Source organism: Kryptolebias marmoratus, linkage group LG13, assembly GCF_001649575.2.
Source record: "Kryptolebias marmoratus isolate JLee-2015 linkage group LG13, ASM164957v2, whole genome shotgun sequence".
NCBI lineage: Eukaryota > Metazoa > Chordata > Actinopteri > Cyprinodontiformes > Rivulidae > Kryptolebias > Kryptolebias marmoratus.
In genome coordinates, this window is record NC_051442.1 from 11,258,134 (window position 1) to 11,402,011 (window position 143,878).

At 38.9% G+C, this 143,878-nt stretch overlaps 6 protein-coding genes across 18 annotated transcripts; 4 read left to right on the top strand and 2 right to left on the bottom strand.

Moving 5' to 3' along the window:
- The first annotated feature begins 3,476 nt into the window (after positions 1-3,476).
- On the top strand, positions 3,477-58,217 carry LOC108237009 (T-lymphoma invasion and metastasis-inducing protein 1). 5 transcript variants are annotated; one of them, XM_037979019.1, is made up of 30 exons: positions 3,477-3,681; positions 9,012-9,119; positions 20,045-20,150; positions 20,761-21,478; positions 22,120-22,403; positions 23,279-23,551; positions 23,642-23,873; positions 24,977-25,149; positions 25,665-25,889; positions 27,444-27,629; positions 31,067-31,213; positions 31,451-31,525; positions 34,025-34,195; positions 34,491-34,595; positions 35,538-35,619; positions 35,870-35,956; positions 38,597-38,809; positions 39,571-39,695; positions 51,097-51,321; positions 51,585-51,653; positions 52,299-52,424; positions 52,681-52,789; positions 52,987-53,166; positions 53,290-53,408; positions 53,491-53,599; positions 54,363-54,421; positions 55,544-55,640; positions 56,008-56,095; positions 56,219-56,391; positions 56,506-58,217. In XM_037979019.1, exons 4-30 carry the CDS (start codon positions 20,833-20,835, stop codon positions 57,126-57,128), a joined length of 5,001 nt encoding a protein of 1,666 aa, XP_037834947.1. In that variant the 5' UTR covers positions 3,477-3,681; positions 9,012-9,119; positions 20,045-20,150; positions 20,761-20,832; the 3' UTR covers positions 57,129-58,217. The 5 variants fall into 5 exon arrangements, with proteins under 5 accessions (XP_037834947.1, XP_017273656.1, XP_017273655.1 ...); XM_017418167.3 differs by having other exon boundaries at positions 20,826-21,478; XM_017418166.3 differs by lacking the exon at positions 9,012-9,119.
- Positions 58,218-60,223: 2,006 nt separating this feature from the next.
- grik1a (glutamate receptor, ionotropic, kainate 1a) lies at positions 60,224-92,743 on the top strand. Of its 8 annotated transcripts, none has more exons than XM_025006360.2 (19): positions 60,224-60,503; positions 60,754-60,981; positions 70,153-70,184; positions 70,281-70,320; positions 70,467-70,724; positions 73,407-73,588; positions 74,200-74,253; positions 74,422-74,592; positions 74,746-74,889; positions 77,204-77,311; positions 77,515-77,559; positions 81,484-81,600; positions 81,981-82,184; positions 82,532-82,755; positions 83,261-83,379; positions 84,399-84,616; positions 85,106-85,328; positions 87,767-88,017; positions 90,764-92,743. In XM_025006360.2, exons 1-19 carry the CDS (start codon positions 60,410-60,412, stop codon positions 90,929-90,931), a joined length of 2,880 nt encoding a protein of 959 aa, XP_024862128.1. In that variant the 5' UTR covers positions 60,224-60,409; the 3' UTR covers positions 90,932-92,743. The 8 variants fall into 8 exon arrangements, with proteins under 8 accessions (XP_024862128.1, XP_017273718.1, XP_024862130.1 ...); XM_017418229.3 differs by adding an exon at positions 88,681-88,849 and having other exon boundaries at positions 70,153-70,320; positions 90,764-90,889; XM_025006362.2 differs by lacking the exon at positions 60,754-60,981.
- Positions 92,744-96,696: 3,953 nt separating this feature from the next.
- map3k7cl (map3k7 C-terminal like) lies at positions 96,697-108,423 on the top strand. Of its 2 annotated transcripts, none has more exons than XM_017418143.3 (5): positions 96,697-97,202; positions 98,131-98,212; positions 100,785-100,843; positions 101,321-101,436; positions 107,587-108,423. In XM_017418143.3, exons 2-5 carry the CDS (start codon positions 98,137-98,139, stop codon positions 107,765-107,767), a joined length of 432 nt encoding a protein of 143 aa, XP_017273632.1. In that variant the 5' UTR covers positions 96,697-97,202; positions 98,131-98,136; the 3' UTR covers positions 107,768-108,423. The 2 variants fall into 2 exon arrangements, with proteins under 2 accessions (XP_017273632.1, XP_017273631.1); XM_017418142.3 differs by having other exon boundaries at positions 96,700-97,175.
- A 125-nt stretch (positions 108,424-108,548) lies between these two features.
- Positions 108,549-114,463, top strand: LOC108236993 (transcription regulator protein BACH1-like). The gene is made up of 5 exons (XM_017418141.3): positions 108,549-109,461; positions 109,567-109,809; positions 110,129-111,541; positions 112,464-112,670; positions 112,759-114,463. Exons 2-5 carry the CDS (start codon positions 109,567-109,569, stop codon positions 113,083-113,085), a joined length of 2,190 nt encoding a protein of 729 aa, XP_017273630.1. The 5' UTR covers positions 108,549-109,461; the 3' UTR covers positions 113,086-114,463.
- Positions 114,464-117,604: 3,141 nt separating this feature from the next.
- rab38b (RAB38b, member of RAS oncogene family) lies at positions 117,605-122,591 on the bottom strand. Its single transcript, XM_017418024.3, has 3 exons — positions 122,235-122,591; positions 120,669-120,946; positions 117,605-118,471 (listed from the first exon to the last, which is right to left on the bottom strand). The coding sequence occupies exons 1-3, from the start codon at positions 122,464-122,466 to the stop codon at positions 118,322-118,324; spliced, it is 660 nt and encodes a 219-aa protein (XP_017273513.1). The 5' UTR covers positions 122,467-122,591; the 3' UTR covers positions 117,605-118,321.
- Positions 122,592-123,929: 1,338 nt separating this feature from the next.
- Positions 123,930-143,252, bottom strand: grm5a (glutamate receptor, metabotropic 5a). The gene is made up of 18 exons (XM_017418109.3): positions 143,082-143,252; positions 142,631-142,930; positions 142,412-142,545; positions 140,898-141,159; positions 140,575-140,689; positions 138,621-138,870; positions 133,179-133,414; positions 132,900-133,021; positions 132,695-132,819; positions 132,431-132,599; positions 131,237-131,363; positions 130,832-130,949; positions 130,433-130,619; positions 129,515-129,673; positions 129,280-129,405; positions 128,997-129,179; positions 128,711-128,880; positions 123,930-127,208 (listed from the first exon to the last, which is right to left on the bottom strand). Exons 2-18 carry the CDS (start codon positions 142,847-142,849, stop codon positions 126,329-126,331), a joined length of 3,582 nt encoding a protein of 1,193 aa, XP_017273598.1. The 5' UTR covers positions 142,850-142,930; positions 143,082-143,252; the 3' UTR covers positions 123,930-126,328.
- Positions 143,253-143,878: the final 626 nt, after the last annotated feature.

Genomic DNA, 143,878 nt, shown 5'->3' on the forward strand with positions numbered 1-143,878 from the left:
CATAAGGGGTCTTTGGGCTGCACTTCATCTGGCCCCTCACCTAGGACCTGTCTGCCTTGGGTGACCCTACTAGGGGCATGAAGCCCCTGACAGCATAGCTCCTAGGATCATTGGGACACTCAAACCCCTCCACCACGATAAGGTGGCAGCCCAGGGAGAGGAACCTACCATAGATAAGCAATAAATAAATAAAATAAAATAAAAAATGGATGGATGTTCTTACAACTGAGAACAAACAAGTTTGTTCATATTACAAAAGCAGCATGCCAAAAGATGTGTACAAACAATGAAACAAGCAACCAAAAATATGTTTTTTCAGCCCTCCTCCCTCCTTGCAGTTGTTTTTAATACCTCCTCTGTTTTTCTGCTTGCTCCAACTCATCATCACATCTATCCTTAATCTATGAACTATTTTCTCTCCACTCCTTGGATAATTGCATTGCAGGCCAATAAGGCCTTGTTTTGAAGTGTGGGAACTGGCTGCATTTGATCCTCCCAGGTTCCTCGCCCCCTGTTTTGTCAGCTCGTAACTTTTTTCAGCTCCGCTGTTAGATAACACATCAAAAATATACATTCACGAGGAGAGGGAAAGTAAGAGGATAAGACTGGGTGGAGAATGAGTTCTGATGACATGACAGATGCTCAGCGACATTCAGACATTCAGACGGAGGTGTGGAAGAGATACTACAGCTTTTATTTTTGTCTGTGTAAGGTGCTGAAATGTCATTTTGTGCCATGGGGTAAAAAGCTGTGAATGAGAGTTTGTTCTCTGTGTTCTTCTGTATAATAGTGACTTTGTGTTTGTGGCTGTTTTCCTCTCTCCCCTCTGGAGGTTGTGTCAGGTTCCTTTTGTCAAATAAACCTGGATCTGTTACATTCCGTGCCCCCTTTTTTTCCATAACATGTTTGGCTTGATAAACGTTAAATCCCCAAAACATTTTTCATCTTTGCAGTGCAGCAAATCTTTGTGACGGAGATCATCAGCTTATTATGCAATCCTCTAAAAAGCCAAACATTTCGGTGAATGAACAAAGGTTCTTGGGAAATTTGCATTTATTTTTGTCAGAAAACACAGTAAGAATTCCCAGAGAAACCTGCTTTGTTTTTATTCCTTTATATACTTTGAGTTTTATTGTTTTCCTCAACTGAAACATGAGAAAATTCCTTTTGAAACAGGCATGAGGAAAAATGTCCTTTCTTCGAAAGCTAAATTTCAAAAGAGCCTGAGGTTGCTTTTGACTGAACAAGGTTCAAATACCTTTCATATTTTTCTGTACATCTCCATGATTTTATTTAATGAAATAACATCATAGCCTGTAGTAAATAATAAAAAACCTTATTCGCCAACACAACTGTTGCACAACCGTGTAAAAGCTGCAACATGATCGAAGCTGTGAAAAAACAAACACAAGTCTTTGCAAATGATTTAAGACAGAAAGTTATAAACGGAAAATAGTTATAAAGTGAAATGATATATGACTGTAGTTATTTCACTTATTTTTACCAGAGAAATGCCAGTTTAGGAGGACTATAATTATAAACAATGCCGTTGTGCATGCAGAACATCCTTTAGTATCGCCCTGCTAAAAATACCATTGCCCGAGGAAATTCATTAAAATGGGAACATAATGTATGTTGTTCAAAACATCACTGGTGTGAACTGGTGCAGTTCCATACCATAATAAAAACTGGCGTTCCCCATGTATGCGGTGATAAAAAGCTGAAAGGGTTTTCCCTTCATGCAGTGTCAATTATTTCCAAAACTGGTTTTAGAGAATGTCTTTTGGAGATTATTACTGACAAACAATTATGTCTGTTTTTTTTAATTTTTTTTTATTGCTCTGCTTCCTAAAAGGATTGTGATTACAGTCATTCATTCCATTTTTTTTGGCTGTCTCAAAAGGGTTTATCCTGATTTTCAGAATAATTTAATGTGGGCAATAAAATTCTCAGAAGAGTTGCTCAGTAAAACTTTATAGCTATTTTTTTCAGCATAGTTTTTCTCTAAGTTCCTCTTTCTTTCTGAAAAAAAGAGGAACACACCTCAAACACTATTACCGCTGACCTAAAGCCATTAACATGACTGTACTGTTTTGTTTTGACATTTGTCCATTCTCTATTTTCTCATTCCCAACTAGAATCAAATTAAATGTTAGGCTAAATTAGACTTATTTTACCATTTGATATGTTGCTTTTACTTAAATGGAAATCTTTGTATTTTTGCAATTTAAATTTAAACCAGATATTTTTTTGGAAACTGAATTCCATTTGCTTGTGATGAGCACAAATCAAATGGCCAATTAATGACAACTGTTGAAAAATGAGTTTGAACATAACTGTCCCATAGCATGACATGTTTTTAAAAACTTTGATTGTCTGGAATATTCTCACAACATGGGAGACAATAGCAGAAAAAAACCCCCTCAAGGTTTGTTTTTTTTGTGTTGGCCTCCACAGAAGGTGAAAGGGCATTAATATTTTGTCTGTGTATGTCCATGTGTTTGCTTGTCTGTAGTGTTAACAAAATATCTCATGAACCAGAGGACAAATTTTAATAAAACTCCCAGAAAGCAATCACTATACATACATCTACAACTGATTAACCTTTGGTGTCAACCCAATTGAAGATGGCTCCTACAGCTAAGCAACCTTATCCAACACATAAATGGTTATAACTCAAACAGTTTTACAGATATTGATCTAAAGTTTGGTGTAGTAGTAGCTGAGAGTCATCCACAACCCAAAATCCAAGCACTAACACATCTTGCATTATTTCGCAATATCGCATGAGATCAGCATGATGTCATTTACAACGTTTGACCAAAACGACTATAACTCCCTCCCTTCTCATCATATTATTATAAAACTCTGGCACAAAAGGTGGCGGGCAATATTCGTTTAAGGAATGCTAAGCCTTTTAATATCACACGTTTTTCTTAAAATCTGCTCAGTGAGCGACAAAACAGTATGTGCTGTTTATGTTTGATAGATGTTCAACACAGAAATGGATCAGCTCAGGATTCATCACATCACTTTCAAGTTTTACTCCTCTGAGTTACATAAGAAAACATTTTCTGCCCACTTAGTTTTCACACTGTGTTGATTTGGATGAGCTACTCCTGCTTACTATATTAGTCTGTATTGCTTGCAGACAAATCAACACAGCGCGCCAGTGCTTGTCCACACTATCTTTTTGTCCTTGTTTGTGTGTTGAATTTGAGCCTGCACAGCCAGCAATTAAACAGAAGTCTGGGGCATCTAAAGGCTTCCAGACACAAACCCAGCACACATGCCGGCAGCCCATTGCCAAACCAGAGGAGGTGAGACAGAGACGGAGCAGAAAGGAGCATGGAGAAGAGGAGGAGTGCTGGGTGAGTGTGTATGTGTGTGTGTGTTTGAGAGAGAGAGAGAAAAAGGGGAACTAGAGAGAAGAGGGCGGGCTCAGACTCAGGCAGTGCACACACACCCTCTGCACAGCCCACAGTTTGGTTGAGTCGGGCAAGTGGCAGCATGTGAGAGTATGTGTGCGGAGTGAAAGAGTCTACCAGAGCCCGGGGGATGTCTCGCTGATGCAAGGATTTCCCTCTTTTTCTGCTGAAGAGGACACTTGCTGTCTGTGCTTTAGTAACCACAGGGAATTAAGTGGGACCTTCTCAGGAAACTCAGGGAGCTTAAAGGAAGGTAAGGATATACTTTCATTCTTTTGAGGATGTGTTTGAAGCTTTGAAACAGAGCTGTGTTCAGGTTAAAGGTAAATTGTTTCCTTTGTGTTTTTTAGATGATTTCTTAATGATTTGCATACTAGTGAGTATGTGAGATAATAAACAGAATGACACAAACTTAGGGAGTCCACATCTGTGCGTCTGACCCCATAAGTGCAGGATTTTAATAATTTTTACATTGAGAGTGTCACTTCACGCTTCTACTGCTGATACAATATTCTGTTGTCCTTTTTTTTCATAGATAAATAAAAACAGAACTGCAAATAAAAAGGCTTTGAAACGTTACACTCAGATGGCCTTCTTGCATGGGGCATTGTGTGTGTGTGTTCAAAGGAGTTTATAAATCATTAATGCTCTCATCTGGGACATTGCCTAGTTTCCGGCAAGAGTTAAGTCAGTGATAACAGCATACCTTAGCAGTCCTCTGAACTGGCAGCACCTGGCAATCCCTGCGACTGAGCAAACTGCCAAGCTCAAAGGCCGAACAGAGTGATTGTATGCTTTTTCATACCATAAATACAGACTTGTAAATATATATCAGATAAAGAGAGATTAACCCTCTGTCTTGGACCAGAAAAGTGGTATTTACAGCAATTATGGCCCGTCAGAGGGTTGTTAGAGAGTTGGCCGACTTTGATGATGTTAGGAGGGAAAAAACTCTGCCCGTGCATCAAAGGTTCAAAAATCAAACGGGAGAAAGATTTAGATCTGACAAATAGATTAGGCTACTTTGCGTGTGTATGTGTGCCGTTTGGAAGTATCAAAGGGAAGAAGAAATGAAAGAAGAGCAGAAGACTTCAGCGACAAAGATAAGAGATTCTGAAAGTCCAAAGTGGCTACCGGGTTTGACTGAAAATTTGGCAAATAACAACAGGAGACATGTCAGTAAACAAAAAGTTTCTATGAGGGCTAACTTGTAAACTAAAGGAGATGGAAAGCTGTTTGCTCTTTTATGTCCCACTTGGTGCTGAAGATGTATCTTCTATCTGTAACTCAAGTTATAATACCTTTTACTTCCTTACTAGAAGAGAGACAAACCCTGTCATTTATGGTTTGGTCTATTTAGTAAACTCGAGTTGTTTCAGACTTTCCTGCAAATTATTTCAACCTGAAGTGGACTGAAAATAGAACTACAAAGAGGTGTTGCATCTGTTAAGAATACAGAATATCTGCCTTTTTCAGCAGAATGTGGCAGATGTTAAACAAGCAAACCTTTCGTTTTCCTGTCAATTAGATTTTACTTCCTAGTTTTTGCAGTGCCTGGTTTAAAGTCTCTGCAGCACACTAATCCAACAGAATTCCCTTTACAGACCGTAAAAATACCTTGGATTCAGTTGGCAAACTGCGAACTCTCAGATCCACCTCAGACCCTCTGCTCTGTGTTGTTTTGTTTCTTCAACATTATCTTTCCTTCCACAACTCACTGCATCAGGAACTTGAATATTGGCAGGGTGTGTTGAGGAAGTGATCCATGAAAGGACTTACAGTGGCAGATAAAAAACAGTCGGTGCGTGTGTGTGCGCTTGTGTGTGTGTGGGGACTCAGACTTTTTGTCAACACTGACAAAGACTTTGCGAATCCCAGAGGCAGTGAAAGCTTGTCTTATCTCACAACACTGTTCCACATCCAGGTTTTTGCAGATGTGTGTGTCCCTTTACTCGGTGTGCTGAAGGAAAATACATGTGTGTGTGTGTGTAATAATCCTCACAACCACGTGCTTTGTGTACAGTTAGTTAATGTAGTGTGAGTCTGAAGGGGGGGATGGGACTTGAATTGCGTCCTGTGGGTGTATTTCTGTTCTCAGCGTGTATGTATTCTTACACAGACCGTTCTCACCTACAGGGCAGATACAGTTCTTCTGTTTTGCACACATCTAACTTCTCATGACTACACTGAAATGCTCAAACACTGAAATCTGTAGGAAGCACATTCAGCTTGGATATATATATATATATATATGGCTTTAGCCACACCTGAGCATACTTAGCTGAAAAGTCAGATAATTGCGGGCAGCAAATGTTGTTACAGTTCCCACTACACCCTTTTGTAGATGTGTTTCCTGTATTGTGGCTGCCCTTTCTCAGCAACTCCCCCTTCTTTTTTTGTTTTTGTTTTGTTTTGTTTTAACATAACACCTTCACACCCAAAAGGAAGGCGGAGGTATTACGCTAACTTTAAAACATCAATTTTGTATGTATAATGAAAAATGATAAACACTTTTAAGCTTTTAATAAAATGTAATACAGTTAACAATGTGTTCCAAATCCAATACATCATAATGTACATGAATAATGTCACCTCTTTTTCAGCTGACAAAAAAACTTTGCCTTATCTAGTTCAGCTCTCAACTTTACCAAAAATTAAAAGTAAGATGAAAACATTGCTGCTTGGTCCTAAATGACAGAAGGTTGCTGCTCCTCACATTGAGATCACATTAAACAGAAGTAAACAATCTATGTATAATCTAGCCCTTAAATACAAAATCATTCTTGGATAGACCATAATGAACTACACGGATTAAATAAATCACTACGCAAAAAGATAATGATGAGCATCCTCATCATAAATAAGAGGAGCCTCAAAGTAGGTTTATGTTGCGACAAACCACAAGTAACACATAAGCTGTGCTTTTATGAGCATGTGGCAGGCATGATAAAGAGGCTTGTTCAATTAACTTGAAAGGGATGATCTTATTTCCCTCTTTATCTCTTTGCTGTTTCTCTCATTTTGTAAAAGTTGCCCCTCCTAATGCTTCATCCCTCCTCCTCCTCCTCCTCCTCCTCCTCCTCCTCCTCCTCCTCAGTGGTGCACTTATTTCTGCTGTTAAGCAAATGTGAGGCTTAGGCAGTCCCCGGAGCAATCGGGCTGTTTAAATGTTTGTGTTTGACTGTGTGCCTGTGTGTGTGTGTATGTGTGTGTGTTTTCCTCTCTCCCACCCACCCTCAGTTCTTCGCTGCTGTCACTTGCATGTCCAGCAGACAAATGTTGTTGAAGTCTGTTTTGGGAAAAACCAAGACAGAACTGACAGCTGAGGCTGGCGAGGAGCTGAAAATGTTTTTGTTTTTTAAAAAATTTTTTTCCTTCTCTCTGTTTTAATAAAATGTGATTAGTTTGGGCGCAGAGGAAAATCCCAATGCGGTGCGGGTTATAAAACAAGCTAATAGTTTGCAAGTTCTCTACAGCTGAGGGGTTGTAAACATTCGACAGAATAGGAAGAAAAAAAGTATTTATGCTATACAAAATTAACGTTTTTAAGATTGTTTCATACATGGGCACCAGTTCCTCGCAACCCAGAAAGGAGAAGCGGGTAAAGAAAATGGATGGATGGATGGATGGAAGATTGTTTCATGAGCTCCAAACATGTCTTTTTAATAATGAAAAAAATAAAACAGGAAAGAAATACCTTGGTAAACCCGTTCGTTGTAACGTCTTGGAGACGGTGATGAGTCACAGATGGAAACCGTTTAGTAGGAAACTCCTTCGATTTATGTGTGAACTTCTGGCTTGATGGCAAACCGTGCAGGACATGACAAGCTGAATGAGTCAGTGTGAACATTATGTCACGGTAACGTCTGTGCTCATGTGCAGCCTTTTGCAATGCCACTAGTCTGGTTGGACAGGACTACGAGAACTTGTAGGTGGAAACATCAGGTGAAAGAGGATGTGCCTTGCGAGAGGGGAGAAACGACAACACACTTGCCTGTCTAAGAGTTCAAGAAGCAGGAAGGGATTCCTCTAATTTGTGAAGGGGTCCAGATATGGGGGGAGTGTCTCTTGGGGTAGACATGAACTGGCATGTGCCCTCGTTCATTTCCTTCCTTTTGTCTGTTTTGTGGCTGCTGATGAATTGGGACTTTGCTTCCTTCCTTCTTCGCTCCCACCCTCGCTCTTTCTTGCCTCTTTCTGTCGCTCTGTCATTATTTCTTCTCATCCCCTCTTGGTGTGACAGCTTTACCATCCACGTCTTGTCTGCCTATTATCTCTGATCATTGTTGTGTTCATGCCGACACATCAGCTCTGGCTGTCAGCTGATGATGGGGGAATGTTGTGTGCAAAAGGTTAGATCTTTATATTTGTTTTATGACGCCTTTTGGTGCAACTAAAAAGCAGTAAAACTGAGCCTTTGTAATGGAGTATACTGAGTGATGAAAATAAACAGGATATGACCAAGTGGTGACCATAAACCACAGTAGTTCAGGTGCTAAGATGTTTTTGACTTCTCCCCTCACTCATGCCCCTCTCATACTTTGCCAATTTCTTTGTTTAAATCATTTCTGTCCAATCCAAGGCATTGGATAAACTTATATTGCCTCACAGCAAGAAGCAGCAGGTTCAAACCACAGCTGCAACCTTTCTGTCTTGAGTTTGCATGTTCTACCCTGGTTTCCTCCCACAGACCAAAAACATGCACATTATGTTCATCCACTACACTAAATTGTAACTAGGGGTGAGTGAAAGCATGAATAGTTGTTCCTCTTGTTTGTCTCTATGTGGCCCTGTGATGGACGGGGGACCTGTCCAATGGACTCCCTCCCAGTGATCGCTGTAGATAGGCTGACCCTGCCCAAAGAAGCAGGTGAATAAAAATGGATGAATGTTTTAAATCTTCGCAATAGTCGCTACAGATCTACACCACTTTCAGGAATACTTTCATTTATTTGATTGCATTTTTTAAAACTTCTGCAGCAATTCAAATCCTTTTGCTTTCATTACAAGAAGAAAAAACTGACGGTTTGTCAGCACAGTTGGAAGATTGGTTGCCACTCAGCTGCATGATTAATGGTCCATCCCCTGGTGTTGGTTATTCGAGATAACAAATTGGTATTTTCATGAGATGAAAATGAATGAAATCCTCCGTGCAAATAAAGATGCCATGACATCCTAAAGATGTTGGGTTTGAAAATACAGTATAACATAAACTGAGTTTTCTTGAAAGCTGGGACTGATGGAAAAAGGAAACATGCCTTGAAAGGAGGATGTGTTACTAGAGCAGGAAACTGAGAGTGAGAGCTTAGAAATACGTATGTGTGTGAAGTGTTGAGTAGGCTTTTAAGGGAGGAATTAGAGCAGAGGTGCAAAGAGAGTCTTCAAAAGATTGTGTTTATGTTTTCTTTGCACTGGAGAGAATTGGCATTCCTTGGATCTCCTTCTTTTTATCTGCTTGGAAATCTTTACGTTCCCCATTTCCTGAGTCAGTTTCTTTCTGACTGATTTCAGTACAACCCTGTCTGTGTACTTTAAAAAAGTAGGAAGCAGAACAACTTAGCAACTGTCCTCTTCTACTTACAGAAAGTGTGTCGACTTGGCTCATCACATCGTCACACTTCATGCTCCTGCTTGTTGACCTGGAAGTGATGGGATATTATAAGGCAGCCTCAAAGGCCTGTGTGTGCCTATGTAAGTGTGTGCAAATATGACTTATGTGGATATGTGTGTGGGAGTGAACAAATACAAGGATAAAGGCTTTATGGGCAAAGCTGCGTGGATTCTTTTGTTCATTGGATTTAGTTTTTTTAGGGGGATACAAAGAAAAAAAACCTGTGCTGAGTGCTGGTTAAGATTTCCTTCACACTGTGTCTTTTGTTATTATCCTGCGGTGCATTAGCGGTGAATGTGAATGCGTATATGTGTTTGTGGTCAAGTCGCCTTTGTCATCTCCCCTCAAGCCTGCACTCAGATGTCAGAGTGTGGTGCGTAGCTTATACAGGTCACTAATGCACTGAGAGGAGAAGTGCTATTCACTGTAACCACTCGGAGTCCAAACAGTTACCTCCAGCTCGAGTCTGCACGAGACATCAACCCCCAGGAAATGGGCCCATTGACCCAGATCCAAACCCATCTACTAAAGAGACACAATATAAAATACAGATTTTGACATCCTTCTCTCAGCTGTATTTTTGTTTTGTGTTAAACTCTTTGACTGGTCAACAATGTGAGGACCATTTTCTTTGTAATTATATATTTTTTTAATTATAGAATTGCGTCCGCCCCTTATGGATCCATTCCGGTTACATACATAACAGTACATTTACATTCTATAGATGGAATAATTTAATGAATTTCTTCTTTTTTCTATCTAGACATTCATGTTCCCATTTAAAATGAAAGTTGTTTTTTTTTATAAATCTGACATTTGTCAGCTATATCTTTTATTAATAATAAAAAACAGAGCAATAAGTAATTATGGCTTTTTATAGCCCATGAAAACCTGTTTTTTGTAGTTTACCACAGCTCTAATTCACAGCATGTATCACTTCACTGAAGGCGTCACAGTAAGGTTGTAAATATTTAGCAATAAACCAGACAATTGATGCCGTTAGTACCTTTGACGTCATTAGGTTGTGGCTACGTTGGTGTGGGAAAAAATTCTTTAATATCCACTTTTGTCTTACTCATTGTTGTTCTTGCTTGTTCCATTTGTATTCTCATTCGTTAGCATAAGGCATGGCAATCTGAGTGCTCAGTTCTGTTGTGTGACAGCTGTTCTCAGTCGATACTCTATGGATTTTTGTCCAACGTTCTTTTCTCTGCATAAAACCAAATGGATTCCAGATTTTTGATATGATGATGCACTGTAAACGATTGTTAGTGTTGGACTTCGGACATGTTGCATTAGTGCCTCCCGAGCAGCACTCGTTTTTGTATATGCCACTGTTGCTCCATGATTTAAGTGTGTGGGTCGGCTAAAATGTTTTTAAATGGTGTAAAGACTGCTAACTTAAAGTACTAAACAATAGACCCGTGCAAACTTTATACTTTTAAGCTGACATAAAAAATTCACAGTATCTCTTTTTGCAGTATGTACAGTCGTTGAACTTTTAACTTCTGAACTGAGCCACCCACCAGTTTATGATTTATTCAAATCAATTTGGGGATAGGCAAAATGTTTAATAAGTTATTAAAAATGTTTATTTTAAAAGATTTCCTGAAAGGCAAACGATAAATTAAAAAAAAACTACTTATGAAAATGTTTAAAACAAAACAAACACGGTGCTAGAAATTCTTTTTTTTGGTTTGATGACTCCTTGATTAATCAATTTTTCACAAGTTGAAGTACACATGACTTTCAGAGAGAATATCCTTTTCCGTTTAATGTTATTCGGAAGTTTGAAGCTCCGTGTCCTTATGAAGCAATCTGACTTATTGTATGACACAACTGGAGCGGCTTGAAAACCGCTGTTTTTAGATTTTGCAGAACATTGGTGCAACAGTCTGGGCGTAGGTCCTCAATGATTCCTTGAATTTGTCACACCTTGTTGCATGTGAAAGCCATTTCTTTTCTCACATGTGTGATGCACAAATTGAGAAAGAAAGAAACGAAAGGCGTGTGTCTTTTGTGAAACAATCGTGCAAAAGGTGACGCAAAGGTTTTCTGATTGCACACTATTAACTGTTATATCCATAGCTTTAGTTTTTCAGTTTCAGTTCTTTGGTTGGGGACAGCAGAAAACTCAGAACTTACTGTATTATCTTGTCATGTTTGAGGGCCTGAAACACACAGAAACAGCAACTGTTTGTCTGTCACATTCTGAACATTTCTGAACCCTCCCTGCAGGACATTGTCTCCAGTGTCTCCTTCTAGGGGGACACTTTGTTTGAGTGCTGCTGTTGACTCAGGTGCACCGATGCAGTAAAAAAAAAAAAAACTTCCCCCTTCCCAATCTGGCTGTTCCCCTCCCCCACCTCTCTCCAGACCTGCTCTGTGCTGCCCACTCCTCTGCTCCTAACATCTTTTGCAACCTACAAGCACCTTTTGTCAGGTTTGTTTGTAGATGGCTTATTTTACCGCTCAACCGTTTCCTTCCTTAATCTTTCATTGGGCCTTCCTCCCACAAAGCCTCTCACTTGCTTCCTCGTAATAATGCTTTTTCATGCCTCAGCAGCGTTCTTGATTAAGAATGTAATAACAGTGGTGGTTTGTGTTTTATTAACTGCCGTCACTTGGCTTCAACACTTTAATCAAAATAGGAATATTCTGATAATCGCACATTGCATTATTGTACTGTTTACAACAATAATTTATCGAGCTATCTTTGTTACTCTGTGTTTTAGTTAAAAGCAGATTAAATCAAGCTGATTTTCCTTCACTGAGGTTGCTCCATTTTTAATTATCTATTGTTTAGCCTTTTTTAGGCACTTCCATTAAAAAGTGAATGAATGAGCATGGCTCTGTGGCTCAAGGGTAAAATCTGAGAAGTCCAGCTCGGTCAAAGTAGTATCACTGTAGTATTTCCTTGTGTGAGTCACAGAGGCATGCAGACTATTTTTAAAAAAAATAGTCACATAGTTGTTGAGGTCATCTCAAACCCATCTTGAACCCTTATCAATTTTTTTTTGGTAAGCTTTAGTGCAAAAGCTGTATTACTATTTAAAGAAGTAACAAGTCCAAACCATAAATTCAGTTCAGTCCAAAACAGATCCAGATTCAAACCCAGTTACAATCAATTCAGTCCATTTATAACACAATACATTTAATACACCATAAAAAGTTGTTTTTCTATAAAAGCCAGTACATTGCAACTAATCTTCACTTTTGCACAACCCCCTTTTCTGAGAAAGCATCATATTAAAGATGAAATGTCCCATTAGGATGATAGAAATATTATAAGAATGCAAATTTACAAGTGTAAAAATAAGCTTTTGTTTTCACACTAAGTAGGTCCAGTGTCTCAATGTACAGGTTTAATGCTTAAGAAGCTGCAAGACAAACTCAGACCCCTGCTTGGTCGAACTTTAAACATTCACTCACCTGCAGCTCCTTGACGACGATGTTCAGAGAGGTTAAAGGATTCAGTACATGTGTCGAAATGGCTTTAAAGGCCATCTTGTCACACCTAAGTATCCACAAATGTACAACTCCTCGAACAAAAAAACCCCTCAATATCTCTCCCCTGATAGTCCTCCAGTTATTTTAACCCAGACAACAAATCGGGGCCTGTTCACATCTGCCCTACTTTGAACTGACACTGCATCCATCTCTGTCAGCCCCTCAGGACCTATCAGCACCCCTCCACCTCTTTACCTCTCGTGTTTCCTTCCACCTCAGCGCACATCATTCATCCGTCTACCTGTGGCCCAACAACTCCATTCTAACCAGTTCCCCTCCGCATTAACAGCCTCTCATCCTCCTTTCAGCACCGTCATCTATTTTTTTTTAAATCTCTCCCATCCCATCCCCCTGTTTCCGCTTCCCAGCTCCATCACTCTACCTTTGCCTGAAACCCTCTTGTTCCCCTCACTCAGCTACCCTGTTATTTCACTGTCCCCTCAGTCTGCACAGAGCTGAGCTGAAGTATTACCTGCCAATTCGGCTGCATTCAAACATATTTGCTTTTGTTTGCAGGTGTGTTGTGTGTGCGCTTGTGTGTGTCAGTCCTGGTCTTTGGAGCAATGCCAAGGTTTAAGTGACATTGATTAATATCACGAGGAGGACTTGCTCAATAATATTTCTTATTTCTACACACTCATGTTCTCCTCCTCCTGTGTCTGGCCTGGCAAGGTTTCTGCAGCTAAATATGAAGCATGCCAAACATCGTATCTCACTCTCGTGGATAATTAAACAGCACTTCTCTTTTTTTTTATTTCACTGCTGCTCACATGTCTGGAACAGCACATCACCACATAAATATTCAGTAGATGGATTTTGATGACTGTGAAGGTGATTGTCTGCGTAATCACGGTTTCATCAGGACAAACGAGTGAGCGGTGATTGAGGAATGGTAAAAGCAGGAGATGATTTATTAATATTTAACACACAGCAAATGGTAGTTCTTCATTTGTTATTCAACCTGTTGCTGGATATCAAGAGATGCATTAACCTAAAGCAGAAAGGAGAGGACTTATTTCTGGTCGACATGCCCTGATCGTGACCTTGACCTAATTGGATGTGAAATCCTCATGTTAAAATATGTATCTTCAACTCTCACAGTGGGATGTTTAGGATTTCAGGTCTTTGAATTCTCACAGGGATGTCTGATAGTTCAGGTTGCACTCTGCAGCTGCAGCGACTGCGTTAGACATTAAAAACTACACACATCCATTGACTCTCTTGGGACTCTGTCTCAATGGAGGGCTTGTAGAGGAAGGAGTCTTCTTTAAAATATGGTAATCCCTGAGTGCAGCGTGCTGCAGAGACAGTCAGCTGAAATCTGTGTTAAGTAGTGTTCAGCATAAGCTGCTAGAAAGGCGAAAAGAGTGGATTTAATTAGGTTAGTGACACTTGAGGAGCCAACTGGAGTGAATTGGCTGACAGAGAAATCCACCACATCATTACTTTTTTTTTTTTTTACACGTAGTTGATTCTACATTGACGCACTGACCCAAAATCTCCTAAATGTTTTACATATATCTGTCTTCTTGGAGATGACATGCTTCACTTTATTCTAATTGTGTTTTTGCCTATAATCCTTTTCTTTACTTTATTTTATTGGCTGTGAGTTTGTTTTGTTCTGAATTTGACAAACTCCTAAACAACCCGATAAAACAACGATTGCCATCTCCATCTACTTTACTCACTATGTCATTTTAATGCTTTTTTGAAATGAAAGAGATCTTTGGAAAGAAAATAATAATTTATCTTTGATCAGTTTAAAGAAGCTAATGTTTGATTTGAGCAGCTGCAGGGAGTTGTGCTGGCAGGCACACTGTTTTGTGGCTCTGTGTGTTTAAGCTGAATATAGTGGGGGGGAAGAGTAGCGCGTGCCTTGTCAGATCCCGAAGTGATGAGTAAGAAGCTAATCTTTCTCTTCTAGGGAATTCTGTGCCTCAGACAGTTTTCTCTCAGAGGATCTGTGGGAGTGCAGTGGAGCGCGTCCTCCCATGTCTACAGTGGGATGTTTTCAGACCCTTTTTAACTAATGCACAAACACCTACCTAAGTGTACATACAAAGACTTGTGGATGAGCTCCTCATTTTGAATAGTTTAGAATAGAAAAAAACCTATTGTCTCTCAGTGGGGAAATTCAGTACATTGTATTTATATATTTATTATTCCTTTCACCATATTTATATCTGTTTATTCCTGATTTATATATATATATATATATATATATATATATATATATATATATATATATATATATATCAATGTTCCTGGACATGTATAACTACTGATGTGTTAGACTGTTAATTATTTTTTTATTTTAACAATACACATGACAAATTACTGTTGGATATTTGTATCAATTAAATTATTATTATTAAATCATTTTTACGTTTGTTCCCTGCTTCCAAGTTATAGGCTGCACAAAGTAAACTATAATTAAGTAATTTATCCATCGAAGTGGCAGATATTACAAATAGCTAACTTTCTTTTTTTCTCTTAATAAAAAAAAAAAAAACAAGAAAAACAACATACTAAAGATGTACTCTTTGTAAGCTGAAATTAGCTGCTTAGTTATGGGATTTCTTTTTTTGACCAAAACAAAAATCTAATTTTTAAAGTAACTGGTTTTACTCGTCATGTTAGAAATCAGCAAATTCCGGTCCCTAGGAAGCCCTTTGCCCTCTTTCTTAGGGGTCTAATTTGACTTATTTAAAGATTAGGTTTTCTTTATGTATTAATTTCTTTGTTTACTTTCCTGTAGAAATTGTTAACCTCAACCACTTCCCTTCCTTCCCCAGCAGGAGGGTTAGATAATAATGAGAGGAATGTGAAAGGTGAGAGAAAATGCCCAAGGGAAGGGTGACTTCTGGGACTCGTCATGCTCTGTGGAGGTTAACGAGAGATGGTTGAGGTTTTAGGGTTTGGGAAAAAAAAATAAAATGAAATCGGGTAAATCCGGATTTGGACCTCTTGGCTTTATGCTGTGTCCAGACAGGTCTCTACTGCAGCAGCATTAATATCTGGCAAGTCAGCGATGACAAAGAAAAACAACCAATAAACATGTCTGTCCTTTAATATATTTAAGATGTAATAACAAACCCTGCCAGTAACCTCATAAATACCCATTATTGTCTTCAGATTAGGCACATCTGAGGAGTTATTTTTTCATGATTTCAAAATCTTTGAAGAGCAAATAAGTATCTGGATGTATCATCTTGTATGACCAAGACTTAAATTTCATAGCAACAGGTTTACTGTTTACTTACAGTAACAATCCTCTTTGTGTCGCTGATCCATTGTTATGTATTGCAATATTTTTATAAATGACTGATGCGCTGATAAGAAAATTCTCAGAACACGCCTAGCTGTGCCTTCAATTGTCTCCTTCTCCCTAACTTTGAACCGGTCCCTATTCCTCATGAGTCCTGCGGCACCTGGTCCCTTAAATCTGATCCAATCAGAAGCGGTGCAGCGCGTAGACATCAGCCGATGTCCTGTGGATAATGCAGTTTATAAGATTTTGGTACTTGGTGAAACTGAAACCTGCCTACTGACAAGTTTATGAGAAATGGCAGTATGCTGTGATGGCTAAAGACTAAAATTTATCAGTGAGTATCGGCCCACTCTGAGTACTGCAACTGATGATACCTGAGAGACGTTACCAAAACTTCACTTCATTTTTCTGCGAAGGAAAAGATAAAGTTATCAGAGCTGTTAATGTGTCTTTATATCTGTCTGTCTGAGACAAAAACAAAACTGTTAGGCTAAAGATCGGGAAACTTGATGGGTTGGTTTTGAGTTTTTGTTCATTGCTTTTACAAGTTAAACACTACATATTTATGCTCACCGTACACAGAAGACATACGTTGCATCCCCCATATGTGCATTAGCAGATAGGGTTTTGCTTGTACAAACAACAAGCTCTGGGGGGAATTGTACACAAATTCTGGATTTACATTAGCATTCCATATTGCAAACTCTTTTTTTTGACTATGTAAAGGATTTCTGATTACAACATCCACCCACCCTCTGAAGGGCTTAAAAAAGCAACAAGGCATGTTTTGTTTCACCTCATTCACGCACCAAGTTGTACAGTAGCAGCTCTAAGGTGTGTGTGGTTTCAGTCTGCAGAGCTGTGTGTCTTGTTCAGGAGGAGCTGTGAGACAGGTGTAAAGATGAAAAGACTGTCAGGGGGAAGTATAGGGTGTGCCGGCTCCGTGACTGTTCTGACAGGCCTTTGGTATTTTTCCAAAGAGTTCGAGTTGGAAAACCTGCTCACGTTTCCTCTCAGGATTGTACAGGTGTGTGTGTGTGTGTGTGTGACTAGAAGTGTGTGTCACATTGTATCCCAGTGTGTACAGCCCAAAACTACCTGCTTGCTTGGGTTTTTGTGCTCAGGTGTGTGATAGACATGAAGGCCTATAGGTGTTGATGATTCTTTAATGAAACCGCCGTACTGTGGCTGGAAGAGTTTGACAGCTGCTGCACAGAGGTGTTGCTGGCACCCCCAGTGCCAACACTCTGTCACGTCTTTGTTGTTCAGCCTTCTCTTTGGCACACTTAGTCGCTGACAAAACTTGTAAATAAAAGTCAAACATAAACTTTAAAATAAAGCGACCGGCCTCGACTGTGCGCTTAAATGTGTAAATAAGTGGTCGGGAATCTTTGTTTCCTCCAACATTGCTCTTTGTCTCCTCTCAGTGTGTGAGCCGGCAGACTCATTTGTGAGTCGGTGTGTGTGCGTGGTAATGATGCTGCTGTTGTGCAGACCATTGTGATAATACATCCTCTCAATGTGTTAACGTACTGCGAGAAATGGGGAGGCTGAGAGCGAATAATTACGGTTCCCCTTTTTGTCTCGGCTCTCTCAATTAAGCCTGAGGAGAGGCAGACGGAGCACATGTCTACTTATCCACTTAAACCTCAAGAACAATAGGACCCCCCTCCTCTGTCTATCTCTCCTTCCTCTTTGCCCAGACATTTTTCTTTCTCACTTTTCAATGTTTGAATTCTTTTTATAGCACACTACCCCAATATTTCTCCCTCCCTTCTCCGCACCAGCCTCAGCAGTCCCTCTCCTCGTACGTTTTTGCCTGCAGCTTCACCTCACCTCTTGGCTCAGTGTGGGTTTCCCTGGTCTCTCCTTGTTATGCCTCTCTGGTTACGGTGCCTTGCTTCAGGGCACAAGGAGCAGAGAAACAAAGAGTCCAAATATCTTAGACTGAACACGGCCATAGAAAGAGAAAGAGAGAAAAAAGGCAGCATTTTGTATTTGGTCAGACAGGGTTATTCTGTTTGTTTGCTCTGGGTGCGAGATTTTTAACTTCCCTACACTAAACTCAAAAACAGAATTATTTTTGATTTTCCAACCTAAGATTAGCTTTTTTTTACAACTTTTTTGAATGGCCTCAGTTTGGAAAAATAGATGGCTAGTCCGAGCACGGCCAAAAGCAAAAAGTATTACTGCCATTTTATAACAACTCCAATCCCAAAATAAAATCATAGGGACTTGCTTACACCTGACCCTTTACATTTGTTTAGCATCATTCTCTTGCACGTGGTCAGCTCTGACTCGCAGTTCGAATGTGCACCCTGAAATGTTTTTGCATTTGGATGTCAGTTATCTTTTCTGTATACAGATACGCCATGTCACACAGAGGGCTGTCAGATTAACAGCAAACAGCTCAGCTAATGTTAGTATAAAAACTACACTTCAAGCATTTGAACTATATTATCATTTAGCACTGAGGCCATTTGCATCTGTAGTTTTTGCCAGTCACTCAAAATGGAATCTAGCGACAGGTGTGAATGGGTCATAGAGGTACTATTTCACCAAATTGTGGTTGATCAAATATCTATCTGAAACAGATCAGATATTTATTATTTATAACCTGTTAGCAGAACCCCACATTCAAAGAGCTGCATTATTTCTTTAACCCAGTTTAGTGTGTTTACTGCTGGCTTACAGCAGTTCTATTCAGCTACAATGAAGCACAGTTTATCTGTTTAAAAATGATTAGGTATGCGCCGTGTTTTTCTGTTTGTTTCAGGGTGTGGGTGGGTGGGTGGACAGCACGTGGGTTGGCCTCATCAGGAGAGATGAGAGAGGGGAGAGATGCCGACTAAAAAGCAGAGTGAGAGGCAGAAGAGGAGAAGGCTCGAGGTTAAAGTTGAACTTATATAACTGAATCCCACAGCTGGGGTGAGATGCGCCGCAGTGACCGAATTGTTTTAATAAACAAACACTAATAAAGACTACTAATGTAGAGAACGATCGGGTCTGTTTTTCACAAACTTACTCATTCAAAGGGTTTCACTTTTCTTGTAATTTCTGCTTCTCCTTTTTCTCTGAACTCTCATTTCTGTGTCTTTTCCCAGAACTGTAAGGATAAACAAAAACAAAGTGTTATCTGACTACAATCTATAATCTAATAACGTTTGTGATAAAAAAAATAAAAAATTGCAGCTGCAGTCAAAGTTTGGTGATGAAAACATTTTTATTCAAAATGAAGAACAAATTGATGCCTTTTTCTCCCTTAAAAAGACTTACCAGGTTCTAAACAGACCTGATATTGAGGGCCATCTGCCCTGGAACTGATAAAGGATTTTAATCTGTCTTGTAGAAGAGGTTTCTTTTTAATCATTTTCCTGTTTATTGGCTCATAAGACCACCTGATGATTGGATTTGAAGTAAGAAAGGCAACAAGCAACTCAAAAAAGATTCTGAGCTCTTATTCTGACAAACTGAATGGCAACACTGCTTTCATCTGGCTTATTCTGTGTAAAAACTAAAGATTTAATCTGGTTAGCTAAAAACTATATGCCTATCTAACTGCAAGCAGGCATTCTTGTACTTACATACAGTCACGCTGCATGGCGCATTATGGAAATGTTGGTCTATCCTAAGCAGCTCAGGGCTGGTGTTAGAGAAAATTAGGTTAAGTTGCCAAGGATCATTTAATTGAGCATTAAGCTGTAAATCACACACCACAGCTTTTTTTTTTTTTTTTTTTTAATTTAATCTTTTGTCATTTTACCAACATTGTGAAACTGAGGACACACTTCTTTGTCTGCAGGGAGAAAAGAAGTGTTTTCCCCCCAAAAAATGTTTTCCTGCACATGCCTGTGCATGTCTGTTTGCTTTTGGGTGGGCAGTGAGTATCAGGGTAAAACACAAAGAAACCCCCACCCCCCCTGCCCTGTAGGTTCAAACAACAAAACACCTTTATTTTCTCTTTGATGATCAGTTTGTGAGTTTCATAGTTGTCTGCCTGTTCATCTGCCTAGTCTATTGCTGAGCTCAGTTTTCATAATAACCACACTTTATCCAATTCTCAGGATTCTTTTGACAATAACATCCCATAACGTTTCGTTCGCTCCTTCACAAGCTTTCTCATCTTTTGTTTTTCCTCCTCTGTGTGCGTTCCACACATTATGTCACTAAGAACATGCGAGAACTTGACTGAAACTCATCTCTACTCCTTCTTGGTTTTCACAGAAAAGAAACTGACACCAACCTTTAGAGCCTGTGTGAATCATGGGGTTAGTTGAAGATCACGTTACACTGATGTGGGGAAGACGGTGATGCTGCTGCTTAATCACAGGTAACCGCTTGTGTTTTTGCTTGTAACGGAAATATACAGTTATCATTAGTAAATTTGTTTTTGTTTTCAGCTTAGTACAAGTAAAAAAAGGATTATTAGTCAGCCTCGCTTTTTGGAGTTTGAGCCCACTCTGAGAGGCTGATGGTGTGGGTTTGATGATGCGTGATTCACAGAAGACAAACTGATCTGACAGCAGTTTACTCAACAGTGCTAAAATAACACAAGTGAATCAGGCTGCTAAGATACCTCTGTGAAGAACAAAATGCAGCTACAAACCATTTCCTTTGGTTGTTGTACACTTGAAATTAAAGGACAAGCAGTTCTTGACAGAATGCATATTGCCTGCTATGGTTTATGCCAGCGTTATAAAGTGAGATGATTTTATGTTGAGAAATGATGGAGTTGTAGCCATTTTGGTCAAACCTTCAAAAATAACATTATGCACAATTTCTCGCAGTGTCACAAAATCTTATATGATTTATTAACACTAAGTATGTGTAGCGAATGACTTTTAGCTACTACCATATCTGACAGTATCTGACAGTTTATGTGCACAACAAATATGGTGGAAAATTATTTCTAAGCATTTAAAGTGTGTTTTTGTTTTCAGTTAGTCAGTCTAAATCAGAGGAAACGATCCAACTGTTGAACAGAGATTTCCTCTCTGCTCCACAGTTAAACCATGGGGAACGTGGAGAGTCAAAATGGTGACAGTGGTTCCTATGGCGACGGGGCAGGACATCTCTCCCGCAAACACACATCCCGCTCCCTCCGCCTCCCCAACAAGCATCTCGTCACCCGCCGCCCAAGACACTCCTCGTCAGGGAAACAGAAACACCGAAACTCTGAAACCTCGACCCGCTCCTCCAGCACGCCAAGCATCCCACAATCCCTAGCAGAGAGCGGACTGGAGCTTTACAATGCAGGGGACGAGCTGGGGGACTTCAGCCTCAATCCCCACTGGACACGACGCGTTGCTATGACGATGAGGCCGGAGTCCTATCAGCACGAGGATGAACCGTTGACCACGCCGACTCCTGAAACCTCAGAGGCGGACACCATTGCTCAGGATGGAGGAGAGGACTCGATGGGGGAGGGAGACGGCATTGAGGAGGGAAAGTACCTCCAGCGAATGACCGAAGGTCCTCGAGATGGAGGGAATTTTAAAAAGAAGAGGTCAAAGTCGGCGGACATGTGGAGAGAAGACAGTCTGGAGTTCTCTCTGTACGACCTGAGCCAGGACAATCTGACCAGCACTGAGGACATGATTGATGGAGAAGAGGACGAGGAGGAGGAGGAGCAGTTGACATGTCCCAGAGGCAGCACAGGTGAGGACACACACAAGCATTTTAGACCAACACACATCACTGCAGTCCAGATTTCTTTCATGCTCAATTCAAACAGTTTTAATATCAACAGCTGTACAAATTAGACCTCCAGTTACATTTTCTAACAGATTACCTGACAGTGTTTTATGGATTTTTATAAAGAATATTTTTGTGAAAAGTGTTAATAAATAAGTACATGCAGGCAGGCAACTGTTGTTTTAATTCAATGTACAGATAAAGAGAGGAAGGGAGATGGGGAAAGCACAAGCACTCACCGAGTAGGAAAAAAATAATTTGAGAAAATGAGCTGATTGAAAATCTGTTGCTGCCCACCACTTGGAGCAGTTCTGTTGATCACAGGCTTGTTAGTTTAAGTGGTGCTCTGCAAGAGCTCCAGGAGTTCAGCGTGACAGCAGGCAGAGGCTGGTAACTTAACTGATAAGGGTTTAAGTGCTTCTATAAGTGGTCCTGGAGGTCACAGAAATGAATGGCCCTACTTCAAGCACACACGCATAAATGCACACAGAATTATGGAATATCATGAAATATGGCAAAGGAGCCTGGGAGTAACCAACAGGAATCTGAAAAACGCTTAAAACTCACACGCATTGTCCTGCAATAAGCACCTGTTTGTGTTCCAGGCTCGGCTGAAAGGGCTTCATCTCTGGACCACCTGTGCAGCCAGAAGAGTCCCGGCCTCCAGGGCCAGAGGAGTCAGCATGTTAAAAACCGCAGAGAAGCCGAGTTCAGTGGAAAGGGGGAGAGGGAGAATGAGTTGTCTCCAAACGAGGAGGACGGTGGAGGGTATGCGGCGTTCACACTCCCCTGTCGACGCTCTCACTGCCTTTCTGAGGGGCTGTCAGGGCTGGGGATCCCTGCAGCACCGTGCCCAGCCTTCCAGGGAAGACGCGCTCAAACTACTCAGGTCTTAACATGCTTCACATATTACTGACTATATATATATATATATATATATATATATATATATATATATGCTTGCATGTTTTGTCTGCGTTCTGCTTTGTTCATTTTATAAAACTAAACTTAAAATGGTCCAGACTTTTTCTTCCACTATTTTCTACCGCTTGGGGAATTTAACATCACCAATGATACCAGTCTTTCCAATAGCGACCTTATTTTTTTTTTAGCAGCCAGACGGTTCCTGTAGTCTTGTATAGGCAGGCTATATAGATCACACAGTGATTCAACAAAGACATTTTCTGTCACATTTAGATTTTCTCATCATCTCACTAAAGCTGATTAAGCCATGGAGTAAGAGAGGATTCGATTGCAAGTGTAATCTATCTCACAGATAGCCAGTTATTGTATTTTATGTAATGTTCGTGTGCCATTGACTTGTAAATGACCAAATAAAAGGGCAGCAGTGCTGACAGAGAGAACATGGCTTTTATGTCCAGCATATTTCTGCAACCCACCATCAACCTTGGAGGGCAGATCACCCGAAGTGCTTATAAATTCATCAAGCCAGGTGAAGAGAGCTGCTGGACATGAATAGACTTAAATCCTAGAAAAACAAAGAAAAAATGAGAGAGAGAGACCCTCTTTTGTAACAAGATAAAGATCTTCTTGCTCAGTGAGAATATATTTTATTAGAAATGTGTGGAAACAAACAGACTAAGTGCACTGAGGCTTCTTGTAGCATGTGCTCCATATTTGTATAACTGCAGTCCCAGAAATCTCTTTTATGCAATTAGCCTGTCCAGACTTGCAGATTTTTTTGCATATAATAATAATCATTATGCAAATCAATTGTTTCTACCTTGTGTCTCTGCCTGACAGGACATCTCTGGTGTTTTGGGAGAGGGAAGTGAGTACGGCGACAGCGGAATCGATGGCGTTGCCACAGAGATGGATGCAGATGGCGACCTCGTCTCCCGAAGGTGTAAAGCCATGTCGGCATCTTTCTCCGTCTACTCCGCCACCGAGAGCAGCCTTTTCAACGGGAGTGACAGCGGGAGCAGCAGTGCCGGAGGAGGAGAAGGAAGAGCCGGTGAAGGAGGCAGGGGAGGGGTGTATGAGAACTTCCGAAAGGAACTGAACAGTCAGATCTGGGTTAGTATGTGTTGCTTGTTTTTTGTGTACATTCTAAATTTAAGGTATTTATTCTGATCAGTACTCTGCTTGAAATTACTTTCCTGTCAGACAAATCGAGGCCGAGACTGCACGGAAGAGGCCGGCTCTGCTGTCAGCGACGAGCAGTGTAGCAGCACTCTCAGCAGTGCCTATCCATCTGAGTCTGTGATTGGCTGCGCTCAAGGCACAGTCAGGAAAGCTGGGGCTTTGGCTGTGAAGAACTTCCTGGTTCATAAGAAGAACAAGAAGGTGGAACTTGCAACCAAGCGAAAGTGGAAACACTACTGGGTGTCTCTGAAAGGTGCAACCCCTCTTCCCCTCCCCACACACAGTTCCTAAGTCAGCATTTTATTTTTGCATCACATTTTGTTATAGATAAAGTAAACCATTCCCAGGCGGCAGAACCCCCCCATCCATAACTGAAAACACTTTCCTAAATGATGTGCAACATCCCGCTTCAGAACAAGCTACATGGGCTCTCAAATGCACCAAACTACTTCTGTAACTCAAACTAAATCATTTGCCACCTTTTTCAACTCGAAGGTTGTGCAAACGTTCACAGGAACCATCGCGTCAGCAGTCCCCTCAGCTTTTTTGCCTATTATGTCCACCGACCTCAAATGTGGTAATAAATTTGCAACAGTTTTGACTGTGAAAGAAGCTTCATCTACAGTGTGCCAAAATCACCAAAGTTATGCATGTGACCATGGATCTGTGAAACATCAACAACAGTTATGTTGCTGCCTGCTATGTTTGAGAAAGCACCAATGTGCTGTTCTTTGTTTCTTAACGGTTACTACATTTTCTTAAGGTATAAAATTCTTGTTGGATCTTTTCGAAACTCTTATCATCCCCCCCCCAAAAAAAATGTCCTTGAAAAAGGTCCCAGGTGTTCCTGAGGCCATTACATGTACAGAAGTGTCGGTTTGTGTGGACTAAAACTTCTGCAGCCATAATAACATCACATTCAGAAAAGCCCCTCAATCTGACCCCAGCCGGTTTAATCTTCTACGTTCTCTCTCCTCTTAGACTGTAATCACATCAGACTAAACTCAGCCCATGCCCTTGGTTGTTACCCTTTCTGTTTTTGTTCTCACTTCTCTCTGTGGGTGTACATTACCTCTGCTCAGCCTCATCACAATTTAATTTTACGCCAGGATCCGTGTCTAATCCAATCCGGGCCCTTTAAGATGCACAAAATGCAGCATTCACAGCTGCACTGCATCCACTGTTTGTATCCATCTCCTGCAAATGGACAAATCTGTCTGCCCTTTCTGACCTCAAGTTAAAATTCGAAAGAATAAACAAGATTATGTTGTTGAGATACGAATTACTGCTTACTTAGTGATTAGACTTAGTAATTACAGTTTTTTTAACTGATCATTTTTTTTTCTGTTCTTCAAGGCTGCACCCTTTTCCTGTACGAATCAGATAGCAGCTCAGGCATTGACCACAACAGCGTTCATAAACATGCACTGTGGGTGGAGAACAGCATCGTGCAGGCCGTGCCTGAGCATCCCAAGAAAGACTTTGTCTTCTGCCTCAGCAACTCAGTGGGAGACGCTTTCCTTTTCCAGGTGAGGAAAATGCTGGGGTTTTAAAACATCCCTCCTCTGTGATCTGTATATTAGTTCTGAGACAGCATGACACCATTAAAAAACGGGCAAGACACAGACAGACGGACGGACGCAAGATTCTACTAGATTTCATTTTTGGGGATTTTGTGTGTGTTTATGCGGCACATGACCTTTAGCTGTGTATGGGAGATATGACAGCCTCATGTCCATGTGTTTTGTTTTATGTCTGACATGTTTAAAGGCCACACTGTCACACTGTGCCACTGATCTGCAGCAATAACTATTGTGTGTACTGAAATGCATCAATTTATATTCATGACAGCTCTCCGCAAAGGCCTTTGGCCTAAGAATAGGAAGATAATTAATAATATCATGATGAGATTAAAGTGACAACCTTGTCTGTTAAACCAATATTAGGACTTGGATTTTAATTCTTCTAGCTGTCACTTTCTTATACTTCTTCTTGATTGTTTCCTGTTGGGTTCCAAGTTTGCTTTTCCTCCGTTTCTCGCCAGACATCAGGCCAAACTGAACTGGAGAACTGGATCACAGCGATCCACTCTGCGTGCGCTACCGCTCTCGCTCGGCAGCACCACAGGGAAGACACGGTGCGACTGCTGCGGACAGAGATCCGCAAGCTGGAGCAGAAGATTGACATGGACGAGAAGATGAAGAAGATGGGAGACATGCAGCTGTCCACGGTCACTGATGCCAAGAAGAGGAAGACAATTCTTGAGCAGGTCTGAGAAGGAGAACTGTGATAACATCTTATACAAGCTGCTCCAAAAAGATGCACTGTAAACATAAAGCAACATTGTATACGGATCCAGAAATAATCCTACTACTTAAAGCCGTCTTTGTGTCTTATCATCATGCTGAAAATTAGCAAAACAGCATAACATCTATATAACCCAAGCTTGTGATCTCAACAGATCCCTATTTAAACATGTAAAAACACCTAAGGGGCTTTAAATATGCACATTTTTGTGCTTTTGAAGTGCGCTGATATTTTAATGAAGTGAAATTGTGTTGCTAAATCATATTAACTGGATAGCGTCATTCAAACAAAATGTTCTGAAGGAACACATCCAGCCACAGGTGTTTTATAATTTTCAACTGGTTATCATTTTTAAAGCCCATTCGGAATATTCATTATACATGCTGAAACACATGCAATGCCTTTATTAAGTCTCTGTTGTTTAATAGCTGTTTGCACAAGTCCAAGAGGAATTTTAAAACCTGGGTCTACTTTTTTCCCCCTTTACATTAAAAAAAAAACAACTTTGCTTTTGTTCTACTCATGTCTGGAGTTGTTGCTGAAATTGTTACATGTAGTGCTGAAAAGCTGGTACATGCTGTGTACTTACCTGGTACTTAACTAGTATGTATCAGGTAAGTACCAGTACTTACCTGGTAAGTACCAAATTTTGGCACCAGGTACATGTAAAAGGTCTCTGTAAGTTCAGCGTAACAAGTCACTACATATTACAGCCCCATCCTCTTAGATACCAGCTACCTTCTAAATAGGTACCCAACATGTACCTGATATGTACCTGGTAGGACCTGGCACAGATCAAGTCCAAACCCAGTATGTATCAGCTAAATACCAGTACATACCCAGGTAGGTACCAGGTACATAAATACTAGTTACCTGGGAACCGGTCCGTATTCTGTAGTGACTTGTTAACCTGTACTTACCTGTTATATATTTAGTACAAACCAGGTGCGTATGCTCTGCTCCAAAAAGAAGAATGCTACCATGCTTGTTTAGGAAGTTACATTAATCTGCACAAGTCTTCAATTATTTCTTTCGTAATCAATTTGCAGAGCCACATAAACTTACGAATAGGATCTGGCCAATAACGATCTGGCCTTATCAGTGATTTGGGAATGGTCAGAGGCAGCAGAAAAATTATTATAATTTTTTTTTGGGGGCCATTTTGCAAAAGCGTTTGTGAAAGTGCCTTTTATTTCACCTCCCACGGCCCACCCTCTGATGCATTGCACATTGCGCAGCAGGTCAGCCACTGGTGGGGGTTGTGTTGGTGAGTAATACCTCTCCACAGGGGCTTCAGCACTCCCACATCGCTCTCCTCCCACAATGACCAAACAGCAATATAACACCAAGTGAACCTTTGTGCCTGTTCAAGCTTTTTCCTTTTTTTTTTTCTTCGTTGTGATTGTTTTTTATCAGGATAAATCAGAATCTTATCAGTAAAGTTTGCTCATGTTGTATAATCACCAATTTCACTTTGCCTTCACTTTTTTACACTTTAATCTTTCCCATTTATTAGATCTTCCTGTGGGAGCAGAATTTGGAGCGGTTCCACATAGACCTCTTCCGCTGCCGCTGCTATCTGGCCAGTCTACAAGGCAGTGAACCCCCCAATCCCAAATGCCTCCTGGGTTGCGCTTCACGTCCCACCAAACTAGCCATGGGTCGCCTTGGCATCTTCTCAGTGTCTTCCTTTCATGCACTGGTACGGTTTGAGAATCCTCTCTCACATTTATGCTAACACACGTCACATACGGGTGCCTCGCCGCACCTTACTAGGTGTTTCCTTGAAAAGCTGTACAGTAATTGTTGCCTTAAAGTAAATCAGAGTTCCTCAAACACGCTTCACATGTCTCTGCACGTTCCGGTAGGCATTTCGTGAGAGGTTCCCAACTGCCGACCCTCGAAAACAGCGCAGCTTGGAGAGTGGGTGTGTTTATGTGGCTGTGAATGTCCCATCACAAACGCCTACTGAAAGCAAGGGATTTCTGTTTGCGTGACAAATGTTCACACTAACACAATGGATCAAACCTAAACCTCAGACACACAATGACTGAATAAGCTGTACCACTTTTATAATCAGTGCTCACAAAGCAACAAAGAAACTGCCTTCAGTAGTAATATATTTGTTTTTCTTGTCATTGGTACAGAAAGAAATTCCCTTTTAGTATTTGACTCAATGATTGTGTTAGTTTCAGATATGGCTTTACCTTGAATTCATGTGTAAACCAAATCAAAATTAGCTTTTAAGAACTTTAAAATAATATTCTCAGTTTGAAGATTTAAAATGTTAAAGTGGAGAATTACATGCTTACATCATTTATCATCACCACCAGGCAGCACTTAAAACATTCTTCTCATTACCTTCCAGGAAGTCTGAGACAAAAATAAAACAAAACATTCCTTCAGTTTGTTCTTCTGTGTGCTGTTGACAACATTAGCTTGTGGCTCAAAGCCAGGTCGTTAGCGTTGTGTTTCACACCGACTGTGATATGTGATATTTGAAGCACTCTAAGAATGCATAAACTGAAACATCAACATAAAAGGAATGATCACGACTGGCAAACCATACCACTCAAATCATCAGGAACTCACGGATATGACATTTATCATTTCACCAAAATGTCATCTGTCAAACAGGGCAATTTGTTGAGGTAATATTCCATTAAGGCAGTGGTTAAAGCATACCAAAAATTGTTCAAGAATTAATGGTTGTGAGCAACCAAGGGTCATTATTTCAGACATTTTAACTTGACAGAATTGGACAAGCACAGATGTGTTATTAGGGCTGTGATCCACTTCTGCAGATGCGCAAATTGGTTGTTTTTGTAAAATATATGCAAATGCAGAACATCCTCTAAATGGAATATAGTCCTTGGTAATGCATTTGGTCTTGTCCTACGCTTTAAGTCAAAATGTGCTGTGAAATAAGCCCATTGATTGATGCAATAGGTACCCAATGTGGTCAGCGTACCTCTAATTTTCACCAAATGTGTCTAAAAGAGGCATATAAGAGTCAGACGTGAGCCCTTGAACAATGCATGAATCATAAAGCTAATGAGTAATTATTTCTTTTACATCATTTGGACAGCTGAGTGTGTGTGCACTGTTTAATTACTTCAGAGCTGACTGTAAGCTGAACAATAGGCAATCATCAGTTTTTACCAGAATTTGTAGCAGTTAAGCCAGTTTGCCTATTACTGATAAAGGCTGGCTACCCAGAGAGCAGTGCAGTGCGCCAGCTCATGTTCGTTTGGGGAAAACCCTGGGTTTCAGCATTCATAAGGATGCTTTTTTTGGCATTGTTACAATCTACCTTTTGTCACAACTCTATTCCACCAAGGGAAGTGACTTTTCTTTTTAGAACGATCATGTGCTTCATCACGCTACAAAACTTGTTCATGAATCCTCTGAGGAACACGACAAAGATGTCAAAGTGTTGACATGGTCTGCAAATTCCCCTGAGCTTAATCCAATCAATCATCTGCAAGATGTTTTGTACAAACAAAAGTGATCCACCTTGTAGCTAACAACCTGGTGCTTGATTGATGTTTTATGGAATCTATGATGGCTGCACACGCAGGACACAGTTGTAGATAGCTGGTTTAAACGTTATTATTGAATACTGTTTATGCTCTGGTGTGTAATGTATGCTATGCAAAGCATCACCCAGGAAACAGAGAGTAAAGTGAAGAGGAAGAAGAAGGTTTGGTTTAATACCAACATGATTTTGGCCATGAGAAACATGCAAACTGTTTTTTCACTCTTTCTTTCTTCCTCTCACACACCCACAACATTACACATCGGCAGTGTATTTTTGTGATTGGTGGATCAATACGAACTCTTTTAGTAAGCATCCCTGAGGCACTTTCCCACAAACAGGCTTAACACTCTCTGCCCCTTGCTTCCCTTTGCTTTTACAGCCTACACTCTCACTTCCTTTGTCTGTGTCTATCTTCCCCAGTTTCTCACTTTTTCCTTATCAACCATATAATTTACTGCATTTATTTTTCTTTTAATGTACCACATGTGTCTGTATCTCCTACTTTATCATTAGCCGCTTGTTTCTTACATTTTAAAGTTCATTTTGTCAGTCGTCCAACAAATTAAACATAACGATGGAATAAAGATTAGAGCAGGCAACCAGTTAGTAAAATGTAAAAGTTCATGTAGGCAGAAATAAAATGAGTTCTTCTCTCTTTTAACTTTTTTTTTTTTTTGCCCTGTCACAAAAGTTTCTAGTCTTTGTTCCCTACATTAATTCCCTAATGTATAAGGGGCTGTTATAGTCTTTGGTAAAAAGAGACTGGCAGTACAATAACTTCTCACATACAGCTTAAATAAGAGGACCGTTTGATCTGTTATGTCTGAAGTGTTCGCATCTCCTGAGCAACGACTGCTGAACAGACAGCGCCGTAACACGGCTACATTATTTCTGTTGTGTGTGCATACACTGTATGCAAGTGCGTAGTGGTGCACTGTACTGAGTCTGAAGTCATCAGAGTTCAGCAGATGAGCATGAATTAAACCAGACATGCCAAAAGCGTTTTGTTTTTTTAAAAAAATCTGTGCGCTTGAACAAAATCGGAGATTGGAAGCAGTCATGTTATATATAAATACATATATTATACTACTGAAAATGTGTTTTTGTAAAAAAATTAAAACAGAATGGTCGATGATGAGCTTGTACTATATGGTTAATCTCTTAGTATATTTATTTTGCAGTAGTACAAACATATTAATGTTTGTATCATGAATAATAATGCATTAATGTTTGTACTTTTAAATTATATAGATTTTTTTTATTTATGTCAATATTAGTGCACATAGCATGGATGACATACACCTCTGAGAACACATTAATAATGCTGAAAGACATGCAGGTTTACAGAAAAAAAATGTTGGAAATGAATAAATATTTAATGTGACTACAGCAAATTTTCTTTCTGTTTACAAAGTGTGCAAATGGGTTTAATATGTTAATAAAGGTTTCTATACACACACATATATATATATATATATATATATATATATATATATATATATATATATATAATCATTAANTCATTAAACTGCAGATTTGAAAGTATTTAAGGTTTTAAACTCTTTTCCATGTTTGATATGTTTTCTGTGCTGTCCCAGGTTTCTGCTCGTACTGAAAGCAGCGTCAGGAAGCGAAACCAGGCCTTGCCTCGTACCTTCAGTAAACGCCGCAGCCGTTTCTCCTCCCTCTGGGGTCTGGACACCGTCTCCAAGCGGAAGAGCAAGGCACATCCTTCAATTGACCAGGTTCTGACTGACTACACTGAGTTACCCATCTAAAAATAAGCTTCAATTTTGTAAAGATCCAGTTTAGTTCAAAGATATTACTCACATACAGTAGTTACTGTAACAATAATAAAAATAAAACTCTGTGTTTGCAAGTTTAATATTTGGACTCTGCATATTTTATATTCATTATTAAAACAATTTCTCTGTAGCTGAGACTTTTTTAATGCATTTAAACTGATTTCTTTTTGGTTCTAGGTGTTTAAAGATCAGATAGAACCTGTGAGAAAACCCCTGGAGCGCATGTTTGAAGATTCTGCCAGTGAGAAATCTGTAAGTGCTTAGAAAACCTTTATTGACCATATGTACTGTCACATCACAATGGTGAATAAATAATCTACAAATTTAGACTTTTGGTAGTAATAAGTGAGACTCGGAGTTTTAAAAAAATTTGAAAAGGTTTGTTGGAAATGATGCTGTTTTATTTGAAACATGAATGATGATTTGCTCTTTTAATGATGTTACACGCTTTAAAAAAGTTAGCATCATAAAGTAGGTCATAACTTGTCTTTTTTCATTAGTTCTTTCCCATCCTGCAGCCAAAGTGAGATAAAAAACAGCAACAACAGTGAATGTTTTTTGTCTATACCATAAAAGTCTTCCTCAGGCCAAACAAAGTTCCTTTGTTTCTTAGTTTCACTACAGAGAACCCGAGCTCTTTTAGCTTTAGGCTAATTATGTGTCGTTGTTTGCCTTTCTTGTAAACCAAAAGAAAGATCAATGGAGCATCTGATGAACCTTTTGTGTCTGTATAATGAGATAGGGGCTTCTTAAGACCCTCAGGCCAGCAGAATAGCTGGATTTTCCACTTCCTTTCGCTTAACTGAGATGGGTTTGGTGCGTTGGGTCTTTATTCAACGGGTCATCTGAGGGAGGAATAAAACCCGTGCACCATTTTGCACCAGTGAGCATTTCTTTGCGGTCATTCTCGAGCTCATGGTGTAACAATTTCAGACGCCAACTTGTCCTCTGGATGTGAAGTGATCTGAGAAATTTGCAAATCTATAAAACTTTTAAATTTGTCAAATCTAGTTCTTCCTCAAACTGCATTAGTCAATAAATAATGACCTTGAAGCTTTTTTTCCCCAGTAGTGACCATTTAGCATGATAAACAGAAATAACAGCATTATTATCTGTCAAATAAAAATTTAAATCAGTGTTGAAAGAGCACTGTTTCTTTTTGGGTCTTTTTTTTTGCTTCAGGCAATTTCACCTCTATCAGAATCACACTTCATCAACTAGAGAGATACTCCAGTCTGCTAATCCCATTGAGACAAATTTGATCTGATATTTGCAGATCATTAGCTCAAATTATGCAGAAATGATATACCAAAGGGCCTAGAAGTTTCACACCATCTGTGCATTCATGTGTCCCCTTGTATTGACCGCACTTTTGACACAACTGAAATTAAACTTTAGCCTGACATAGAACTGTTCATTAGAATTTTATCACAGACGAATGAGTGGTGATTTTACATAAACTGTAAAGAAAAACGTCCCTCTCTTTCATACTTGAGGTTGTGCAAGGACAGGCATGTTCGCTCCATATTTCATGAGAAGTGATAAAAGGCAAAGGAGATGTGGGAGAGGAGAGACGAGCCTCTGTCTGAACCCTGCAGATGGAAGAAAAAAAACTGGAGCAATAAACTGCTCTAGCTGTGAGGGCCCCCAGTGGCAGAATGAGAGATCAATTTCCTTCCACCCACGCTCAACCTCTGCTGGCAGGGAGGACTGTGAAGAAATGCATAAAACTTAGCATGGCTTGATTTGTAGCTACAACTGCTGCAAACATGTATTTACATTTTCACAGTGAGGATTTTTCAGATTAGCTTCAAGTGAGCATGCCACATAGTCTGGTCCGAGCTGTGATTCTGGGGAATCTTGTTGTTAGCACAGGAGGGAATGAGAGACCAGTAGATTTTAATGTGCCTCCAGGAACCCCTTCACCCCCCCCAGCAGAGGAATCTTAGATAGGCCAGGAGGGAAACCAGATGGTGCCGAGCAAGCCTGGGAGTTCAGGGAGTTGGGGGGAGGTCCTGGTTACGGGCCCCCCAGCCTGTTGTCTGTCTGGGAAAATGTGTCTCCTTTTTTTGTGTATCTGCATTTTGTTTGTGCACGAGTCAGTCAGTTTATGTGAATCCAAATTGTGCCTCGGAGTTTAATTCACTGTTTAGATCTCATTGTTTCTTCCACTTTCTTTCTATTGCGCAGAATCCCACTCGTGCTAACACACACAGAGAGACAGAGCTGAGATTTAGTTTAATTTCAACGGGGACCACATCAGGGCGTGATTGTTAACTGTCAGCAGATTACATGGCATGAAGGGAAAAAGAAAGGGGAGGGGGAATTGATGGAGTGAAGCACAGATAGGGGAAAGGGCACAAGAAGGAGACAAAATGATTAATGGAGGGGGTGGGTGTGATAGAAGAATGAAAGAGAAAATCTGGATGCTGTTATTTGATAGAAGGGGATACGTTGTAAGGTCAAACAGAAGAGAGGCTGACACGGTGGTCAGGTTGCTGGTGGAGATCAATCTGATCATCTTAAATGGTATGGAGAACAATTTAAACAGAATGCACATGTGGAAATTTTACACAAACAGTATGCAAAACATAAAGCAGTAAAAGTTTTCATTAACACAAATAAATAGCTTTTTACAAATATGCTGTTGATTCAAATTCACCATGGGTTATTGTTGTTTAGTCTAAAAAGAAAGATATATGCCTGTTTTTACTCAGTACATTGTATGTGCGGGTTATGTGTATCTTTCAGAAGAAAACCGAAGACTCAGTGAAAAGTATTCCCAACCAAACTGTGGACAGTGATATTTGGGTTCCCGATCACCTGAAACCTTCCTGGGTGTGTCTGCCCAACAATGAGCCCGTCCTGGCTGTCATACAGCCTGGTGAAACAGCAATGGAGGTCCTGAGCTCCATCTGTAAGGTAGGACAGTACTGGGGTTATTGGGGAGACATATTTTATGTGTTTTTCCCCCAAAAGCAATAAACCACAGTTTGATGTTACAGGTTTTCTATAATTATTCAGCCCCAGTACACACTTTTACTTTACAGTGTCTTAACCTGCTGTCATACTGTCAAGACTGCAAATATTTTAGCTGTAGAGCTGTGTCAAAATATGCAATATTATAATTCCTATACAATTACCATTATCTCTGCTACACAATTTAGATTCATCAAATGTAATATGTATTTTACTTGTCTATTTTTGGTGCTTGCAGACCCATAAGATTGACATCTCTGGCCACTACCTGCGTGTGAAGGTTTGGGTGGACAACCAGACGCTTTTTTATATTCCCAAATTTGAAGAGGACATTTCTGATTTTGTAAGAAAAATTCACATTACTGCACCTAGATTACATTATACCAAACAAATAATCCAATTTGTTGAGTAGAGCTGGTTTACAGCATGTGTTGTTGATGAAAATGACCAGTTGTTTTGTTGCAGTCTGAGCTAAGAAATAGTGTCCCATTTGGGTTTCACCTTCACCTCATAATAAATTAATTCCTGTTGCTTTATCAGCAGATATGGATGTAATCCTGTGCATGCTTTGTGACCTGGTTTCAGATTTAATATACCATGCACACTAAATTCCCAGAATGCAAAAGAGCCATTTTTGCAATATGCTATAAATAATTCAAAATAGCATTCTGAGTGTGTTGTGTGTGCTTTGAATGAAATCCATTTGTATTGTACAGTATGTGTGTGTGTGTTTGGACTTTTTATATTATTCACACAAACAATCGGACTTGCTGAAAAAGGACTCACCTCCATATTATCCCCAGAATGGATTCCCTTTGTGGCGGAGCTGTGTAGGTGACATACTGAACCTTTTCCCAAAGCACAATCACTATCTAACTGCGCTTTCCAACAAGAGTCACTTTTATCTTCCTGCTTTGATCAGTCACTCATTTCACCCTCTTTCATGCTCAGCGTATGATATTACATTATTATTTCTCCTCGGCAAAGGATATTGCACAGCGCAGACGTCTGTCCTGTCTGTTGCTTCATCCACACAGCTGTGTCTATGCTCTTGTCTGGTATGAGGTCAAAGCCTCGTCTGAACACCCTCTCACTCCACAGACATGACCTTTATTTTGACCCCCACGAACCTTTCATGCACTTGATCTTCCGAGGAGTCGGAATAATGCATGAACCTGTTCATTCTTTATTAAGAGTTATAGCACAGCCTTGACCTTATCCGTTGCTGTAGCCTTTCTTTCTTCTTCTTTTTTTCTCAATTAATTATACATGTATGTGTTTGCAGCTCTACAAAGAGATTGAGATTTGCCCCAAAGTTACCAAGGTGATCCGTTTTGACAAAGCCGAGTCCAGCACCATCGGGCATGGTACGTACGTCTGCGACAGTGGTCCTCAGTTCTCGACACGCTTTAAAACTCTGTGTCAAATTGATTTCTTAATGGACTTTATTGAGTCGTGCTTTGATAATTACTAAAAGAAAATGACTCAGTGAGAGCACAAGTGGTCCTAAGTGGATCTAATCGCTTCATTTTTATGCAGCAGTGCATCCTCTCAAATAGATATTTCAAAAAGGACTAAACATTGAATCTCCCTGTGTGCAATTCTTCATGTTTATAGGTTTTTCTGTGGCAGTAATTGATGAGGACGGGGTGCAGCAGCTTCATATTACCGAGGTGAAAGCGGGAGGCCTGGCTTCAGCCAAAGGTACACAAATCTTCATGTATATATGTGTATGCATTTTTTATCAGTAACAAACAAATCTGCAGTGTGTAATGTTTCCCATTAGGTGTCCCAAGAGTGAGTATTCAAAGTCAGAAATCAAAACAAAAATTCCGTTTAGGAATTTTATTGTTGTGCTGTATGAACAGAGATGGTTTCTTTTGAACTCAGATGACATATTTGATATCTAAATACCCCAGAAACACTGTATTCCACATGGTTTATTGTCAGTGCATTGTTATGTGACTACATTACATCACCTAGTAAGCCAGGCTGAATCCCTTCAGGTAGAAAAAGATGCGTGATTACTTTGAAGAGGAGAGAGAAAAGATGATAACAGAGAAAACACACATCATGTTCTGAAAAGTGCACAAGTTAAGGCAGCTTTTCATCTAAACTGTGTAGCTACCTTTTAGGAGTTCTGACCTAGCTTTTAGCTCATTAATCTCATCTAATTAATTAACCCCATCTCCAACAGGTAAGAAAATAATTGTTCATAACTTTTTCACAGACCCCCCACTTCAAACAATTCTGAATTATCCCATCAGAGCCAGATCTTTAAAAAATATATGTAAAGAAAAAAATTAAAAAGTGGCTGCAGATTTGCGTCTTCCATCTTTTTTCTTTGTATATTTTGATCTGTTGGGTTTCAAGTTCACCACCCAGTACACGCGCACACACACACACCTCCACACACACTAACTGGTCCCTATCGCAGAGAAACATAATGACTTTGAAAAACATGTGGCCGTTTTGCAGATACAGCTCTAATGTATAGAAAATAACATGCTTCACCACTGTGCCCCAGGGTCGGACCAAGGTTAGTCAAGTGTGAGATTGAGGCCTCTGGTGTGTTAGCAATCTATAAGCTGCTATCTTAGCCGGCTGCAAGCAGCCAGAGGACACAGCTGTGCTCACTATCCACCTCTGCAGAAATGGAAAAGGCTTGTGACATTCAGCAACCACAGTGCATATTTTTGCTCAGCTGTGCCACATTTTGCTGCATCACAGAGTTTTTGCGTTACAAAAGCACGTCAGGCACTGTGTTAGTATAACTCGTGTGCTCAGCCTTCGCCTTTGTGCGTTAGGAGAAAACAAAGGGATGGTGAATGAAGGAGATTACACAGAGTGAAGTGCGGGACAAGGAACCCCAACGGGTGTCTATTTCTCTCAGAGTAATTTCTGCTCCTGCCCCCCACTCACACGCACACATATGTGTATGACTGGAGCCACACACACACACACACACACACACACACACACATATCCAGCCAAGCATACACATTCATACACACACAGCATTTTATGGCCAGAAGGGTTAAAGCTCCCTGTCCAATAAAGACTACTACAGCTGACAGTTCCCATCTCAGACAACTAGGTCATAACTTATGGCTAAATGTGTGTCAGTCTATATGCAGCCACATGTGTGTGCTTACATACATGTATTTTACTGAATGTCTTTTGTTTCTGTTATTATTTAAGTGCAACAGAAGTAGACGTGATCATGTGGGATTATGGTAGAAGGAGTAAAATTCCTTTGTGTGATTTTATTCAGCAGTGACGGCAGGTGAAGCAGCTCTCAGATTCCCTGAACAGCTGTCACGACCAACCAGGTTAATTGGTGAAGCTGGCCGAACGAGTGCTAAATTGTCAATTAAGGCCTAGCATTTCTTGAAGGGATGCATATCACCCATTGACTTTCAGTCCAAAGTTTTAAACTAAGACTTATATTTGTGAAAAGAAATCAGAGCTCACAATTATTAGTTTTTTGCTCAAAATCTAACTTTGGGGTCAGTTTCAGCTCATACCACATTAGATTTTTTTGCTCAACCATTTTTGTGTTTCCTAAGATTAATAAGGTGTGGCTGCCATCTTGAAAAAAAAAAATTGACTTCAACAGTTAATCAGGTTTAGATCTCAACCCAATGATGACTTTCTGAAAGTTTAATTGAAATGTGTTCAGTGGTTCATCAAATATTTTTCTAAAGGTACAAAAAACGAACACACACACACACAAAGCAAAAACACTATTGCTCCGGCTATGCTGCCAGGTGAAAACAGATCCCGGAACAGGCAGACAAATAAACGTGAAAGAGGGGAAGTTTCGGATGAAGTTGCATTCCAGAGAAGGCAGAGGGAGTTCTCTTTCATTCATATTACCACACGTACAATATATATGATAACACAAGAGGACAAGAATAGACAGGCACTGCACACTCGCTCCTAAATCCATCCAGTCTTGTTAGATCAGTATTTGCCGCAAGCGCTGAAGCAAGCATGGAAGGATGCATTTTTAATGTGTTTGAAGCACTTCAGAGTTCCAGCATATCTGATCAGTCTCAGAGCTGTTGTTTGGGAATATGTGGAGCCAAGATTTTTCTTTTGTGTAGCTCCTTTGTACCCATCAACACTATAGGATGATCACTGTGTTCGTCATGACCTCACTGATGACCCTTAAACATGTTTTTTTTTTTTTTAATCTCTGGGTTTTTTGTTTTAATTTGGAAAATTTTTCAAATCAAAATCACAATTAAATACAATTAAACAAACCACTTTCAAGTTTTTTGCTTTTTGGTAAGGGTTTTATTCAACTTAAATGTTTCGTTTTCTTTTTTACCTCTTCAGGTTTGAAAGCAGGGGATGAGATTCTGTTCCTCAACGATAAACCGGCATCTGACCTCCAGATGGATGATATGAAGGCAGCGTTCGCGGGTCATATGCTCACTTTGAGTGTCAGCACCCTGCCCCAGCTGGACCCCAAAATACTCTGCTCTTGTCCACCTCGGCGCACTGAAGGGGAACAGGACACAGCTACAGACATCTTTTCCCAGAGCCAAGGCAAGACTTTATGCTCTGGTTTATGTTTTAAAATACTAAATCAACAGGACTATGTATGCTTTACACTGCAACCATTCACCGTCAAATCCCCCAACTTTGTGTAGCGAGGAGTGGGGTGCTTTAATATCTGCAGGGGATAAAAAAGGGTGGCTTAGTAATTATGCAGAGATACTGTCTGATAACTAACCTGCAGGCAGCCACCAGCCTTCCTCTGACCTGCTCTTTTTATTTTGTTCAAGGGCACCATTTGTATTCCTCTGAAAAAAGGGGCTTGTAATGCGCAAACTGACGAGCTGGCTTTGTTTATACAGGGACTCAGAGCAGTATGAATATTAATATGCATCCTTCAGCGATATGGAACTGTCATCATAGAGGATGTGCCATATGCTGAGGGTCAGATGGAGAATAAAACTCTCCTACAGCCAAATGGAGGTCACTGATGATGTCATGCTTAAGAGGAGGCTAGTGAACATAAATTCTTAAACACAGAGGAGACTTTAGAGACCAAAAAGCTACATTATAAAACCCACTTACGGGGCTGGTTTTTTTATTACAATATCAACGTAGCTTAAAAGCAGCACAAAGACGATTTTACTACTGTGACTATGTTAAAAAATAATGGAATAGGGGGATGAGTATGAATGTTATTCAGAGTGTATAAATTCCAGCAAAAAAAAAAAAAAGATTCAAAATAATCAAGTGAGGTTTGCTTATGGATTAAAAAAGAGGCCAAAAATTCATTGTCTTGTCTGTCTTTGTAGAGGACATCCTGGATGAGGTGTCGGGCTTGACTGTGGAGAGCCTGGATGAGAGTTTAGAGGAAGAACCCCAGCTGGGCCCCAAAGAGCATCAGGAAGACAGGCCCTTCATGACACCCAGCAAGAAGGTAGGCGAAAGCATTTTAACGCCATGTTTGATTGTATGCAACACTGAGCCGAGCATAAGCAGACAAACACATATTACAGATTCACAAGAATAAAAATTCAGTTATACATCCCATCAGATGTGTCGTTTCAAGCATCAATAAATTTTAGTTTTTATTTGCCATGTTTTCTACTTGATGACTTGAGGTTAGCACCTACTTCTTTCCTTTAACCATAACAGACAGCTCATTAAAGCACTACATTCAATCAATAAGCAAACAAGTTCATGATGCATTATTGCATTTAAGTAATAGTTTTTACAGAAACTCTCTTGCTTGCCTTAAACTAAATTTGTCCCAGTCTTTATTTATTTGTAGTAAGAATGTATTTAACCATAAAATCAGTTTCTAAGGCTGGAAGATGCTTAGTGGCTCTGGGAAGATCAAAAGCAAGGGAAATGTTTAAAATTAAAATAAAAGTGCTGCTATTTAATCATACTTAACAACTCAGACTGGGTGTTTAACATTCTGATCCCAGTTAACAAATACACTACAGTGTGCATTTACTTCAACAACATTTTTTTCCTTTCAGTGTTTCTCTGTGGTGCAGAAACGTCTGATGATGTGTTTGTTTGAACTTGTCAGTATATGAGCAGATGTGTGTCCAGTATGAATTTGATGTGTGAGTGTGTGTGTGTGTGTGTGTGTTTGTGCTGTGAAGCACAGAAATGGATAAAGACAGGTGAGTGGACGAGCGAGTGAACAGCATTACTTTCTAATTAACAAAATGTCTGGTGCAATCAGGGCCGGTGAAGTGATTGCTGGAGGAGGCTGTGTGCCAGCCCGTTTCCCTTGGATACGGTTGTCACTTCCATTACAACGGCAGTGTCTGATTGCCAGAAAGTACCAGAATTGTGCTTTTTTTTTAAACTTTCATTTGATAGTAAATCTTGACTAAAAGACAGAGAAGGGCACACCCTCTTGGTTGTGTGTCAGTGAGCTTCAGTCACGATGGAGAACGGTCGATGAGGTCAGTACCGGCTGCAGTTTAGACCGTGTTCTGTTGGACAGCAGTGGAGTTTGTGACTCCAGTGTGCCAATAAAGATCGATGGCAAGAAAGGAAAAAGATAGGAGAAACGCTGACAGGAAGGAAAAAAAAAGGCTGGGTTATGATTTTCTAATGCAGATGTTATGAAAAAGTTGGTAAACTTTCCAAAAAATTATCTACAACTCAGCACAGCTCCTGATTAAAATTTAAATAACTTTGCTATTTTGGGATCCGAGTCCCTACATGCCCGCTATGCTGCAGCGGTAGATGCTTTTACGCAGTGCTGATGCTCTGTTTATGCTTTTAAATTTATAGTCCAAGGTTGCCCTGCCTCCCAGATCCTACATGAAAAACAATCTGCTCTTTTGAGTTTATCACGCAGTCATAGGCTGCTTTACATATCTATGTAGACAATTTGGAAACATGTACGCTGTTTTTCTTCAGTTGTTATTAAACCAAAGTTAACAAACAAGTTTTAGCTACTACAAGGATTTCAGGTTTCAGCTTCAGGTTTCATGTTTAGACTTTACTTGTCTCGGTTGGATAACTTGATCCTAAATGAACTCAGCTAAATTATATTAGCTAAAAAATCCAGACAAAGAAGAGCAAAAGGCAGATGTGTGAGCGCATGAGGGGAAAACTGCTGAAGGGTCAATGGCAGTGATGTTTTTTTTTTTAATTAATGACGAAAGTATTTGATACTACTGAAGCCCTAGGTGTTTAGGAATATTATCCCTCTCAAAGAGCCAGAAAAATAAAGACTTAGCCTTTAATGTGTAATAAAGACAAATATTTCCTTGCAAATCACTACACTGAGCAAGTATTACAACACTATTACAAAGCTTTGGCAGTCTGTGATCTTCATCTCACCTTTCAGTCTCTCACCTCCCGCTTCAGTCTCACATCTGCTGTCTGATTTCTGTCCTAATTTCCATCTGCCGTCGCCATTTTTTTGCCTCCCTTTTTATCGTTCCTTTCCTCTGCAAGTATTTTTCCCTCAGCTTTTATATTCCCCTTCGTACTTTGTTCTCATAATTGAGAACGATATGACCGTGCCCTGTCTCAGACATGACAGCTCGATTTGTTGTTTTCTGTTTTTTTTTTTGTCCCTCTGATCAGCGGTCTCCTTAGCCGCTGTCCTTTGTTTGAAATGCCCTTTCTTTCCTGCTGTTCTTCCAGTTTTCTTCTGAACTCAGGCTCTTTTTTCACCCTCCTCCCCACTGACCTCCTGCTGTTCATTATCATAAACAACATGAAGCTGCTGCTGGCTCTTGGACAGCTTGTGCTTTAGCTGTGAGCGCTGACCTCAACACGTGGATGCTTTTGTTAACAAAGACAATCCAAATCTGCTTTGTAGGTGCCCCCCCAAAACAACATATTTATGTTGTTTTTTTCCCCTCCCTCATGTTGATTTACTCCTTTGTTTCGCTGTTTTTTGGGGGAGAAAGCTCAGAAGAAGTGCTGAGAATTGTGTCTCACCTCGTTTCACCCAGCGCCTACGGTCACATGGTGACAGACGTCTGAAGGAGGGGGAGAAAAAAAGGCAAAGTGGGCCAATTTTAATTATCCCCACACTCTAATTACTTCATTCTACAATGTTTCACATCATTTAGTGGAGATAAATGAGTGTCTGCTTAGCCGGAGGAATGGGAAATGTTCATTATTTTAGACAAAGCACACAGCCACCTCCACTACACGATAAACCAAGCAGAGAATAAAACTGAGATTGCTTAAGGATAACAACGATAATAGAGATGATTGGTGGTTTTCTCCAAGGTGTACCCAGCCTCGCTGAAGTGTGCTGGTTATAATTTATAAATGCCTATCAGTACACCTTGGGGGCACATGAAATGGAAAATGCATTATTCAGAGTTTAGGGGACGGCGTTTCATCAAGGTTTGTTCGTTCTCCTGATGGCATAATTCCATCTCGCACACAATCAATGTCCTCGGAGTGGGTGGTTACTTTTAACAATGTGCTGGGTAGCTTTACCCTCTTTGTAACTTCTCATTTCGATCACCACTCTTTATCAGCCCTGAGCAGTTTTGGCTCAGTTGTTGCTGCACTTCCAAGATCTTCCACTGGGGGGAGCACTGCGCACAGAAGTGTTTACAGTGTAAACAGTGAGCACGTGAGCGGAACGGCTTAGTTCTTGAGTCATGTTAGTTCACATGTGAGCCATGTAGTTGATAAATAGGAATAATGTCAATAATCAGGATATAAATAAACAAATGCTTTGATAACACCTCATAACTTTGAATAAAACTGAATTTGGTGTTTGATTCACAGCTATTGATTTGGCAGTTGGGTATTTTGTTGACTTTTTGTCAAAATTTGGATAATCTAATTAAGGTTTCAACTCTCTAAGTATTGTGGTTTTTAATCTGGATCTGTTCTAATGTGAGAAAGATGCCAAACTTGCACTAAAGCCACTCTTTGTTTGAAGAATCACAAATCGGTTAAACATGCCACAGATCAGAAACAGTATTTTAAATAATCTACCTCAATGTGGGACAATTCAGTCCCAGTGTCAAAATTTGTTAAAGTAGACTTGACCCAAAGTGATCTCAATGTGCAAAAGAGCATTGAAACCTCCCTTTTTTTGAACTTGAACAAATAAAATGTAGAATTTACAAAACCAAAACTTTGTTTTTATAAAAATCGGGGTTCAATGTAGAAAAATGTAGATGAGATTTGACAAGTATAGGTATTTAGAATTTTGAACTGGAACTGATTTAAGGTGGTCAAATTGCAGAAAAATCAATGAAATATCCCTTTACTAAACTGATAACTCAGAAGCAACAAATCAGATCAGAACTTCAACTTTATTGACTTCGAGCTGCAGGACAGGGGTGTCAGGCTTGATTAAACAAAGGGTCAAAATTAAAAACTTGGTTCATGTTGACAACCAAACCCAAGAATAAAAGATTAATTCACCACATTTTTCAAATTATATCAAAATATTCACACAGAAATATGAACTTTTCACAAGACATCTTATATAGAAGACAGAACAAACATGTTTTATTGTTTAAGTTTCAAAACACAAGAGCAAATTCACACGACTTTATCTGCTGCTGAACATAAAAAAAAAAATAAAAGCTGCTTGTGTGTAGAGCTGGCTGGGGCATTTTAATGCTGATGAAACATTAAAACTGTACCAAAGGTAAAAAACAAACCCTCAAAAGTCTGCAAAATTCGGATGAACCCAGCACAAAGTATGCTCGGTTTTAAGCAAAAAGCGCAGCAATAGAGATGTGGTTTGTCATGATTTGGTGGTTTGTTAGTTTTATTGCAGCATCTGTGTCTCCCACCATTTCAGCTGGGCTGTAAAAGCCCTCACTGCTCAATGATCCATGTCAAGTGAATGATTACGTCCCTCAGAAACCAAAAATCACACAGCAGCTTTCGATATTGAAGCTCTCTGTTGTCCCTTCTTGAACTTCTCATAAACTGAGAGATTTCCTCATGCTTCTCAAAACATCTAATCAGCACTTTATCTCAGTTTTGCCATCACTTAACTATGCATCTTCTGATAAGCTCTTACTCCTTTAACCACTGGCTGTTTTATATTTGCTGCTTCAGTAAACATAGCTTCACCAGCTGCCTCGGTTTAAGGTTTTATTTCAGTGAACGCAGTCCGCTCAGAGTCATGACTTCTTCTCAGCCATTCCGGTTTTATAAGTATCTCCTTTACGCCTTAACGTCCTGGTGTTTCATTTCATGTTGTCATCCTATGTTACATTCTTTATTTACAGCCACGTCGGGTCCTCGTTCAAGACAAACAGGTTTGGTTTTGACGTTAGTGAGCACATACTGTGTCTTCCCACCTGTCTTCTGACTCAACTTTTCATTTGACTCCAGGCTTTGGGACAAAGTTAATGATGGTCATGATGACAAAGGCGCAAAGGGAGCAGAGCTGGCAAGCCTTAACTGACATAATAATAATTCACTGGCTGTTTCAGGTCATGCTGGAGTATGTAGTTTTAGTGGTGTCTCGCACATCATCTTTAATACATATTACCTGTAATAAACATTGTCTCGTGGGTTTAAATGAACGGGTTAGATGTGGCCCACGGGCCTTGAGTTTAACACGCGGTGTAAGAGGAAGCTAAATGTCTGCTGTGAAATCCAGTGTTTAAAGATAAAGACTCTTGTCATACCGCAATCATCCATTCACTTGAGATTAAACGATTAAAGTCTCTCCCTGTGTATTCCATCTTCCCTTGTGGGGGATTTATGGATTTGCACGTTTTGTTTAGTTTTTATTTATTTTTTTTATTTTGATTTCAGGCAAAACTGAACTTAAGACCCATGCCTACTTGCTTCCCCCCTCCTTCCCCTCCCTTAGTTTACTGATAGTGACAATTACGCGCCTGTTCTCTGAGGCAGGCTAAAACATGTGCGCTGAAAAATGTCCGATCAACACATCTCGATTCCTTCATGTAAAACTGTAATAAAAGTGTCTTCCTGCGAGTCAGGCATGTAGGGTTGTAATATGTTTATCCTGGTGCTTCATGTGTGGGGTTTCAGGAGCTGGGTGTGGAAACAGGTTTCTCATTACTTTCATGCTCCTCTGCCCCCTCTGTTCTGAGAAGTGAGTCAGATATGTGGTACATCTTGTTACAAAGCCACTGGGTTTGGAGACTCCTTGTTTTGAACTGTCTAAGTTATATGTCTCTTTTATTCCTTTTCACAAGTCTGAGGTCACCTTGGGGTGTTGTCTGTGTGTGAGTTCAAGATGAGCATAAACCAAATGTTTGTTTTAGGGTAAATTACTTTCACTTGAAATGGTCTTTGTATTTATTGGACTTGATGTGGATAAATATTTAACCCAGATAATTCTTTGAGAACTCTTAAATCATTCAGAATCATTGTTCTGTTTGAAATCTGTTAGTATCCTTAAATCTGTTTCAGGATACTTACTTTATTTTTGTCATCTAATGCTGCTTTTATTTTTTGCTTTTAAAAGATTTAAGGCAAGGTCTTTTTCCTGTGAGTACTGTTTAAAATTTCCTTTTTAAGGACTTGCAAGTGTTGAACAAGTTGTATCTAAAGCCCCAATTCACCAGAATGTAGATTTTACATTGATGTTTGTTTCTGTGATCATTTTCAAATAGTCTGAATTCTGCAACTAGCGAACTAAGATGAGCATATCAAGGGCTTGTTTTAAGGCTGCTGTTCCTCTCCAGTGTTTGATTTTTTTGGTTCTTTAGGGGCTGATGAATTGGTGAGAGAGACACCAGAAGTGTTTGACTCCCACTACACTCACTGCCTCCTCACCTCCCAGTATCTCCTCCCTCTATTCTCCTCCCATTTCTCCTTCAGGAGGGGGGTGATATTTGATCTTTTTTGAATGTTGCAATCTGCACTGTCACAGCTCTGCGCTCAAACACCTGGACAGAGAGAAGCAGCAAGAAGCGACAGGATGAAGAGAGGAGGACGACAGTGAAGCGTGCAGTCATTCGGGATTTAGAAAAAAATGATTGGATAGGCGCCGTAAGATGTCAGGAGAGTGCTGTTGTTCGGTACAATCTGTGTAATGACCTATTTGTTCAGCTGCCACTGAGTTTTACCAGCAGAGGCTTTCTGCAGAGCTGGGGCATCTTTCAGCTTGTTTCTATATGACAAACTCAACATTACAGAATAGATTTTGAGCTGCCAAAAGCTGCTTTTTTGGGACAAATTCAGCCTTCCTGCTCTGAGGAGCGCAGCAGAGCGAACATTACCTGGACTTGTAAAGCAGGACAAGAATGAAATGAACACTTGGCTTCTTGGTGAAACATTTGTTGACCTGCTAGGATGTCGGCTTTCAGGAGGACCAGGAATTCCAAACCTTCAACAGACTCAATTTATGATGTGTTTCAGCTGGTAAGCCTCGCAGTGTGTGGGTGTGTACGGGTGTGTGTGTGTGTTGTGGTTTTGAGCTGCTCAGGACAGCGATTATGTCATACTACTGTACCAGCAGTGCTAAGCCTTTGCAGGTTTGTTCCTGGTGAAACTAACCATCCAAATGATTTATATAAGACTTGTGTTTTATCACATGTGCTGATACTGCAGCTGAAAGGCAAAGGCAGATGATAATATGTTTGCCTGTGTGTGTGTTTGTATGTGATTGGGTGCACGTGTTCTTGTGACTGTCTGTGAACAAAATATCTCATAGCCCTCATAGACGAGTTTAATGAAACTTGCAGAAAGTAATCACTGGATGTACATCTACAACTTATTAACTCTTGAAACCAGTACAATTCAAGATGGCTGCCACAGACACCTGACCTTCAAAAACTCAAAAGTGTCTATAACTCAGCCAGTTTTATACATATTGTGCTAAAATTTAGTGTGGCTGTAGCTGAGAGTCATTCACAAAACATACTTTGAAGGTATGCGTTATGCATACATGGTTTTTAATTTAAATTGAAATTGTTGTGCATTTATTTTATAACATATTGTCCTGTTAGTACAGTAGGTTGAACGACAGACACAGTGTTGCATAAAACACTTTGAAACTTGATTATTCACGAACAAACATTAATACTTATTTGCAGTATGTTTATTGTTTGATTGTCAGATTGTCGAGTTAATGAGTGGTGCTGCAGCATTAGGCAGCCATCTTTCTCCACTATCATCTGTTGTCATCGCCTGCTGTCATCCATCTGTGTTAGTGCTCCACCTGTCACTTGGCTGTCACTAATTTGTCTGACTGTCCAGAGTAAGACCTTGTTTAAGTGGTAAGACTGTTATTGTTGTCTTTTGTGCATAGAAGTAGACTTTTATTACAGTATGAACAGTGCATGTTTGCACTTTGATCCCCACATCCTCTGTTTCAAAAGTCTCACTTTATAGCTCGAGTAATTCTCTGGACTTGGTTTTTGCAAAATGATTGTCTTGTTATAGATATTTTTTTTTAATTTTTGGCTTGCTTGATCAGTAAATTAAGTAATGATTCATCTGGAAGTTCCAAACAAGTAAATGAAAAAGGTCATCTTGATGTCTTCAGCGATTGTTTGCATCAGCGTGTTTGCGATGCGTTGATAGCACAGAGCTGCCAAACTGGTTTGAAAGTCACTGTGGAAAACTGTCCTGTCATTGCTGTAGCCTAACAGGAGACAAACCATAAAATCAGCAAAGACAGCCACTCTTTCAGCTGCCTCTGAATCACCAACACACGGGCAGGTGCACTGTGGTACAAATTATAATTAACAAAAATAAACAAAACTCAGATGAGGAATATTTTATCAAGGACATTTGCAGAAGTACTTTAGTGAATAACACTAAAGGCTGGAGGACTAAATTAAAAGCATTAATCTGATCAAACAAAGTAGTGGCTGAAATTGGATTGCACCTGCTTCGTGCTTTCTGCAGATGCAGATTGTGGCTCATATCATCAACTGGGCACATAAGACTCTCACTGCAGTGATGCTAGTAAACAAATAAAAAGGATTATTTTTTTCACTTTACTATATATATATATATATATATATATATATATATATATATATATATATATATATATATATATATACCTATTTTTGTCTTGTCCAGCTGTGTGACTGGGAATATAGCAGAACGGAGCTGTTGCATATTAATGTCATAGTATCAGGCCCCAATATTGCTCGTATTCTTTGAATCTTTCAGGAATTTAAGAAGTTTAAGTTCAAGAATCTTTATTATCCCCGAAGGTCACAGTCAGTAGATACGCACACAGACACAAGAAACATTAATACATGAAAACATACTAAAATAAAGTACTTAGATCAGTTAGAAGCCTGATTGCTGTAGGGATAAGTGAATTTTTTAGTCTCACATCTTGGCACCAGACACCTGCGTCCGGACGGGAGCAACCTGAACTCACCATGGAGTGGGTGATCAGAATCTGCCAGGATCAGTCTGGCCCTTTTTCACGAACCTCTCATGTGTAGGTCATTGAGGTTCTTTAGGGCTGGTACATGCATGCAGGCATGATCTACTCTCACCACATGTTGGAGAGTCTTTCTGTCAATCACACTGCAGTTGCTGTACCGGGAAGTGACGGGGATGATCAGCTCGCTCTCACCCTAGCAATAAGTGGAAAGGATTGCAGGGAAAATTCTTGCATGTTTCAGTCTCCTGAGGAAGTACATTCTCTGCTGAGCTTTCCTGGCCAGGTCATTTTAAAACTCCAATAGGCTTTCAAAAAGTTTGTGTTGATGACCACACCGACAGGAGAGCTGTTGATGGGTAATTAGTTCTTTAGTTTTCTTTCTTTTTAAGCATTAAGAGACAGCTTGTTGTCTCTAGTTCACTAACTAGTCAAGCTCTGCTCTGTAAGATATCTTATCATCATTACTAATAAGACCTACAACTGCTGTCATTAAAAAACTTAATAAGTTGATTTGTGCTGAATTTAGCAGTACAGTCATGTGTCATTAGAATAAAAAGCAAAGGACTGAGCACACTAACCTGAGGAGCTTCTATGCTCAGTGTGATGGAGCGGGACTTCTTACTACCAGTTTGTAGGCCACTGTGTGGTTTTGATCTGATAACTTTGAATTGGTGGTATTTGTCATTAAAATAAAGTTGTTTTTTATACTAAAAAAACTAATCTTAATCTTTGACAGCAGTGAGAAAAACTCCTTGAGCGTTTGTGTCCAGTTTGTTAGGTGATGTAGCTGAAGCAATTTTTGCTTCTTATTGTCTATTCTGTTTACAGCAGTTCTTCAGAGAGAATATTAAAATCGTCAAATGTTGCATTAAATTGTTTCTACAAAATTCAGCCCTACCAACAGCTTTTAAACAATACATTCAACAAATGCATTGTTTGAAGGCTGTTGTTAATAATAATCAAAAAGTCGTTATCCTATTTTTTAGTCACAGAAAGTGAACAATTAGGTTGTTCCAGAAGATGCTGCAAAACATAATGGCTGCCTTTAGAGTACACTTCATGTAAATGTCCTCCTATAGCATTTGGTATCTTAGTTTTAATGATGCTGCTAAGTTGCCCTCGCATTATAATTTAGGCCTTAGAGCTTTTAACTCCCATCTTCACAGCTTTAAGTCAGAGGGAGAAACAAATGTGGGCAGATTGCATAACTGACTTTTTTCTAAAAGTTGTTCATCTTGACTCTGTAAAGCATCATCATTACCTTCTAAAGAAATGTATGACTGTGTGGTTGAACGAGTGTCAGCTTAAAGTACCCTTTGTCTAATACAGCAAGGAAGAGGTTTAAAAAGGTAAAAACAAAAAAGAAAAAAAGAACTGGGGGCCTTACATTACTTACATCATCAGTCTTATCCAATCAGGCAGGTCTGCTCATGCCTGGTGTTTTCATATGATGGGTGTAGATGGGTGTGTCACGGCAGGTTTTCAGACACATACTGTATATGTTTACAGTGTGCGTTTCCCAGTTGTTGAATGAGGTGTGGCTGGTTAGAAGAGTGACTATTGTAACTGAATTAATCATACATTATGGTGGTGTTCTAGTTTTTTAACTGGTCGACGGAGGGCCGAAGGTGTTTCGTTAGTTGTGTCAGTAGTTCTCTTGTTGTCTCCAACAACGCCACAGTTGACTTGACTTTTAGGAAAATGAAAGTCACATGTCAGCAGGTCATCTGCCAGAGTATTAAATATTGCTGTTGTTTGTATTGCGCTACAGCAACATATATGCAATACATCTTAGTTTATTCATTACTTGTGTGTGTATGCATGTGAGTGTGTATGTGTTTGTTTGGCTGTCTATTAGCAAAATATCTAATGAGCAAGAAAACTAATTTCATTGAAATTCTCAGAAATGAATCATTGAATATACATCTACAACTGAGTCAGCCCAATTCAAGATGTCTGCCACAGCTAACTGACAATAGCAAACCCCAAAACATATTTTGAGCCAACATTTGGTGTGGTGGTGCTTGAGAGTCATCCCCTATACATACCCTGAGAGCTACAGATTGCACAAGATCTTCAACACAAAACTTCAACTCTGCCTGTATGTTAGTAAAATATTTCATGAACCATTGGATGGATTTTAATGAAACTCTCTGAAAGTAATTATTGAACGTACATCGTCTTTTGGAACTCATCCCAATTCAAGCTGACCACCACAGCTCATCAACCTTACAAAAGAAAAAAAAAATGGCTGTAACACAATTAATTTTACAGACGAGCTAAAATATGGTGTGATAGTAACTGAGACTCATTCCATAAAATCATTTTTGAAGATAAGATGATTTTAGTTTGAAACTCTGGCTCCAAAGGCAGTGATATGCATTCCTACAGTGAATACTAGATCTTCATTATGTTTCTGTTTGTTTTATTCTGACCTGTACTGACACAAAAAAATAGAACAAAAACAAAGTAACATGAAAATGACTTGTTCCGTTTGGCATCTCTTTCTCTGCAGAGCACAGAGCAGGTCACTGCCTTCTGCTGCAGTCTTCATGAGATGAATTCTCTGGAATGCCCCATGTCATCCTCTTCATCCTCCTCTTCGTCGTCGCTGTCACAGAGCCCTGTGTCGGCTCTGCCTTTGACGGCAGGTTCTGGCACTCAGAGACAGCTCTCCCACGTAGACAAACTGCGCAAGGTCATCAATGAGTTAGTGGATACAGAGAAGACTTATGTAAAAGTAAGTGCTCTTGCTTTTTATTTTCTGAGAAATCAATTACTGAGAATGGCACACACACACTTTCACATTATCATACTGTAATTCCCGACATACCATTTCTATTAGTGTTATGCAACAGAAAGAGGTGACATTTTCTTTTTTGCTATTTAACATACTTGGCATTGAAACAGCCTCATTAAACACCTTCGACTCAAATACCCAATCACTCCTGAGTAAACACTGGGTCACAGGCAAATCTTAATTATAGTTCTCATCTTTTTCAGGACCTGCACTGTCTAATAGAGCGCTACTTGACACCTTTACAGAAAGAGAGCTTCCTTACACAAGATGAGGTATGATTTATCTGATTTGTGTGTGGCAAGAATGGAAAAAGTGTTTGTGCTTAAAGGTTTGACCCCCTCACACCCCCCAAAAAACTGTTTGATTATTTAAAAAAAAGAGACAAAACTCGTGTAAGCTGTCAAAACAAATGAAAGGAATTTTTTTTTTTTACCTTTTATTCCTTTTAAATGAAAGTCTGAAGCAAATAGGCCTCTAAATTTATACTGAATACTGAACGTAAAACCTCATCACTTATGAAAAACATGCTGCTGGTAGTGGTATCATAGTTTGGGCCTGGTGATCACAGATTTCACGATTTGTGCACTGGACTTTTGTGTGGAAGAAAAACTCTCCTCGCAGCGGGAGTCTAAATAAAGTGAGAATTCTGAATTATATCGGCAACAAGAAATCTGCCTGTAAACTGAATGTTCACAACAACAAAAGAGTCCTAGATATTTAGGTAATGTAGATATTTTTAATTAAAACAGGAAGCATAATTTTCTTATGAAATGAGATCATTTTTATACATGTTTTAATAGCACAGAAAAAAATAGTCAAATTCGCAAGGGTTCCGAACTTTTATGCACCAATTTATGGAAAATTGTCTATGTTTTTCAAGGTCCTGCTTACGCAACTCTCAATCTGTGTGTTTACAGCTGGACGTTTTGTTTGGAAACCTCAGAGAGATGGTGGAGTTCCAGGTGGAGTTCCTGCGAACGCTGGAAGACGGAATCAGACTGGTGCCTGATCTAGACAGACTGGAGAGGGTGGAGCAGTTTAAGGTTGGGATTTCTAAACTTCGTGGCAACACGTAGCTGCATCCTTAATTTTGCTCCATTTGGCGCTTCGTGTAATGTTTGTCTCAAGGCGATTCTGCATTCTGGCAGACTTGTTTGCTAACATTTATTTAAACTAAGCAGTACATTTTCTTTACCTAGAAACGCTGTTAAGTCAAAACCAAGTTGAAACAAGCCTATTTTGGTTTGGTTTTAGTTGTTCTCATTTACTGATGCATGATGTGCTGGCCTGTTTTTACAGAAGGTGCTGTTTTCTTTGGGTGGTTCATTCCTGTATTATGCTGATCGCTTTAAGATCTACAGTGCTTTCTGCGCCAGCCACACCAAAGTCCCAAAGGTCCTGGCTAAAGGTAAATATGGGCAGACACTTCCTGATTTAATGCTCAGTCGCAACACCCTTGTTTGAGTCACTTACCTGTCACACGATAACATTTATAATCTGTAAAATCATAAATGAAACTATGCTTCAGCTGCTATTTGTTGGCTGTGCCTTTGTTTTGCCTCTTGTTCCAAATCAATTAAAGTCCATGCTCCATCTTTTCTCCAGCTAAAACTGACCCTGATTTCAAAGCGTTCCTGGATGAGAGAAACCCCAGGCAACAGCACTCGTCCACTCTCGAGTCTTACCTGATCAAACCCATCCAGAGAGTCCTGAAGTACCCTCTCCTGCTGAAGGAGCTCTACTGTCTCACTGACCCTGACAGTGAAGAGCACTACCACCTGGATGGTACACCACTGTCTTTTTTTCATTACCCATTAACGCTGTGAAATGATTTAGTATTATCTATGCTCATCACCGCTGGAGCGGTAATTATTTCGGACATGACTAATGAGGGTTTGTCTCATTCAGTTGCAATGAAGGCCATGAATAAAGTTGCAAGTCACATCAATGAGATGCAGAAGCTTCATGAGGAGTACGGAGCTGTGTTCGACCAACTCATCAATGAGCAAACTTCAGATAAAAAAGAGGTAACACCCATTCAGATCAAGGTTACCTAACTTAGACACACTAAAACACTGACATTGACAACTTGAACATGTTTTTTCTCAGGTTCTTGACCTCTCAATGGGGGACCTTTTGCTGCATTCAACCGTGGTGTGGATGAACCCTCCAGGCATTTTGGTCAAAAGCAAAAAGGACGTTGAATTAGCAGCTTTTGGTAAGTTAATCAAGAATTGTGGACGGGACTGTGAAGATCATTTTCCATAGTGACTCTAAACAGGTCCCCATGCTTTGAAAACCTTTACTTGTAATTCACTAATATTTACAAAAGCGTAAATATTTTTAAAGTTTATTTACTAGCAAACTAGATGATCCTAAACTTGTCAAACTGGTCAAAATGTAAGATGTCCTCCAGTTGCCACTGATGCTGTAAGCAGTAGCACTATCATTTATACATTTAGAAAAAAAAACCTGCAGGATTTTCATTCTTCATAAGAACAATTCTTCTGCATATTTAAATATTACCTTTTTTTAGTGAATCACTGATAATTATTCCAGTATAAAATTCTCAGTTTTTGCAGACACATGACACTATACTTTATTAAAAAATAGCTTTTTGCATGAGAGAAATTGCTGACATAGAACTCTCACGCACTCAGAAAAGTTTGGAAATATTACCCACCTTACACTTTTTTTTTTTAGTAACAAATATTAAATATACATACTTTAATGGCTTTCTTTCCTCGGGTGATGGTGAGTAGAGTTGATAGTGTTTCTATGTGATGTCGTTACTTTAATTTATTTTTTAACTTTTGTTTGCTGTATCCGGCTATTTTTGTAGTCAAACTGTATCTAAAAGTACCCAATGACATCCTAAATCAAGTTGTCACTGTAAAAAAATTAGGTAATAAAATGTGAATTGTTTTTATTTTTAAGTAAATGCAGACCTTCATCTCATTTCTCATTTTTCCTTCTTCTAGTGTTCAAGACAGCAGTTGTGTTTGTGCACAAGGGCTACTCCAAGCACAGGAAAAAAATTGTAAGTACTTTTCTGTCAACTTTGTATTAGACTTCACATAAGACACAGTGTTAGCAGTTTCACTTATTGTAATGAGGCTTTTGTTTTCTTTTGAGACCAAAAAGACACAGAAGGATTGATTAAGGGGCCTGATTGCTCTTAAGAGGATCTAATCATCAGAGTTATGATTTTGTTTGCAAACATAATGATGAATCTCATGTCATTTAAATACTGAAAGGCTGTACTAATTGAAGGCCATAATCACATAGTATGAGTCTAATTTATTTTGAGGCTTTCTATTACAGACAATCAAATAATTGCTTTTGAACTTAAAGGAAAAAAATGTAAGCAGGTTCTGGCGCTCAATTCTGTCCAGATGTGAAATAAACAGCAGACCATAATAATCTTACAAATTAAAAACACTGAACATGTAATCAAATCTTATATAGTACACTAAATAGAACAGAAGTGAGCTAAAATGGAGGTCGGACTCTAAAAAAACATGACAGAGAGAGAGATGATTATAAATCTGAAGACAGGTTTTTATGTGCATTTGTAATTTGTTCCTTTTATTTTGCTGAATTGTCTATTCATTTACCATATCACTGAGCTGAAGCTGCTCTTGGCTAAATATGCATGTGTGTAAATAAAGCTATGGTACAGAAATATGCCCACATCCTTTTGTAATGTCAATAAATCATTAGTAACACGATAAAGAAATTATTGCCTGGATTATTTCCCTTCTAACATATTTGATGTAACCTGGAAGTGTTAATCTTGTTTATATTAATGTGTTTGTAAAATAGTGAATAGAATAAATATTTAAAAAATTATTGTAAATGTTACACCTATCATAATTGTAGTTTTTACATTGTAAAATAAAATGATAAAAATAGTTGGTTATTTTTGCACAAGCATACATGCTAAATTGTTGGTAGATTTTGTTTTAAATTTAGTTTTGTTCTAAAAAAAAGCCATTCAAATTAGTTTAATTGTTGCTCATTTATATCACTACTTGATACATTACAACAGAAGCCTGTGTGTTAAATCTTTTCCTGAACTCTTGCGCTCTCTGCTGCCCTGTTGGTGAACTGCAGATGTTTGCTAATCCAGAATCCAAACACACTTTATTTTGTTTTCCAGGGGGGAACTCATCGCTCGACTGTGAGCGAAGACAGAGATTCTTTCCGTTTCCGTCACATGATCGCAACAGAATCTCTGCAAGTCCGTACCTTGCCGAGTAGGTCTATTAATAAACTTTAATGCAACACACCCAACGTTCCTCAAATGCACACGTAATAGTTTTTTTCTTAAGTAACAATAACACATTAAAAAAGAATGTCTTATAAAACGGTCACTACTAGTACTTCTGGAGCAGATTTGATCACTTAACTATGGTCAAAAGATAATCACAGTATTCTTTGTAGAAATAATATACTAAGCACTTTTATTCTAAGTTTATAGTAACATTAAAACGCTTGTGTTTTTCAAAATGGAGCTTTGAACATTGTGATTGAATAAATGGAGTTTCCTTTTAAAATATTTACTAATACATAATGAAATACTTACTGAATTTAGATCAGTACTCACTCCTCTTGTTTTCTCAGACTCTGAAGCCACAGCAGTTTGTGAAATAGTCCACACAAAGTCTGAATCTGAAGGAAGACCAGAGAGAACCTTTCAGTTGTGCTGCAGGTTTATACTTTTTTTTTTAAATTACCCACATTTTCCACATGTGAACTAAATAACATAAAACTAGAGATCTTTAATCTGTAAATTATCTCAAGTCTTTTTTTTTTTCATTCACGTGATTTGCAGCTCTCCAGACAGCAAAAAGGACTTGCTGAAAGCAGTCCACTCCATCCTTCGGGAGAAGCAGCGCCGCCAGCTACTTAAGACGGAGTCTATGCCTCTCAACCAGCAGTACGTCCCATTTGGTGGCAAACGCCTGCGCGCCCTCAAAGGTGCTCGACCTAGCATGAACAGAACAGGTGAATCAGTTTACTTTCTAGTAAAAAGTTGAACCTGTAACTCTGCAGACTTTAACATGTACGCCTAACAACTTTCTTTTTCTCTCTCTCTTTTTTTTTTTTTGTCTTGCTCAGCATCTGCTCCATCTCGAACCCTGGCTCGCAGAAAACTGGTGAGGAACCGCATCACCATCGACACCGACCTGGTTTTCCATGGCGACAACAACAACTGCTACAGTGACGCCAACCCCTCCCACCACTCATCCTATCCTTCCTCCAAGTCGCCGCTCACCCATCACGGACCCCGTCAGTCCCACAAGCCTCAAGGAGAGGACACGGACCGTTGGGTGGAAGAGCAGTTCAACCTGGGCTCTTACGAAGACCAATGTGACGGTGCCGATGTGAAACAGGTGAAAGAGACTGACATCTTAAGTGATGACGATGAATACTGCAAGTCTGTTCGGTCCGTGGCGTTAGAACCGGACCCCCTGGAGGAGAAGATGGGAGGACTGAATCTGCAGGGCAGAGTGGTGAACGGACAGGTGGAGACAAGAAGTGAGATGAAGCAGAGTGTTGATTCTGGTTCGGCAGAATCCCACAAACCCTGCAGCATCTCCGCCTCCCACTGTGGAAATTCAGCTGTGAAGCTTGTCCCTCTAAAGCAATGTGCCGTGGAGGGAGCCACAGACAAGGACCACAACGTGATCTGGGTGCAACGAAAAGACTTTAACAACAGATGTAATAGCGACGTCTTCTGATGGGACATCTTAGAAGATAAGATGAAGAGAGGCGGAAAAAAAAGTGGTGTCTTCCAGTTTTCAAATAAAACAAAAGTGGGAAGATTGGATGCAAGCTTTAAGAGAATGTGTAAAGTTCTTTCTAACATTAACATACACACACACACAAAATAATCCTTTCACCTGCCAACTTCCCTTGTTCTGACAATCCTAAACTACTGCAACTCCCAGTGGGTAAAGAACACATCCTCTGCTTCATCTTGTAGCCCTGAGATTCTCATCCAGAGCTGCTTTCTATCAAAGAGAGCACTTCCTTGCTTTAACCACAGGCATTTCAGTGATGAAGACAACACTGCATGTGCACACAAGTGAACAAGCATGTGTGTGTGATTATAGTACACAGACACAGGCAGCTGCTGTTCCACAAACTCACGTGCTGCACCGGAGAAACATCATCACCAAATCTCTGGCCAAAATGTCTATTTTTCAACACAAGAATGTGGGTGTTATATTTTTCTGACTTTGCTGGTTTTGTAGTATTTTAACACTCAAGGGCTGTGAGTTACTGAACTTCTCTTCAGGGGCTTTTGGCTTGATGACAGCTGTGATAAAGATGGTGATATTCAACTAGCTTTATTGTGCTTTTTTCACTGTTTGAACTTAAAAAAAGATGGTTGAGATCTTCTGAAGTGGGGTTCTATGGGAAGATTATGCCCAATTAATGTCTTACCTGTTGTAGATATCTCTTTGAATAGCTCCAGTTTGAAGAAATAATTTAATTTTGACCAAAATTGATGAGCTAATGGTTAGTCTGAGCAGAACGAAGGCCAAAGTAGATTGTCGCCATCTTAAAACCACTCCAGTTTCAAGTTATTCATTCATAACATCTACACAGGACCCCACTTCAGAAGATCTGAACTATCCCTTTAATATCAGCTGCACATCAGTGTATAGTTGGGAGTAATAATAGTGCTATTTAACCTCCTGTATTGTATATAAAAAAAGATTTTTAAGCTCACTTTGTCTCCTATTATATCCTTTTTAAAAAATAGTTTGTTCAACAGAAATTCTACTTGTTTATTTAATATTGCCTTTTTTTAAAAAAAAAAAGATTACTGTAACTTTTCGATGTTTACACCATATTTATCTGCCCAGTGTTACAAACTACTACTGTGTGTTTGGTGCCAGAAAAGAGCTTGATAAAGCCGTCACCTATACCCTTTACATGAATGCTAGTCTTTAGTTTAGTTTAATTTAGTAGTTTTTTTTTAGATTTAAAGCTCAATCAGTACACTGGAATCTGTTTTTGCTCCAGTCTGTTCTCTCTTCTTGCATCTCATCAGTTATAATTATTCTGGTCCTGTTTACTTGAGTTTGTTTCATTATTTTAGGAGGAGCGATTCAATGAAGCTGTAACTTCAAATGTCAAGCATCTGAATTGTTATCCTCATTATTGGTTTCACCAATAGTAAACGTTTAGCCACTCCACTCCACAACCCTGTGATTCTTCTCCTTTCCACCAGCCTGCGCTGTTTCGCTGTCATCACAACAACATGCTTCTATCCGTGCTCAGCACAGGGTGTGTGCACCTTAAAGGATGGATTCAACATGCACTTAACAGCAAACTGTGAAGAACTCTGAGCGACTCACGGTGACGAGAGAGTGGATGAAACGAACATTTTATGTTCCCCACGATCTGTTCTCATTTTGATGCTGTTCTCTTAATTTATCATGAACTGAGTCGTAACATTCACTGATTCACTGAGGACTTCTGACTGTGAGGTACAATCACCTGGCCTTGGAGGCAAACCCTGTTAAAAGAATCTTTGAGTCCTATCTTTGTACTTTAAAAAAAACTGTTTGTACTCAAAACTGTGGAGCATTATTGTTTTTTTTTTGTGAAAATAAATTTTCTCAAGTTAATTTTCTATGAAGTTTCTTTTTATTTCACCAAAAAAAAAAAAAGAAGCAACATTTGTTTCACTTTAGGCAAATTTTTAAAACCCAGTAGCTGAAGCCAATGATCAGAAGCATATTTTAGCACCATCTGAGATGATCTAAGGCCATCAAAACTGTACTTGTGTTCTTTTGATTGATGAGTTACAGGGAAACAGCCCAGTATTTATATCAGGTTGTTGGATATTTACAGGTCTTCCTGGGGAGGCTGCACGGTCCTGTTTCTGAGTTAATTACGTTTGTCCATGAGCCATTTATCAGAGGTTCTTGTCAGATTTGTTGTTTTCCAGCTTTAAGACTTCACAAACATTGTGCTACACAAAATGTCAGCTCTGACCTGATGGGGAAAGAAGATGAGACTGAAACGACTGTTCTGGGAGTCTTTGGCGTTTTCAAATGTCACACTATTGAGCCACACTTTGAAAGTTAACAAACCACACAAAGTTTTAGATTGAGGTGTGATTAAACGCCCCGTACCCTCACAAATCAACACAGAAGGCGGAAGGAGAGACGATTTACCCAAACCTCGAGTACAATTTTCATTTCTGAATATGATTTTGTAACTTTGTACTTTATTTTTTTTTTAGAATCTAGATTAGAACTAGATTTGTGATTCTTTCTGATTAAAAAAGAAGAAATGTTGGATGACTGCAGTGAGGGATAATCTGACATTTGCCCCGCAACCTGAAGATTATTCTCGTCTCATCAGCACCAAAGCTCAGAGAAACCAGCCAATCCATCTGCTCCTTAATCCAAAGTGACCGCAGCCAAACTATTGAGATAACCAGCATAAATCCACGACTACCACCAGTGTAAAAGCTGTTTTTCTTCTTTTCTTTTCTTATATTTTAAGAAAGTAAACTAGAATTGTTTGGTTGGCTTGGTTCACTTAGTGAGAAAAAAAAGAATTGTATTCTGTGAGGCTTTGGGTTTTTCTTTGTGTCTTTCTTGGTTTTTGTTAGTTATCTTGTTTTCCTTTTTGAACTGTCTCTGTCTCCAGTGTTTTTCCATTCATCCTCAGTCTTCACTCGGTTCTCTGCCACGCCCACCTCCACCTGCCAGTAATAAGTTTCACGCACCTGTGCCCACTTACCAATCATCCTCTGTGTTTTAAAAACCCGGTCTTCTTTCCGCTGGTTCATTGCTTTTGGTTCCTTGCGCGTTGTCGTTCGTCCATGTTTAATCGCGCCATGCTTTGCTTGTTTATGTTTGGACTTAGTTCCAATTTTTGCTGCCACGTCAGTGTTTTTGTTTGTTTTTATTTAATAATTTAGTTTTCTTTAAAATGAGTCTGCACTCTGGGTTCGCGTCCGTTTCCCCACACCTTGGCACATTATTTGTACTTTATGGTAAACGGTACGAAAGTTTTCTCTCAACATCATATTTCCAATAAGAATTATGACGGAAAGCAACACTCACTAAGGTCATATTTTCCCCAAGGTAATTACTCAAATGTCTCTTATTTTGAAAGATTTACAGGAAGCTTAATTTAGGTGCGCTTGACACCGACCCCTCCACCCCCCCGCGCTGCTGCCACCTCTGAGGCGCACAGGCTGTTCTCCCCATTGACGCTTTCTCCCTTGAAAATGTGGCCTATTTCTTTTATAAGTTTGAATTTTTTTTTGTTGCACATTTATTTTTGGATCCACCGTATCTGAGGTTAGTTTCTTGTTCATTTTACCCACTGGAGTGACGCGCGGTGGATCGAGTTGGGAATCAAAGTTGTGCTGCGCGCTGGGATGGCACGTCGGCGGTGGTGGTGCTCGGCCCGCTTGGATGGAGGCTGTTTCCGTCTGTCATGGTCTCAGTGTTCGGGGTGAGCTCGCCTGGGGAACTATGGAGCGGAGGAGGAGACTTTTCTGCTACATCTTCTTCGCCGCGCTGCTCTGGCTGAGCTCATCCCAGGTCCTCCGAATCGGTGAGCACAGCGGCCGTTTTACGCACGGTGATGTTTGGGTGTCCCTGAGCAGAATCAGAACCAGAGACCGGCTCCTGTGCAGCACTATTCAATGTCTGTGGATCTGTGGCAAAGTTTTGTTCGATTCCCCACTGATTTGTACCTTAAACAGACAGGTATGATAGGATTGCACTTAAATGACTGAGACTGTGTGATTGGGGGGAAAAAAAACCCTGCACAAAGTAAAAAGAACCTTCTCCTTAAGTGACCCATTCTGACTGATTTTCTCAAGCCACCACTGAGAGTTTTCATCTCTCAAATCAAAGCTGAATGAATTCCTCAGGAATGACTCAAAGATCTCATTTGAAGGATTTCTTTCAATTAAATAAAAATTCTTCTTTGTGCATTCATCTTCAACAGACACTGGCATTGTTGGTGTGATCGTGAAGTGTCTGCGGATTTGTTTGAAACATGGCTAAATCTCTTTTCAGAGAGTCTCTGAGCTTGTTGGTAAGTTAAATGTTCTTTGGTGCTGCTTTCCTCTCCTCGTCCTGCTGTCGTCAGCCTGCTGTTGGAGGAGTCAGAACTGCGGCTTCTGTCGATCTGATCCGATATGAGAAGCTCCGTGTTTATTATCCAAGTGTCTCACTTTCAGGTGTTGGACTAGATCAGAGACACGCAGTAATGTGTGAATCCAAGTCACTGATTGAACTGAGAATTGGTGACATTCATACCTGTTTTTGAACTCAAAAAGTAGACATTACAGCACTTTTTAAAATATCAAAATGGAAATCATAAAGAAATTTCAAACGCTCAAAATATTTACAGACATTTTACATGACAGACTTGGTATTTGGTTGGAAATTCTATTTTCTATTGTTAATTTTCAGTTAATGTCAGAGTCGATAGGAAGTGCATGTCAGGCTCCAAGAACCGTAACTACGTGCTTGTTGCATATTCTTATGAAAGTGGATTTCCTTAAAGAAATGCATATTGCCTAACAAAGTTTTAAACAAAAATTCACATAACCTGTTAGTGCTCAGAGTACGTGTTGGGGATGACTCTCGGCTAGTACCACATCAGAATTGAGCTCAATATCTGTAGAATTTAGAGAGTTATAGCCACTTTTGTTTCTTTTTTTTTTTTAGGCTATTTAGCTGTGGCAGCCATCTTGAGGTGGGCTGACTCCAAAAAATAGTCAGTGGTAGATGTACATCCATACTTTATGAGAGTTTCATTCAAATCTATCCACTGGTTCATGAGACATTTTTCAAACAGACAGACAGGCAAATAAACACACATATAGAAAGATTCAGGCAAATACATGAAAAGAATATTGAGCCAATTTTGTATTCCACTTCCCTAAAACTTGAATAGTAGAAAACACACGTTTGAGTCACAACATTTCTTAAAGATAGAATCATTTTAACAAACCACTAACATACAGATCAGAATCAGTGATTCTAATTAATGATTCAGTGATTGTGAAAAAATGTTTTGACTCAGTATTTTAATGAAAATAGGCACTTCCTCCTTTGGCTTCACAGCTCAGACCCAACGGCTCTACATCAATCTTTTATGTGGCCTAAATATTAAATGGTGACACCATCACCAAATAAAAGAAAGAAAGAAAATGAAAACGGGGAGCCATATTTTGAATTTAACCCATTCTATCTTGACACGCACTGGTCTTGCGTGTTAGATTCCTCTCAGCACAAACAGCATTTCTTCATTTGTGTTGAGGTCCGGCTGCACACGAGGGGTTTAGCTCTGGGTCACATATTAATATTCAGGGCCGTTCAAGACCAATCCGTTCAGCTTCAGTGGTTCAGCTCAGATCCTTTGAACAACACAAGTCCAGAAATTCCAAACTCTAGAAGATTTGCATACATGGGTGCTATCAGTGCAGAAGTGTTTTTGCACGTGTAGGAAATTGCAGATGTGCAAAGTTTTGCTCGAGGTGTTGCTGTCTGTAGTGATGATTTCCACAAAATAAACATTAAAAAAATTACCACCTAAATTTTATTTTAATTATAGTTTCTTTTTAACAATTTAGACGGGAGCTCCTTATTTGGTAGTAGAGGCTTTATCTCACTTTGTGAAGAATATACAGTAAATACCTGGAATTGGCTTCCTCAATGGTGACTGTTCATCAAGCAGGTGGAAAACTAAGACTTTCATCTCAGATAAAGACAATGAGACTTTAAGGCAATAGAACTACACAACTGATTTTATTTATTAGTATTTTTTGATTTTGTTGTCCAATGAGATAATATCTTATAAAGTTCAGCTAAAGTTTAGAAGATGAAAGCTTTTTTTTATAGTTTTTTCTTTTTTGTGGTACATTTTAGGTTTAATTTGTAGTTGTTGTGCATATCCAACCTGCTTTAAAACCTGAGAGATAAAACCTAAAAAAGCTGCGGTGAGTGTGATGGCAACTCCAGCATTTATGTCAGCTTACAAAATCATCGCCTTTTTTAAGCTCTCGGGTTATTGGTACGGTGGGGGGAAAGTTTTGCATTTCAGTGTGTTATTGATGCGTCAGTCTTCTACATCATAAACCAAGTGTCTTATATTCTCGTCTCCCCTGAATTGGCATCCATTTGATTTCTGGACCTAATTCATGGGAAACAAAAAGTGCACCTCAGATCAAGTGCATGATGAGAGGCACTTAAAATAGTGCATAATTATCTCAGGTGCTGCTTGTCTTCCTGGTGCATTTGCAGGTTTCTCCCCCTTCCAATTATTTCTTTCTGTGTCTCTTTTGTGTTTCCTTCACTTCAGTCTATCCTGATTGCATTTTCATTTTGTTTGTTGGTGGTGTTTTTCACGTCAGAACAAGTTGTCGTAAAATGTGTGGCATCAGATATTTCTTTTTTGTACTAGATGTATTTCCATGTTACACAACCTGTCCAGGCTGCAAACTGGTTTGTTTATTTTCTTCAGAGGCAATAATGTTAGCAGTTTTTGTAGGTTTGGATCATCAAACAAATATGCAGACACAAACTCTGGAGTCATTTTTTTTTTATTTTTAATTTTAAGATTTTATATGGGGTATTATCAACAAAAAAGCCCTTGAGGCTGCAGGATATTAGTGGATAGAGCACTGGCCATTTAAAACAAACTTGCATTTTACTAAAATTTTAAATTATTCATCAACCCAGCACCCAAATGCACTTGGGCAGACCTTATGCTTCCACATGCACCTAAATGACTCTAAATATCCCCTTTTCTTCAAATGAGATGATGCCATGCATGCATTTCTAAAATGAGTTATCAATCAGTTGTATCACCATGATTGGGATGCTTGCAGCAGAAATCTGAGAAAAGGTCAACTTTTTATGCAGCAGCCAATATGCCAGTTCATTAAATAGTAAGACTGATTGTTGGTGCTCCTCTCCAAACATCAAAGCTTTATTTCTGAGAGAGTCTGACTTTATGGTGTCACAGTTGTGGCTGCTTCATTATGGTGCAGACCACAGGCACTAAACGTGGCATTAATAGGGAGTTGCTGATGAATATTCTCCCCCAGTTTTAATGAACACTTACTAGAATTTTACCTCTTCCAATTTTGGAGTCAACCACATTTAAGGTGGCCAACACAGTAAGTGACCTCATCAAACACAAAAAATTGACAGTAATTCAGTCAGTTTTACACCTATAACTGGTTAACCTTTGGAGTCTCTCTGTTTTAAGATGGCTACCGCAGCTAATAGACATTACCCAACACAAAGATGGTAACAGCAAATTGTATTGAACTAATTTTGGAATAGCAGTAGAAATCTCATCACATCACATGAGATTGTGCTTAACATTATTTACAAGGTTTGAACAAAAGCTGTAAATCAGGTATAATGCAAATAAGAAGACAATATAAACAATAAGATGCATTTCTGATAACGTTCAACTGAATAGTGTATAAGCCAAACAGGCTGTAATAACAAGTTGAAATGAAAACCCTGTTTGCTGTTTTTACAAATATTTTAAACCAATAATATTAAGAAGGAATTCTTAAAACCGAGAGGGAAAAAATAGGCTTTGCTACACTGAAACACAGACCCATATTGTATCCATGTTATTCATCTGTTTGTCCATCTGCAGAAACATAAAACACATTAATGAACATGAATCGTAATGTATAAAACATGTTGATGGGAAAAAAAACAGAAACACTCATCCACAATTTAGCTATTTTATCTGTTCTTGAATTGTACACAGATAAAACCTACCAGCCAGTTCACAGACACATGTTAAAATGCATTGCTGGAGTCCTCTGGGGCCCCTGGAACTCTTAACATCCATTTACAAGGTTGTTTTTTTTTGTGCCAGATGGACGTGTGTTCTTGTGGCAAATTGTTCATCATTATTTAGGAGTTCAGTAAAAGCTTTTAGTGCTCTCAGGTACATTAATTTATCTGTCTGATTTAAAAAAAAACAACAAAAAAACAAAAAAAAAACATCATTTTAAATTTAACTTCAGCGGTCTCGAGCCACAGTGCAGCTAAAGCTGTTCAATGAAAAGGGATGACAAATGAACTCTTGTCAAACATGATTATACGTCATTAAATAGTAAAATGAAAGATGAATGAGTTGAAATTCACCAAACATCCAAACAAACCCAGATATGTTTATGCTGAAGAGATTGATCAGGTCTGCCTGCTGGCACGAAACTTACACTGGTTCTTTAGCTTTTTTGTCTTAGTCTAAAGGCAGAAAAACAACCATCCATCATATTAAATCATGCATCTATTATTTTATGGCACAGCTTTCTTTACAGCTGCCTGCTGATCAGTTGGCTGATGATATTACGTTTTATATCGATTGACAAATGGCTCCTATTGTATTACTAATATAGAATATTATGACCTGAACAGTCCCTGTGTGTGTGTAAGTGTGTTTTGTGAGTGTTTTTATTTGGGCTTATTTGTTGTATTTGCACACAAAGGCAAACAAGTTTAAAATTTTGCAGATAAAGCAATTTTGTTAAATGTTAAAAAGTGGATCCTGTCATTGATCATCATCATCTTTTTGCAGAGAAATGCATTGCATCTTATTCCCATTTTGTGCAAGATATTAATTCTCCGAATCACATTACAGCATAGAAACCCACTCAGGTATTATCAAGAATGTACCGAACAAAGTCCTGGTATTTTCCCCCCTCCCTGCTGTTTTTCATACTGTAGCCTTTTGCCATAAGTGAACAGCACATGCACCTACTCTGTAGGAAATCCCTGGAAAGTAAAACCATTTGTTGCCGAAATAACCAAGCATCTTGTTTTCAAAGTTCATGGAGGTTAAAGTGGAGCTTGACTGATCGGGATTTTTAATACCGTTGCTGACCTTTAGAAATGATGGTCATTAGCTGATTTATCAGACAGATTTGTTTGTTTTTTGGCTGATAAATAATTGTTTCACATTTATATGCATCACAATCTGCCAGATCTTTGAACAGCAACCACAAATAAAACAGTTACAGAAATTTGGGCCAGTGCTTACAGCATGGGTGATAATTCAAAGTAGGAATAGCTTAGGGCACAGAATCTTTAAAGCATCCTCCAAAATTTAATTAACAAAAGTGAAACTCATAACATTAGAGCACATAAATGCTACATGCTTTAATAATTTACCCCTGGGGCTCAGTGTGGGTCGGTATAAGCTTGCAAGAAATGCAGTTTCAAGTATAAAATTATTTATAATTTCTCTTCAGAAGTAACATTTCCAATTCAACCAATAAAAATGTAAGGCACTGAATGAGTTAGGGTTATACTTGCTCATGGGTGTGACATTGTTTTTTTTTTTTTTTTGTTTTTTTTTTTGAAAGTTAGCATAATCTTCCAGTTCTTTGGAGTTTGTTACTTTCTTAAAAAAAAAAGGTTCTTAGCAGCTGAAGTCATTATGATATTGTATTCATTGTCACACCTGGAGAAAGACATTTAGGATTAGACCAGCACTTTATCAAACAGAGAAAACTATTTCTGCAGAGGGAACTGTTCTTAAAAATGCAAAAAAAACAACAAAAAAAACCAGCCTGACAATTACTAATTGGCACTGACTCATCTTACAAGAGCCTGTTTTGAAAGTCAGCAATAAGCTGTCAAAGTCTTTTTATTTTCTCCCCTTTAACACGATAAGAGCAATTATGCTACCTCCATTTCATCTGGCCTTTGAATCGTCTCCTTACATCATCTGCAGCAGGATGACAGGATGCTGATGAGGAGTTTGCAGGCAATTTCAGCAGTCTGACTTAACAGCATTGTTTCTTCAAAGTGCTCTGACAGCTGGACCATGCAGCAAGTTGAAGGTAGCCTTGGGTCTCCAACCTGCGAAAGTCAGAGAAGTGCATCTACTTCTGCATCTAAAACCTTCTCCCAGTTTAAGAAGAATACTTAATATTTTCAGCATTTGCTGACTTTTGAAGGAACCTAAATGCATAATGTATTTATGAACTTTTTAATAACCTCTTTATGCGTTTAGCAGATTTTAAATGACCCTCGTGGTTCAGGCTGCAGCAAATATATAGAGTAATTTTAGATTATGCACACTGTTTCACCATTTGAGACCAAAAATAGATGAAATATGCATGATTAAGTTAATGAAACAGAGCACAATTTTAGACAATATTTTTACATTTAGGTCTTTGTAATATATTACAAAATTTATTACATGCTTGGTACCTTGCACTATTTTTAAAAAATGATCACATAAGTCTAGATTATACTTTCATGTGTTTATAATTATATTAAAAAAATCATAGACACTTATAAGAAACTTGCAAACGAAAGTATCATAAAGTTAGAAACCTTAACAATCTGTTTTCTAATAAGCATTTCTTAGTTCTTTAATAAAATTAATGCCTTTTTTGCAGTCATGTAATGCACATATTAACAGCTAAACATGTTTTGCAGCTAAAGTAGGAACACTGCCTTTGTTAAGTTTTTAAAAAATGCAGTTAAGGGAAAACAAGTAGCAGTGAAACACACACGACAGCTCTTCCAGGAAAAAATAAATATTGTAGTATTTATTCAGGAAAGCTCAGGCTGATCCCATAAGAGTTTTCTGTAATGTGATCTAATGTCAGGTGTATCTTATGGCACTAACTTTATTTGCTGTAACCGTCTTTGCTGATTGTTAATAACTTATTTTCTGTATGGTTGCCAGTTTGTGAAAATAATTTTTTCAGAGCTCATCTATTATTTGTACTTATTGATAAAATCTTTACATATTAATTATTTGAGAGGCTGTATTATTGACACCACTGCTGATTTGTACTAACTTTTACAATGCACATTTTATCCCCAGTCATCTTTATTTAATTTATTGCCAATGTCTTTATGTAGTCATGGGGAAAACACAGTAAATTCTCTTTTGTAATTAGGGTTCACTGTATTGGGACATAATAAAGCATTATTGTTCTTTATCAGTTTCTAAGATGAGGTAAATATACCCTCAGTTGATTAACAACGCAGGACATATACGATATATTATCACTTATTTAACAAAAAATTAAATCCAAATAGAGAAGCTGTGTTTAATATTTTAGCAGAATTTGCAAATGAATTGCTAGTGGAGGCTCCTTTAGTTCATAATGTTAGAAATGATCTTATCAGTTTCTCAAATTGCCATGGAAGCATATTGGCTTCTCATAGTTATTTCAGTTCATTGGGGTTTGTTGACATTCTTTTATGAGAATGAGCTCTCTTAAGTTCATGCAATAACATTCCAGTCAGGTAGAGGTCTGGACTTCAGCTGGACCACTGCCATACTTAGATTTTCTTTTTTTAGGCTGTTGCAGATTTGCAGCTGCTCTTATGATCCGTGTCCTGGAGTGTGACCCAATTTCTACCAATGTTCTTCTTTAGAGATAAGAGGCTTTCTCTTGGCAACCTTTCCAAGGAAGTTACTTACTTTTTCAGTATTTTCTAACAACTAATCTATTGTCATAAACTTTGACATGTAATGTGCTATTAAGGACTATAGAGTCTGTCATGCAGCTTCTGGGCTTTTCTTTTATATTTTCCCTGAGCGTGCTCTGTCTGACCTCGAGCTGAACTTACTGGAATGTCCAAACATGAATACATTAGCAGCTGCTTTGATTGATTTTTCTACTTGTGAATAATCATTCTACCTGTAATGGGTAGCTAATTAGACCTAGCCTTTTGATGGCGTGTATAGGTTGATGGATAGCCACAAATGCTTCACATCATCATGTTTTCTTTCTTTCATTCTTTCTTTTCTTTGGAACAGTGTTATTAACACCAATACCAATAACTTAAATAACCATCATAAGCTGAACTGTGATGTAGAGATAAAAAATAGAGATAAAGAAAAAAGTGAGTGGTTTAGCACATTAATATCTTTGGTTCCAAATGGAAAGTACTTGCAACAAAACTGCTATGAAGATGGTTTAAGAACCGTAGTGGAAGTTGCAATGGTTAACCAATGTGCAACAATCAATGTTTTCTGAACCAGTGCCAAAAACAGTTTGGAACAGGGCACAGGCTCAAGATCCCTTCTCTTTTGTTCAGCCCAGGAGTTTAAAAAAAGATTATTAAAATTGTTAAGCTTATTTAGTGATTAAAGCATCTTTAGGTTTGGTTTTCAAATTTTGGGACACATCCTCAGTTGTGGACCTCAGGTTTGTTGGGTGTTTTGACCTTTACTTCTAGACATCCTCACCCATGGAAGGTTGTGTCGAGGATGATCAGGCTTTGATGTGTGTCCCCTAGCCAATGAGGTTTGTTGACTGGTTGATGTTGAGATTAAAAAAAGGAAGGGATTTGTAGGTCAGACGTACAACAAGAGTGGTCAGTTTGCTTGTTTATATCAGATACCCAGTCTGTTTGAAACATTTTGGTACAAGCTTGTCAGCTTGTAGTACTGGTTTTAAATGTCATAATGGTGGTACTCAGAGAGCTCAGTATTTTCTGAGGTGGTACTCATTAAGAAATGTTTGAGAACCACAGTATTAGAGAATAAGACCTTGGAAATAGTACTGTGCCTGAAATGGAGAAAAAAAACTTGTTTTCCTCTGGCTTGTGTTGTAATTGATTTAGTGAAACTAAAGTAAAAATCAGCGGTGCAGATTATTTGCTGCAGAGTACACAAAGCGTACAGTATGTGTGTTGTTCTGCCCTTTTACTCTTGTTTTGAACTCTGTGTGTGTGTGTGTTCCTCATCATTCTTTGTGTTCAGGTGGCATTTTTGAGACCAGGGAAAGTGAGTTGGTGAGTATGGATGAGCTGGCTTTTAAGTTTGCTGTAAACAACATAAACCGCAACAAGACTTTGATGCCCAATGCAACCCTCACCTACGACATTCAGCGAATCAACGTCTTTGATGGCTTTGAGGCCTCCAGAAGAGGTGAGAACTCAAACTCCTTATATGACTGGATATGTCTGTTATTATGCATCATCTGTTACAATCATTGTCTTACCTGATGCACAGGTAAGACAATCCTAGTTTTACATCGTTCATCTTTTCTGTGTTGTTTCTTTTTCTTTAACCAGCGTGTGACCAGTTGGCTCTCGGGGTGATTGCTGTGTTCGGCCCCTCTCACAGCTCCTCCGTTAGTGCGGTTCAGTCCATCTGTAATGCCCTGGAGGTCCCCCACATACAGACTCGCTGGAAGCACCCGTCAGTGGACAACAAGGACACGTTTTTCATCAACCTGTATCCTGAGTACACCGCCATTGCCAGAGCGATCCTGGACGTGGTGACGTTTTTCAAATGGAGAAAGCTGACAGTGGTCTACGAGGACAGCACAAGTAGGGCCAATTTTTGTGTTTTCCAAACTAATTCAAAAGTATAACAACATTATGAGTAATCATAGATTTTTATGTGCATTAAAGTCAAAATTTCAGTTGTAAACACAGAAGTTATAACATTTTCTCTGAATATTGTTGATATAAATAAACTGAGGACAGTATTTTAAGTCTGGACCCTTAAAAGTGCACAACATTTAAAATGGACAAGGGAAACGAGGATGAGATATAAGAGTTTTCTGGTGTGGTTTTCAACGTCCCAGTCTTTTATGTCATAATTATAATTACAAAATATAATTCTGTTTTCCAAAGTCTGTTTCTCTGTCCTGGTCACTGAACCCAATCTGCGACAGGGCACCACTTCTTCATATCAAACAGCTGCCAATACTCCAGTCCGAAACAAAGACCCAAACTAAATCACAGATGGCCTTAAATCCTGCACCTTCCTGCTCAAACTTCCTGTCGTGATCAGCTGTGAAATTCTGCTTTTGAAATGTCACAGTTCATAGATGTAGACATCCCACCCTGCATTTAACATAGAAATGAGTCTTATTATGCAAAGTCGACACATCTTAAAAGAAAATGCGATTTAAACACAAAGCTGAACAACAAGATGGTGATGCAGATGACATACTTACAGCACTGTGCAAAACTCTTGAGCAACCCAATATTTATTTCTTTTTTCAAATTTTCTTGTGTTTTTCTTTTTAATCAATATTTCTCCAGACTTTCTCGAGGTCTTTCAAAGCATTTATTTGGACATTGTCTATTTTCCCCCACTCTTTTTTTAAATTCCCATTTTTGTACGTGACAATTTTCAGAGGAATGTCATTCTCTTTTTGTTGTTAAACCATTTATCACTCACTTATGATTCATTCTGGCCTAAAAAACACTGCAGAAGCTCAGGGCTGAACTTTTGTTGTTTCTTCAACTAACAGACGACCTCACAATGAACCAGTTTTCTGTTTTATATCGAGGTACTTTGTTACTAAGGAGCCTGTTACATAAACACACAACTTATTTGTTGCCATGACACATTTTATTTAAAAAAAGCCAGAGATAGCAGTTTTATAGGTACAAAATAATATTTTTGCACTAAGAAGATAATTAAAGAGCTCTATTTTATAGTTGTGACTTTGTTGTAGAATCTTCTTTTTCTTCTTTCGGCTGTTCCCTTTTCAGGGGTCACCACAGCGAGACATCCTCTTCCATCTAACTCTGTCTTCTTTGTCCTTTGTCCTCCCCCAAACTATGTCCATGTCCTGTCTAACTGCATCCATAGATCTCCTTTTTGTCTTTTTTCTGGCAGCTACATCTCTAACATCGTTCTATCAATAAACCCACTGTCCCTCCTCTGCACATGTTCAAACCATCTCAGTCTGTCCTCTCTAACTTTATCTCTCAGTCCTTCAACCTGTGCTGGACCTCTGATGATCTCATTCCTAATCCTGTCCATCCCTGTCCCTTCCAAGGAGAACCTCAACATCTTCAGCTCTGCCACTTCCTGTTCTGTCTCCTGTCTTTTTGTCAGTCCCACTGTCTCCAAACCGTACAACATAGCTGCTCTTACCACTGTTTTGTAAACCTTGTCTTTGACTTTTGCTGCCAATTTGTTGTCTCAAATCACTCCTGAAACTTTTCTCCATCCTGTCTGGACTTTCTTCTTTACCTTTTTACCACACTCCCTTTTTTCCTGGGCAGTTGTAAAATATATGGAATTTTTTCAAGCATTCCCCTGAAACACAGTTTTCTAATTATATTTGCAGATCTTTCAATAAATCACTGCCCCTAATTGCCATTTTTAGTAAATTATATACAAAGGAGACTTTTGGAAGGTTTTTGCACAGTTCTGTACTTGATAAAAATTTTCTTTCAGCAATATACTAAACTTCAAGTGCCAGATTTACCATGCCGTGCAAAACAGAGTCATAGACAACACCTGTGAGGGTCGACAGCTCCAAGGACGAGATTCCAAAACTGCTCCAAACTAAAAACACAGGTGCAACCAGCTCATTACAACAATGAACAAAGCAGTTCATCAGGAGCAGAGAAAATTGGAGCAGAGCAGACCTGTAAAATATTAGGGGTCTGTAATTCGGGGAACTTTTTTCTTTTCCTACCACGTTTAAACAAATGGAGATTGTGCATCCACAGTTCTGCAGCCAAAAGCACCCAAAGGACTGGAAGTGTCATGGTGGCTAAAAGTGTCACAATTTACAGTGAATTGCAAGATGCATGATTCATTTAAGGACTTTCCTTCCCAAATTTTGCACACTGAAAGGAAAGCTACTTTAAATACGACAGAGCCAAGCTCGGAGATTACTGCATCAACTCCTCTCAGGCACTAATTCGGTGCTCCACTTTGGAAATAAATATCAATTGCTCCAACACTATGACATAAAACAGACTTTCATAAACTTTCATAAATCTGCCTCCAAGAGCCACAAAGAAGAGGGGAAAAAAATATCAGCTAGAAAATAATAAGATTGTTTATTTGTGTGTGTGTGTGTGTGTGTGTGTGTGTGTGTGTGTGTGTGTGTGTGTNGAGTCAAAGCGATACAAAGTGGAAAAGGGGAAGGGTGAGGTGAGAAGCTACACAGTGTGTGTGTGTGAGTGTGAGAGTGTGTGTCTGAGTGTGTGTGTGTGTGTGTGTGTGTGTGTGTGTGTGTGTGTGTGTGTGTTTAGGTCTAATGCGGATGCAGGAGTTGATTAAGGCTCCAGCAAAGTTAAACTTGAAGATCAGGATCCGTCAGCTCACCCCGGGTAACCAAGATGCTCGGCCGCTGCTTAAAGAACTGAAGAAAGACCGAGAGTTTTTTATCATCTTTGACTGTTCTTATCGCACAGCTTCAGAGCTTTTAAAGCAGGTGAGCACAGGCGGATTCTAGATATTTTCTCCATTATTTTCTTTTCTAGTCTCTCAGATGTTACGACACACTTTAAGTCTCCTTTAGGGTCTTTACATTTGATGAGTCTTTTCAACGCATTGTTTTTTAATGTTGTGGAACATTATATCCTTGTTTCCTTGTTTACAAAGATCTCTACATTTTGAATGATAGTTATTAAGGACATAAACATGTAAACCTCTTCACTTTCTCATTAGGATAACACAATGTGTCTAGCATTTCAAAAGACCTACAACTTATTATCATTCTCCAAAAACCCATTAACCAACTGTTGAGATATAATGATAATGTGATGACTTTAACAGATAAAGCCTTGTACACTTTAAAAAATATATATATTTTAAACATCACATTACATTTTTACTGAGCAGTAGCTTTTGTGTCCAATGTTATTTCTTTTGGAAACCAAACTTGGTACGAAACAAAATTCATTTATTACAATTTATTTGTTTATGCACTTGTTTCATGTAACTAAAGCGAAGTAAAATCAGAAAGTTTCTCATTTATCTGTTTTAAATAAGTTGTAAATTTGTAGTAACTGTAAAATTAAGTGACTTTTTGTGTTTTCACAGCTTTCATCAATGGGAATGATGACAGAGTACTATCACTTTTTCTTCACAACATTGGTGAGTTTGAGAAAAGCTGAATTCGTTTTACTGAATATACAACACAAAGTAAAACTAAAATGTGTGTAATGTTGGATAAATGTTTAATCGATTAGGAAAGTTCATTACTACATTATGACATTTTCTTTATATTTTTTCCCCATTTCCATCTTGTCTCTTGTCTGGCAGGATTTGTTTGCTCTGGATCTGGAGCCATACCGCTACAGTGGGGTCAACATGACAGGTTTCAGGCTGCTGAACTTTGATGACCCCTGGGTGTCCTCCACCATTGATAGGTGGGCCATGGACAGAGTTCAGGGTCCCAAACAGGAGAGTGGCCTGTTGGATGGAGTCATGACTGTAAGCATGGCGTCAAGTTAGGACTTTCATCTTACCCCTCTTCCATCAGACAAACATGATCTGTTATCGCTTTACTATTTTATAACCAGTGTTTTATTTGTGCTTCTAATTGAATACCCCCCACCCCCCACCCCCGTTCTGCATCCTGTGCAGACAGATGCAGCCTTGATGTTCGATGCAGTCTACATGGTTGCGGTTGCGTCCCAGCGAGCCACTCAGATGACCGTCAGTTCGCTGCAGTGTCACCGCCACAAACCCTGGCGCTTCGGGCCTCGCTTCATGAACTTGTTCAAAGAGGTAAGTATCAGAAAAGGTCACATGTTACAGAGCTAAGAGCCCCGACACATCATCACCAACTCTTCTTGTTGCTTCTTGCTTGACAATTGTAAATTTTTGATGATGTGTTTGAGGATTTTTATCCAATATTTATATTGCCCCAGTTTTTGATTTTGACATGTTGCAAAATTCAGTGTTAGATCATGTCATGTGATCCAATGTTTTGATAGTTTATAGGTCTCCTCTGACAGGCTTGAAATGAATTACGCAGCGTTTATGTACTTATAAGTTGAAAGCATGTGGCCTAGCTTAGCTGTGAGACTGGATGCCTACAGACAGAAATGAGGCCTTTGATGCACGAGTGTTTTGATCTCTTAAGTCTTAAATCCAGTAGAGGACTGTTGCCTTCCAAAGAGACAGAATATTATCTCTCTACCCACGCTCATATTTTCATCTTCATGCCTGGCTGTTTTGTTAGTTGTTTTTATTTTTTTTTTCAAAATGCTTCTCGCCTTTTTAGCCCTTAGTTTGTTTGTCTGTGCCCATCCATTAAAAGCGTCTGTCCTCCTCTGCTATTATTCATCATTTCATGATAAGCTCTCTGGCTGTGAGAACTAATAATATATCGGACACAATATTCGATTAAAAACATTTATGGTTGGTGAGTGGAGAATATAAGAACATGGATTTTATTTCTGAAATTACATCCTGGACACAATAAATAGTGTTTTCCCGTTTGGCTATTATGCTGCACAAAATTGATTGTGCTTTTGTGGATGAATGTAATTGATTTATAATTAACCTGTGTGAATGCAATTTTGTCATTCAGTCTCATAAAACTCATTTCCCATGAAACCCAGGGGGAAAAAAAAAGTTTTTTGGGGGTGTTACATATGCAGACAAAGTTTTTTTTTTTTTTTTTTTTTTACAATTGTTTTGAACTGATATTCTCTTATTCAAGTTAAAATACTAAATGCAAGAAATGTTTCTTCACCAATAAAAGTATTCAGGCACCTAAAAATGATTTCTGGTCTAGGTCAAAAGAAGAAGAAATCAAGTTTTTTTTTTTTTCATGCTAGTTCTCACAAATTATTGGGTAACCTGGGTAAATTATTATTTTTTAATGTTAAACAATTTAATTGTTATAATAAGTGTTTATTATGAACATTAAGTTCTCCATTTTGTGTCCTTATTCTACTTTGACTGGCTTTAAAACCTTTGTACAAGTGACCTATTAAGTATCCAGGTTTTTGGTCATGTCTGTAGTGTTATATTATTTAATTTATCTTAATCTCAGCTGGTAAAATCTTTAGGAGGTTTTTGAAGGCTGAATCAAATGTTTCATGTGAGCAGTGCATAACCACAACACTAAATTTCCAGACTTCAAGCTTTGCCAATAAATACACCTGGATATTTTGGAACAGTTCCTGTAAGAGGTCTAAAACATTGCTTGAAGCAGAAAGTGACTCTGTCAAACTAGAGGAAAGCTCAATATGGCCTGGCTGAATAATGGTGGATTATGACCTCAATGCAATTTTGTTTTTGCACATTGCAAAATACATGTTTTTACATGTAGCTGGTGATTTAATGGACATTTTAGACATTTTTAAACTTCATACCTGCCATGTGTTTGTGAAAAGAAATCCCTGCATACAGGGGAGAGCAAGCACTTGAGATGCACAACAGCATGGTCTCTTTAAAAAAATAAAAATAAAAAAAAAAATAAAAAAAAAAAGGCCCACGTTTATACACACAAAACAAGTCTGGTGTAAACTTTATCTCCTCTGGGATCTTTAGGTTTGTGAAATAAACAGTCCACTATCGTTTGAAGAAACTTATTTGGTGTTTTGGCTGCAGGGTCATAAAAAATATATAAAGTTTGGGATTTTAGAACTGAACTTTCAGTTAAACCTTCAATACTGAAAAAAAAAGCCCAAAAAAAGAAGCCAAAATTAAAAAAAAAAAAAAACTGGTAGTGAACTAGATGACAGGATAAAAAACAAAGGAAAAATAATTGTGACTTTGTGTTTAGCATAAAAATGAGCCAGGAACATTTACAGGAAACCTTTGGCTTTATTCATAGATTATATTTTAAACATAAACATATGTGCATATTGAAAAATCTACTACATCTTGTAAAAACTTGCATCTGACTTCCTGTACTTCCTGTTCCTGTTATTATGATCTACTGAGTCTTTAGGCAGCACAGAAACAATATCTCTTCCTAACAAATAAGTGTGCTGCAGATCTGTCTGTTACATTTTATAGACACAAAGAGCTAAAAGAGCCTCCTGCTGCTCTTTTTGTTTGTCTGTGCATGTCTTTTTCTGTACAGGCCCAGTGGGACGGACTGACGGGGCACATTGTTCTAAATAAGACAGATGGCCTGAGGAGAGACTTTGATTTGGACATCATCAGCCTCCAAGAGGACGGCACTGCCAGAGTGAGTAATGAAGCCTCAAACAGTCAGTTACCCCAGCCTCATGCAGAGTTCATGTCGGCTGATTAACAAGGGGGCGGGTTACTGTAATCCATTCTTACAGTTATTATGTCAGAGATCTGTCCAGTCATGAATGGTAATTATTTTGATTGCTTTTTTTTTTTCTTCATGCTGTCTGTGCCTCATGTTCCTCAACGTTTCTAAAGTTTATTACGGAGAGCACAAGCCGCCTCACAAAAAGGTGGATCAAGGTTTGTTCAGAGCCCTGTTTGGTTGAAGCCTTTGTTGTTTTTCTGTTCCTCCCCGTATTTTTCATTCCATATGCCACCGACCCACCCCTGTTACCTGCCTTGTCAATTTTGTTACTCTTCACTGATTCTGTGTACAGCACTGCTCTATTTGACATTTCAGGGTTTTTTTCTCCCCCCCTCCCCTGTTTGGCTACAGGCTCTGATTGACCTGACAAGTGTCAAAACCTTCATGTTTTTGGCAGTTTTAGTAAAAGAGCAAAACTTCTTTTTTTGTTTTAGTAGAAATAAAAATAACTCAGAAAGAAGAAAGAGCTTATAAACTCACTTCTACCACACCTGGCTATGATTAACCCGACAAAATATGTTCTACAGATTGAGAATTTGTGCAGAAAATTGTCAGTCAGGCTTTTAGATATTATGTCCATCATACTTAGATCAACTCATGCAGGTTGAAAGGATTCCAGTTTAGACAGGGAAACAGACAGAGGAGTAGAATCCAATCAAATCTAAACAAGTGAAATCTTGCTCTTGTACAGTTATTACAAGTGTATATCAGATCAGACATATATTTACAATCCAATAGTTTCTTTATGGACTCAGACCTTAGTGCATTTCTTTGTCAGTGGATATTTTATACCTCTGTCCTTTGGCTTAAAACTTGATCTAGTTTTTTAAACGATTCCAAAACTAAGTAAATTTGTTTTGTTTTTTTCAATAACCTTAAGCAATCTTTTTTTTCAATAGGAAAATCAACTGTAAAGTTCTATTAAAAGAACCCCAAAAAAACAAAACAAACATTGAACCACTTCATTCCCTTAAACATAGCTTGTAAAGTTCCCCATCTCTGTCAGTCTTAGTTGTCAAAGAGAGTTATGTGAGCAGTCAGCAGCTGTCGAGGCGCAGAAGCTTGGATTTATGCTGCAATTTTGATTTTATTCAGTACTTTTAGCCTTTAACAGCCTCGGCTTGGAGGAGTAATGACAAAATGGTAAGCACATCCCATAAAACACCTGAATTTATGGTCATGATGGAGAAATTATCAGTCCACTGCAGTTAGTTCTTGAGCACTGAAGTGTTAAATGCACCCTGAAGAGGAGGAAGAGACTACACAATTGAAAGGTTTCTGAGGAATAAATTACCTTAAAATTGTTGACTTTTAGGGGAAACTGTTTTTTTTCCTCTTTACGTTTATCTTTTTTGCTCTTAAGTAGTCCTTTAATGTGTGGGAACAGTTAGTGTGGTTAGGTTGTGAGTGTGGAAGAGCTGTAGGATTTATAACATTTTTTAAAGCCTTTAAGAGAGATTCCCTGTCAGGTTTTACACCCAATTTTTTTGTTGGGAGCTGCTCTGATAAATCTACACCACTATAAACAGTAAACCCATCACAGAGGCTTTAAAAAATAATGACTATATGATATTTATTTTATTGATCTGGGAAGATTTTTTCATCATCTAAAACCTGAGGTGACTAATTGTCATTTTTCAAAACTGACACTTTGAAAAATAACCCCATAAAATAAAAAACACAAGTTTTCAGGAAACAAAAAAATCCTGGCCAAAATAAAAAGGTGCTGCACACTTTCAAAATGTTGTTCTCACTTTGACTATTTATTTTAAAGATTGAGGACAGTTGAGTTAAAACACTCGTCTGCAGCATCCAGAAATCAGACAGATTCACCGTGGCTTCAGACAATATTTAGACCCTGTCAGTGATGTTTGATGGGGTTCAAGTCAGAACCCTGCAGTCACAGAGCTGTCCCTAAGCCACAGTTGTGTTGTCTTGATGTTCTGTTGGAAGGCAAACTTTTGGCCCAGTCTGAGGTTTTGAACACTAGTAAACAGATTTTTATTTAGGATATCTATGAACTTTGCTCCATTCAGATTTCCTTCAGTCCTGACCAGCCCCCCAGTCCTTGCTACTGGAACACACAGCATAATGCTGCCACCACCATGCTTCTCTGTGGGGATTTCCTCCAGACATGATGTTTAGAACTGAGGCCAGACAGTTCAATCATGGTTTCATCAAACCAGAAAATCTTGCTCTTCAGTCTGAGAGTACTTTAAATTGGGATTTCAACTGTTTTGCTCTCTGCCATAAAGCCCAGATCTGCGGAGGCCTGCAGCTGTGGTTGTCCTTAGGGAACTTAGTCCCATCTCCACACAGGATCTCTGAAGCTCAGTCAGAGTAATTATCTGGTTCTTGGTCACCTCTCTCACTGAAGTTCTTCTCCTTCGATTGCTCATTGTGTCAAAGGAACGATTTCTGGTTGGGTCAAAATCTTTCCATTTGAGAGTTATGGAGGCCACTATGCTATTGAGAACTTCCAGTGCAGCAGAATGGCTTTATGTAGCATTCCTCAGATCTGTGCCTTTCAACAATCCTGTCTCTGAGCTCTGCTTGTTTTGTTCTGATATGTATTGTCAGCTAGAAGGCCTTCTATAGAGACATATGTGCCTTTTAAATATACAAAGTTGGATAAAATTGTTTTTCACTTTGTCATTATGGTGTAAGATCAGGTGGGTATATTCAACACTTTTAGCAAGGTTATAGATTTGCACAATTTTCTGTCTATTTGAGTTAGAATAAGATAGAACGTTATGGATAGAACGGATAATCCCTCACTATGATTTTCTGAAAAAAAAAAAAAAAAAAAAACAGTGAAAAGTAGGTCTTCTGCTGAGCTCAGTTTAATCAGGCATTCACTGCCAGTCATCCTCTTTGCAGTGACTGACAGAACAAGTCATTGTTTTTCAACAAAAACACCAAAAATACAACACATTTGTTTTGCATAAAGTTACTTGTAGGAAAAGGAAATCTTGTCACTTCTAGTTTTATTAACAATGAAGCGTAATAAGTTAATGCGCTTAACTTGATTGCATCACTGCCATGAGCTCCCCTGACCCTCGCTTGGCTCTTTAACAGCAAGAGGATTTGAGCGTTTCGAAATCCAGCTGCCAGACGCCTGTTCTAATCTGATAACTGCTGGGATTATACTGCTTAGTCATATGAAGCAAACAGCCTCATTCACATATACTGTGGCTGTGTGGAGGACGGGCACTGTGTTGCCCTCTGGTCACCCTAAACCCCCTCTGATTCTGCCCTTTTTCGCTCATACCATCCTTCCTGATGTTAATCACCATTATACTCAGGTTGCGATTCAATCTGTCTGTTTTTAATCAATACTAATAAAATATCTACAGAACATATAGTGCTGTCTATTATACAAGCATCCAGAAATCAAAAGGGCAGTAGCCTAATCTATTAGTTTTTTTTATTATTATGAAAAAGCATCAAATAAGTCCAATAACAAGGAATGCAACCCAAGTTAAAATATGAATGCTTAATTAAAAACTGAGTCACTTTCTGCTGTCAGGAACATTCATGGTTTTTTTTTAATAGTCCTTGTTTTAGCAGACAGCAGAAACGTTATTGTTGTGCTCCAAAATTAGTATAGAATTTTACTTGACCAAAATTTCAGAACAAAGCACTCCTTCAGTTTTATACTAAGTGTAAGTAAAAAAAATTATCAGTTTTCTCAGAATCATCAGAGTAAATCAGATGTAAAGGAGCAGTGAACAGATCAGAGAGTTGTAAAGAAATCAAAAGTGTCTGGTCTTTGAACCTTTGTCCTACTTTTTCAAATTTCTGTTCACAGAGTCAAAAAATGGGATTATTATGCAGTGTGCTGAAGTAGATTCTGGACTCTTTTTCAAACTTGGAAGCTAATAAAATTATATATTTTTTATGAATAAAAGAACTAATCAACCATCTTAATTCCTTTGAACACGCAGGAGATAGTGATCACTTTGTGGTTTGAGTCGTTCAAGTGTTCAAATGTAATATTCTGCCTTTTTTCTTTTTTTTTTTTATCAACGCAGCCGAGCTTATTTTATGATTTCTAAAGCCCTACTTTGTATTTCCAGGTTGCTGTGTGGAACTCGCGCAGGGGGATGACCTTGATGGAAAAGCCCAACCGAGAAAAGAACAACAATGTGACGGACTCTCTGGCTAACAGGACTCTGATTGTCACCACAATCCTGGTGAGGAGGAAAGTTAAACTGTAAACTTCAATAGGAGAAGGAAGGAGTACATACATATACAGTGTGTGTTTAGAGACAGAATGGACGGAGGGACAAATGTGGGGAAATATAAAGAGAAAAGAGCAGAAAATGGTGAGAGTGAGTTGTTGTGGAGAGATAAATTTAATTTGTTTTGTTGTCACATTAACGCTTGTACAGTAAAGACGCAGATCATCATACTAATGGAATATGTTCATATGTTAATGTATACTAAGTTTCCCATTACCTATTAAAGTGACATCAGACTAAAACTCTAAATTTGACTTATGTGGTGAGAAAGAATAAAACAAATTCAGTCATATGAGGATGTTTTTTCTCATGATATTTTTTTTTCTATGCAGGAAAATCCATATGTGATGGCAAAAAAGTCTGACAAGGAGCTGGTTGGAAATGACCGCTATGAGGGATACTGCATGGACCTTTTAAAAGAGCTCTCAAACATCTTGGGTTTCACGTATGAAGTCAGGCTGGTTGGCGATGGCAAATATGGAGCCCAGAATGACAAAGGAGAGTGGAACGGGATGGTCCGAGAGCTGATTGACCACGTGAGTGGAAAGATGCTGCAAACAGGGGGGAAAAAAAGTGGTTTCCATAATTATTCTGTAATCAGAACATGATTATTTTCTTAGCTCTGATGAGTTCCGACAGAACAAACACAATCAAAACATCAAATTATGAGCCAGTAATGACAGATAATCAAGGAACAAGATGTTTACTGTGAGACTGTAACAGCCTGTTTGCAGATAAAATCCCTAAATATCTGTCTGTCTTGTCTGTTACTAAAACAATATGTGCAGATGCTTCTGTATTTACTGTATATTTCTAGCTTTTAGGAGTTTGTTTCCTAATCAAAAAAAGAGCAAATCTTCAACAAAGTACATCTTTGTGTCAGGTTGCAGACCTCGCTGTGGCTCCTCTGACCATCACATATGTTCGAGAGAAAGTGATCGACTTCTCCAAGCCCTTCATGACTTTAGGTATCAGCATCTTGTATCGGAAACCTAATGGCACCAATCCAGGTGTGTTCTCCTTCCTGAACCCTCTGTCTCCGGACATCTGGATGTACGTGCTGTTAGCCTGCACTGGGGTCAGCTGTGTGCTCTTTGTCATTGCCAGGTAGGAACAGGGGTTAATACACGTAATAATGATTGTTGAGGTTATGATATACTTTATTTTGTTCTGCTGTGTTTCTACTAAATGGGGTTTGAAATATTTATGTATAGAATGTATTATTAAAGTGTGGTTAACACTGAAATCTTTAGTAAGAAGGTCTCTGATTTAAATCTCATCTCTGCAAGCCTTTCTGTGTGAATTTTGCATCTTTTTTTATGCACCTGTGAAGCCTAAATACATGCATTATTGAATAATGAGTGACTACTACGCCAATCCTGGGGCCAAATTAGTCTTTACTTTCGGCTTAGATGGTGTTTAAAACCCTTACCAGTGGATTGCACCTAGCAGTAGGAGGCGAACGTTGATAATAAAAATACAAATCATGTTAGAATGCACAGTAGATGACTCAACTCAGTAAATAAAATTTGGTGTATTGAGGAGAGAGATGGAAAACACACTAAAAGTGCAATTTTACTATCCTTCTGTTGTTTCTTTCATTGTCTATAAGGTTTACACCGTATGAGTGGTACAACCCACATCCATGCAATGCATCCTCCACTCTGGTACAGAACAACTTCACTTTACTCAACAGTTTCTGGTTCGGCATCGGAGCTCTCATGAGGCAAGGTACACGTCTCACTTTTAGATAAACTTTAATCAGCTCTAAAGAAGTTGTCCCATTTAATAGAAGAATTATGTGAATGGTGTTGGATGTTATGAATACTTTATGTGATTCTGTCTACAACGGAGCAGAATAAGTCAGATATGCTTTACTGGATGCCACTGAATCTACTGACTCGAAGTACAAAAAGCAAATTACTTTTGACAGCTTTATTAGTTTTTTCAGTGAAGCAACTGACTTCATAAAGGAAGGGAAGCTTTCAATTTTAATTTACACTAAATTATGTTTATTTAAATTTTCTAAATGCATGGCTGTTCTCTTGTTTTCCATTTTTTTCCCATTGCAATAAAAGCAAGATTATACAGATTTTTTGTGTGAATATGTTGACATTTGTGGGTTGCATTTGATTTACTGTTTTTTGTTGGTTAAAATAATTACGATCATCTTGTCAAATGCTGCAGCCCAAATCAGAATCTACACTCTCTGCCAAAAACAAACAAATAAATCTAGATTTAAATGTAAATCTGTCACAATAATAAGCTGTAACTACAAAAATGAATGTATATCTGGTTTGAATTTTTGTTTGTTTATAAAAAGAAACAGAATATACAATTGTAAGGCATAGTTCTAATTCTACTTCTTGTATGCAAGTACATTTATATGTGTTATGTTGCCTTTTTCTCTATACATTTACCTTTTCTGTGTGTGACAGAATTGTCTACTTCTTGACTTAAGTTCTCCTATTGAAGTGATTTTTGTGTCAAAAAGACACTGAGGAAGACAAATTAAAAATGTGAAGAGGTTCATTGTTTCTTATTTATAGCAGCATATCCAGTTGGGGCTCTGGTATGAAAACAAGAGAATAACTGATTTTGAAAAGTAGAATTTGAGTTGTATTCATCCATTTGCCATATTTTAAAAATATTTTCGTTATGCCATACTGATGTTAACACGTGTATACTTAAACATTATTCTACACTAAGCCTTTAATTTTATTTTTATTTTTTTCTTGCTTTGCTTCCAGGCTCAGAGGTGATGCCTAAGGCTCTGTCCACACGAATAGTTGGGGGTATTTGGTGGTTTTTTACTTTAATCATCATCTCCTCCTATACGGCCAACTTGGCTGCCTTCCTCACGGTGGAAAGGATGGATGCGCCCATTGACTCTGCAGACGACCTTGCCAAACAAACAAGGATTGAATATGGAGCCGTGAGAGATGGATCTACTATGACCTTCTTTAAGGTAAAATTATGATGGCTAGAACTGCTTCAAAATATCCGAAGAAAGTTTGGAAGCAAAACATGAAGCCATGAAGGAGAGCTCAAGTCTTTTGCACAGTTCTGCACCATACTTCTGTCTTCAGGCAGGTTTCTCCTTCTTGCCTCACAACAACCACCTCTCCTTCCGTCCTGTGGCTCAGCAGGCTTGAATCATGCACGTCCTTATTCCCCCAGGTGATTATGGCCACCTGTATAGGAAGAAATTGGTCGTGCTGATGGCTTCAACAAATTGAATCAGCCGGAGGAGATTTAGACCACAGCTGTACTGTTTTCTCTAGCCTACCAGAACAGACACACGTTCACACAATGAGACAAAAATATTGGTGTTCATGACTGTATTTGAAATCTAATTCAGCTTATTGGTAGCATTTTGCTTCCAAACATGGATGGCCTTTGAGCTCCTTTTTTAACACAACTGTTTTACTAACTCTTGCCTGTTTTGGTCGACTAGAAATCAAAGATCTCCACCTACGAGAAGATGTGGGCCTTTATGAGCAGCAGAAAGACCGCATTAGTTAAGAACAACAAAGAAGGCATCACACGAGTCTTGACAACAGACTATGCCATGCTAATGGAGTCCACAAGCATTGAGTACATCAGCCAGAGAAACTGCAACCTCACACAAATTGGAGGTCTTATAGACTCCAAGGGCTACGGAGTGGGAACGCCTATTGGTAAGAGAAACACAGAGACTGAAGGCTGCATGTTTTTGTCATCCTGCAATTGTAAGAGAAAAACAGAATGGTTTTATGATGTGTACTTCAAATTACTCATATTTAGCAGAGTGAGTTTAAACAAATTCTAATGTTATATTATAAAAGTCACATTTATTCTAACTATAATAATATTAACCACAGTGAAGGACTTGTGTAGAAGTTGTAAAATGTATTATTTGTATTGTTTTATTTTATTAGGATTCTCTCATTTCTGTTTGTAGAAGAGCTCAAATTATGCTTCTTCTACATGTAAATATGTGTCCCTTTAAGACCTGCATGCAAATCCTAAAGGGATAATTGAGATCTAACAGCTAAAGGCTAGTCTGAGCAGAGTCTGGATCAAAATAGATTACTGCATCGTAAAACAACCTCCAGTCTCGAAATATTTGGAGCAGTTCATGCAAACACTATTTTATAAATCTTTACACTACCATGAGTTTTGAATTGCATGGTTATTCCAGCAGGAATATTAGGATATTCCTGCCAGATGGGCCTCATGCTGCAGCGGAAGAGCTACAGCCAGTTGCTTCTGCTGCTATTTGCACAAATGTTAAATAATGTTTGAGGCTGCAGTTGTTTTAAGACTAAAGCAATCCACTTGAGTTTAGGCCTTGCTCAGACTATCAACTAACTCATCAATCTGGTCAGAAATAATTTTTGTTTCTCCAAACTGAGGTTGTTTAAAAAGAGGTATTAATTGCTCATAACAGAACCATACTTCCAAAGATTTGAACTCAAAGGTTTTAAACAAATTTACCTGCTACTAAAATGTATAGTTATGGATGTTTACTTCTGCAGTGTTTAACATTTGCACAGTTTTATCTTTTCTTCCTGAAACTGTTTACACACCGACATGATTTAATTGATAAAATTGCCCAGAACAACGCACCTATTTTAGGGAGAAACAACAGATACAGTATATTCAAGACTGTCAAAAAATTGCATGAATAAATAAAACTTAAACATAAATCTAGCTCTACCTTAAGTTTTTGTTCTCAGCAGTCATTAAGATAAATAAGGAAGGTGACAGGCATTACCACTTAACCTGTGTAGTGTCAAACTACACACATTTCCAGCAGAACTTCAAGTTTCACTCATGTCAGCGGGCCCACTTGATGAGCCTGGCAAACGCGCTGCCGTTTGCTGCTCTCATGCTGCTCTCTCCGTAGGAAAAGATACCGCTGTGCTGAAAATAATGAGCACCACACAATAAAAGAACAACAGTAACGCGATGCCTCAGATAAAAATAAATAAATACATTTTTTTTTAAAAGACAATGATTTCATGAAACATAAGCAGCACCCACAGGAATCAAACCACTAAAGATGATTTATAATCAGACAGTTCAGATCTTAGCCCATCTGATGAAACCATTGTAATGTTTTAAAGAAAAAAAATAAAAAATTGTACCAAATGCTCTATTATAAAACTTATAATAAAGTGCTTACATGATGAGGTTCCTCGGGTGCTTAGTGGCCTTGTGGTTTCACTAAGAGTGGCTCAGGAACTCATGAAGCATCCACAGGAAAACATAAATCCTCTCTGGGACAAACAGCTTGTTTTCTTTTCAAGGGATTAACATGTGGAAGTCCCAACATGCAGAACTCTGACTAGCATCTTTTTCTGTAGGATAAAAATAAAGCTGTTTCTTAGGAAACACCAGCTATGTGTGAATGACTGCCACTTTTACTTTGTTTTTTTAATCACATTATCATTTATTCAGCTTTGTATTGCTTGGTTATAACATATATGAAGTTTTTATTTTGTTTTGTATTTTTAATTGAAACCACGTTTTACGGACCAAAAGGCTCTTTTGGGGATGAGCAAATAAGCTTGGGCTATAAATGCACAATATTTGTTGCTAAACCCTTGTCCCTATAAGCAATAAAAACATAAATGAATAATTAATTGACGCTAAGCACTTTAATATCTCCTAGCTATTAGGAAAACTACATTTGGAACTAGATGTGTGGTTGTGAATGTGTGTCAGGAAAAGTCCTTTCAAATGGATTTTATTTGGCTGTTTTTTACAACAAAGATTTAGGTTAAAGATTTCCCTAAGAGTTAAATACAGTCGTAAGATGACTATGCACTCATACGCTGATAACCTCCCAGCAAATGCACTTGAGCCTAAGCTGAACTGACAACTGTTTGCTGTCCTACTGTTTTCTAACATGATCAGTTTTAATGTTCATGAAAAAATGTGTGCAAGTGTGTCTAAGAGGAGTTAAAGGTTTAAAAATATTCACATTTTATGAAGTACAAACTTTTCTCGTCCCTGTTGCTTGAAATACAGAATACCAAGGAACTGAAACATAAGTTGGTGCTCACAGTTTCTTAACAGGAAGTATCTCAACATAACTCTGTTGCTCCATAAATGTTGTTACCTTCGCCAGGTTCTCCGTACAGAGACAAAATCACAATCGCCATCCTTCAGCTGCAGGAGGAAGGGAAGCTCCACATGATGAAGGAGAAGTGGTGGAGAGGAAACGGTTGTCCGGAGGAGGACAACAAGGAGGCCAACGCTCTGGGCGTGGAGAACATCGGAGGGATCTTCATTGTCCTGGCTGCCGGTCTGGTTCTTTCTGTTTTTGTGGCTATTGGGGAGTTCATCTACAAGGCGCGCAGAAACGCCGACATCGAGGAGGTGAGTGAGGCTGAGAGCAGCTGGAGAACTGAGACTGGTGACTGTTTCTGCAGCATATTAGAAATTAATGTGAAATTTTTATGAAAGTTTTGTTAAAGATCAAAAGTCTCATTGGAGACTACTAAATGGTGGGATAGAAATTAGAAACCTATAGGTTATTTGTTACTAATGACCTTTTTTCAATTTATAAATCTACTTACTACTTTTGCTCAGTTTAAATCAACTTAACATATTTGTGCTTGCTGCTGTTACCTTTGAGAGGTGGTCATTCAGACATCTACATGCCTTTTTAGAGTAAATGGTGCATTAGATTTGAGTTTATTTTTCAGTTCTAAAATACAGAAAACATAACCATTCACTAGCTGTTATTTATACAGCTTTTCTATTCTCAAAGCATTTTAGCCTGAGAGTTTCTCTTTAGTGTATAAAACAACATATTGTTAATGTTCCATTTTATACATTTTATACATTTATCAAAGGCAGAGCTAACGAGGAGCAACACTTCTATGCACATGATTTGTTTTTTTTGTTTGCCATCTTCTTTGGTTCTTTTGTGTCATTTTCTTTTCTTTTTATTATTATTTTTATATCATCAGGCTATTGAAACACTTACGTTCATCTTCTCTATGTTTTCTCCTCCATCCATTTTTCTTTTTGCGTCAGGCCTTTTGTTTCTTTTACGGCTTGCAGTCTCGTCAGTTTCAGCGCCGTGGCTCCACCTCCTCCTCTGACAGCTCTTTATCTAACGATCTGGAGAGCGGCAGGCTGCTTGAGGATGACACAGAGTAGCCATGACAACTCATACACACCTCACACTCGCTGTAGACCATAGGTTTGTAACCAGGTGTCCTCCTCTCTGGCCTTGCTGAAAATATATCCCAATTGCACCTTTACCCGCTACTTTACTCCGTCCCACTTGCTTTTACCCCTCTGTGCCATCATCATTAACATAAAAATGTGTTTTACTGTCTTATTACACTAAAAGCCATTCTGAGACTTCTTTTCTCAACTATACGTGCTTACAAATGTATTGTTGCAGCTGTAAATCCAGTTGAGCTCAAACTTAGAGGACTAGAATGCTGATTCAGTGAAGAGGAAAATTAAAATCTATGTGCAGCCACCTCTTCCTCATAACTTCCACTCTATTTAAATGGTGTACAAGGGGCTGTTTTCAGATAAAAGCCTGGAAATATGGATCCTTTTTGGCAGGGAAACTCTTGAGACAATAAAGCAGTTTTAAAGTGTGAATTATATATTTTTCAAGTCCAAAACAGTGTAAAAACCTGTTGGTTTAATTCTTCACATTTAAAGTGGGTAAAAAGTGTTAAGCGGTTTAGATCAGGGCAGTCTCAGAACATATTTGAGTGTATTTTGGAAACCCAACTGTTAAGAAAAGTTATCTGAATTGGCTGTCTTTATTTAGTTTAACTGAAATATATATAAATCCTTGGATAAAAGTAAAGTTTAGGAAAAGCTTTAAAATGGCATACCTTTACAAAATGCAAATTGCCCACTGCCTTGCATGCCACAGTTACAAACACAGCTCTCACAGCATTCTGTTAGTGCCTAAAGTAAGAGGTGAGAATGATTCTCAGCTCTCAAACAGAGTAAAGAATCAAAAGTTGCAGGGTTTAATACTCATGTTAATAGATGTTAGATAGGATTTTTAAGACAGATGCTGATTGGAGGAGAGCTCGACAGTTTGAGTTCAAGTTGACGCTGAGTGGGATTGTACTGAGCTCGGGAAGGAAGTTGTTGTGATCCTAAGACAGGAAGGAGAACAGAGATAAATCAGATGTCCACACACAAGAGGTTAAAACCTTGATATTCAGAACTCCCGAGCAGACTGAAAAACATTTATTTTACAGGTTGAAACTATAAAGGACTGGGTGGGTATCAGGTGTGCAGTTTGGTTAGCAATGCAGTCTTGCAATCAAATACAAAACAGGACATACATACTGACGACTTCGAACAAAAGCCACGTAACAAACTGAATTAATGAACTATATAGTTCTGATAACAATCCCCATATGAATAATGTATAAAATAAAGTCCCTGCTCATATTTCTTTAAAGTCAATGGTTAAAAGGCTGAAGTTTTCACTACTGAAACTGTCTGTCACTGGTTTTTTAAGAAATTCCCAAAAGATGACCGGTTTGTTTGGGAAGCCTTCGGCAAAGCCTTAGGATGAAGAAGAAAGGCTTTCTGTGGCCACTGAGTGTAAAGCTTAACAGATAAAAAAATAGATATCTGTGCTATGAATGAAACCACCAGCCGAAGAGGAGGAAAAGAAAAAAGAAAACAAAACAAAACAAACAAAAAAACAGCAACTGATATTTGGAGATTAATAATTTTCTCAATGGATTTTAATATTCTGCAGCTCCAAATAAGTCTGAGGCTTTCCATATCAGATGGTCATCTCCTTGGTCATTTTGAATAGTTACCAGATCATTAACTAGCTAATTAATATAATCATCCTGAAAAAAATGTTGTACATCAGAAACTTCATTTTATGATGTGGAAATGAAATTAACAAATCTGTCACAGCTCTTGTAGATGAATTATTTATTTTAACGCACAGCTGCCCATATTTGGCATTTTTTTTCAGTCTTTTATGGCGATGAATCATTTTGCTAAGGGGAGTTAGATTAACAGTCTTTAAAACCCATGAGAATAATGTATAAACATTTGAATATGACATTTACTTGAGTCCTAACCGTGGCTGTTGGTCTCTCTTTCTCGGCAGTGCATGTGTTTTAGTGCTGTGATGGAGGAGCTGGGCATATCTCTGCAGTGTTACAAAGGCATCCGGAGCAGGTCACGACCGCACAGCGCAGCGAGGTCTCCTTGCGTCTTCTGTCAGCCCAAACGGGGGACGAAAAGAGAAGGGGGAAGACGAGACTCCAGCATGTAAACTTTGGATCAGAAACATGATGAAATTAGCAACAGGTCCCCTTCTTACTGTAGACTGAATATATGTGAATTATACATTAAGGACTAAACAGTAGATATACTGTAGTGTGCAGATTCAAAGCCCTATACAAATATTAATTGTGTGAAAAAAGGTGGTGACTGTAAGACAGAAATGTCTCATGATGTAAATGATTGCTGTTCCCTCCTGGTTTTAGCTGTGAGCAGTTTGCAGAGCCGAGTCTGCAGACTTTATAAACTGCCCTATTGTGTGACTGTACAGCAGCTTCACAGATGCTTAGAATAAAACTAAATTTTTTTTGCATTTTTCAAAGTTGTTGTATGGTTGTTTGTTGTTGTGGTTGACTGCTGTGCGTGTGTCTTTGTTTGCCTGGTGGCATCCTGCACAGTAACTTCAGAGTGATTCACTGAGCCGAGCATAGCCAGCGAAGGGCAATAATGACCTCTGAGGGAAGACAGGAACACGCCTGCTGTTTCGCATCTCATACCATCACAGACATCAAACCATACGCAGGCACGCATGCAAACAAACTGTAGCCTGATGAAGACATGAGACGGGAGGAAGGGACGGACAAAATGAGAAGAAGTTTGCTTTTTAAAATTCTCAAAGAAAACAAAATTTCCTTGTTCAATTCAGAGTACAATAACAGCAGTTTTTTTTTTTGCTTGTTTTTTCACTTTTTTAGTTTTTCAAGTTTGAAAGCTTGAGGGGGGAGTTTGTTTTTTTTCTCCCAGCTGTCACAGCAGGTCCCGGCGGATGTGTATGATGCATTCAAAAAGTGAACAGTTTCTGCCAAAATAAGATTGGCTAATTTACATTTCAAGCTTGGTGGGGGCTGTAGTGGCTCGGTGGTCAGTGCCACGGTCTTGTAATCCTGAGGCTGCAGGTTTGAGCCCAGGTTGTGTCAGGAAGGGCATAAATCAATTGCCAAATCTCTAATGTGAGCTCACTGACTGTGGTGACCCCCCCCCCCCAAAAGGGGAACAGATGAAAGAAAAACAACAACATTTCGAAATTTGCAAACACATTTTTTACTTGCTGCATTGTTTATTTAAAAATTTCTGCAGGGTTATCTGACACACATTACTCGTAGTCTGAAACTTAAAGGTGGAGATCTGTGATTTCTGGCTGACCCAAACTAAAACAAATCTAATCATATCCTGCAGTTACGTGGGTCCAGGTATAATCAAAGACTTTGTGCTGTAAAGCTTTGTTTCATTTGGAGTTAAAAGTACTCATTGCAAACTATAAAATAAAACATAAAAAAGGTTATCCTGAACTACATCAGATGGTGCAGCTTGAAAGCGTTTACCCCAGTAGTTGATGTAAAAGTCTAAAATACGGGTACGCACTCAGTGTAAACAGAGCACTAGTTTAAATTTGCCATAAACCACATGGAAGCTTGGGGCATGTGACTGACCCATATTAGATTGTTATATTTTATACATCAGTTATATTATCCAGAAAATCGAGTGAAATACAGCTTGTTTTCAGTCTATATAAAGTTTGATTCCTATTTGTGTACTTTACTCAACAAATCTGACTGCAAGTACATATCAGTACATGAAAAATGTCGGACGTCTCGATCCCAAGCAGGTCTACCGTGGGCATTGCCAGTGTTGACACATTATTCACTTATATAAAAAAACTATTTGCACAAATTTTGTCTCTGATTTGAGGAATTTTAAAATATTTTTCGTTGTTATAATATTGCCATTGTAAGGATTCCAGTGTTTTCTGTCACTAACCATTTCTTGCAGCTCCTGAGTGGCAGGCGGAACCACACTGCTGTTAGCTGTCTGCACTGACAGCTGATTACCACCTGGTGCATCTAAGGCTGAGCAAAACCAGAACAACCAGAACCCATGGCTGGAACGCTGTTTATCTTATGGTTCCACAACCAACCCTGGTATGCATTCTTTGTGTTGTGGTATATTAGGTACTTCCATATATCCCTGTTTGTTACAGTCTTCTGAATTTCTGTTGGATGAATGACAATTGTTTAGGTACACTTGTCTTCCTTTTTTGCTACCTCTTGTACATCCTGTTTAATCATTTCCTTCCAGCAGCACAAGTTTCCAATCATTCTGCCCTCTTTTAACTGTCTACTCCAGACAGATTATAAACACTGCCAACAATATTAATAAGAATCAGTAGGAAGCATGCTGATAATGTCAACATTAGTGTAAATAACTTTTGATGGAAAGAAATGGGAACCAGAATGTTAATGGAGAGCATTAAGAAGAAAATCTCACACATTTGTCATCACTGTCAAGACAAAAATGACCTTCAATTCCCAGATTTCTCCAGCTAATGAACTGACATTTCAACCTCAAATAGTGCAGAAAAATATATAAATGGTGTATAAATTTACTCAAGTCAGAGTTTTTATTATTGCATTTTTCTAGGTGGATCAAGTGTTCTTGTTTGTGTACAACCCAAGAGAACTGGACCAAGCTTTTCTTAATCTCTTCATGTAATGAGTTTTCTTTTTTTTTTTTTTGTATTGGGATTAATTCAGGGATTGGACTCTGTCCAGTGTAATAGCATTTGGTTGACTCTAATCTCCTAACCCCATAATTCTTAATCAAAACCAAAGGCAGTATTTTTTTTTCTTTCTTTTTTCTCCTTATCTAATCCATCATGAACGAGGGCACAAATTACTCCTCTGAATTTGGCATTCTGCTCCACTTTAGCAAGACTCCTGTCCGTCTTAGAAAGATATTATTATTCTTAGTAGAAACACTATTGTTATGTTTCTTTGCTCACTCGTTTACCCTTTCCTTGTTAAAGAAGAAAACTCTTCATCTCAGTGGTCTTGAAACACACAGCCTTCACCTGTGCTGCAAAGCTGAAGGCGAGAGGAGGAGAGATATAAAGATAGAGCCATTTCAGAGATGGTTCCTGCACAGATGAAGGGAATAAGATTGAAATAAAAATATACAGTATATAAGGCACTGTACTCATTTGAAAAAGGTCAACAAAACAAAATATTAGCTCTGGCTAAATTCATATGATTGTACTGTATTATTAAAACCCTCTATAGAGCCAATTCTTGTGTCCCAAACTAGATAAATCATTCAAACTTGTCAAGTTTAGTTTGTGCACCGCTACATGAGGCTCTCGACTGTACAAACAACTACAGAGGAAATACATTTACACTGTGACTGCAGCATAAAAAAAAATGCCAGGCGTTTGAGTATGTCCCATCCATCACAATGAAATGAAGAGTCCCCGAGGCTGATAAGGCAGGTCTGTGTCAACAGCCTGTCAATGAAGACAAACGAGGAGGAGGAGGAGGAGGACTTTTAGAAGTGCAGAGTATCTTTTATCTCTCTCTGTGTGTCTGTTTCTCTCTGTGTGTGGCTTCTTCTTCCACTTTCCACCACACGAAGGCTTAACTGTAAATAATTCAGGGCAAATGCTGTCATCTACTGGTGTGCATGTGAAGTGGCCCTTTGAGCTGAAGACGTAACAGGTTATTTCTTCAAATCAAACCAAATATATAATCGATTGGCTGTTTTACCTTTCTGAAATATTCTACATATAGAAATGTTCAGCTTAAAGACAAATGAGGCAGATTTATAGTTGCATAAATATGGTGCCACCTGTGAGTTTTTTTTAAGGAGAGGTTGTGGGAAAAGGGGTTTGTTATTAATTAATTAATTTTAAAATGCTTGGACAGAAAAACCATTTTTTCTTCTTTAATATCTACAGCAGTGGTTCAGAAAGTTTGGGTTGGGAGTTTGGGTCACAAAACCCCAATTGAGTGAGTGTGCTGAAATTTAATGCAAAACTGATTGCTAATGGTATCTTTATTTTCTTTTATCATTGTTGTCACAAAAATAAATACATTAATCAAAAATTTATATTTTGTTAAACCATTATTAAGGCTATTTATGTTTTCATTTTGGTCTTGAGTAATAGTGTTATCAGCAAAGTTTGTACACTTAAACTGGCAATATTTGGGATTAAAAGCCTCTGCTTCTGACATGTGTGTCAGAAACTGAGAAGTTTGGGAAACATTAATCTAACAAAACTACATAGAATTTTTTAGTCTTTAATCACAAGTTTAGCCTCTCAAACTATGTTTGCTTGGTGTCTTCAGAGGCAGACAGGGTCTCATTGTGTTTTTCATGCAGAAATATTTTGGTTGATGGATTTATTTTAAGTGTTTTTCTTAATTCACTCCCTTTAGTATCTTTAAATATAAAGCTGTCCAGCACAAGACTCTCTGATGCTCTACTTATGACTTTTCTTTTCATTTATGGGTTCTTCCATGCTTTTATACTCATTTCCATTCTTGTATTTTCCATTAGTGCAATTATCATCATTATAGTCACTGGTTCTGTAGCTGCAGATAAACTATAGAAAGTAGAGAATGACTCAGAATTCATTGGTTTCTGCCTTGTGGGTCAGCGAGCACGAGCAACGAGAGCAAGCTGATTAAAATGATCTTGGCTGACAAGTGTGAAAGTATTTTCAAAGAAGTTGTCACTGTTGAACTGCTGCATGTTTTTTCTCCCTTGAATTTCTTAGTGTATCCATCAAAAGGTTTTCTTTGTAAAAGCTTTTTAGCACTGTAAGTAACGTTCTGAGAAAACATGATTTGCAGAAATCTTAATACCACTCTTTCTATTAAAGCAGGCTTTACTAATTAAACTTTGCCATATGCTTTCATTTTTTTTTTAATAACCACATCTTGGTGGATTTGCTTATAAGCACAGGGACTGTGGAGAGGATCACCTCCGACTCCTTTTAGTGGTGAATTTCTATCGTGATGAAGCATTTCTTTTTATATAGATGTGCTGCATAATTCATGAATCAGTGACAGCCAAGTTTCCCCAATCCCTGAGGCAGTAATAACATTTACACCTCCATGCTTCATGGCTTCTGTCAGGGTTTTCACCTCACAGGCTGTCTTTGCTTTGCACCTCACACACAGACAGTTGCTGTGGTCTGATAGCTGCATCTAGGATTCATCTATCCAGAGTACATATTCAAAAAAAAAAAGAATGGTTTCAGTAAAAGAATTTTATTTCATGCAGGTCAAATTCATGCAAAATCTAGCTGTGGACGCAGCTTTGTGACAGCTACAGGCGTTATCATGCTTGTGATAAAACTGCTGTTTGCATCAAGCAGTCTGCCCTTTGGGCTGGATTCCCCAGTTCCTGTCTGAGCTGTTGTTCGAAATACACTTGCATCTTTTTCTAACATTGGAGTGATTAAAACGGGATCCTTTTTAAATTGTGGGGGCTTTAGAAAGGTCGTTAGAATGAGGTCACCACTCGAAAACAACACTAGGTCACAGATGTCAGAGGTTTAGGTTCCACCTGTCCCCTCATAAGTGGTCTATTGTTATCACTGAAACCCAATTTTGAGCCCCCTGGTTCTAATTTTATGGATTTGACCGTGTTAAAAATATGCAGGCAAGGTGCACTTGTGCCATAGTTATTATTAGGCACAAGTTCAACGAGGATGAAGTAACTTGGGATTAAATGTTTGATTGCAAAATCTATTTGCGACGTTGCAACATTTCAAAAGTGTAGGCATCCTCCAATCATTGTTTCCAAAGTGTTTCTGTGCGTCCATCATCATGCAATTAAAAATGTATTGCGTTTTTCACATGAGGGGGGTCAAGGGCCTCCAGGAGCGCGCCCTTTGAGTGTTTTCATTCAACAAGAGAGAACATGGGGTGTTAATTCTGAGTAACTGCCTCATTGCACAACTATTGCACAGCAAAGAACCATCCCTGCGGTGTGACCGTGTCACTCAAAGCAGAGCTGCAGCTATGGGCATTTTTTCGGGCTAAAGTCATGTCATCTGAGACATTTAATTGGGTCCGTGGCCGCCACAGGGGGACGGCGAGCAGCAACATTCCTCCGCTGGCCGCCTGCACGCGCCCTCTCACCGCGTGGCTGCAGTCTGTGGAGGGCAAATGCAAGCAAACCTAATCTGCTGGAGTCTCAACTTACTACAACCAGTGACGTAGACGTCTTTACTCGAGCTGGGAAACGTTTAGTTCACTTAAAAACAAAACAAAACAGAATTTTTTTTTTTTAAGTATCCAGATAACCGCGCTAGAGGAGACTTGTGCCATCTCTGTTGGATTTGCGCTGCGGCTGCGGAACGAACAGACTTCTGGGGAGACGGAGTCCCGACGGGAAACCTGAAAGCCCTTGAACACCGAGGACGTATACGATCCAGCTTGGATTTGAACTTTACTGTGAGGCATTTTCTGACCCGGCTTCTGGTAACGATGACCCGTTGGCACAGACGGCTGCTTTTCGCCTCTCTGGCGCACGCGGGAGATGTTTTACGCATTAACTCTGCTTCACAATGCTGATTGCGCGTTAATCAGTGCACGCAGCACGACACTTTTCACTTTAATTTTTGTCATGTTTTAATGCATGTTCTCAGCCTACGTCAAAATTCAACGACTTCTCCAAGAGATAAGAGATTTCTATCATGACAGAAAGCTCCTATTTGCTTGTAAGGTCGTTGCATGAGGGTTAAAGCAGACAAATCCCCAGATATAAAAAGCCTCCACCTTCACTGGAAGGGGGGGGGGAACTAAAAGCCAGTCTGTCAGAGCTCTCTAATTATTTAATCCCACAGCAACTCTAAATGCATGATGAAACTTGTGGCTGTGTGAGCAGTCGGTGTATTTATAAAACCCTCCTACAGAATGGCTTCATCACATGCTTTTCTAAAAAGTCCTGCAAGCTTTCATTCCAACTCCATGCAGCACCTGCTGACTTCACTGTTATAATTTCTCTTGCTGCTTCAAAATATATAAATGTACATGACTGGGGATGATGACTTTAAATGTTACGTTTCAGTGTTTTCTATTGTTGTGTGAGAAATGTTGCTACCAGACGGACAAACCCATAAAAACACACAAACAAACACAGCAAAAACATTATTGTCCACCTGTGCTGTCAGCGTTGGGCGATAACAAGTTTGTAGGGAAATCTTTTTCGTTGGGTTTGCTTTTCTTTGTAAATAAAGTTATGTTAGGATATCATTTAAGCAGCCTTTTTTGTGATAATTAAAATATGAAAAATAAAACTTATTTTTATTTAACTGATTCTATGTTTCATTAAAGTTATTGCTCGTCTTTCACGATGTGCTTTGGATTGTGCTAACTGCTCTGCCTTTGTCCTTTCGGCCACCTGAAGGGATAAATGATCACCTCAACCAGAAGAGTGTCTCCTGATAAATCTGAAGTTAGAATCGCCTTCAGCCTCGAGGACACTTCAGGTAAACATACATGCACCTACAGTACATGCTGTGCACACACAAAAACAAAATAGCTCCACCCACAAATCCCAGCATGCACCTGTCTTCCAGGATCTACAGAAATGATGCTAACAACTTATTTTGAGCCTATCTGCAGCCATCACTCAGCTGGTGATTTATGACCAGATGAAGTCTGCTCTCAGTGCACTTCCACTATGTGTGGAACATGTGTATGACATTCTTCCAACCAAAACAGACCAGGCACAATCTGGCAAGCCTGTGGGCTCCTGCCACCCCCCTCCCCACCCCACACTCACATTCACTTTTATCTGTGGTCATTCTTCCTCACTGTAACTGTGACAGGTGCTCTCACTGTTTCTGTACGAGTGCAACAAGTTAAAACAAATGCATGCTTATGTGCAGCACTTGACTGGAAAACTACAAATGTATTTAAAGACTAAAAGTATCGTTTAAAGGGTGGCATGGCGGTGCACTGGTTAGAGCTGTTACCTCCCAGCGAGAAGGTCACAGGCTCGCCTCCTGACCTGGGGCCTGTCTGGGTGGAGTTTGCATGTTTTCCCTGTCCACATCTGGGTGAACTCCGGTTTCCTCCCACACACCAAAAACATTTATGTTAGGTTAATTAGTAACTAAATTGTCCCTAGGTATGAGTGAGAGTGTGAATGGTTGTTTTTTTCTGTGTGTCCCTGTGATGGACTTGCGACCTGCCTCCCGCACAGTCACTGCTGGAGATCGGCACCGGCCCCTCGTGACCCGGAAAGGGGAAGTGGGTAAAGAAAATGGATGGACAGAGGGAAGTGTTGTTAATACAAAAATAGGAAGTATTTTTTTCAGCTCCTCAGTGATCCTAATTGTTTTGTTCTGATGCTGTGGAAAGCATCCTGACACAGAACATTACATCCTGGCATGGAAACAGCTGTCCTTAGAACCTCAAAGTCCTACACAGAACGATCAGCAGAATGCTGCTGCAGGTCAGCGCTCCAATCTGTGCAGGAACTTTCCATCAAGAGATGTTGGATCAGAGCCACCAGGATTATTAGGGACTCGTCTGACTCGTTGCTGACCCCAACAACAACAGTTTCAGACAGAAGATTTAGAAGCATTATAGCCAAGACTGAGAAACTGAGGAGATTTTACCACCCACACTTATTCCACCACGTATCTGAACACAAATTAATGTTCTGCAAACGAAACAAACACGCACGCATGCAGACACACGCACACACACTATCAGTTTGCTGCTGCTAACCTTGGGCACACTGTAACATCTTGTTCTTTGAAACCAATAATATTTAGATTTTTATATGATTCTTTTTAAACTTCTCATATTTTATTTTGCATTCTGAATCACTTAAAATGTGATATACACACACACACACATATATACACACATATACACATATATATATATATACTATATATATATATATATATATAGTATATTTTTATTTAGTTTTTTTGGTTTGCTATTATGTTGAATCAGCATTCACACAATAAAAATAAGTTGTTTTCATCACTCCATCCCTGATTCACATATACCTAAAGCACTACTATGGGCTGTTTGTCAGGATGTTTTACTGCACTGGGGTCAGACACTGGGACAGCAGCTGCAGCTTTGCAATAGCAGAGTCAGGTTTCTCCTGTAATACTAACAGTGTGTTGCTGCCTGATTCACTGCTCAGCTTTTAGAACACTGGCCCGTTTTTATAAGCAGTTAACACTTCCAGCTCTTACACTCCACCCATCTCTGATCCCCTCTTGTCTTTTTCTAAGGGCAGTAACGAGAAAGCACACAGCAGAAGCAGAACTCTGAAAGGTGACTCTGAGAGGTCATTTATGAAGTCCTGCGACTGATTTTAGTTCTCACATATGGCCTTTTGTATTTGGTTACAGTTTCAAGGCTGCTTGATCACTCCAAAATCAAATCTGGATATTCCCTCGGTGCTGTTATTTCTTTGAACTCGTGTTTGTCAGCTGGGTAAAGAGAGCTGTGCTCCATCTGGGGATCATCCTTTAGGCCCTCCGTGACTCCATGCCTGGCATAGTTATAACCTCACACTGTGTCAATCCTAAGCATGAGAACTGTATTTATTCCACATCATAATTGGCCCCACGGCTGAAGGCCTGCCCCACTAATACTCCTGCTTTTAGAAGGTTGCATCATCCCAGGATTCTCCACATGTGTTCCACAATTCCAAGGGGGCATTACTGCCGAGGCGAAGGCGGGTGCAGACAACCTGTCTGTTTCTGTCTGGCTGCCTGTCTGGCTGAATCCCTCTCTGCCTATACATCTGGCCTGCTTGATCTTCCTGCCCACCCTGTACAATACATTGTTTGTCCCTCTGTATTCTTATCCTGCATGTCTTTCAGCCTGGCAGCTCATTAATGCTGTTCAGTCAGAGGACATGGCTCACTTATAAGTGCAGCATTTCTGTTGCTATGTTGTTGTGTTATCATAAATCCATCTGTAATATTGATTTTTTTTAAGTGTGGCGTAGTTGTATTCCCAATTAATTGACAGCTATTGTCATTTTTAATTAATCAGGTGTAACTAAATATTGTGTTTCTTTAGATGTAAAAGATGTGGAGGACCTTTCACATACCTTCCCGGATCTCGAACAACGTTTACAGGTACACAGACCTGCACAGTCCACCAAATACACCAAATACCAAACACACTAAACATAACAAGTACGTCACTAGCCTCCAGAATATCAGAGAGAGGCACTTTCTTTACAACTTTAATCAAATCCAAAGACATGGGGGAGCCAGGACGACAGACTGAGGGGCTATACCATCATCCCAATTATGTGAGTATGGGTACCAAGCCCCATTGAAAAGCCCTGATGAATTGAATATGATGGCAGCTAACCTGAGGATGAAGATTGTGACCAAGCTAGACACCTATGACCTGCGCCTCTGACCAAGGCCAAGTGACAAAGTACCCTCTGAAAGTCTGCTAGAATGCAGGCCTGCTAAGTGTGATTTTCACTTGTGATTTATTGAAACGTGGGTGTACCACAAGAGAAAAACAGTGTTGTCAGTACCATAAAATAATAGAATTTTAATGCATCTGTCTCATGTTTCTGTCTCTCTGACGTCCTGCAGCCGGTGCTGCCTTGTATGTCTCTGAAGGAGAGCGTTCAGGTGTACAAGGAGCACTGCAGGATGGCGAGGGAGTTCCACCAGGTCAAACATGAGATTGCTGTCCTTGAGGATCGCAAGTAAGCATTGAAGGCAGCGACTTTATTCATAACAATACTGTGGTATATACCCTTGTTGCATGCCACCTAAAGGCAAAGGATGACTCTCTCCGTGTGTGTGTGTGTCTATCTCTTACCATAATATCTCTATTTTTCTATCTAATTTGGTATGGTAGTAGCTGAGACTCATGCTCAACACATAACATGAACATTAACAGGTTCCTGTCTCTCTGTTACTACTTTACAACTGATTTACATTTGGAGCCAACTCAATTCAAGATGGCAATCACAGCCAACTACCTTAGAAGACACAAAAATTACTATATTACAGTGAATTTTACAGACATTGTGCTAAAACGTCGCATTGCATTGCATGAGATTTTTGCTTAAAAGTTGCTTAACGTTGGTGTCGACCCTGATTGTTTGTTAGCAAAATATCTCATAAAGCATTGGACCTATTTTAATGAAACTTCCAGGAACTATTCATTGTATGTACTGTAGATCAATGGTTTTGAAGTTCAGTTAATATGAGCATTGTGTTTCTTGAAACTGGGAACACATGGGGGGCATTGGACTTCGCATGTAGTGTGGCTGTCCTCCAGCTGGAAGTTGACTGATCTCTAATTGTATTATGCGTCAAAGTGTCTCTGAGCAAGTCTCTAAACCCTTGATTTAGTTTTTGTTGTAGGATTCCAAAGAAAATGCAGCTGTTTTTAGAATAGATGTGCACAGTAAACAGTGCTGTTTGTATGTAAATGAAAAACAGATTGTAATAATTTTGGAGAAATTAAACAAGGTCATAAAGGGCTTTATGTGTGCAGGTGATTCATTATTTGTCCTACTACAAGTTGTTTTGGGTTATAATGTCCACCGGAGGGCGCTTGGAGCTTCTAGCGCATGATCTACAAGGGCTGTGTGACTTCAAATTTGATAATGTTTCTTTATTTGGCTCTAAATTAGAGTCAGCACGCAGACTTAAGTGTGGATGTTAGTTACACCTTCTTTGCTTAACTCTGGACTGACCCTTGGAAATGCAATATTTTTGCCAGGGTTAATATTTTACTCCTTGCAATCCTTATCAGGGTCATTTTGTTGAGTCTTATTGCACACATTTAAACTGTGTATGCTCACATATAAACAGAGTTGTGTGACATTGTCCTCTGTGTCCCGAGCAGCTGCAGGTAGTGTTAGCATTGGGGGGGATTTTCAAGGCTCTCTCTCTCCCACACACACACACACACACACACACACACACACACACACAAACACTCAAAGAGAGGGAGAGAAATACACTCAGACAGCCTACACTACTTCACAGTTTCTAAATAGAGGACAGCAGGAAGAATGTGACGGGATGAACATGGCCTTGGATCAAAATAAAAATATGATGAGTCAGCTTGCTTCACATTACTGGTTTTTCTCGCTAAGATCTACCTACACACGGAGACAGATATGTGAAAAAAAAACAACACAGACAAAAGCAACACAACGCACTCTAACTGAGAATGCTGTGGAAGATTTTGCTGATAAAAAAGCTTCCGATTATTAAGAGACTACAGTTGAAATGGTTGCTGTTAGCCGCAACCATTTACATTTACATTTAGATAATTCCCTGCTTCTGACATTTTAGATACACAAAGAAATGTTGCAAGGATGACCACAGGATTAGCACTACACCAAAGAAAAGGGATTTTCCACTGCCTTTTGTTCGTTTGAAACAGGAACACGATGGAGGATTAAATATGAGTTCTCCAACATAAAGTTAGCCAAAGTACACAGTACATCATTTTTTAAAGACCTTGAAAAACAACTGATACTGTCAGGTTGGATTACATATTTATCATCAACGACTAAAAGGCGAAGGGTTTATCATGTTTGTGTCCCTGTGTTTATGTCTTTGTTTGTCTGCACCTTTGGCAAAAGATTTCATAAATTACTGAATGGATTTTAATAAAAGTAATCATTAGGTTGGCATAATTTGAGTACAACACATTGTGCGATATCTTTGCTCAAAATCTTGATGTTACCTTTTGGAGTTAACCGTGTCTGTCTGTTAGCACGATATCTCATAAACCACTTGACAGATTTCTACGAAACTCTCAGAAAGTCATTACTGGCTGTACATTTACAGCTGATTAACTTTTGGAGTCAACCGAGTTTAAAATGGCCACCACAGTGACTGCACCCTAGCAAACACAAAAGGGTCACACCTCAGTGACTTTTTTTTATTGTGCTAAAAATTGGTGTGGTTGTAGCTGAGTGTCATTTACAGCATGTAGTCAAAGTGCTAACAGAGCATGAAGATCATGTGAATTATTGTAATATTGCACGAAATCGTACATAATGTTATTTTCAAGGTTTAACCACAACGGCTCGTTTCTAACTCAAACTAAAATTTGTGGTTGTAAAAGTAGCCCATATTTTACAACTTAAAGCAACAGTGTGACCTCAAAACATTTTAATCATGAGTCAGAGCATCACTGTAGGCCAACAGTCTAAACAAGAAGCAAAAACAATCAAATGATTTGTGGTTATTATTGTGAAGGCTGAATCATCAGAATTTTGTTTATTTTGAAACTCTGTGGGGAAATGTGTGAACACTAAAAAAACAAAATATGGTTGTACTGATACGTGTCCAAATGTCTCCCACTTTGTTTTCCTGCTCATGGATTTGATAATTTAACACACTGACTGCCTTAACATGATTTCAAGCGGTTAATAACAAATATTTTTTGGATTTTTTGTTTCTTATGTGCATAAAAATCAGTTGTGTTTTTAATCAAAAGTAGGGAACGAGAAGAACGACGCGTATGGCATCTTCCATATAGACGTGGCCCTTTTTGTGAACGCTAAGGTGGATTAACTGTGGTGGCCGTATTGAGTTGGGTTGACTCCAAATCTAATCCGTTGTAAATATACAGCCAATAATGACTTTCTGAGAGTTTCATAGAAATCTATCAAGCGGTTTATGAATTCCACTTGCAACATGTTCTGCAACACAGACACGTTTTCTTTCTGGCAGATGTTGCTGGTTCATGACTTGGCATTTCTCAGTTGTAATGTCACGCTAGCAGTAACACACTGTCAAGCATATAACCACATGATGCGCATGCAAGAAAATAAATGCAAATACATTGCAAAGTCAGACTGTCATGGAAAATGAGATAATCTTGTATAAACCAACACTATAAGGTAGAATGTTTCAGTTCTGTTAGATATTTTAAGAAGTAGCTTGAATCTTTTGAAGCAGGGTTCTGTGGAAAGGTTATGAACAGAGCTTTTTGATTGACCTCAGTTTAAAAAAAAAAAAAAATATATATATATATATACTTCTGACTGGACTGATGAGCTAATGGCTAGTCTTACTGGTACAAAGACTAAAGTGGACTGCTACTGTTTTAAAATCTCAAGAATTTCATACCAATGAGGATGCCATTTTTCCAAATCTCTTTGCAGTTAGTTTTGTGCTATAAAATTATATATAGGGGAGACCGGGTATGGTTGTAACACTTTTTGCTCCAGCACCTTTAACTCACAGAATTTTTAAGCTAGAGTTCTCAAACTTTTATACAAAATACCCACATTTGTTTACTACAAATGGCACCAATTCAAACCTCTGCAAGAATATCACAGACCTCATGAGTTCATGTCAAATACACGGTGTTCCTTTGTTACAACCTACCCCGCTACCGGGGTAGGTTGTAACACCTGCTGGGGTAAGTTGTAACAATTAGACAAAAGAAGCAAAAACAGAGGCCACACCATGTGATATGCTTCAAAAAGAGGTTTAGTGAATTAAAAGAACAATACAAGAACATCCAGGCATCACTTGCAGCGTTCACCATTTTCTTAAATGGGCCGTAGACACTGCGGTCCAGTGGCTGAAGTTTATGGCTACAGTGGGGGGGAAGGTAAGTAGCACTATTCCCTTTTCTTTGCAGAAATCAATAGCTTTAACAGATATATGTGAACAGTGATTATCCAGCAAAAGTAAAACCTTCTTCTCTGGGCTGACCTTTGTGTGTTTTGCAAAATGAGCAAGGAATAAGAGGAAGTCTTCCTCTTGCATCCATCCTGAGGCATTACCACTTCCTGCACTCTCTGTTGGCCCACTCTGAATGAAGAGTTCCTTGTAACCTTTACGGGGGAATACAAAGAAGGGAGGAATTGCATTTCCCAGCGCTTGCACAGCGCATGCTACTGACACGAGCACACCTCTCTTACCTGATGTCATCGCACCCACCTGCTTGACACCACGACGAGCAACAACACGGTCTGGTGATTGAACTGTTGTTACGCCAGTTTCATCTACATTCCATATATCGCTCCTGTCGAAGTTGTATCTCTCAATGACCTGTCCAAGGCTGTTGAAGAAACGTTCCACATTTTGGCGGTTAAAACTTGTGGCCCGTGTAAGGCTGGTTGCCTCAGGACTCCTTATTGACAGGCTAGGGTTCCGCTTCATAAATAATGTGAACCAGTCAGGCCCTGCCATCTGCTTCTCATCCCATGTTTGTGGGTGTTTGATATTATATGTTACTGCCAGTCGATATGCAAATTTTCTGACCAAAAAGAAAGAGGAATAGAAAACACCTACGCTGGTATTCAATTCTTCTCTTGTCTCCAGTGACTAACCTGTCATATGCTTACCTCACTTGGAGTCAGGCCATAATACAGGTCTGCTGCCTGAGTCAAATAGTCAGCCAATACTTCCTCCTGCACCTCATAACCTACACTGGGAAGATCACTGGACCCCTGTTCTCTCAGCTTCTGCAGTGATTTGCAGTATCTGCTCAGTGTTACATGGCAGATCCCATGCGCCTTCGCAACTGATCTGACTGACTTGCTCTTCTTTATGACCTCATCAGATGCCTTTTTTAAAACATCTGCAGGCACACGCCTATCAGTCTTTCGTATCCACTGCCTTGGCATTCTGTAAAATTANCCTGTCTGCCATGTTTAGCTAGCTGTAGTAGCATAGCGGTTTGAAATTAGCACAGGAAAATGCATCACATTTTGCCTGAGAAATTACATTTTCATCTAATGTAAGTCATATGGTTTTATCTGCAACAGTATAAGTACTAAACAAAATATAGTCATGGTCAAAAAATTTACTTTCTTACCTCAAATTCCGTTTTTTCTCCTTAGTATCTGCATGTGCCTGTTTACAGCCTTGACAATCACAATATGGGATTGGGGAGGAAGCGGGTAAACACTGAAATGATCATGTAACTCCTATCTTATCCCTGATTGGTGGAACTGGTGGTGTTACAACTCTCCCTAAGTTACAACCATACCCAGTCTCCCCTACATAGAATTTAATGGTTATTCTCAAATGCAAACATCAGTAGCAGCTAGCTGTAGCACCTCCCATGAAACCTTGGGGAGTCCCAGCAGGAATATCGTATTATTTCTTCCAGAATAACTATGTGATGCAGAACTGACGTCAGTAAACAGGTTTTAAAATGAAACCTGTGTGTGAATGTTGTGCCACTTTGAGATTTGAGTTGTTTTAAGACGTCACCAGTCCTCTTTGTTCTTAGCCCTGCCTGAGTTCTTTTTATGGATTTTAGTGGCTGGAGGAAATATCAATTGGTTTAAAATGTAAAGGGGCAAGACCATTTAAAGTTTTAAAGGCAATGTAAGATTTTAAACAAAAATATACAGTAAGTGCCAAGAAAAAGATAAAATGAAAACACTTATTTTTGTATATCAGTAGTTTGAGATTGTTGTCAGATGGATAAATAGAACATTTTATTAACTTTACGCATCAACACAACCATTTCATACCTGTTTATTTTGTCAGTAGCTTTAAAATCTGTACTTTTGTTCGACTCACAAAGTGTTTCATTTTGTGACTCTGTAGAGTTTAGCTTTGTGGTCCACTAGTGACCATAACTGCTTTCCCCACATCCATATTTACTGTGAGTTTGCACATTTTCCCAAGCCATTTTGGTTTCCTTCGAGGGACAAAACAGCTGCGCACTCTAAAATGTGTGAGTGATCGTCTGAAAATGTACCTCCCTCAACCAGAAACCCTTTTAAACCCTTTTAAACCCTTAGAACAAAGCATAAAGCATATCCAGGAACAGCTCACCAACAGAAATCCCACGGAATATAAAACATTCACATAACCCATGCTGAAAATGTTTGTTTTGCTCATTTATGTAGACGTAAGTTGCTGGCGGAGCGGATGGAGGATGAGAAGGTTGCCATGGAAATCGCCCGTCTGGAGGAGGAGTTTCGACGCCTGACGGAGGAGAATCGGGCTTTGGCGAAGGTCCACAGAGAGTGCACTCAGCAGCTGGAGAGGCTCTGCCGGACCGGTCGAACGAGGCAAGACTCCTTGTGACCTCTGACCTCTACAAACCAGAGACCACCAGACATCCAGGTGACACCAGGCCGGCCACCAGAAATGAAAGGATCACTCTGTACAGTGTGAATCAGCTAATTACTCAGAAAGGAGCGGCGTTTGTTCATAGTCTGAGTCACCCGCTTGAGCCACAGACATGTGAACGCTTATCGTGACAGTAATGACACGATTCTGTTTTCTGGGTGCTGTTATGTTCACCACCTTGCTTAGCCTTTCTGGTCATCGTTGCAACACCTGACACAATATGTTTGTTCGGTTATTGTGACCTGATTTTCCTAAATCTGTCTCAGGTCCAACCTTTTACCTGAGGGAGAGAAAAAGGTGGTGCAATATGGTCCAAAGTTTGTATTTTAAAAAGTGTTGAAAGAGTGTTTAAAACAATGTCAGATATCTAGTATTTAGAATTGTTTGAGATGAATGACACAAAAAAGGAGAGGGATGATCTGTTTCACAGTATCTGCTGCAAAACAACACTGGGAGAGTTGGATATTATTATTAGTATTAGTAGTACTGATATTATTATTTTTGGATTGGGGTGTTTGTTGTGTAGTGTTGACCTGTAGACAGGGAAGTATACAACAAGATAAGCTTATTGTCCTCCTCTGATAATAAAAAGGCATTTTATTGTAACACCAGCATCACTTCCTTAGTTTCATTTCTCTAAGTCAACACTGTTGTGCTGTTCTCTCTGCTGGCCTTACACAGAAAAAGGAAATAGACAGTGTTTTTTTTTTTTTTTAAATGAAAAGATTAGTTCATTCTGGAATTATGAAACTGTCACTTGATTGGCCAGTTTGACCGGCTTCCTTCTTCTTCCAAATCATGTGACGCTGGCAACTTCATTTTGTAATGCTGATTTTTTTTTTTAGTTCATTCTGCTAAAGCTGCTTTACTTTTAAAGGAAGTAACTGTTTCTTGCCACCTTTATGTTACATAATCTGACATTTGTTGTTGTTCTTATGCCTCATATGTCATAAAACATGAGAAACTTGACATGATTCTCATTACATTGTGTCACAAATTGTTGCGTTTTTACTCATTTGCCTGCCAAGCAACAAGGCTCAAATGAGAACTCTTAACCTGCGCAATAACACAACTCCCACTCCTTCTTGCAACAAGTCAGTGTAAATTGTTGTTGCCTTTTTGTTTCACACAACTGTTCACAAAATTCTCATTTTGCCATGTAAGTAGAGACTACCTCAACTTTAAAAATACAAACAACAGACAACATCCTGCTTAAACACACACTTTAAATATCCTGCCTTCACCTTAATCCCTTCTAATGTGTGCAGAAGGGATTTCCCTGGAAAAAGCCTGTCAGTTTACCAGACAGATCCAAGGGTGGGATTGGACGGGACGGTAAAAAAACTGCTTACTCATCCTTTATCAGTAAGAGCGCATGAGTCAGCACTGCTTTGTTACACCCAAGGTTGTTACAACACACACGTACACACACACACAGGCTCTCTGAATGCCTGCCCTCCCCTCTCAGATGCACTCACAGGCCATATGACTGAGTCAAGCTCAGTTTTTAGTTTGTAGCTGAGTTGAGATAAGACTTTCTGAGAAACAGCCTGGTCGGTCGGCATTCCATTTAGCAACATCCATGTCCACAAGGCAGCAGGAACTTTCCTTGACACTCAAGGAGACGTGAACAAAGTCCGCTTTGTAAGGTAGGAACATTTTAGTTTTTATAACCCGAAAAGTATAGTTTTATTATTTGTGACAGAAGGGCTTTTGTTTAACGTGTGGGTGGGAATGTTTTTGTGTCCACACAGATGTCTCAGATGTCTGCCCCGAGGTCGTCTGTGTTTACGTTCGAGTCCACGGTACATTCCTCTCATGTGCTGCAGTGGCTGAACGAGCAGCGTTGTCGGGACTTGTTGTGTGATGTTACCGTGGTGGTGGAGGCCCAGAGTTTTCGAGCCCACCGCTCGGTACTGGCTTCCTGCAGCGAGTACTTTGCGCAAAAGATCTCTTCCCTCACGCAGCACGGCGCAGTCATCAATTTGCCAGAAGAGGTGAGAGGAGTCGCACCTCATGATGTAGAGCAGCTTCGCACAAGCTCTGCTTCCTCACCACACTTGTGTTGGAAAATGAAGTGAGAAAAATAACTAAAAGACTTAGTTCCTCAGCAACCAGTGCTAAGAGTAGAGATTTTCTTTATCTTGTTAACTATTAACTGCCAGCTTGTAAACTCACCTAATTAACACCACAAACTAAATGAAACACTCTGAGCACCTGATATGAAAAAGTGAATCAACATATAAGAATTAGTCACACTGTGAGCCACAGAAAAAGATTGAAAGGTTCTCATGTCTCATTTATCATTTTTAACAGGTTACAGTTGTTGGCTTCGAGCCCTTGCTGAAGTTTGCCTACACCTCTAAACTCCACTTTGGTAAAGAAGATGTGTTAGAAATCCAAAACTCAGCCTCCATACTTGGTTTCAGAGACCTAGACGAGGCATGTTTCGATTTCCTCCTACCTAAGTTACTTGCCTGTAACAAAGACCCTGCCCCTTTTGTGAGAAAGACTTGTTGTAAGAAGACATGGAAGAGGCAGTTATCGGTGGAAAATGGAGGCACAGACTCCGACAAAGTTCTGTTGGATGACAAAGAAGTAAAACCAGTTGCTGACTCATCATCTCAGCAGGACGTGACTTGGGACTGCGGCAAATCAGGGAGCAAGAAAACAGGAAGTCTGAATAATGCGAAGCCTCTCGGGACCGCGGTGGAAGACATTGATGGCATTATCCAACAGTGTCCAAAGTATCGCAAGTTCCAGCAAGCCTGCAAGAAGGAACTCGTCGCTGAGAAAAGTCCAACTGATGTGAGAAAACCGGTGATTGAGGATGGCTGCTTCCTGTCCTGCTCTCCGTGCCCCAGCAGTGCGCAATGTAAAATCAAAACGGCGGTCCTTGGTAATTCAGCCTCCAACAAAAAGATAAAAGGAAACGCCAAAGAGCCACACGAAACCGAAGAACATAAAGTAAAATCAGAGAATTCCGGGGCCACACAGGGAGTTGATATAGTAAAGAAAAACACACTTGAAAGAGAGGAAAATTTTCATGAAAATGCATTAGAGAACAACATGGAAAGGTTGAAGGAACAGATGATGGAGCACTCCTCCTCTTCAGACACTCTTTGTGTCAAGATAGTCTCCTCAGAATCAAACCCAAGGCTGGATGAGAGTCCATTAGAGGTACTACAACCCCGCTGCTTTGTGAGAGACCTCAGTGAGGGCCAATCAATCTGTAGGTCACCGAGCCATGAGAAAACTGTCAACATTACAGAAAATCCAGAAGCAAGAAACCCCAGTGTAGCAGATTCAGGTGCTATTCAAACTGTGCCAGTAGAAGCTGAAGGGACAAGGCCACGTAGCGTCTGCCAAGATGGAGGAAATGGAAGACAAACAGACAACATGCAAAGAGCAGCCATTTTTGTTGAAAATTCTAGAGAAAGAAGCAACTCTCAGCCAAACTTCCAGGACCCTGAGGTGAGATATTCCCCTGATGCAGTTGGCAGATGGAGCCCATCTCTGCTTCAGGACAACCTCTGCCCCACAAAAAACAACTGCCCCTGTTTACTGGATCTGGACCAAGCGAGCTGCTCGCTGAATCCGGCTGGGATGTCCGAGTGTGAAGCGGCTTCTCAGTCTGGTGTTTCATCCTTGAACTCAGGGGAGGATGGAGACTCGGAGACTGAAACAGAGGGGGACTGCGAGCTCTACACAAGAGAGCGAGCCATGCAGGTGAGGACATCCACTATGAAGAAAATCTGCCTTTTATCACCGCTGACATTTACAGTGTTCCAATGATATACAAAAAGATCATCAAAAAGCACTTACACCTTCATTAACTCAATATGTGTCTTTAGATAAGACTCGTCGGTGCATTTTATCAGAAACAAATGAGTGTCTGCATTCATGTAAAGTAGATTTGCCGTAGTTAAATATTCACCTAGTAGAGATACTTCTGCTCATTGGTTCAGAGTCCATTTCAGTCAAAATTCATAGCTCAGCTTGTTGAGTTAGTAATGACTATAGGTCAAGCCACAGGTCCAGAAATCTCTCGTCTTATTATCTAGGTTAGTGTTCTTTTGGATTAGTTTGAGAGTACAGATAAGAGCTACAGACAGAGATAAGGTCATTTCATAGGTAAGGAAATTATTTCATTCACTTGGGATACAACAGTTTACAGATTTATATAGCGTAAATAAACTGGCGAGAGGACATTTCCTGTTGCACATTTGCAGATTTCCTAAAGTTAATCATTTACCAGCTTGGGGAAAAATTTTAACTTTATGGACTTCTAATGCAGTTCACAAATCTCTGCATTTACAGCATACTTCATATGCAATTGATTTCTCTTATTGAATTTCATTTTATCAAATAATTTCCTTACTATATTTTAAAAGAAAAAATACAAACCTATTTTTTTTGTATTTGTTTACTGTATTAAAACAAAAATCACACTTTTCTCTGCAAAATTGCTTCTTTAAAGCGTGTGGATGCGTATTAAACCAGTCACACTTGACACTAGACACTAGATCTTGACATTAGACCACAGAAACCCATTAAGAATCACTGAGGAGGCTATTTTATTTATGCACTTGCTTTCCCACTCGTGACTTCTCTTTGCATAACCTTAATTATCCTGCTGCAATTTCCTCAGGTGCAGTTGCCGTACCCCGTGGACTGGATTGTGAATCTGAGCCGAAATGACTTCCAACATCTGCTGAAGCAGCAGCCTTTTACACGAGAACAGCTAGACTTTGTCCACGATATGAGGCGGCGCAGCAAAAATCGCCTCGCTGCTCAGCGCTGCCGCAAGAGAAAACTGGACTGCATATACAACCTGCAGTGTGAAATCAACAAGCTTGTAAGTATTTTTCCTTTTTTTTCATTTCAGTGGAATTTTTGCTTTTTAAAATGCTTGTGCATTAAAAAAAATGCTGGGTGTGTTACAGAAAACACAAAAGGAAAAACTGATCATGGAGAAGAACCAGCTGAGTCAGATGAAGTCCAATACGTGTCACAGTGTCAGCACCTTGTGTCAGCGGGTCTGCAGTGAAGCAAATCTGCAACCAGATCAGCTGCAGGTGTTAACTAAATACACCTTCTCGGACTGCCCTCTGACCTCCTTCTTTCCTCACATAGACGCGCTTCTATCACAACATGGATTCCCACTTCATCCATTTCGCTTGCCATGTTCCGCAGATCTTGAGTTTGTGGCCTCCAAGGAGGATCCATCCGGTGCAAACGGGGACACGGTCACAAGAAAACATGCACTGTAGAGCCACCACACGTGCAGCAGCAGAATCCATGCTGCCTGAGACTGTGCTGACTAAAAAACTGCACTGCACTCTTTAATGTTCAGTGTACAAAAACTTTATGATTTATTGTAGCCTGAGTATTGCTGAGTGGCATACTTATTATACTAAGACAATGCATAAGCAGCATTACTGTACATAACAAATTCTTGATTGAATCATTTTTGGACCTGCATTTTTCTTGAATCAGGAGAAATACTGAAACAATAATGTATTTATGTTGTCAAAACAATTTTTACATTTTATTTCCCAAAATAATTCTTGAACAGCCTTCTGAAGCAACTGTTTAATGGCCTTTTCCTCCTGATTACCTGGTTAAATAGAAAAAAACAACAATACAGTCAGTGTGAATGCAGAGAATGTTTTGCGCTTTACCTTGAGATATTACTAACTTTAATTATGAATCAAAGAAAAAATGTTCTTTATATTTGTAAAAAGAAACAAAAACCTTTGCAAACATACTTCGAGACTTTTGTATAGAGTTTGATGCAGCTCGGTTCTCAGGTGTTAAAAGGGGAATTCGGGGCAGTGTTGGTTTTGTCTCAACCCATTGCTGCAATTTGCAACAAGACCACACAGCTCAACGAAAAGACTTGACACCGTGTGACATGTTTACCTTCTGGACTATTTGACTCTCAGTTTTCTGGTTGTCATTGTGGCTTCCTTGCCTCAGCCAACCACGATGACAAAGCTCTTTGGAACGCAAACCTCTCAGAGCTATGACTCACCTCACAAATCTACCTTCATTCCATTTTCTAAGATGTCTCTTCCAAAAAAAAAAAAAACAAAGTTTCTGAAAAAGCTTGCCTTTTTTTGTGTAGTTCTAAAAATCACTGAAACAAACTACTTTATTTCTCTGTTTTTATTATTATTATTATTTTTTTTATTTTTTTGCAAATCCTGGATGAGATGGTAGTATTGTGTGTTACCTGTAAACATATTTATCTTAAACAGCTTTATTCAAATCTTTGCCAAGGGTTAAGTTAATGTATGCAGAACTCATTGACGATGTAGCACAAGCAGCTTTATATTTCTATTTTGTGTCTCCTGATCTGAATCTTTTTATCTGCATTCCATTAATTTCTCTGCCTTGCCCTTTGAAACCCTTTCTTATTGCGAATGTTTCACATTCAAGATTCCACACAAAAGTAGCAGCTTTGCCACTTCTCCCGTGACTTTGGTGATCGTTTGCTGTCAATCATGTAAATAGTTGTTTTTACTTGAGATAATCATCCCATAAGATCAAATCAGGTCCTCAGAATGTTTTTCTATTTGAAATGAATGATGTTGTGAACAAGCTTCAACCTACCTTGTTGTTTATATATAAAGCTGAATTACTGTGTTCATGTTGTTCTAAGAGTGTGAAGATGTCGAGTGATGATTAGTGTTTTTATTCTCTTGAGAAAATGACTGTAAACTCAAAGTACTTGATTATAACTCTGGTGCTTGTCGCCCTCTAGTGGTTGTGCATATGTTGTACCACTAGGGTTATAGAACTCACTGAATATCATGCCCAAAATACTATACTCCTACAAAATCCTATACCCATATATTATACCCCTATAAAATACTGTACTATAACCCAAATGATTATATCCTTCATTTCTGTTCTCTCTTCCCAATAATTTCTCCAGAATTTCTCGGTCTAAAATAATAATAATAATAAAAAAATGCTTATGAACATTCACCCAAACAAATAATTGTGAGATGACTCAAAGTTGGTGCCCTCCAGAATTTATGACATCATAGTTGACCAGTACCTCTGAGGATAGTAATCAGATGTAAACATATCTGTCAGTGCTCAGGGTGAGTGATAATTAAAGGAGCTTACATGGTCTGCCAAGGACTCACCCTTGCGTTTTGCTCTTTGTCTTCCTTCAGGCTTTGGAACACTTTTCTGTTTAGATTTTACTGCGTTTTGCCCTCCTCTCATCTGTCGCTCTTTCCGGATCATTAACGCTTTTTGCAGCTTGTTGATAATCTCATGAAAGCTGCTCATTCCCACACGCTAATTATGCCCTAATCAATATGAGCTAAAGAGAGATCAGAGGGCTCAAAGGTCAACCAGTTGATATAAACTGGTTGCGAAATGTGAATCTTTTCTTCCCATGGACTTAAAGATGAAAAAAGTCACCCTGATACTGGGAAGTCTTTTGCCTGAGAAAGCATGTGACTGAGTTTAAGATCCAGTTTTTCTTGAGTGGCTGCACTTGCCTTTGTGTTAATGCATGATGCCCAACAAGGAAATCTTTTGTATTGGTTTTTATAGAAATAGGACATCCAGTGAGACACACTTCTACCATTCATGCACCATATAAAGCTGCAAGTTCAGGGGAATTTTATACATGAAGTCTATTTCCTGGTAATAAAATGTATGCAGTTCGTTGACTTTACAACAGATGGCTCCACATGAACACGTTTCCTGACTGTTAAAACAAGGACGATCTCCAGAGAACAGGGAGAAAGACATCACATCGGTTCATGTCCGTTCTTTCAAATTCTCAGCACTTTTACGTGAAATATGCAACATCCAACGCAGAATTTGTTGATCTCCTTGTTTTTTGTGTATGGTCAGACATAATAGAAGGTCATTTAGTTTAATCTGCATGAATTAGTTTTTTTTTTATTAACAGTTGCCTGTAAACATTATTAAATAATTATTGTTATTATTTCGATTCTGTAACTTCTAAGCTCTAAATACTCCGATCCTCTTCTCTTACGTTCCTACTTCTCACCCTCTATTGCACTCTTTCTTCCTGTTTCTGTGAGGGTTTTGCAGTAGGTGGTTCTCTGGCAGAGAACCACAGAGAGCAGGATATACTGGGCTCATAATCCCAGTAATAACTGGTTAAATCTGTGCCTGCTGTCATCGAGCTAATAGCCAAAATTTATGGAATGATAATTTCCCAAAAACTCGTTTCTTAATAAAAATCGATGGCTATTTCTACATGTATCGTTTGAAATATAACTTTTATTTGATGCCCATTCTCACACCTTTGCCATCTGTAAAATCAAAGGAGACCTTTTTTTGAGACTATTTTCCTTATTTTTGGAAGTCATTCTTTTCACTTAAAAACTGCCCAATGGTTCCACATTAGCTAAATGGTAATTATCTACATGGATTTGCTTCAGAGTTATGGTTTGTGCTTGGAGGACACATATTTTGGCTTTTATTTGTTACATTCAAGTGGTCCCTATTTGGCCCCCATTTCAGGCTAATGCTCCATTAGTGGTGCAGCTGGTAGCTTGACTGGGTTTGCCCATCTGGTCAACTTAAGTGATACCCCTCATAAAATGGCAATTTGGGACCATTCCCTTTGAGTTCTCATATACCTAAGGATAATGTAAGCTACTAGCCTTTTGCCAAAAGACTAACCCCTATAGCCCATTTAAACCTACACACGCCTCATATGCACACACTGGCAGGGTCGCAGGAATGTCTTACTCAAAGCCAAAAGCAGCAAACTCAATCTGATCCCTTGTGCAGCGTATCATATGTCCAACTAATGAGAACCTGCGAGTCCTGAATCATCCTGAACAGACACACACACAAACACACGTTTCTCAATTTAAACTAATAAAAGTTGGAGGCTGATTCACTCACTCTTACAGTGATTTGTATAAAGCTCTTCTAAATTACACAGCCTTTTTTTCCAGGTTAAATGGCATGAGAACATTACCAGTGCCACAATTTATTTGAGGATGGGTAAACATGAGATATGGTATGTGCGAATTGGTTTATTTATGTGACTACCTCATGCTAAATAATGCTCAGGTGCAATCCTTAAGCTGTATTATCTTCTCTTGTTGTTCGAATGGGAACACGTTCTGAAACATTTTCTCAGGAAGCAGTGTCCTGTGCTTTATGTGGCGTGACACTACTACTGATATCACATGAGGCATGAATCACACACCTTCACACTGTGAAACTGTCCTGTGGAGAGAGCGTTCTTAGATGACATGCTTTCACACATGTTGTAACATAACAAACAATAGCATAAAACACCGCTTTAAAAGGCTTCTAAACACTGTGCAAACTGGAGGAAACAACATAACATTCTGCAGGCTGGTAAACAATAGGTATAGTGACATAAATAGCAACACATGCATTCTTTGTTTTAAACAGCTTTGGTGAGTAATACCTTAAGAGACTGATATGAAATTAATATAAGGTTAGAACACCTTATAATAAATAAGCCATAGGTTTGAAAGATAAGACTAACAGAGGCTTAGAGACACAAAAAATAAGCCACCTTCAAGTACAATACTACTGACAGGAAAGACAGCAAAACTACAGATAGCTGAGTATTAGAAATAACACGGAGAGACTTTATGTATGTATCTTGGAACGGCAAGAAATAGCTTCACATTGATGTTAGAGCATACCCATAAAAAGACTCCTGTTACCATGGATACTAAGGTTTTGGTAGAAGAACACTGAAGTGTTCAGAATACGACTGAAAGATAAATAAAACTTCATGCGATGGTTAAAATGTCACATGCGTGCACATTTTTAATCTGCCAAGTAGAAGTCACTTTCCTGAAATGTTAGCACAAAACATTCAAAATAGAAACGTGTGCTTACATTGAACGTGTTTTTACACAACAGTCAGTTGTAGGTTGGGTTTCGCATTGCAAATTCACCACATCGTACTTTTAAAAGCACATTATAAATAAATTAAAATCATTTTTATTTAAAGAATATGCAGAGTATACATAGTTAGCTAATCCTTGCTTTACTGAGACGGCTCTACAGTGCTGTCTTTGACATGCGCAGATAAGTGCACTTATCATAAAAAGCATGCCTGTCTTTTTTCAAAAAGGTTTAGTGGGTTTAAAGGTATACAGAGAAATCATGAAAATTCAAGAAAAAACCTATTTGAAACGTTTAAAGAAAAAGATTGAAGATCTAAGTTCATCAACATTCTGTTTTCATTCAACACTACTTTCTAGAAAACTTCAATTTCACTATACAAATAGTTACCAAAACTCAAAAATGCTTTCAAATAAATGTGCAACCTTTGGGTCCATAGTAGTAACAAACCAGCTCTCCAACCAAATGTTCAACTCTAGTATAAACCAAAGAGGTCCAACTTCACTGCACTGAATGCATTTCTTTGAAAGGCTTTGTGGGGATTTGACCCTCTCAGTTCTGCTGTGCCTCTGTTCTTTCGGGTCCTTCTACTTTCCTCTCCTTTTATTATTTAAAGCAGGCAGAGCAGCTCATCTGATTGTTGGAGTGGATTTGTGGTGAGATGGTGTCGGGCAGAACAGACTTCAGGATGTCGCTCTCTGTGGCCATGATGTGCTTGACCAGGAAGTTCGCAGCCTCGTTTATGTTGAGATTGTCCTGACGGAGAGAGTCAAACAATTGTTATGTATGATGTGAAAAAGCCGTTAAAATAGTTACCAACTAAACACAACAACAGAGCTTTAATTACGTTGCTGTGATTACAGATGATATACAACAAGTGGAAGAGAAGTACATCTTCCTAGATCTTTATTGAAAACTTTGACGCTCATTTCTTAAAGGAATGCTAGTTTTTCAATTAAATACTGTAAACACGTTTACAGCTGCTACTAAAAGAAAAGGTAAGGACATACGTTTGTACCAGATTCGGCTGCCTTTGGCTGAACATGCTCATTATAAACTTTGACCTTTGAGAATGTTGAGTCCTGATGCCAAAAGAATGGCAGCACACTTACGCTGCTCCAACACGTCAGTGTCAGCAGAGAATGGGTGAATGAAGACAGCATTGGCAGCATTTACAGATGAATCTAAGTCCTAAAGGGTGTTTGAATAAGAAGGTGCAACAAAATGTATTCATGCTGCTACAGAAAGTCAAACAAAACATCAAATGGAAATGCAATTTAAACTGATTTTTTTCATTCAAATGTATTTTTAAAATTGTTACCAAGCTCCATGTAACTCCTGAGAAAAACACATGCAATGTTTTTTTTGTGTGTGAGTCTATTACCAGTTTCAATATTTTAGTAAATCACCTGGCTGGAAAAAAAACTTCAGAATATGTACAGCATGTCCTTAAAGGCTTGTATCTAGTCAAGTACGCTGCTGAAAAACTTTTCTTCGAAAGCTGAGCTCGACATTATACAGGGTTTTAGACACAGGCCAGTTCCTTCTATCTCACAAAGACAGCTTCCATAACCATATGAAATTCCACTTGGCTTTGTGAGGATGTTTTTTAGTGACTGAAGGGACCTGACTCAAAAAATATCATCACTGGGAATGTCAGCTGCACACTATAAAGGCCTACAGAGTGGCTAATAAAATATTAAAACCTTGTTACACACCTGTTTAGGAAACTGTTCCAAATAAGCTCTTAGTTTCTACTTTTGATTCCCGATTCAGTCATGTCCAATCCTGGTCCTGGAGGGCCACTATGCTGCATGTTTTAGATATTTCTCTGCTTTGACACACCTGATTTGAATGGCAACAGGCTTCTGCTGAACTTGAAACAACTGAAACATACAGGGTAGTGGCCCTCCAGGACCAGGATTGAACGCCACTGGTGTAAGGAAAATCACCATAACCGGGCTTAAAGTACGCCACATGAAAAACCTTAACAGCAGTACCAAGATGAAAACAGATGATAACAGAGAAATAGGTGATCTACTGGCCGAGCTAAATCAAGTCCAGTGGGGTGAAGCCTGTGGGCTATAGCTCAGGAAGACAACTCAAGCTGTGTGGCCGCTTCACACTCAATCTGCCTCGCTATCCACATAAACTATCAAACATACTTTTCCAAACTGTAGTTAGGTTGAAAAACCTCCTGACTCTCTTTGCATATCTGCACTGCTGCTGCTACTACCTGCCACTGTGCATGCTGCCCTCTGACCACTTATTTTCCAACCCTCCACCCCCCCAACATCCACCTGTGGGCTCAGAGATTGATGATAGTCATCACTCCATGGCGTATGGAGAAACATAATCAGGGAGTCAAAAGATGGGAGCCTAGACATCAAACTCAAATTATGTTCTGCAATTATTGCTTATAGCAATTTACACATGGGTTGTCTAACTGAACTGCAGTTATAAGTATTGATATTATAATTATGGGAACCAAAGCTACTCAATATCAAAAACTTCAACTCCTTTTAAACTGTACACGAAATGTTCTTAAAAGTGGCCAGCTAAGAGTGTTCCAGAAACGGACATGGAACAGATAAATGGACATGGTCCATTTCCTGAATCAAAGCAATTTTTATACCTTTCTGCATGTCTGTATTTGTGTGAGCTGTTACCTTAGTTGACATGGTGGGTGGACTCTTGTGTGAACTGCGAGCTCATGATCACGAAGATAATCCATCTTACCAGATTTCAAGCTTTGTGGATGAGGCATAGCTTTTTGAATCATTCATGGTTGGGCTCCCTAACATTATCTGGTAAGTCAAGTTCATGCAACGTTTGTGTGAAATTAATTTTCTTCCGTTTATGATGGTAAAATGGATCTCCCCGTATTCCAAATTGAAAATGCACCAAAAATGATGCATTACAAACAAGGCACAGGTATGCACTCAAGTCTCACCTTGGCTGAAGTCTCAAACCAACCAACAAAGCCATGGTCTTTGCAGAACTGGTTCAGTTTGATGCCGTTGTTGGTCAGCTCCCTGCCCTGGTCACACTTGTTAACCAGCAGCACCGTTGCAATGCTCTGTCCATTAGCCAGCATTACTTTGGAATCCAGGTCCTCCTTCCACTTAATGACGGCCTCGAAGGTCGTGGGTCGCGTCACGTCGAACACAATGAAAGCTCCCATGGCTTCACGGTAATACACTCGTGTCATGTTCCCAAACCGCTCCTGACCTGTGGCGAGCAAACACACACACACAGGACGCCTCCTTCATTAGTGTGGCAGCATACCCAGGCATCGGTCTGATGACAGAGTTTCATTGTTTTTCTGCATTTTTTCACAGCAAAACAACTAATGCAGCTGACATTAGGTATGCAGTCAGCTGTGACAGCAATTCCACGAAGCAACACATTCCAGAGGTCTTACTGTCATGTTGCACTTAAACAGTCAATGCCACTACTTGTTTGTGCTCAGAATAAGAAGACTTAAATTAAACCTGCAGATTGTATGTAGTCTGAGTGAAAGTACATGGATTTGGGAATTCATAATTGTGTAATATACAGAAAACTAATATTTGTTACTGGATGAGCTGTTAGCTGTCAGCAGGACATCCCTTGAGGGTGTGTGTTATGCTGTGTAATGTGAGTTTCCCATTGGTCTACGAATGACTGAGTAGGTGTACTTTCTATTTGCTAATTTTTGCAGTCCTCTGCATTTTTCACCAAAACGTGATTGAGAAATATTACTGAATGAGAGAGGCATTGTTTTTTTTTTAAGCTTTGCTGGATGGACAATACGTTGCCCTCTGCGTCAAAAGCAAGAGAAAATGTGAAGTGTGATGGCAGTCTTCCTCTTTTTGTGCGACACAATTATTTTAATCGTAACGAAGCATTGAGTGCAGTGATGTGACAGGAAAACACACGGCACGTCTTTTAAACTCTGTCATTCAATAGGTTAGAATTACAACTGTCAGCTTTATCTGACCCGAGCCAGAAAAAAGAATATAACATTTATTCTATTATAAAACAAGAATTTCTCATGTGACCAAATAAAATTTGTAGTTTTTGTCAGTTATGTATTTAATCTACATTCCTGAGATTAGCCTTTAAATCTCCCTCAAATAGGCCTGAATCACATGATGAAACATCATAAGTAAAAAAAAAAAAAAAGACTAGGAAACAGTGTGCTGTTCTTCTCTCTGTGTGTGTGTGAGAGAGAATACAGTCTGTCAGATGTCAGCTCCGCAATGATGTGGCATATTTACATTGTGCTCGATTACAAGAGTCACACATGCTGTTGGCTGAAAGATAAGCCTTATCAACCCAAACCATCAACATTTAAGGAACTAAGCATTGCTGAGTAGTTCCACGTCAATAGGCTCCTTGCATTTTACACATTTCATAGATTAAAGTCAGAAACAGTGCAGCATTCACCCATCAGACTTAAAACGGAGTTTTATTGGACGCTGTGGATTGGTTTCAACTAAACAAATCTTAGGTATTCTGACGTGAAGCTCTTCACCTGCAATGTCCCACAGCTGGAGCCGGACAGTTTCCGAGTCCCAGTTCAGGACCTTCAAGGCGAAGTCGACCCCGATCGTCGCCCTGTAGTTCGAGGAGAAGGTCTGGTGGACGTAGCGCCGGATGATGGAGGTCTTCCCGACGCCCAGGTCTCCGATGACCAGCACCTTGTACAGGTGCTCCCTCCGGAGACCCTGGATGCCGCCGTTGGAGAGGGACGCATGGTTGGTCATTTCAACCTGTCGGAGTGCAGAGCTTCCAGGATTATTTATTTATTTATTTTTACACGCTATGACTGACTGACTGACTAAATGCGTTTCGAGACTAATATGATCCGTGTGTGTCCCTCTGGGTGAGCTGTGGAACCGCCCTCCTTGGTCTTCTTGGAAGCTTGTGACCGTAGTTGTGCGGCGCGCTCAGGGGCTGGAGAAGGCGCGGTTTCTGGGAGGCTTCATCTGGAATGTATGACTTGAAAACTAAACATAGGCTATATGCTGCCACAGCTTAATAATAATAATAAAAAATACAGGTTCCTGATCAGATCAAAAAATTAAAACAGTCAACAATGTCACACTATATTGCACTGGAAATCATATGACATCAAGTATGTGTAAACTTATTTGCATAAAGTTTTGTCAATGAGACTTTGGATTGCTTTTAAAATGAGAGTATTTGCATCTTAGAAACAGTATATTTACAGCAGTTTTGTGCATTTAAAGCTAATAACAATAATATTAATCAGAATAAGAAATGGAGTTGATATAAGTTGTTGTTGTAAGATTGATTTGGGTATCAGTTCATGACTTAAGTTTAAGTGAATGTATATATCATGGAGTTATTTTATTCAGAAAGCTAAAATTCAGCCAGAAATGGATTCAAAGGTGGGCCTGACTAAAAGTGGTGGGCCACAACATTTAACCTTTGGAAAAACACATGGAACATGGAAAAGTGTTAATTTATTTGCTGTCCCTGCTGCCAACAGACTTAGAGATATGTGTGCAGTTCTTAGAACCAAACTGTTGTTTAATTACTTAATGAACAAACTGTGTTCAGAATGTAAACAATTCTCATTGGGACAACTGAAACACTTCAGACATATCAACTGCATAAAGCATCAGATCCAAACTAAATGTATGATAAATCTGTAAGGTAAGTCAAACTCGAACATAGTTAAGTATTGTTTATATTATGTATAAAGGTCATTTAATTTAATTTGGCAGCCTAGAAGTTTCATTTTTATGTATTTTTTTCTAAATAAAGTATTAAAATGCAAGAAAAAAAGAGATGTTGGCTATTTAATTTAATATGACTTGGCCTAAAGTGGATGGGTTTAACTCATAGAAGCCATCTTCATAACCTCACCCCTGCAAAAAACAAGGTTTACTGTGAATTTCAGCCATTCACCATTCCTCAAACTGCTGAAGGTCCCAATAAATTCTTCATAGATTCACATATGAAAATAGAGAACGTTTCAAGGTGTTTTTACTGAAGTACTGGGATTTGAACATATCTGTTTTGAGCTGCATCGTCATTTTACTGACATTTACGGACATTTTATGACCTCTTTTAAATAAATATTGGATTTTCTATTCCACAGGTTGACAGCTTTACTGGTGGAGATAACACACAATGGCTGATAAAAAAAACAGATTTATATAAAGAAACACAATGTGAACAATAAGCAATGGAATTATGATTACTATGTCAAATAAAAATGTATTTTATTCAATGTTTCCCTTCATTTAAAATCCAGTAACACTGTAAACAGGAATAAACCATCCAGTAAACACTGAATGTGTCCAGTGAGTGCTTTTTCTTCTCCCTGAGCTCCTCAGAACTTAATGCTCTAACTATGAACAAACTTTGCCCACCATCTAATGAATTAGATAAATTGGTGAATTTTAATTTTACTAAACAATTTTTGAAAACCTGTTAGGGTATTTGATCATGGTATTTAACAAAGAATGTCCTAGAAACCTTACTTCCCATCATGTTTATTAATTATCGCACAGTAATATGACACATATGTTCTAGAAAAGGTCCTTGAGTAACATGGACTAAAATTTTGCCAAAATAGCAGCTTTTCCCCCAGTGTTTACCATCAATAAGAAACAAGACTCATTAAAATTTACAAATTTAGATTAAACCTTTTGTTTAAAAAGCTTTGTTGTTGCTGATACACTAAGGGAGCGTTCATCTACATTTGAAACTCTGAAATAATGAGATGAATTACAACAATAAAGAATAGCTACATGTCTATATTGCTCCACCTTAAATGACAAACTTTGAGTAGAATACCTGTAAAAATCATAGTTAATTTAAGACTTTATGTTTCTTCAATGCAGCAAAAGTTTATGTTGTGAATCCAAGCTACCAGAAAGGAAGGTTTAAACATAAAACATTTCTAGATCACCAAGTTAAAGCACAGAATATGAGATGACTCTGAAAAATCAGAGTTGGTGCAAACCTACATGCAAATATGCTAATACTTTTTTAAGAATATTTACATTCAAAATAAAAAAAATTACATCCTGAGCATGAACACATTCATGCTTATATACCATTACGGACAATAAAGAGGCTAAAGCAAAACTTTAAAAAGAGAATAAAATAGAAATAAGCACATGACAGCTACAGCGTAAAGAAGATTGGCTGAAAAGATGCAAAAATATGTAAGCTTGAGAATACTGTCATTCATCTACATCCTCAGAGAGGTCAAAAGGTCTTTATGAAAGAAAACTAAAAAAACAGAACTCTCAGTGAACTGAAATGTTTGAGCAAAAGTCAAGTGAATGTAAAGGTTCACAGTTAGATTCTTACCTTCAAAAATAAACAAAAAAAAACCTTAATCTACTACAGGGAAATTCTGGTACATAATTAAGTTAAAAAATACAGGCTGGAAACATCTGGCAGAAAACCTAAACCTACTGGTATCATTACTTTGCTACTGTATCTGGTAATCAAAGAGCTCTGACATTACAAGAGTAAAAAAAGAATTCAAAGTACAAACAAATCCTGACATCATGCAAAGTGGAAACATGTTGTGCTGCCACATAACAGCGCTCATAAAGGAACACATTTTGGTTCAACACATCCTGAGATGGAAAGTTGTTTTTTTTTGTTCGTGTTTTTTTGGTCCCCAAGTGATAAGTTTTTGTACATTCAGCTAAGTCACAACTAGATAAAAGGAATGAAGAAGACATCCAAGTTGTCCTTAAGCTCTTTGTGGGTTACGTACCTGATGATTGTGTCCCTTATAATCCTCAGAGATGCAAACAGCTTCTGTTCTCTCGGGATAGGAGGATCCATCCTGCCATTGCTCTCTCCCACAGAAATGTGCCGCATTTGCAGTAATTGTCAATTTTTGTCTTGAGCAACGGAATATACAAAAGCTCACCCATATCTGCCAACAAATTGGTGGCCAAATAAAAAGTGTCATATCTATTATTTGAGCTGTTTTCTGCCTAAATGTTGACATGATCTCCATCCAACTTGAGTATTTCAGATTGTCTCAAAAACAAAAAACATCAGATAAAGAATGTTGACAGCAAGTGATACAAATTTAAATTAAGCTTTCTATGATAATAAATAGAGGGAAAAAAACCCACAACTAAGATACAATAATCTGTAGTAAACTTGATTATCTCTAGATATGTTTGAGAATCATGAGCTATTTTGAGATAAATAAAGAAAAAAGCTGAAGACAAAATATTTGTTAAAATTCTCACTTATGTTATAATTTTATTAAAGTGCTCCTCATTTGTTTTCTTTGGACTTTTAAGGTTAGTTCGAATTTTGCATCAGCAGAGCTTTAGAAAGTTTATAAAATGCCTATGTCTTGATTAAAAAACAGCCTTTAGTTCTTTTTGGGGGGCTTTTAATATTTGCAGTTTTGCCACTGTGTAATAAATCCTCCTAGTAGTTTTTTTTTTTTTGTGCGTCTTTGTCCTTTTAAATAAAATCATGTCCCATTTAAAAGATTTTTTTTTCCAAAAACTGTTTAAACATCCAAAATATCTGCATGCGGAAAGGCATCAGAAGGTTTGGTCCATGTCTAAAGGTTTGTGTTAAATACTTGAATTAAAGGATAAACATTTAAAGGGAAGAGGAGCTCTGGCTGTAGTGTCTGAGCAGCTGGTTGTATTCAGCCTCAGAAGCCGGGGACAGGGAGGGGGGAGAGCTGCCGTCAGAGCTCAGAGATGAGTCTCTGAACGGGGAGGGAGGGGTCAGAGCCATCAGCTCCTCGGCGTTCTTGGCCCGTCTGCCGCTCACACACGTCCCAGCCAGATGTTCGTAAATCTTAGCTGCTGGTCGATTGTCACAGAAACTGGAGACCGAAGTCACCTCAGCGTGCGTGGTGACCGTGGAGGGGACGTGTCTGTTGAGGTGCTGAGGTGGACACAGGGAGGCGTCTGCAGCAGCAGGCATGGCGGTGGTGGAGGCGGGGTTGACGATGGCTCCTCCTGGCAGCATCATGGTGTTCAGCTCGCTGATGTTGGCAGTGAAACGATTGACCACGCTGCTGATTTGGTCCATGATGGTGGTACCCTGAGTTTGGCCGATGTCACCCACGCTGATGATGCTAATGTCCCCACCGTCCATCACAACTGAAACCTGGCTGTTGTCTCCTCCTCTTCGTCTGACTCCAAAAGGATGCTCAGGTACATATGTGGGAAAAACTTGCACCTCCTTGCCACCCTCTTCCCCATTTAGACCTTTTGCCTTTGATGTGTGTGACCTGATGTCTGGCAGAGGTGACTGAGAGGGAGAGCAGCTGAAAGACTGAGACACTTGTGGCTCTTCATACAGTTCTTTGACATTGTCTTCTGGTGACTCTCCTCCTTTAGAGAAGGGCTTGATGATGGCTGTCTGGTTCACCTCAACTGGGTCCTTTTTCTTCACATGGAAGGACATCCTCTTCCACAGGTTTGGCCTGTAGCTGCGCTCATTCTGTCCCCATGACTTCCCATTGGAACTACAAAAAAACAGGTTTATTGACAATGAAATACATTTTACATTGCCCTATATTAAGAATGCATCAATTTAAGAAAAAAAACCCCGCTATACTTAACAGCTTCTCTTTTTGAATTTATGTTCTTCTCTGTTTTGTCTTTTTTGTTTTCTGTGTAATATTAAATCTCCTTTCATGTTCCTTTATCTTCCCTAGAAAGAGGAATCCTCTAAGGCTCAGAGTTTCCTTTGGGAGTATGTAACCCAAATGAGGTAGGCTTTTCTCAGCTCAGGGAGCAGTTTTTCTTAGCTTCACATTCAGCCTGTTGCAGTGGTTTCAGCACCTCAGTATACAGGCAGCTAAGGATTTACAGGAATTAAAAGATAGTTCAACCAAACGTTCATGCACATATTCACACCCAGACCAGGCGAAAGGAATGAGAGAACATATTCAAGCAGGAAATCTCCTGCTGGTAGTCCACATGTCTCCATTTAACCCCTGTCATTGAACAGTTATACCTTTATATCCTGCACCATTATGGCTCTTTGAGGATTGTACCATTTCTTCCCCAAGTGGTTCTCCATATTAGTCAAAAAATGGTTTGCCTGGACAGCATATTTTTTGTAACATAGAAATAATACATTCATTTAGATCTCCCTGGATCTTCAAGTCTGAAAGGGTTAAAGAGAAAATACTGCACAAAGCCGTTTTGTTACATTTTAATTGATTAATAATAAAAACAAATAGAAACGAAATTTCTTAAACTGGCATCATATTATCTCTCTCTCTTTTTTCTGTGTGAAATGGCAAGGAAAACATTTTGGGGCTTTTAAATGCAGGTGATGATGTAATTTCCTACAGCAAAGGTTTATCAAGTGATTTAGTTCATTTTCCAAATTATTGAGAGTAGCTTTTCTGTGAGACTTTTTATGCATCTGGGAATAAGTGACTTCTAATTCCATAACTTGAAAATAAAAGACCAACATGTCCTTTGGTCATGAAAAACAATGCCAATATGCAACCGCATTAAACTATGAGGGTTTTTTGGCCAGCAGAAGGTGACTTTTGTGACTGCAAAAAGATTAAATCCTTCAGGCAAATAATCCTACTTTGCAATTCGTTTTAGATTTTTGTAAACAGTGGCATTATTTTTTACAACGAGAGATGGGTAATCATGTGTAAACAGTGATAAATATGTATTTCTTCAAAAAATGGTAGTCATGAATTGAGCTGATAGTTTAAATCATGTTTAACACTGTGTGGGGTTTGATTTGTTCACAATGGCCCTGTTTTGAATAAAATAGATAATAAAATGTGATGTTGTAATTATTCTTTAAGAGAATGTCCTGCATATTCAATCTTTGACATGTGAAGAAGTCTCAAGTCAAAGATTGAGAGCAAAAGCCTAAAAATCAAACGTAAGCCTTAAAAATTGTATCCTACATCCTACTGGGTGACATAATGATGTTTACATCTATCCTTTACCTACAGTTTTCTCCCACGAGCTGCTTCAGACTTCTGTTTACCTTATGTTGTCCTGTGCAGAGCCACGACGTCGAAACAAGTTGGCCATGCTGCTGGAAGATTTGCCAGTCTTGGCAGCTTTCTTGGCATCGCCTACATGCATGCGCACAACTGTGGATGTGGTGAAAGCACTGCGCACATTTTTCTCAGGCTTGGCGAGCATGATGTACACCTGACAGTGAACATAAGCAACATGTAACTATCAGTGCAAAGAAATAAGCAGACTAATATGTGATATTACAAAAAGATCATAGAATGTTTTAACTCTTGCACATTGTTTTTTCTTACCTTAGGGACAAACATGCAGCAGAGAGCCACTGTGGCACTGAGGCTGACACTAAAGCACATGGTTATGATCTTATAGTTTGAACCAAAGTAAATGGGAACAAAGGCCAGCCAGATTATGCAGGTGGTGTACATGGTAAAGGCAATATACTTGGCCTCATTAAAATTAGCTGGTACATTACGAGTCTGTGGAAGAAAAAGAAAAATGAAATCTACTAAGCAGTGCAAAATATGGAAGAAAAAGTAAGCACAATGAGACAGGCTTAAACAAATTTCGCCAAAGTACCTTGAAGGCGTAAAAGGTGCAGCTGAGAATTAGCAGGCCATTGTAGCCCAGTGGAGCCACCACCCCCAAAGTGGTTAGGTTGCAGATTAAATGTACCTCACGGATACTGGGATAATCATAGATCACCTGGGAAGTCAGAATAAAGAGGTTACATTATTAGTGTAAATAATATTAAATTACTCTCCTCTTTGTAACTCTGCAGAACACACACGTGCGTACACGCACACACACACACCTCTGGTGGCTCTATAATAAGAAGCGCCACAATAATCCCCAGCTGCAGCAGGATGAGTAAGAATGCGATGACCAACTGCGCACAGGCGGACATAAAGCGAGGTTTCTTGGTGCAGATCTTCTTCTTGCTGCCTGCCAAGATGCGCGCTATACGGTTGGTCTGGATCAAAAATAGATCAAACACAGACTGCAGTTATACGAACTAAAGATATATCCTACTTATTCCTGACAATAATCCGTGATCTTAAATATCAACCTCAGCCCACACATACTCATCAATTTCTGCCATTCTTCCCTGACAACTGACAATCATTCAGTCCTCTGGGCTTTGTTGGTTTCTCATACTCTGAAACCATAAAAAATCATGAAAATTGCATGTATGTACAGTGTATAGATTTTAATGTTATGTTCAGAGATTAATCTGGAGTATAAAGTATATTAAAAAATCTGATTTAGGGTTTACATGCAATTTATCTTTAAATGTGACTCACGTTACATCAGCAGCAATATTTATTCACAGTTCAGCTGCTCTTCCAAAGGTTGTGGTATTTAAGTTTCAAACACCAAGAAAGGTAAAGTGTGGGTGTTCCAAGGAAGAGCGTTATAAAACTTTTTCATTTATCCATTAAATGTATACAAAGTGCATGAATCATAAACACTTAATTGTATTTTTATCTTTCAAAAGCACTGACAGAAATCAAAGCCAATAATTAAAACAGTGCATAACAGTTGGGCTCCTGTGGTATTTCAGAATTTGATCAGAACATCTAGTATAAAATGGCATTATTGAACTGAAAGCAAAATGCTTCAGCTCACAAGGTTTCACAGGAAGTGAAAAATGAAATCAACCGATACATATACTGGTTGGTGCAGATTTCTTTCTGTATACCTCCCAGTAAGTGAACAGAGATGCGAGTACCTTGGTGACGAGAGCAGAGTAGCTCATGGCGGGGGACAGACCGATTCCCAGCCGTTGTAAGTAGCAGTAGATGATGTGTGGTTTGGCGATGAGGCTGAAAGTGCACAGGTAACCCAGGCATATTCCAGCCAGAATGATGTAACAGAGCTCCCGACTGGATGACTTTACCACAGGGGTGTCCCAAAATCTAAGCAAAAAAATCACATAATTATTTAGGGGTTAAAAAGTGTCAGTAATGTGCTGGTAGTCCTACATGACATGTACAAGAAGACAACATTTTTCATATTAACTATATTTAGGAATATTCATAAATTCTAGTTCTGTCAGTCAATGACATGGAGTGATTTCAAATCCAAATATAGAGGAAAATGATCTTGGAAAGTCTTTGTCTATAATTACTTGATGAAGACAGAAGTGACAAAAAGCGTCGCCAGGAGGCCCAGACAGGCGAAGACTACAGCAGCGATTGGCTCTGGATCTCCCCACCGCACATACTGCACTGGAATCGGTTCACAACCTGAGAGAGAGGATGAGCAAAGTTTGGAAACCTCTGATTGATATTTTCTTTGTGCAAGCAGAACTTGGGCATTTGCACTGATTTCTGTGTAATGGCAAATCTTAGTTTTGTGTTTGCCAACATGTGCTGTGCATGTGAGCAAGTGTGTGTTTGGGTTACATTACCGGTAAGAAGGAGCTCTATGAAAGCGCCATCAATGTGTAAATTAAATTTTCACCTGTTTAGTGGTGAAAATTTCTTATGTTGTATGTCCAAGTAACTGAGATGTAAACAAAATGTTTTTTTACCAGTGAGGTCGTCTGTAGGCCAGGAACCCAGGACACAAGCGCGACAAGTGTACTCATCAAACACAAACTCGTTCTCTTTACAGGGAGTACAAGTCCAGCAGCAGCTCACCTCTCCTTTGCGGATCACCTGTACACACACACACGCACACACGCGTACACACAGGCACACACACACACACACACAGCAGTATAGAAGGGCAGAAAGGTCTCAAAGCTCCAACGGCACTTTTCTGTAGCTAATCTTACACCCTGACTGCCCTGTAGAGCTAGGAAATTAAGATTTATTCATCATGGGATCAAAAGAAGAAAAAATATGGAAGGTCATTGAGTGGCTTTATTAAAAAATCCCTCTGCAACCTTTCAGCAAATAATTATTATTATAGGTGAACTCAAGAAACTTGGCACATGATACCAGTTAGTTACATTATAAGGAGTTGATTCATTATACAGATCTTAAACACTTATCCTTCTCCAGGAATCTGATTGATTTTAAACAATAATTTTACACTGACTGCCAGCCTGTGACAGAAACTAAAAAAGGAGAACTGTAAAAGAGTATGTGAAGTTGGTTTCTTTGCTGTAATGCACTGTCAAAATGATGCTGCAAGAAGCAGGAAGTAACTTCTCTTTGACGTGATTCGACAGAACAGAGACTGTTGAGGTCAGAACAGGTCAAAATGTGACCCCTGTTAAAAGAAATATAAACTTCCAGATCTTCTCCAAACCAAGCAATATACCATTTTTTTCCTTTTATACACAGCAGTGAGTGTTAGTACAGGCTGTTTAGAAAAGCTTTGATATCAAAGGAGAGACTTTTAGGATGGTAAAACAAGGATAGAACATTTTCCATGATAGGTATGTGCTTGAGGGATCTGAAGAAGACCAGAGGGGGAATGATTAAGATGTGAACATTAAGATGAACTAAATCTCACGTGGTATATTTGATAGCTGCTTTGATTAAGACTGTGAACCAGTGGGATCAATTTAAGGCTTGTGTGTGGGTTGTACATGACGGATTTTCTTATTTTGTCCATGAAGCATGAATCCAAAGCCACAACACATTTAGGTCAGGCCTTATGCACCTTTTGAAGTGCATTGTCTTCATGTATGAAGGTACGGAGATGGATTTAAACAGGGGATTGAAACACAACAATGTCTTTTAGCGATTACCATGACAAAGAAAAATAGGAATACCTTGATCTGAGCCTTTTTGCAGGGCTCAGAGCAAACTGATTGGATCACGTCACTGTTGTTGCTCCAGATTTCTTCATCGTTCATCTTCAGGCCACCCTGATCCCAGCTTCCCACGTGGATGTAAGCGAATTCTTCCACGCCAGTCTGCTTGAAGTTCATGATTTCATACCTGAAGCACATATGTTGTCACGTTTAACATGTATTTATACTTCCTTTGCTCGCCCATTTTATCCTCTTTCTGTTTCTCCTGAGAAGATTCCTTACCTGCCAGGTGAGTCTCCACTCTGGTCAAAGTGGATTTTCTCTCCAGATACGCCTGTAAAGTTGGTTCTCATTAAAAAGTCCAGCAGCTTGCGGCCATCGATGGGTCGCATGTTTTCACACAAACCCTGCAGAAGAGCAAACACAGTCAATGCTGTCTCATCCAAGGATGGCAGATTTTAATTGAGCAAATGGGCAAGCTTCATACCTTAAATCCTGGACAAAGAACTTGCTGCATGGTGTGTAAACCATAAGCCATGGAATAAATAGCATTTATGACAAAACCCATTTTGGTGTCTTGAGCATACTGATGGCGCAGAGACTCTCTCCCTGTGGTGAAGAGAATCCTGCTCTTAAGGATAAATCTAACATGTGCAAACACTTTATGCGACTTGTTAAATATGCATTTTCAGGATTTGCTTACACGGTTGCAGACAAGTAAAACTGTCTACATAGGTGTAAGGAACATGCTCTTTGTTGTACTAACAGGTGCAAGTGCGGTTGTACTTTGTGTTCTCCTGTGGATGTCCTCTCAGCCTGCACTGGAAACGGTGCTGCCAGAATTCAGGAAACCAAGGGTTCCTCAGGTTGGAATCGGGTGTCAGGTTCAGGTAATAATCGTCAAACCAGGTCACATATGCTGACTTTAGCTTTATAGTGATTCCACCAGCTGCCTCCCTCTGATAGCCATCAGTTACATCATACCTATCTGCCCAGCCGTCACTGGACAGGAGAGGAAGAGAGACACACAGAGACACAGGGAGGTGTTGAAGTAAGGACAAGCTCCTTTGAATTTATGTTTTTTTTTAAAGTTCTTTCAACTCTTGCCAAACAGTATTAGTTTTCCCAAAACCTGTATAAAATACAAATCTGACATTATTTAAGAATGATAAAGTGATCAAATCTTATAGTTGCACTTTTTTCAGAGGACTTTTCCTATTTTTACACAAAAAAAAACATTCAGTGAATTATGTGCATGTTGGACTCAGTATCTTATCGACTGCTGTGTGCTGTTTGCACCAACAATTGACCGTTTGAATATGACTGTTACCTCAGGAAGCTTTTATTGTTTTTATATGGTAGTACATCCTAATACTATGTTGTTGCTTGTTCAAAACTACGGTACAAAACCTTCCCTAACTTCTTTATATTTTGCTTTGTGAAGTGATTCTCTCTTGTAATTTCTTAAAGTGGTCTTGCCCAAGGCCTTTTAAGCCTATGCCAAGTTGTCAGCTAACAGCTCTTTGGGAATCAACTTGTTTGGTGATAAATTCCAATTTTATGTGTCAAACTGAATTAAAGATCCCCCATATGTAACAAACGGCAGTGTACTGTGTTCTGACTCCATTCTTTAGGAACTACACTGAATTGGTCTTTCTTTCTTGAACCACTTTTTGTAATTGCAGACCAAAACCTTCTCACGAAAGCTGTGGTTATAAAGCAAGCCAAGGAACAAGCTGCAGTATTATCTTATTTTGTACGCATGCATGTTTTTATTTTTATTTTTGGAAATCCTATGTTGTCTTGCCTAGAATGATTCTTGCTTCATGTGCTGCAACACCTGTATGTAGTTGAAATGACAAGTCATTTTTTAGTTCACCTATGAGTGGTCATAATGTTAAGGCTGATCGATCTACATGACTCTTTTTTTACTCACTTAAAAAAAAAAAAAAAAAAGAAAAAACAGCAAAGAAGACATTTAAAAACTTCTTTAACCGAGCTGAGTTATACAACAGTGTGTGGGTGTTTTATAAAGCCTGGTGAGGTAGGAGATCATTTCATAACACATCCTTAGAGAAGCCAATACAGAAATGGTACGCTGGCATAAAAAAAGGCAGGAATGGATATGAAAAGCACAAAGGGCTTTGACTCTGGATAGTTTGAATCACTCTTCAGCAAGCGCTCTGAAACCCACACATCGACCTGGCAGGGCAATATGCTGCATACAGCATGTTGCTATACCACCTACATCCCCGAAGACACACACACACACAAGCACATTGTACAAGAGCTGTGCACACACAGGCACACACACACACACACACACACACATAATGCTCCAATTCTCCTTACAAACTGGTCAACTTTTACAGCCAGCCCTTTTCTGTGGAAGCAATTTAAAAGGTCACGAAACAATTTAAAAGCCAGAAGCTCTAAACCAAACCAGACAAGAAAGGAACAGACAAACAAAATGAGCATCTGTCTTATTTAATTTAAATTAAAACAGCCTCTCTTGACCTATTTGTCATTAGTTCCTGCATTTCCACTCCAATATTTGTAGGTGAGCCATCCAGTGAAAGATCATGTTGTCCTTATCAACACTAGAAATTCCAAGTGGAGCATTTGCATGAAGGCACTGTGCATATAGCAGTCACAATCTAGCTGAGGGATGTAGAGATTTGTTACTGAAACCCCAGAGCTCACCCTGTCAGTGATTCTATAGACAAAATACCATGACCAAGCTGTATTTTCTATAGATAAGGTTCCAAGTATTACATATTCACTAAAGGCTAACTATCATCACCATGACTACTGTGAATGTAGTAGTTCTAATGATTTATTTTTGTTGCAAAAGATGCAGTTAAATAGTTATGGAGAAATCTTAGTGCAGGTTCAACATTTAGATAACTTATTTATAATTAAGTGTGTCAATGCAAAACCCCTGGAGCCTCCTTCCTACTAGCTGGCTGCTAATCTTCAGTTTCAGACACAATGTATGATTCGATACAAATCACATTTTAGAAAAATACATTAAGATGTGCGCTTTGATCGGGATTAGTGTGCTTTCACTTCTGGTAGCAGTACTTCGTATGATGTTAACATAATTAGCAAAAGTCTAGAAACAAGTTCCGCATAAATAACAATGGGATTTTGTAAAAACAAAAGCAAAAACAAACAAACAAACAAAAAAATTGTCATCTTCAAAGTTCTGTAGCTCAGACATATTTAACAATAGAAACATTGTTCAAAGTTTATACTGATCACAGAAAGTTGTGGTTTAGTTGTGACTGAAATGGCATTTTCATATCTTCATTGATTTTTACAAAACCACAGTTTAGGTTTTGTGATTTTTAAAAAAGATTTTACTATGGAATGTAGAAATCAGAGTGCTGATGTCACACATAAAACTTTTGAGCTGACTAATTTTTCCAAAATTATTGCAAACAAACTCTTCTTATTAACACTTTTTTATACAATTTCTATATCCATACGTTGACATTTTTGTCTGCTTTTACCCATGTGTTTCTCACTGCTATGAGACTCATTTTTGTCATTCAAATGCCCTCAAAGTGCAGAGAGGACATATATAACATCTGTCACTTCCAAAGTGTCTGAGATCAGAATTTCCTTTTCAAAACTGGAAGTGAAGGATCATTTTAACTGTTAGATCAGACTCATAAATATTTATGTGTGATGAACAGACCTAATTCTTTCAAAGCAACCTGTAATTTTTGTTCAGGAACTTGGTCTGAGATTTAATTGTTCTCTAAATTATTCGCTGTCTTATTACTGCTGTCAAAGAGTAACAGACACGGGTTACCATGGTGACACTAAGACACTGACAGCAGCTTTTGCATTTCTTTGAATCTTGCTTCTTTTTACACTTCTATACATGAAAACAAAGGCGTTTTTTTTTTTTTTCCAACTTAGCTTATTACAAAAGTAAGTCTAAAATTAACATTTGTCTTGATAAAAGGAACTTGATGTTTGTTATAATTTCAAGCAGTGGCTGTACTGGCACCATGCAAAATTTATTCAGAAATGTTCTAGTTGCAAAGCAGGTTTTTACTCTGAGTCACAGCTTAGAGTCTCTGTCAATCAGCTAATTATTCACAGCTAAAATATTAGGTAAAACTTGCAATCTTTGCTGCAGTTTTTCAATCTTACTCTGTTCTACTGACAATAAAACATCTCCATCAGTATTTCAAATGTCTTCCATTTTATTTAATTATTTGTCTAATTGTTTTGCTAATGTCACTGAATACATTTTAGGGTGCCTTTTAAGAGGGCTTTTTTTTACAGAGCTTCATGGGTTGGTAACGGAACTTACTGTCTATTATTTTTTCTGAGTTTACAATATAAACAATGAGCATTTTAATTCAGTGAGGGTTTTTGTGATGCAGTATCAGTAAATAAATTCAGTAAAAATTAGTAGGGGGTTGTTTGAATACAACTGTTGAGAATAGAATAAAATAAAGAAGTGTTGGCAATGAAATGTAACACAAAGAAAGAAAGATAGAAAAAAACACATCTCACCTTCCCCACAGCTCTTCCTATTTGTGGAATATTGGCATGCACACAAAGCACACAAGCTGATCCCAAATTCTCACGGATGGCATGAAAGAACTGGTTTGTGCATGTAACAAATAGAATAATATAAAAGATTTTAAGATCTAAAAAGTTAGGATAAAAGCTAAAATACAAAGACAATTCTCCTAATTTAATACATAGTGTTATACCTGTATATGAATATGTGGATTGAGTTTCTGCAACAAAAGCAATAAAGTCTCCATCTGAGACGTGTATCTCAATTCTAAATACCCTCAAAACAGAAAACTAGTTAAAAGACATGTTGACTAACATCACTACTTATGAGCACATAACACCACAGTTACCTGGGACCTGCGTGTGTGATTGCTTGAGTAAAGATTACAGAGCGCTGTGTTTTGCAATATGTAGTTCAAGGTTACTTTATGTTTCCCGCTGTCAGATTTGAGCGACAGCCTACATATGTGGCTCTTAATGAGGAAAGGCATTTATAGAACACCAGGGACAAGAGTGAGCCGGAGAGCTGAACCTTAAAATAAAACGTTATTCTCAGAGAGACTGAAACCTCTCTCTTGATCAACCACCTTTTCCCTGCTTGTTTTCTTCCCTTCTGATTTTCTTTTTTTTTCTTAATATTTTGTCTGTTATTTCAAATTGAAAATTACTCAGATTGAAAGTTTTGGAACAACAAATGTTATTGTATTACTGTAAAAAAACAACAACAACAAGAATACAATATAATCCTAATGTGCTTCATGGACTGCATGTTGCCTTCCATCTTTCATGCCAGAGTTTCAAAATAAGACCATCTTACGTTGAAAAGTCCCAAAAATGTAGCCCTTTTTGGTCACATCTTGAACTTAACAATATTAACATTATTTAAATGGTTGGGGATGACTTTCGGCTGCTACCACGCCAAATTTTAGCCAGATATCTGTAAATTGACTAAGCTATAGCCATTTACCGGTATATGTTTGCTAAGATCATTTAGCTGTGGTGACTATCTTGAATCTGGCTGACATTAAATATTAATCAGGTTTAGATGTGGACCACATGATCACTTTCTGAGAGTTCCCTTAAAACCTGTCCAGTGGTTCATGAGATATTTTGTCAACAGGCAGAAAAATGAACAAACATGCGTACACAATTACATCACACTCACAGACAAATACAATATCACCCGCTGCCATAAAATACGATGCATTTATTCATGGTTCAATTACTGTGTTGATCCAATATTACATTGTTACATTTGATTAAAGAAAAGCGTCAAACAAAACAGTCATGAACAAAAAATATTTTACTTTAATATCAAAATGTAAAAAATAAAATAAAGTATCTTAAGTTTCCAAAGCCAGCATAAAGCAGATCGATGCAATGAAGATGATGATGAAGATGAAGATGATGATGATGATGATGATGATGATGATGGAGGTGGTGATGATGATGATGATGATGTTGTTGATGATGATGATGATGATGATGATGATGTTGTTGATGATGAAGATGATCCCAATGCAATGGCACCAAAGACAATTCTGATGATGCGGGACATCTGCAGAAAGTCTTAACTGAAAAGAAATTCATAGGACAGTGAAGCTGAACAAATAAAACTATCCACTTCCCTAATGTGTAATAAATAATTAACTTCAGCCCTCACCTTCCAACCAGCAGGAACTCTCCCACCAGGCGCTGCCGTCTCATGGCCTTCAGGATGCCTCGGACAGTCATGCCCTCACAGAAACAGGCCACCACTCTGGCTTTGGGCAGGTGGCCTCTGAGTTTCTGTAACAGTTTGTCAAAGCTCTGCTCCCCTGCGTTGCTGTATATTTTGTCAGAGTGGGCGATGCAAATTCCCTCTTTTGCCGCCATGTCTTTGAATGCCTCCATCCCGCTTTCACCATAGTTACCTGTGGAGAGAAACACAAAGCCAGGTGTTGGTGTATAATTAACACTAACAAACTGGACACATTAACTGGCTGAACACCAAAAACAAAATATACTACATATTTAGTTTTAAAAATAAAATAAAAAATGCCTCTTTCTTTTTTGACTTACTTTGTTGACTTTCTGTGCAGCTTTTCAGTGGTTTCTCATGTGATCACTTCTTATACGTATGAAAGCAGGTGCATACAAAGCAATGCACTGCAGTGCAATGGCAGCACAGCACTTGGAAATCTGAGCATTTTGGCCCCACATGGGATCTGTTGGAATATAAACTTCCCTGTTTTTCCCTAAATTTAGGTCACCTGGTATCCGTTGCTGTGCAAGTATGCTCCCAAAATTGCTATTATTTACTGGGTCAGAGTCTTTGCTTTTAATTTATGCAACTGTCCTGCAGTTCTGCACACACCGACATCTAACAAATAGCTGATTGCAATAATTGTGTAGACGACCAACATGTGCCATATATTTCTAACTAATAATTATTGTCCAAATCACAGATAAATCTTTCTTTTGTCATCAGTGTATTACAACATACAGAGCACAAGCTACCAGGCTGATAGTTAGATATTTGAAAAGCTTTCTTCAAGGGTTTAATTGTTAAGATTTTTACCACTTGACTAAAGCCAAATTTAGTTATCTTTTGTTTTTTTTTTTCCTTTTTTAACACTACTGTATTATTAATCACCTCACAAAAGGTCACATGCTTTAGATGTTTGCACTTGTTGTGATTTTTATCTTTAACTTTTAACAATATTAGTTTTCATATGATGATGTATCTTGTGCTAAAGCCCTTGTACTGGCTGCTCCACAGGATTAAAACTATGTTTGTTTTCTTTTCTGCACACCAATTTTAGTTTGCCAATAGGTGCCGTTTTCATTTGATGAGGACACTTAAAAATCAAAATGTTATTTGATTTGTACAATTAAAAACTGCAAAAAATAATCTGTGACCTCTATCCTTCCTTTATACTCCCAGTGTTTGCTTCTCTTCATTTGAAAGGCACTTAATTCAGCTATATTTAACTAAAATGTGTGCAGTGGGAACCTTGTTTTATTGCTAGACTAAATAAATTTGATATGTGGAATTCAATAAATAAAGCACACATTTTAAAGTGCATTTACAGTTTTACAAGAGTCACTCAATTTTGACCCAATTCCGCTGCAGTGCTGGAAGCAAGAAAGCTAGACCTCAGTGTAAGCCAGAGTTTATCCTAATTAAAGGTTTTTCATTGTAATCTTTTTTTTCCCTGTTTAAAATTCTCCCCAACAGCACTTAGCTTATTTAAAAAAAAAATACAATTTTGAAAAATCCAGTCTGGATCAAGAAGAGTTCATTTTATGAGCAGTGACCTTTGCATAATAAATTAAATAAATAAATTAAATGAATAAATCACATATAGGAAAGTGTGAATTTTGCAAGGTGACTTTTCTATCCAACATTTATTCTGATGGAGACAATTCATGTACAAACTGATTCAGTGGCTTATTTTGTGTTGAAGCAAATCATAATAATAATAAAAAAACACTACTGAAACTGCACAAATGAAACAACAAAAGTTTCCTGATAAATATGTTTCATTTTTAGTGCAGAAGCAGCTTGTACACTGAAAACATGAGGCTGTGGAAGAAAGAGATGGAAGTTAACACACATGCACACACAGTCTTACCCTCGGTGTGTATTGCAGATACATAGCTCCAGTTGTACCTCTTTACAATGTCCACCATGGCTCTGGCCTGCTGCATATCTGATGGCACCACCCTCATGAAATACTTATACAGGCTCTGTTGGAAGAAATTTACATGTTTACTGGTAAGTCGGGTAAGTCTGGTTTGTTTACTAGTTTGCACGTTTATTCACTTATAAACCACTGTCCGTAACTCTACATTGGTTTTACCAAGCATCCAATCATCAGTTTTCTATTCATATTTCTGATCATTTTAATAACATTCAACATGATGATTTGAAGTTTCTGATTTCACTCTTCTTTACCTTGTCACTGAGATCCATGCTGGTGGCTGAGTAAGCTATCTGTGGGATGTTGAAGAGCTGCAGGAGGTTTTGCACCTGGATGGCCACAGAGCTGGATCCCGGTCCGATCAGCCCCACGATGGGCTTCTTCCCCTGAAGTAGCAAACTCCCTGCTTCTGCAGCACATCTGGCCTGGCTCTCCTCCTCATCGCTGGACACCAGCGTGTCTCGAATAAACTCGATGCTCTGCTCCAAGGCCACCGCAGAATGCCAGCAGGAGTCCCTGGAGTAGAAAGACTGAGCTCAACGTCATTATGTTTTGGCAAGAAACTAAATAATGGATGTAGGCGGCATTCATTTTAGTATTATTATTATTAATTTGGGTGGACCACTTATTTAAGAGATGTTTGAAACTGTTTCTAAGCTACAATAAGGTTTAGTCTTTCAACTTAATGTTTTAAATTTGTTTCTTTTTTTTTTGGTTTTGTTTTTTTGGTGAGTATAAATTTTCCAAACGTGTTTCCCTGTATATAATGTTCCTTGCTGAGCTTGGTTGACAGTTTAGCTCGGTTCTCTCCACTGTGTTACTGACCGAAGAATAGTTGGATTAAAAGGAGCCATTTCAAAGTCACCGTGAACAGAAGCAATAACTGCAAAGTCTTTTAATATGCATGCGGTGTTCAAGATTTGTAGTCTGTCTGACTTGGAAAGAAAAATAAAGCAGCCTAAATTTTTAAAAGCAGTGCTTCCAGCAAATCGCCTAAAATTCTAATTTACCTGCAGATACTTATTTCTTTCATATTTTCTTTCAGGTTCATTTGTCTGGCCAAAAATATCCCCAGTTACCAGCAGACTCTCACAAAGTTTTAGTTTAAAGCTTTTGCTCTATCTATCGATGGATTTTATTTCCACTTAACAATCACCCTCTGCTTTTAAAACCAGTTCATCTTCATCTTATTTAGTTTGTTGCTGCCACGTCAGCCCTTTGTTTTTGTTTCTCTTTTAAAATAAAGACAGTTTTTCTTTGGAGCTCCGTGCATCTGCCTGCATTTGGGTCCAAATCCTCCAACCACAATCCTGAAACTATCTAGGTTATGCCAAGAAAATACTAAACTTTGGAACCGAATAAAGAATATTAGACTTTTAAGTGTTTAAAAATAACCAAGATATATCAAAATTGCGAATCAAGTATGCATTTTATTGTAAAATGTTCTTCATAAATGGAATGAAAAGGCACGAAAATGATAACATTTAACTCAATAATTTAGATTTTTTAAAGTAACTTTTAGTCCAAATGGTCCTTTTAGTAACTATAAGCTGCTTAGTTCATCTAAAAACTGGACCCTAAATTAGGGTACATGTTTCTAACACTGATATTTCACTGGAATTTGTTTAAAATTGCAATTTTAAGAAATTTTAACTTCAATGGAAAAGTTAGTTCTTTTCATTCATTATAGTTTTGAGTAGATAGATAATCCAGTCATATTAGTAAAAATGTGTTGCTTATGAGATTAACTTTGTGATTGGTTGCTGACCTTATCTCACAGCCCAGGCTGATGTTGGGAAGAATACTGGGGTCTGCATTTATCCTGTCCAGAGTGTGCATCATGGCCTCCACCCTCTGGATTCCATACTGCTCACGTACAGCGCCACACTTCCGCTCGTGGACCTGAGCGAAAAAGTAGGATTATGAACAGTCAACACGAAACAAGCCCAGACCTACACACAAACTCATGATTCAAAACAACAGGTACTTTATCTGCAGGTGGTTGGTGGTGGACAGAGAACAGGGCTCCTATGATGATGTCTCCAGGAAGATGAGCCAGTCTTCTTCTCTCGTTGTTCTGTGCGTTGACCCCTGCCCGGCCTTTCAGCCGGTTCACATCGGTTCCAAGTAACAAAATGACCGTAAGCAGTCTCACATGCAAGCTGTTTCCCCAGTATGTGCCCATCCTTATTCCTCCAGCCATCATCTGTCCAATCAGAGCTGAAGTTCACATGAATGCTTTATCGTTTGCATGCTGAGTGCTGCGCCAAGGGCAAGGGTTAGACTCCTGAAGAAAAAAAGTAAATAAACTGAGTGTGGAAACTGAGAACTGAGAGCAAGTACCCTCAACTACCAACTGAAATCTCAGCACATGGTCCAAACAGATTTTACACTCAAACATCTCCTTTGCATTTACCTAAAAGAGACTTCCCGCCTACCTTTCTGTTGCCCCGCCAGCCGCCATGCAGATGTGCGTCCTGATGAGAGCGCTCCCATCACGGAGGAGCAGCGGGAGAAGCTGCTGCAGCTTCTTGCTCGGGCTCAGCCTGGTGCCTGGCTACAGCAAACTGCAAATAGCAGCAGATAATACAGACCGTTATTGGAACATGTTTGACTTACTGACGCACAAGACAGCACCCCCTCCCTCCCCCCTCCCCCGTCTTCCACCAAAACAGTGTAGAGCGAGGAGCATCATCAGTGATGGCTCAGATGTTTAATCAAAGAGAGAAACAAAAAACAAAGCAAAAGGCTTATTTTTTTCCAACATCCTGTTGATCTTAAGTTTTTGCTTTGTCATTTTTTGATTGTAAAATAATAATAATATTAATTAGCCTTCAATACCTCGAACTGAAATGTTTGTCTCTCCTATTGAATAGAAACGTTTAGGGAACTGTTTTTAAAGGTTTACAGATTATTGCCATAAAGGAGCAGTTTCAAAAAAGTATTTTTGTATAACCCTTAAATATCCTGGATGATACATTCTTGTAAAGTTCTCTTATTACTATTTTGTAAATCCACAAGTAGATCCTTTTTAAAAACGTTTTCTGAAATTTCCACAAGTTTTACAGAACAATCTTATATAAGCATTCACCAAATGTTCCAGTCCAGTTTTCCAGTGGGTTTGCAAAACTTAACTTTAGGTTACCAAAACTTCTGTTAGTAAAATCAGCCTTTTACCGATCAATTCCAGGCAGGTTTCTGTAGGTTGAGAAGGGAAACAAGGGGAACTCAAGGG

Coding starts and splice junctions, on each gene's coding strand:
- grm5a (XM_017418109.3), bottom strand. CDS start 142,849: ATGATGGCTGGAGGAATAAGGATGGGCACATACTGGGGAAACAGCTTG. Junction 132,820..132,899: donor TTCTTTGTCCAGGATTTAAG/GTATGAAGCTTG, acceptor GCTCTTCTGCAG/GGTTTGTGTGAAAACATGCG. Junction 129,180..129,279: donor GCACCTTTTACGCCTTCAAG/GTACTTTGGCGA, acceptor TTTCTTCCACAG/ACTCGTAATGTACCAGCTAA.
- LOC108237009 (XM_037979019.1), top strand. CDS start 20,833: ATGGGGAACGTGGAGAGTCAAAATGGTGACAGTGGTTCCTATGGCGAC. Junction 34,596..35,537: donor AAGAGGACATTTCTGATTTT/GTAAGAAAAATT, acceptor ATGTGTTTGCAG/CTCTACAAAGAGATTGAGAT. Junction 39,696..51,096: donor TCATGACACCCAGCAAGAAG/GTAGGCGAAAGC, acceptor CTTTCTCTGCAG/AGCACAGAGCAGGTCACTGC.
- rab38b (XM_017418024.3), bottom strand. CDS start 122,466: ATGACCAACCATGCGTCCCTCTCCAACGGCGGCATCCAGGGTCTCCGG. Junction 120,947..122,234: donor CCAGCTGTGGGACATTGCAG/GTGAAGAGCTTC, acceptor TGCTCGCCACAG/GTCAGGAGCGGTTTGGGAAC. Junction 118,472..120,668: donor GGTTTGAGACTTCAGCCAAG/GTGAGACTTGAG, acceptor TCTCTCCGTCAG/GACAATCTCAACATAAACGA.
- grik1a (XM_017418228.3), top strand. CDS start 60,410: ATGGTAAACGGTACGAAAGTTTTCTCTCAACATCATATTTCCAATAAG. Junction 74,890..77,203: donor TCATGAACTTGTTCAAAGAG/GTAAGTATCAGA, acceptor TTTTCTGTACAG/GCCCAGTGGGACGGACTGAC. Junction 81,601..81,980: donor TGATTGTCACCACAATCCTG/GTGAGGAGGAAA, acceptor TTTTCTATGCAG/GAAAATCCATATGTGATGGC.
- map3k7cl (XM_017418143.3), top strand. CDS start 98,137: ATGATCACCTCAACCAGAAGAGTGTCTCCTGATAAATCTGAAGTTAGA. Junction 100,844..101,320: donor ATCTCGAACAACGTTTACAG/GTACACAGACCT, acceptor GACGTCCTGCAG/CCGGTGCTGCCTTGTATGTC. Junction 101,437..107,586: donor GCTGTCCTTGAGGATCGCAA/GTAAGCATTGAA, acceptor TCATTTATGTAG/ACGTAAGTTGCTGGCGGAGC.
- LOC108236993 (XM_017418141.3), top strand. CDS start 109,567: ATGTCTCAGATGTCTGCCCCGAGGTCGTCTGTGTTTACGTTCGAGTCC. Junction 109,810..110,128: donor TCATCAATTTGCCAGAAGAG/GTGAGAGGAGTC, acceptor CATTTTTAACAG/GTTACAGTTGTTGGCTTCGA. Junction 111,542..112,463: donor CAAGAGAGCGAGCCATGCAG/GTGAGGACATCC, acceptor CAATTTCCTCAG/GTGCAGTTGCCGTACCCCGT.